Genomic DNA, 144,179 nt, shown 5'->3' on the forward strand with positions numbered 1-144,179 from the left:
TGGGGGTGCGGTCTGCTGCATTTGCTGCTGTTGTTGGAGAACAGACGCCTTCAATCCTGCCACCTCCAAAGACAGGCTTTGAAGCTGTTCTGCCAAGGCATCAATAGGATCCATATTGGATTCTAAGTAGAGAGAGAAAAAAAAACAACAAACAAAAAATTAAAAAATATATTTTTTTTTTTCTCAAAAAGTAAGGGCCAGTTATAATATCACGGTCGGCGTGGCTATCACATACGTGACACAGAGGGAGGGAACGAGGAAGGCCCTGCCCAAGTGAGAGGGAAGATGGTGACCCCTGACTCACCTGGCGGCTGGCACCTGGCTGCCCTGACGTCCCTAGACGGGTTCCTCACCCGTACGCCGATCACGTGCCTAAAGCCCTGGCTTTCCCTGAGCTGAGCCCTAGGTAGTGAACAGGGCGATGGGAACACTAGTCCGCACCACTAACTCTAAGGGAAAACACCAAGGGGAGGACAGACAACACAGACTCAACATATATTCCCAGGTGGGAGACAACAGGAGACAACAATAAGCCAAACAGGGATCCGGAGGGTAGCACACAGGAACAACAACCAGGATTAACCACTCCAGTGGGTCAGTATAGATGTCCAGGCAGGAAGCTCTATAACTGGCAACTAGAGAAGTGTGAGGGGAGAATATAAGGAGGTACGGAGTGGCAGACACGAAACAGCTGAGGAGGAGAAGCTACGGATCCCTGAGAGAGACAAAAAGGATAGCAAGGCAAACACAGAAAACAATAACTAAGAAACACCATGATCTTTAGATATAGAGCGCGCAGCCACCCGCTGCGACTTCCTGACCCCGGGTATAACGGAGTCAGACGTGGCTCTTGATACCCTCGTGACAGTTACATAATGTTCCTACTGTTAATATAGTGATTAGAACTGTATACTAAACTGGTTATATGTATGTTTACTTACAGTTCCACCATACAAATTGCATACAAACGAACTACTGAACCATACAATCCAAACAAATTGCATACAAATGCGAACTGCTCATGAGATCATGAGCAATTGTATAGAGCAAACTGCAAACCAAGTAGAGCAAGTGAACTATTAGTTAACCTCAGATATACCTCTCAGAGAGATCATAAAGTGCTTAAATAACTTAAAGTGAGAGTACAGATACTGGAGAGAGAGAAATATATCCACCATTTTATGTTGAATGACAAGATTGAACAGTTGAACCACCATCTTATGCATACCACCATTTTATGAATCTTTATGCAACACGTGTTTTGTACATGGACTATCTGCTGCAGAGGCGGCAGTGTTATATGAAGAAAAGTTGAAGTTAATAAAGAAGTTATTTCAAGCATTTGGTGTGCTCTTTAAACCTACTGTTTCCATAGAATGGCGCTAGAGGAATTACAGAGTAACAAACAGTCTGGTTAGACTAAAAAGTATCAAAATTCTTCTAATGCCATAGCGCAAAAGGCACTTCATAGTTCTGCACCTGCCACAGGCATGCCCAGTAGTGAACCTCCTCCTCTGGTCTTCACCACTGAGCATGTGCAGCACTCGGAGCAGCATGAAGATACCTGATATAAGGGACAGGGGAGAACACAGGATTTTCTGTCACCTCCAGAACACGCTGCTTATCACTAATTTTGATAAATAAGGGCCTTAGATTAATACAATATGTAGGAGAGTCCCCGGGATAATAATGGACATACGATACGTGCCACCAGAGGTCCTGGCCTCGGTGGAGTAAGAACCGGATCATTGCGGTTACAGCGGCGAATGCTGCTGGTGCAGCATGTCTGGGCCGGTTCTTACTGGGAACAGGTAAAGAGCTGGGTGGGTGCCTGTTCCCCACGGCCAGCCCAGGTTTTTGGTGGAGCTGGGCCTTTAAAGAACCCAGCTGTCACGAGGGTATGTAGAGCCACGTCTGACTCCGTTATACCCGGGGTCAGGAAGTCGCAGCGGGTGGCTGCGCGCTCTATATCTAAAGATCATGTTGTTTCTTAGTGATTGTTTTCTGTGTTTGCCTTGCTATCCTTTTTGTCTCACTCAGGGATCCGTAGCTTCTCCTCCTCAGCTGTTTCTTGTCTGCCACTCCCAACCTCCTTATATTCTCCCCTCACACTTCTCTAGTTGCCAGTTATAGAGCTTCCTGCCTGGACATCTATACTGACCCACTGGAGTTGTGAAGCCTGGTTGTCGTTCCAGAGTGCTACCCTCCGGATCCCTGTTGGGCTTATTGTTGTCTCCTGTTGTCGCCCACCTGGGATTATATGTTGAGTCTGTGTTGTCTGTCCTCCCCTTGGTGTTTTCCCTTAGAGCTAGTGGTGCGGACTAGTGTTCCCACCGCCCTGTTCACTATCTAGGGCTCAGCTCAGGGAAAGCCAGGGCTTTAGGCACGTGATCGGCGTACGGGTGAGGAACCCGTCTAGGGACGTCAGGGCAGCCAGGTGCCAGCCGCAAGGTGAGTCAGGGGTCACCACCTTCCCTCTCCCTTGGGCAGGCCTTCCTCGTTCCCTCCCTCTGTGTCACGTATGTGATAGTCACGCCGACCGTGATATTATAACTGGCCCTTACTTTTTGAGAAAAAAAAAAAATAATAATAATATTTTTTTTTTGTTGTTATTTTTTCTCTACTTAGAATCCAATATGGATCCTATTGCTGCCTTGGCAAAACAGCTTCAAGGCCTGTCTTTGGAGGTGGCAGGATTGAAGGCGTCTGTTCTCCAACAACAGCAGCAAATGCAGCAGACCACACCCCCAGCGGTTGCTATGGGTAACCAGGTTGTTACAGAACCCAAGGTTGCTTTTCCTGACAGATTTTCTGGGGGAAGGGACAAATTTGCGACGTTCCGTGAGGCCTGCAAATTATATTTTAAGTTGCGCCCTTACTCCTCAGGTAATGAAGAACAGCGGGTAGGGATTGTCATTTCCCTGCTTCAGGGGGATCCGCAATCCTGGGCGTTCCCGTTACCCCCTGGTTCTCAGGCTCTTCGGTCAGTGGAGGGATTTTTTGGGGCTTTGGGTCTCATATATGATGACCCTGACCGAGTCGCCCTGGCTGAGTCGAAGTTACGGAGACTCCTACAGGGAGATCGGTCAGCAGAGGAATATTGCTCAGAGTTCCGTAGGTGGGCTACGGATACTCAGTGGAACGACCCGGCTCTCAGGAGTCAGTTCTGCTCTGGGTTATCTGAAAGGGTTAAGGATGCACTGGCGCTGTATGAGACCCCCCTTTCCCTTGATGCTGTTATGTCCCTCTCTATCAGAATAGATAGACGTCTTAGGGAGAGATCGAAAATTCCTGAGCAATTGGTTACCTCTCCCAAGCAACAGTCAGTCTGTACTGACTTAGATGAGCCTATGCAGCTAGGCGGAACTTCTCGTCAGGTCCGTCCTCCCGAGGTTCGCCGTAGGGGGGGGGCTTGTTTTTTCTGTGGGGGGAAGGGTCATTTCATTAATGTCTGTCCCTCCTTTCTCAAAAACAAAAGACCGTCGGAAAACTACTAACCCCAGGCTGTGCGGAGGATGTCAGTCGGGGGGTATACGTTTCCTCCATACGAACATCTCAATTTGTGTTACCAGCGGTCATTGTTTTTGGTGTTAAGACGGAGTCTATTTCTTTTTTTCTAGACAGTGGAGCAGGGGTAAACTTGATTGATGCCCATTTTGCCCGCACTATGGGTTTGTCTCTCTGTACGCTGCAGAGACCTATTCCCGTATTCGCTATAGATTCTGCTCCTCTGTCTCAGAGAAACCTCACCCACATTGTTCATAATTTACACCTTCGGGTAGGGGACCACCATAATGAGTGTCTTTCATGTTACGTTCTGGAGGGCCTTCCCTCTCCGGTGGTATTGGGTCTTCCCTGGTTGGTAGCGCACAATCCAGTGGTGGATTGGCAGGCCAGGGAGATATTGGAGTGGAGTGAGCATTGCAGAGAGAATTGCTTAAATAACAATTGCTTAATCGCCTCCATAGCTCCCCTACCTACATTTATTTCGGACTTTGAGGACGTTTTTTCTGAAAAGGGTTGTCAGAAGCTACCACCTCATCGTCCTTATGATTGCCCGGTTAACCTGATTCCCGGTGCAAAATTACCCAAGTCCAGGTTGTATAATCTTTCGGGTCCCGAGAGACAAGCCATGAAAGATTATATCTCCGAGAGTCTGGCTAAGGGACACATCAGACCCTCTTCTTCACCCGTGGCTGCAGGGTTTTTCTTTGTTAACCACCTCCGGACCGCCTAACGCAGATTCGCGTTCCGGAGGTGGCAGCGCTGCGCACAGTCACGCATATACGCGTCATCTCGCGAGACGCGAGATTTCGCTCCAAGCCGGCCCGCGCATGCGCATCGCGGGCCGGCAAAAGTTAAAGAACAAGTTCGTCACCAGCCTGCCAGCAACGATCATTGGCTGGCAGGCTGGCGATTTTTAAAAAATCCAATCACAAGCCATATAACAGATCATATTAGTAAATATGATCTGTTATATGGCTTCTCTGCTCCTGTGCTGGTCCTTTTCGTCGGTTGGATCCAGCACAGGAGCAGACTGAACTGTGAGTAGCACCAACACTACACCTTAGCCCCAGATCACCCCCCTGCACCCCAATTAACCCTTTGATCACCCCTTTGATCGCCCCTGTCAATCACCAGTGAAAGGAAAAAAAGTGATCAGTGTAAACTGTCACTTTTTTTTTTTCACTAGTATTGGCTGTTAGGTTTTAGGGATAGTTTAGGCCCCTTGGTTAGGTAGTTAGCGTCAGTTAGCGCCCACCCCACCGCACCGCAGTCACTTTTATTCGCTGAATAGCGTATCGCTAATCAGCATTTGTACTTTTATAGTATCTGTAAGTGATCAAAACTGATCACGGTCAGATCTATAATAGTATTAGTGTCACTTTAGTTCGCCCTCCACCCAAAACGCAGTGTTTGCCCGATCAGGCCCCACCGCAGTGACAAAAAATATATATTTTTTGATCACTGCACATTCATTTTACACGCACTGCGGCGATAAAAAAATCTGTTTTGATATTTTTTATCAACCGCAGCGGCCTCCGGTACTTCGCTAGCCTCCCCTTTGTAAGACAGGCTTGCTTTTTTTCTTGGGTAGTCTCAGGGAATACCCCTAAATTTAGTAGTCCAAAATGTCAAACAGGGGGTATTCTTCTGAAGAGGCCTACAGGATTCTGACCCAGTCGGATGAGGAGTGGGAACCCTCATCTGACGAATCTAGCGGGTCAGAATATGAACCTGTAGAAAGCAGTGGCTCTCTGACCCAAAGTTCGGACGAGGAGGTGGAGGTCCCTGGCAGCACCAGGCGTACCCGGCCCCATGTCGCTAGACCACAGGTTATGCAGGATCCGCTTCAAGAGCAGCAGAGTGGGGCTGTCGCTGCCGGATCACGTGGTGAGGCATACACCAGCAGCGCAGCCCTCCCTGGACCTAGTACCAGCACTGCCGTACAACATGGTGACGTGGCGAGCACCAGAAGGGCAGTTGAAGCTGGTACGGTGGCACGTGCACTAGTTACCCCGTCGCAGCCACCGCAAAGACAGGCCCGTAGAGCCCCTAGAATCCCTGAGGTGCTGGCAAACCCTGATTGGCAGTCACCAACTTCAGCCGCACCTGTAGTTCCCCCTTTCACCGCCCAGTCTGGAGTTCGGGTTGAGACGGCTCAAATCGGTTCGGCCCTGGGATTTTTTGAGCTGTTCTTGACTGCGGAGCTCTTGGACTTAGTCGTGGCAGAGACCAACCAGTATGCCACACAATTTATATCCGCCAACCCGGGAAGCTTTTATGCCCAGCCTTTCCGGTGGAAACCAGTCCAAGTTTCCGAAATTAAAATTTTTTTGGGCCTTCTCCTCAACATGGGCCTGACAAAAAAGCATGAATTGCGGTCATATTGGTCAACGCACCCGATTCATCACATGCCCATGTTCTCTGCTGCTATGTCCAGGGCACGATTTGAGGCCATCCTCCGTTTCCTGCATTTTAGCGACAACACCACCTCCCGTCCCAGAGGCCACCCAGCTTTTGACCGGCTCCACAAAATTCGGCCCCTCATAGACCATTTCAACCAGAAATTTGCAGATTTGTATACCCCCGAGCAAAACATCTGCGTAGACGAGTCCCTAATACATTTTACCGGGCGCCTTGGCTTCAAACAGTACATCCCAAGCAAGCGTGCCCGGTATGGGGTCAAATTGTATAAGCTCTGTGAAAGGGCCACAGGCTATACCCACAAATTTCGTGTCTATGAGGGAAAAGATCAGACCCTGGAGCCGGTCGGTTGCCCTGACTACCTGGGGAGCAGTGGGAAGACAGTCTGGGACTTGGTGTCACCCTTATTCGGCAAGGGGTACCATCTTTATGTGGACAATTTTTACACAAGTGTGGCCCTCTTTAGGCATTTGTTTCTAGAACGGATTTGCGCCTGTGGCACCGCGCGAACTAGTCGCGTGGGCTTCCCCCAACGGCTTGTAACCACCCGTCTTGCAAGGGGGGAGAGGGCTGCCTTGTGTAACGAAGAACTGCTCGCGGTGAAATGGAGAGACAAGCGTGACGTTTACATGCTCTCCTCCATTCACGCAGACACGACAATCCAAATTGAGCGAGCAACCCGTGTCATTGAAAAGCCCCTCTGTGTCCACGACTATAATGCGCTCATGGGAGGGGTGGACTTCAATGACCAGATGTTGTCTCCGTATTTAGTTTCCCGCAGAACCAGACGCTGGTATAAGAAGGTGTCTGTATATTTAATTCAATTGGCGCTCTACAATAGTTTTGTTCTCTACAGTAAGGCTGGGAGAACACGATCTTTCCTCAAATTCCAGGAAGAGATCATCGAGAACCTCCTTTACCCAGGAGGTTCCGTGGCCCCATCCCCCAGTGTAGTTAGCCGTCTACACGAGCGACATTTCCCCAGTGTCGTTCCTGGTACCTCAACCCAACCGTCACCCCGAAAAAGATGTCGTGTCTGTAGCAGGAGTGGAATAAGGCGTGACACCCGCTATTTCTGTCCTGACTGTGCTGACCACCCTGCCCTATGCTATGGAGAGTGTTTCCGGAAGTACCACACACAGGTACACCTAGCATAGGGATTGCATCTCACAGGACAGGCACACAGGGCTATTAGGGCCCTTTTACTCTCAGCTGCTGCAAACCTCTCCTTTCACCTGGGATAAAGTGCATAACGTACTTCGCCACATCTTTGGGCGATTTGCGCTTTGCACATTGTCCCATGGGGAAGGAGAGGTTTGTTCTATAAAGGTAAAAAAAACTAAACAAAAAAAAAATTACCGGTAAGTAAAAAAGTTAAAAAAGTTTAAAAAAGTTAATATGTTCTGTTCTAAAGTTAATAAAGTTATTGCTTTGCGGCCTGGTTTTTTCTTTTTTGTTTTGTTTTTTTTACCTTCCAGGTGGACCAACCGATCGACCAGCTGCAGCACTGATGTGCATTCGGACAGAAGCATTGTGCTGCTGTCAGATTACACGCAAGTCGGTGTATGCGGCGCTGCAAGACAAGATTTCTCCTCTGCAGTAAAAGATATGTTTGCCGAGGCATATGAGCTGAGGAGGTGGCGGTGTTCATATACTTTGGCAAACACTTTGTATATATAAAAAAAAAAATCCCGGCAATGATTTATTCATCCACATCGATTGATGTGAATGGAGAAATCTGGTTTGCCAGGGCATACGAGCTGAAGTGGGTATGGATGTTGGGCGGAGCTCCTATGTCCTGGCAGACGCCTTTCCCCTCCTTTTTCTTTTTTTGGCAGAGATTTTTTCATCCACATTGATCGATGCGAATGAAGAAATCTGTGCCGTTCATTTTTTTCTTTCAGCCCAGAGGCTGAACGGAAAAAAAAAATCTCATTACCCGTATGCTCAATATAAGGAGAATAGCAGAAACTTCTAATGCTGGCCATACATGTAATGATTGCGGAGACCCTCAAATGCCAGGGCAGTACAAACACCCCACAAATAACACCATTTTGGAAAGAAGACACCCCAAGGTATTCGCTGAGGGGCATATTGAGTCCATGAAAGATTGAAATTTTTGTCCCAAGTTAGCGGAAAGGGAGACTTTGTGAGAACAAAATCCAAAAAATCAATTTCCGCTAACTTGGGACAAAAATTTCTTTTTTCAATGAACTCGCTATGCCCCTCATTGAATACCTTGGGGTGTCTTCTTTCCAAAATGGGGTCACATGTGGGGTATTTATACTGCCCTGGCATTTTAGGGGCCCCAAAGCGTGAGAAGAAGTCTGGTATCCAAATGTCTAAAAATGCCCTCCTAAAAGGAATTTGGGCCCCTTTGCCCACCTAGGCTGCAAAAAAGTGTCACACATGTGGTATCTCCGTATTCAGCAGAAGTTGGGGAATATGTTTTGGGGTGTCATTTTACATATACCCATGCTGGGTGAGATAAATATCTTGGTCAAATGCCAACTTTGTATAAAAAAAATGGGAAAAGTTGTCTTTTGCCAAGATATTTCTCTCACCCAGCATGGGTATATGTAAAATGACACCGCAAAACACATTCCTTACCTTCTCCTGAGTACGGAGATACCAGATGTGTGACACTTTTTTGCAGCCTAGCTGGGCAAAGGGGCCCACATTCGAAAGAGCACCTTTCAGATTTCACAGGTCATTTACCTACTTACCAGACATTAGGGCCCCTGGAAAATGCCAGGGCAGTATAACTGCCCCACAAGTGACCCCATTTTGGAAAGAAGACACCCCAAGGTATTCCGTGAGGGGCATGGCAAGTTCCTAGAATTTTTTATTTTTTGTCACAAGTTAGTGGAAAATGATGATTTTTTTTTTATTTATTTTTTTTCATACAAAGTCTCCTATTCCACTAACTTGTGACAAAAAAAAAAAATTTCCATGAACTCACTATGCCCATCAGCGAATACCTTGGGGTCTCTTCTTTCCAAAATGGGGTCACTTGTGGGGTAGTTATACTGCCCTGGCATTCTAGGGGCCCAAATGTGTGGTAAGGAGTTTGAAATCAAATTCAGTAAAAAATGACCTGTGAAATCCGAAAGGTGCTCTTTGGAATATGGGCCCCTTTGCCCACCTAGGCTGCAAAAAAGTGTCACACATCTGGTATCTCCGTACTCAGGAGAAGGTGGGGAATGTGTTTTGGGGTGTCATTTTATATATACCCATGCTGGGTGAGAGAAATATCTTGGCAAAAGACAACTTTTCCCATTTTTTTATACAAAGTTGTCATTTGACCAAGATATTTATCTCACCCAGCATGGGTATATGTAAAAAGACACCCCAAAACACATTCCTCAACTTCTCCTGAGTACGGCAATACCACATGTGTGACACTTTTTTGCAGCCTAGGTGGGCAAAGGGGCCCATATTCCAAAGAGCACCTTTCGGATTTCACTCGTCATTTTTTACAGAATTTGATTTCAAACTTCTTACCACACATTTGGGCCCCTAGAATGCCAGGGCAGTATAACTACCCCACAAGTGACCCCATTTTGGAAAGAAGAGACCCCAAGGTATTCGCTGATGGGCATAGTGAGTTCATGGAATTTTTTATTTTTTGTCACAAGTTAGTGGAATATGAGACTTTGTATGAAAAAAAAAAAAAAAAAAAAATCATCATTTTCCACTAACTTGTGACAAAAAATAAAAAATTCTAGGAACTCGCCATGCCCCTCACGGAATAGCTTGGGGTGTCTTCTTTCCAAAATGGGGTCACTTGTGGGGTAGTTATACTGCCCTGGCATTCTAGGGGCCCAAATGTGTGGTAAGGAGTTTGAAATCAAATTCTGTAAAAAATGACGAGTGAAATCCGAAAGGTGCTCTTTGGAATATGGGCCCCTTTGCCCACCTAGGCTGCAAAAAAGTGTCACACATCTGGTATCTCCGTACTCAGGAGAAGGTGGGGAATGTGTTTTGGGGTGTCATTTTATATATACCCATGCTGGGTGAGAGAAATATCTTGGCAAAAGACAACTTTTCCCATTTTTTTATACAAAGTTGTCATTTGACCAAGATATTTATCTCACCCAGCATGGGTATATGTAAAAAGACACCCCAAAACACATTCCTCAACTTCTCCTGAGTACGGGGATACCAGATGTGTGACACTTTTTTGCAGCCTAGGTGGGCAAAGGGGCCCATATTCCAAAGAGCACCTTTCGGATTTCACTCGTCATTTTTTACAGAATTTGATTTCAAACTCCTTACCACACATTTGGGCCCCTAGAATGCCAGGGCAGTATAACTACCCCACAAGTGACCCCATTTTGGAAAGAAGAGACCCCAAGGTATTCGCTGATGGGCATAGTGAGTTCATGGAAGTTTTTATTTTTTGTCACAAGTTAGTGGAATATGAGACTTTGTATGAAAAAAAAAAAAAAAAAAAAAAAATCATCATTTTCCACTAACTTGTGACAAAAAATAAAAAATTTTAGGAACTCGCCATGCCCCTCACGGAATAGCTTGGGGTGTCTTCTTTCCAAAATGGGGTCACTTGTGGGGTAGTTATACTGCCCTGGCATTCTAGGGGCCCAAATGTGTGGTAAGGAGTTAGAAATCAAATTCTGTAAAAAATGACGAGTGAAATCCGAAAGGTGCTCTTTGGAATATGGGCCCCTTTGCCCACCTAGGCTGCAAAAAAGTGTCACACATCTGGTATCTCCGTACTCAGGAGAAGGTGGAGAATGTGTTTTGGGGTGTCATTTTATATATACCCATGCTGGGTGAGAGAAATATCTTGGCAAAAGACAACTTTTCCCATTTTTTTATACAAAGTTGTCATTTGACCAAGATATTTATCTCACCCAGCATGGGTATATGTAAAAAGACACCCCAAAACACATTCCTCAACTTCTCCTGAGTACGGGGATACCAGATGTGTGACACTTTTTTGCAGCCTAGGTGGGCAAAGGGGCCCATATTCCAAAGAGCACCTTTCGGATTTCACAGGTCATTTTTTACTGAATTTGATTTCAAACTCTTTACCACACATTTGGGCCCCTAGAATGCCAGGGCAGTATAACTACCCCACAAGTGACCCCATTTTGGAAAGAAGAGACCCCAAGGTATTCGCTGATGGGCATAGTGAGTTCATAGAACTTTTTAATTTTTGTCACAAGTTAGTGGAATATGAGACTTTGTAAGAAAAAAAAAAAAAAAAAAAAAAAATCATCATTTTCCGCTAACTTGTGACAAAAAATAAAAAGTTCTATGAACTCACTATGCCCATCAGCGAATACCTTAGGGTGTGTACTTTTAGAAATGGGGTCATTTGTGGGGTGTTTGTACTGTCTGGGCATTGTAGAACCTCAGGAAACATGACAGGTGCTCAGAAAGTCAGAGCTGCTTCAAAAAGCGGAAATTCACATTTTTGTACCATAGTTTGTAAACGCTATAACTTTTACCCAAACCATTTTTTTTTTACCCAAACATTTTTTTTTTATCAAAGACATGTAGAACTATAAATTTAGAGCAAAATTTCTATATGGATGTCGTTTTTTTTGCAAAATTTTACAACTGAAAGTGAAAAATGTCATTTTTTTGCAAAAAAATCGTTAAATTTCGATTAATAACAAAAAAAGTAAAAATGTCAGCAGCAATGAAATACCACCAAATGAAAGCTCTATTAGTGAGAAGAAAAGGAGGTAAAATTCATTTGGGTGGTAAGTTGCATGACCGAGCAATAAACGGTGAAAGTAGTGTAGGTCAGAAGTGTAAAAAGTGGCCTGGTCTTTCAGGGTGTTTAAGCACTGGGGGCTGAGGTGGTTAAAAAGAAAGATGGGGGCCTGCGTCCTTGCCTAGATTTCCGTGAGTTAAACCAGATAACCATCCGAGACCCATACCCTCTTCCTCTCATTCCTGACCTTTTTAATCAGATTGCGGGTGCTAGGTGGTTCTCCAAACTTGATCTTAGGGGGGCCTACAATCTGATTCGTATCAAGGAAGGGGATGAGTGGAAGACAGCTTTTAACACCCCTGAGGGGCATTATGAAAATCTAGTTATGCCTTTCGGTCTGACCAATGCCCCTGCTGTCTTCCAACATTTCGTTAATGATATTTTTAGTCATCTCATCGGCAGGTTTGTAGTCATATACCTAGATGATATCTTAATTTATTCGGCTGATCTGAAAACACATGAGGTGCATGTCAGGCAAGTACTGCAGGTCCTACGGACGAATAAATTATATGCGAAAATTGAAAAATGTGTCTTCGCCGTTCAGGAATTACAGTTCCTGGGATATCTATTATCTGCTTCAGGTTTCCGCATGGATCCTGGGAAGGTCCAGGCAATTTTAGATTGGGATCTTCCTGAGAACCTTAAAGCCCTACAACGGTTTTTGGGTTTCGCAAATTTCTATAGAAAGTTCATTAAAAATTATTCAGTGATCGTTAAACCCCTTACCGACATGACTAGGAAGGGGACTGATTTTTCCAAATGGTCTGACGCCGCTAAAGATGCATTTTCCTCTCTAAAGGAGAGGTTTACCTCGGCACCTGTTCTAATTCAACCTGATGTCTCCCAGCCTTTTATTGTCGAGGTAGATGCGTCAGAGGTGGGAGTGGGGGCTGTATTGTCTCAGGGTCCGTCTCCTGGCAAATGGCGTCCTTGCGCTTTCTTTTCCAAAAAATTATCTTCTGCAGAGAAGAATTATGATATTGGAAATAGGGAACTGTTGGCGATTAAACTGGCGCTTGAAGAGTGGCGTCACTTCTTAGAGGGAGCAATCCACCCCGTCACGGTGATTACGGATCACAAAAACGTTCTGTACCTAGAATCGGCTAAGCGTCTCACCCCTAGACAAGCTAGGTGGTCGCTATTCTTTACCAGATTTAACTTTGTAATCACCTACCGTCCTGGGGCAAAAAATACCAAGGCAGACGCATTGTCTCGTAGTTTCCCTGGAGGGGGTAATGTTAGTGATCCGGTACCTATTTTACAAAGAGGAGTGGTTGTCTCTGCTGTACACTCTGTTCTAGAGGGAAAGGTGTTAGAGGCCCAGGGGGACGCCCCGGCCTCTTTCCCCTCAGAGAAATTGTTTGTACCGTTAAACCTGCGTCTTGAATTATTAAAAGAACATCATAATTCGGCACTTGCTGGGCACCCGGGTAGTAAAGCAACCTTGGAGCTATTATCTCGTTGTTTTTGGTGGCCAAGGTTGCGTCAGGATGTAATGGATTTCGTGTCTACTTGCTCTACTTGTGCACGCGCGGAAGTCTCTCATACACGTCCAGCAGGGTCTTTATTGCCACTTTTCATCCCCAATAGGCCATGGACTCATCTGTCAATGGATTTCATCACTGACTTACCATTGTCGGTGGGTAAAACAGTTATCTTGGTAGTAGTAGACAGGTTTAGCAAAATGGTACACTTTATTGCGCTACCCGCACTTCCTAATGCTAAAACTCTTGCTCAGGTGTTTATCAGTGAAATCGTGAAGCTTCACGGGGTCCCTTCCGATGTGGTTTCGGATCGGGGAACCCAGTTTATTTCTAAGTTTTGGAAAGCTTTTTGTTCCCGTTTGGGGGTTCACTTGTCCTTTTCCTCAGCTTTCCATCCTCAGTCGAATGGACAGACTGAGCGTACCAACCAAAACCTAGAAACATATTTAAGGTGTTTTGTGTCTGAAAACCAAGAGTTGTGGTCATCATATTTACCGTTAGCTGAGTTTGCCATAAATAATCATTATCAGGAGTCCACTGGCAAGTCACCATTCCTTGGTGCATACGGTTTTCATCCCCAATTTTGTACTTTCAAAGAGGGGGGGTCTTCTGGGGTTCCCGAAGAGGAAAGGTTTTCTTCATCTCTTTCATCGGTATGGCAGAAGGTGCAAGTTAACTTGAAAAAGATGAGTGGTAAATATAAATGCATGGCCGATAAGAAACGGTCGCCAGGTCCGGACCTAGGAGTGAATGACTATGTGTGGTTGTCTACTAGGAATATTAAGTTGAAGATTCCTTCTTGGAAACTGGGTCCTAGGTTCATTGGTCCCTATAAAATAGTAGCCGTCATTAACCCTGTGGCTTTTCGCCTGGAGCTACCTCAGACTTTTAAGATCCATAACGTCTTCCATAAATCGTTACTCAAGAAGTATGTTCCACCTCTAGAACCATCACCGCTGCCACCTCCTCCTGTTATTGTGGGTGGTAATCTGGAGTTTCAAATAGCCAGAATTGTTGATTCTCGTCGGGTCCGCCGCTCTCTTCAGTATCTGGTGCATTGGAGGGGTTACGGTCCCGAGGAAAGAATGTGGGTTCCAGCGTCAGAGGTAAACGCCAACAGGTTAATTCAGGCTTTCCATGCCTCTCATCCGGAGAGACCTGGTCCTGAGTGTCCGGAGGCCCCTCGTGAAAGGGGGGGTACTGTCACGAGGGTATCTAGAGCCACGTCTGACTCCGTTATACCCGGGGTCAGGAAGTCGCAGCGGGTGGCTGCGCGCTCTATATCTAAAGATCACGTTGTTTCTTAGTGATTGTTTTCTGTGTTTGCCTTGCTATCCTTTTTGTCTCACTCAGGGATCCGTAGCTTCTCCTCCTCAGCTGTTTCTTGTCTGCCACTCCCAACCTCCTTATATTCTCCCCTCACACTTCTCTAGTTGCCAGTTATAGAGCTTCCTGCCTGGACATCTATACTGACCCACTGGAGTTGTGAAGCCTGGTTGTCGTTCCAGAGTGCTACCCTCCGGATCCCTGTTGGGCTTATTGTTGTCTCCTGTTGTCGCCCACCTGGGATTATATGTTGAGTCTGTGTTGTCTGTCCTCCCCTTGGTGTTTTCCCTTAGAGCTAGTGGTGCGGACTAGTGTTCCCACCGCCCTGTTCACTATCTAGGGCTCAGCTCAGGGAAAGCCAGGGCTTTAGGCACGTGATCGGCGTACGGGTGAGGAACCCGTCTAGGGACGTCAGGGCAGCCAGGTGCCAGCCGCAAGGTGAGTCAGGGGTCACCACCTTCCCTCTCCCTTGGGCAGGGCCTTCCTCTTTCCCTCCCTCTGTGTCACGTATGTGATAGTCACGCCGACCGTGATACCAGCCTGCTGAAGATGGGGGTGGGGTGTGTCTTGCTGTGCTGGAGATTTCCACAGACAGAGTCAGTGCTGGTGAAGGAGAGTCTGGGCGCAGCACAAATTGAAGGATAGCCCTGGGACCTGTGGTGCTACTAGCCGAAGGGGCTCTGGCCTGAGGGAGACAAAGGCAGGTAGCTTACAAGCCTGCAGGACCGCTGTGGTCTGTCCAAAAACAAGGTGACTCAAACCTGCTGTTTATTTTCTATGGAAGGACTTTTGTTCTATGCACCTGTGGATATGCAGCTGTGTGGTCTGCACATTGCCTTTGGTGTGAATAAAGTCACGGTGTATCACAAAGACTGTCTGTGATTGCCTCAATACTGCCGCCGCTACTGTAGCCTACCACGGGCACATCCCCACAATTGGTGGCTTGGAGCGGGCATTCCTGCAGTGAGGCAGGCCTGAGGCAAAAGTTGTGTTGGACTGCATGTCATATATCAGGCCTGCAAGTTTTATGGTTCCTGACAAGGTGGAGGAGGCCATTAGGCACCTGATTCAGAGTAATTTACAGCAGCAACAGGCTTTGCAGGCTCAGAGGGAAAGTAATGAGCTACAGCAAAAAAGACATGAGGAGGCTATGTGTGCACAGCAGCAAACGAACAATCTCCTAATGCAGCAGCTGGTAGCCATGCAAGAGTCGGTGCGAACATCCCTGCAAGGAGTTTCAACCGCGACAACCCCGACTGTGTCTACCACCAGGGACAAAGTCCGATCCGCCCTGAGGAAAATGGGTCCGGAAGATGATATAGAGGCATTCCTGACGGTGTTCGAAAGAACCGCGGAGCAAGAGAGGCTGCCATTGGAGCAGTGAGCTGAGGTGGTGGCGCCTTTTCTGGTGGGGGACGCACAAAAGGCCTATTTTGACCTCAGCCGTGATGAGGCCAAGGACTATGAGAGGCTAAAAGGTGAGGTGTTGGCCAGGTTGGGGGTAAACACCTATGTGCGAGCGCACAGGGTGTATCAGTGAGTGTTTGCCGAGTCCCGACCCGCCCGGTCACAAGCCTATGACTTACTTCACCTAGTAAAAAAATGGCTTCAGCCTGAAATGTTGAGCCCTTCTCAGATGGTTGAAAGGGTCGTGGTCGACAGGTTCGTGCGTACCCTCCCGAGAGCCATACAGTGCTGAGTAGGACAAGGATATCCAGGCAACCTGGAACAACTGGTTAGCCTGGTGGAGAGGTATATGTCCACTCAGGATTTTGTGCGGGACTCAGCGGCACTACCGAAGTCACGTCAGCCCCCGTTGCCGACCCGGGATCCTGAAAAAGTGATCCCACCTCATAAGGGGGGGAGTGGATCTCCAGTCCATGGGAGGAATACCCTGGGGAGGAGGGAGGCTGCGGGGATCAGATGTTGACATTGTCAGGACTGGGGACATGTGGCAGCCAACTGCCCTAGGGCATCCGAACCCATGGACTGCGGGTTCGCTCGCCGGTCCTCTTTTTATGCCCAACCGGTGTATATAGCTGACCCCCTGCTGGCTGCGGACACCCCTCCGGTGTGTGATGTCGTTGTTAATGGACACTCCGTGCAGGCCCTGCTGGACTCTGGGAGCCTGGTAACTCTGGTCCATGAGTCGCTGGTAACGGAAAAACTCCCAGAAAGGCGAACCCTTACCATTGTCTGTATACATGGGGATCGCCAGGAGTATCCCACCACTAAGGTTACCCTGGCGGTGTGTGGGAAGGAGGTACCACATGTCGTCGGAGTGGGGAGACGGCTCCCTTATGCCGCAATATTGGGGAGGGACTTTCCCCTGTTCTGGACTTTGTGGAGGAACGGGTTGCCTACCTGTGGGGAAGAAAAATGTCCGGGTCCCGAGCCCGAGGAAGGGGCTCCAGCTGTAGGGGTCACCGTAGGGGAGGTAGAGCGTAACCCTGACCGGTTTCCCCTAGAAGTATTGGCGGGTGAGACAGTAGAAAGTTCATCCATCCTGGATCTGGAGGTACCCCGAGAAACCTTCGGGACAGCACAGCTCCAGGATTCGACGTTATTGCGGGCTAGAGAAGGTGTGTTGGTGATTAATGGCATTGCCCAGCGTCCCGGGCGTTTCCTCACCTGGCCTATAACCAGGACCTGTTATACAGGGTAGACAAGGTGAGGCAGGAGGTGGTAGAACAACTGGAGGTGCCCTAGCCTTACCGGCGAATGGTCTTGGATTTAGCGCATGCGCATGTGTTGGGTGGTCATCTGGGGGTTAAGAAAACGCTGGAGCGAATTCTACAACGGTTCTATTGGCCTGGGATATATGAGGAAGTCCGGAGGTTCTGTCAGTCCTGTCCAGTGTGTCAGGTGACTAGCCCCCAACCTCAGTATCGCAGTCCACTGGTACCTATGCTCATTATAGAGGTGCCCTTCGAAAGGATCGCCATGGATCTGCTGGCCCCATTATTAAATCAGCCCGAGGTCACCAACACATCCTGGTAGTGTTAGACTATGCCACTCGGTATCCGGAGGCGGTCCCATTGCGCCATACGTCAGCCAAGGTAATAGCTAAAGAGCTCATGAGTATGTTCGCCCGGGTGGGGATACCAAAGGAGATTCTGACGGACCAGGGGACACCCTTTATGTCCAAAATAACAAAGGAATTATGTAAGCTATTAAATATTAAACACCTGCACAAGTCCGTCTACGATCCCCAAACTGATGGGTTAGTAGAACGGTTTAATAAGACCCTGAAGTCCATGCTAAAAAAAATCATGGGTAAGGACGGGAGAGATTGGGACTTACTGTTGCCCTATGTTTTGTTTGCGGTACAGGAAGTGCCCCAGGCGTCCACGGGGTTCTCGCCCTTTGAGTTGTTATATGGGCGACATCCCCGTGGGCTACTGGATATCGCTAAGGAGGCATGGGAGCAACAGCCTACGCCTCATAAAACTGTGATAAAGCACATAGGAAAAATGCAGGACCGAATAGGGGTCGTGTTGCCGATCGTCCGTGAGCACATGGAAGCGGCACAACTGGCCCAGAGTCGAGTATATAACCGATCCGCCCATGTAAGGACATTTCACCCGGGTGACCAAGTTCTTGTACTCGTGCCCACGGTCGAGAGTAAATTCTTGGCCCGGTGGCAAGGACCCTATGAAGTTAAGGAGAAAGTGGGCCCAGTTCATTACAGGATATACCAGCCAGGGCGGCTGAAGCCCAAACAGGTATATCATGTGAATCTACTAAAACCTTGGAGAGACAGAGAGAATTTGTTTGGAGACAGCCCGCCCTCTGTCTGGACGCAGGGAGTGACCCGGGGTCACCAGGGGTTCCGGAGAACGCCGCTGGGGTGACGATGGGGGACGGACTGTCGACCAAACAGGCACAAGAGGTGAGAGAATTCGTTAGTCGGAATAGGGACGTATTCTCTGACCTTCCTGGACGTACCACCTTGATCGAGCATGACATTGTCACCAAGCCCCGGGTGAAAGTCCGCCTAAGACCATACCGAGGTCAGTCAGCACATCCCAAAGCGCAGGGGCACGTTGCTATAGCTGAGAACAAGACTGTTAAACAAAACAAGCAATGCAACAGCTCACTGCAAATCAAATAAGGTACAAAATTGCATCATAATAGAAAATGCTGAACTAATAAGTTAGAGATACTTGGCAAATCGTTTTGTACAAAATTATTTGAGCCCGTCTGCCGAACGTCAAGGCAATCTCTAGTTAGACGGGTTCCTAACACTAAATATACCTGTTATGTGCCATAGCGGCTATCATAAAATTCAGAAAGTGTAGGTTCCACTTACATGCTGGATCCGCCTGAATTTCCGTCATTTTCGGTGCCAAGTCGTGCACTCCTTCCAGCTCGTCTGTCCCACAGGTTGATTTTAATTAGTGTTAGTATTTAGCTTGGCCTGCTCCCCCCCACTCACTGAAGCCATCTGGCACCAGGAGAGAGATAGTGTGTGGACTCTCATTGCAGTCCTTGGTGACCATGTGGCGCCAGGGGTGGTGTGGAAGGGGCCCGGTGTGCATGCTGGTAACTGCTTTCCCTGGATATAATGGAGGCCATTTTGGCACCGAAAATGACCTAAATTCAGGCGGATCCAGCATGTAAGTGGAACCTACACTTTCTGAATTTTATGATAGCCGCTATGGCACATAACAGGTATATTTAGTGTTAGGAACCCGTCTAACTAGAGATTGCCTTGACGTTCGGCAGACGGGCTCAAATAATTTTGTACAAAACGATTTGCCAAGTATCTCTAACTTATTAGTTCAGCATTTGCTATTATGATGCAATTTTGTACCTTATTTGATTTGCAGTGAGCTGTTGCATTGCTTGTTTTGTTTAAGACCATACCGAGTACCGGAGGCTCGGCGACAGGCCATTTCACAGGAGGTAAGATCGATGCTACGTCTAGGGGTCATAGAAGAGTCAAAGAGCGAGTGGGCTAGCCCGATTGTCCTTATTCCCAAACCGGATGGTTCATTACGGTTCTGTAATGATTTTAGGAAATTAAATGAGGTATCAAAATTTGACGCCTATCCCATGCCTCGGGTGGACGAGTTGATAGAGCGGCTGGGAAAAGCCAGGTATTTTTCGATCCTAGATCTCACGAAAGGCTACTGGCAGGTACCTCTGACGGAGGCGGCAAAGGAGAAGAAGGCCTTTGTCACCCCGGAGGGGCTTTTTCAGTATAGGGTGTTGCCTTTTGGGTTGCATGGCGCTCCGGCTACATTCCAGCGTCTGATGGATGTCGTCCTCAAGCCCCATCACCAGTATACCTCCGCGTATCTGGATGATATAGTCATGTTCAGCCCGGACTGGGAGGGTCATTTGTCAAAACTTCAGGCAGTGATAGATTCTCTCAGGAAGGCGGGGTTGACTGCCAACCCAAAAAAATGCTCGGTGGGACTAGAGGAAGCTCGCTATTTGGGGTATGTGATTGGACGCGGAGTCATTAGGCCCCAAGTGAATAAAGTTGAAGCAATCCGGAATTGCGACAGGCCTCGTACGTCCAAGCAAGTACGGTCATTTTTGGGCCTGATTGGGTACTACATGAGGTTCATTCCCCATTTTGCCACCTTGGCAGCCCCGTTAACCGGACTCTTGAAGGGTAGAAAGTCGGTGATGGTTCGCTGGGGGGAGCAGGAGGAGGAGGCGTTCTTCCGTATGAAGTCGGCCCTATGTGAGTCCCCGGTTCTGGTGATGCCCGACTTTAAGCGGGAGTTTGTAGTTCAAACAGATGCCTCGGGAGTAGGACTAGGGGCTGTGCTTTCCCAGGAGCTCAACGGGGAAGAGCACCCCGTGGTTTTTCTAAGCCGCAAGCTTACCCCAGCTGAAACCCGGTATAGCATTGTGGAGAGAGAGTGCCTCGCCATCAAGTGGGCACTCGAGTCTCTCAGATATTACCTTTTAGGGAGAAGGTTCCGTCTGGTGACCGACCACTCCCCTCTCCAATGGATGAGTCGGGCTAAGGAGGGGTGCGCTCGGGTTACCAGGTGGTTCTTGTCCCTCCAGAACTTTAATTTCACTGTTGAGCACAGGGCCGGCCACTTACAGGGGAACGCAGATGCCCTGTCCCGGGTACACTGCTGTGCATGTGTTCACCCCCTCAGGCTTGAACAGTTGGTTCAAGCCCTCAGGGGTGAACAAAGGGGGGGGGGGGAAATGTAGGAGAGTCCCCGGGATAATAATGAACGGACGATACGTGCCACCAGAGGTCCTGTCCTCGGTGGAGTAAGAACCGGATCATTGCGGTTACAGCGACGAATGCTGCTGGTGCAGCGTGTCCGGGCCGGTTCTTACTGGGAACAGGTAAAGAGCTGGGTGGGTGCCTGTTGCCCATGGCCAGCCCAGGTTTTTGGTGGAGCTGGGCCTTTAAAGAACCCAGCCTGCTGAAGATGGGGGTGGGGTGTGTCTTGCTGTGCTGGAGATTTCCACAGACAGAGTCAGTGCTGGTGAAGGAGAGTCTGGGCGCAGCACACATTGAAGGATAGCCCTGGGACCTGTGGTGCTACTAGCCGAAGGGGCTCTGGCCTGAGGGAGACAAAGGCAAGTAGCTTACAAGCCTGCAGGACCGCTGTGGTCTGTCCAAAAACAAGGTGACTCAAACCTGCTGTTTATTTTCTATGGAAGGACTTTTGTTCTATGCACTATGTGGATATGCACCTGTGTGGTCTGCACATTGCCTGTTATGCCTTTGGTGTGAATAAAGTCACGGTGTATCACAAAGACTGTCTGTGATTGCCTCAATACTGCCGCCGCTACTGTAGCCTACCACGAGCACATCCCCACAAATATAATATACATTTATGATTACATTTGTAAACGTTTCAAAATGTATATGAAAGTTAATAAATTATACAATATTTATAACAGATATTCTTTATAAGCTGGAGCCTGTACATTTCTTCTGACTCTGACTCCACCCAAAAACTAACTTTGACTCCAACTCCTGAGCCCTGCCGTTCACACACGCACAGGGAGACTCGAAACTCTTGTTCTCATGATCATTGCGGGCCCCAGTGATCAGATGGTTACTCCCTAGTCTGTGGATAAGGGCTAATTTGTTATCTAGGCAGAACCCCTTTAAAGGGAATCTGTGTCCCGGAAATTCACTGTTAAACTATTCCAAATGGCTTGTAAGGCTAGGGCAGTCGAGCTTTGAATCTACATGCAAATGAGCACTCTGTGCACCCTTACTGCCTCTGCTAGCCCCTCCCTCCTATCTGATTGACAGGGCCAGATTGATCTATAGTCATCTCACCTGACTTTCAATTAAGAATCGGCTGACAGAGGAATAAAAGTGCACAGAGTAGCTTCGGCCTGCCCCTAGTGCACCTAACTGCTCATTTGCATAGGGATTAAAAGTACTTTTTATCCAGAATGAAGAAATTAATCCCTTAATGAAAGGTCTCCTTACATTCAGTGGAGCTAGACCTACAAGGCAAAGGGGCAGTCTTACGGTGCATTCACATGACCATAAATGTTTTGCAGTCCGCAAATTGCGGATCCGCAAAACACAGATACCGGCCGTGTGCGTTCTGCATTTTGTTGGACCGCACATGGCTGGCCCTATGATAAAAATGTCTATTCTTGTCAGCAATTGCGGACAAGAATAGGACATGCTCCATCTTGTTAGTGGGGCCACAGAACAGAATTACGGATGCGGACAGTACACTGTGTGATGTCTACATCTTTTGCGGGTAGATTCCCGTTCCACAAAAATTGCAGAATGGACGCGAACCCAGAATTACGGTCACGTGAATGTGCCCTTTCAGTCAGTCAGCACAAATTTATGATAAACTTGGCATATTGGATGGGATTCCATGTGGATTTGAACTATAATTCACTATAAATCAGTTTTTAGCATAAATTATAGAAAATGTGATGGGTCACAGAGGCCACAATTCCTCCTGCTAAGCCCTGCCCACTTGTCGTGCCACTTTTGAAAAGTGGCTAGAGAACTGAAAAGTCGCTAGTTATGCTGCAAATATGGGGTGCACCATAATTTTTTACTTACACGCCAGAATTGTAGCGTAAAATGCGTGATGAATGCGTCCCATTGTGCCTGGTTAAACAGTGACAGGCTTCCTTTAAGCAGTCTAGAAGTCTAAGTACATGTACTCTTCTGCATGCTTGTAAAAATAAAACAAGGTAGAAGTGCAGGAAGATACAGCACAATCCACCTTTAATGCCCCGAATGCAGAAGACACGGAGTGCCGTCACCCTGTGAAAGACCCATTGTACAGCTTCCAACAAGTAACACATCTTTGGGGAAGGTCTGTTATAATCATAGACACTTTCTTTTAGATGCATCAGGTACAAAAATCCCAGTTGCAGCGACCAGCATTCCAACACGTTCTAGAGATGGCGAACTCCTTCTTCAGGCCGGTTACCCAGCAATGATTGATGACACCTCAGACCAACAGTAGCGGATAGGGAAGCTTGGCTGCAGCTCGGTGTTATTGTAAGAAATCTCAAATATTTATTCCATCTCCTGCACTCACTGTAATCACATTTTCACCGAGTTGCCAGGAAGGGAGCTTTGACATAAAGCCATAAACTGACACAGGCTACCATTGTTGCACTTATGCAATTGCAATCACTGAAATGATATTAAAATCGTTCTAGATTTTCCTACCTGAAGACGCGGGATGACTAAAATGTAATTTTAAATGCAAAAGTCATAAAAACATCCTTTCATTATGGCATTTAATTTGGTTATTTCAAAACACATTGCTATAGTGATGTCCGACGTGACAGGTATAGAGCTGGAGTACAGATTTGGTGGAAGAAATGAAAATTGAGCACATATAAAAACTTAAGAGAAAAATAGCTGTGGTGACCATGGCAAATAATGATATGCTTACATGCATCTTCTAACCGGATCAGGTAAAAGGGTTATCCAAGAATATTTGATATTGATAGCATATCCTCCGGTGAACGCTGCAGGTTCCTCACTGCTTACCAAGCATATTGCCATACATTGTATAGCTGCTGTGCTTGGTATTGCAGCACAGCCCCACGCACTTGAATGGGACTGAACTGCACCTGTCACATGACCGACGTATAATGACGTCACTGGCCTAGGAAGAGGAGCACCGCGGCCTCCACGAACAGCTGATCGCAGGGGTGCTGGGAGTCGGACTCCCACTAGTCTGATATTAATAATCTATCCTGCGGATAGGCCATCAGTATCAAATTGCCAGATAACGTCTTTAAAAGGGATTAACCCTTTCCCTGTCAGGGGTTTGACATTGTGAACCTCTCATAGCAAGGACAATTAGAACCATGCGTAGCTGCCACCCTGTTCACTCCAAGACCTCATTCTTGTGATCTGTGAGGATCCAAGCAATAAGATGCTCATCTTCTGCCCTGGGGGGAAGGGTCAGCAACCTTTGGCACTCCAGCTGTTGTGAAACTACAACTCCCAGCATGGAGCTTGCTGATTCCTGCTCTACCATATGGATAGGACATAACTTCTTGTGATGGGACAACTCCTTTAAGATATTTAGTGTGGGGAAGGGGGGGGGGGGGCGTGGCCTGCCATTGCATGGTGTGAGTCGCGTTTCTGTGCGCTCCTGCCATTATCCTGTTATAATCCTCTGTCAGGCACAGTTTACCAGACGTGGACGAACGGACAACAGTGAGAGGGAGAAAGGAGTCCTCATATACCCGGAGCGCTCAAGATGCCCAAGAGAGTGAAGATCGGCGGGCGCTCGGACAGAGTGGAGAACGGTCAAAATGGCGCCGCAGTGGAGGGGGAAGAGAAGCAGCATGAGGGAGTGAGTCGGAGCACAGCAGCGCGCCTCAGTAGATTTGCCAGAGAGTCGGAGAAGGTAAGGGACTGGTCACAAAACAAAACAGCTGAGACCGGGTCCTCTTCTGAACATGAAGATCGCTCCTCTGATGAGGAAGGAGAAGCTAAAAAGATGCACCAGTTTCCTGAGCAAGAAGTGCAGTCACAGGAGAAAGCTGACTCTCCTAAGCTCAGTGAGCAAGAGCCGACTCTTAAAGATATAATGAAGGCAGTAGCTAGCTGCAACACCACTCTTAAAGCCCTTCATCTTCAGGTGGGCAGTCTGAGGGAAGACATTTCCCTAGTAAGAAAGGATATGCACAAAATTACTTAGAGAACCTCAGAAGTGGAATAAAGAGTGTCAGTATTAGAGGATGATGTGCGGCCTCTCAAAAGGGCGGCTAAATCAACTGCGAAATATATGGCTGCTCTAGTCGCCAAGGCGGATGATTTAGAAAATAGATCTCGTCGCAACAATATAAGAATTGTGGGGGTACCGGAAAAAACTGAAGGGGCAAATGCCACGGAATATATAGAAAAGTGGATACAGGGAAAATTTCAAGACAAAGGACTGTCCCCGTTATATGCTGTGGAAAGAGCCCACCGGGTGCCCACAAGACCTCTACCTCCTGGTAGACCACCGAGACCCATCATTGCTAAAATATTGCACTTTAAGGATAGAGATACCATAATAAAGCAATCTTGAGACCATGCTGATTTGGCCATAAATGGTGTAAGGATTTCCATATTTCCGGATTACTCTGCTGAAGTCCAGAAGAGACAAATGAGTTTCCTGGATGTTAAAAGGAGACTTAGAAATTTGCAGGTCCAATACTCTATGTTGTTTCCGGCCAAGTTGAGAGTGGTGGCCATGGGATCTACCAGATTCTTTGAGGATCCAGAAGAGGCGGCAAACTGGCTGGATTGCCATGAAAGTCAGCTGAAAGAACAGAAGAAGGTCATCTGAGCAGTTGGGATTGGAGAGGAAGCTTCTGAGTTGTTCGGCAGGAAGCCCTGAAGAGGCCGCAAGTTATTACCTTTTTTCATTTTTCTTCTGTTGGGATCTTTTCTTCAGGATTTAAGTCCCCAAAATATGGGAGGACATCACAAGAAGAATTAGGTCCACGTTCTGGACTTTTTGTTCTTTAATTATGTTTTCAGTTCTTATGAAGCAGGAGTGTGAGCTGAACGCAGTTAGTGAAGCTCGCAGATAATGGGAACCGCAGAGCTGAGTATGATAGTTAAAATGGTGGGTAGTTTTGCCTGGAAGTGCCCTTGGAGAGGGATGTTTGGTGGATATGCTTTCAGGATCAGATTCTATATTTTCAGGGTGGGAGTTGGGGGGGGGGGGGAGGGTGGGTGTTCACTCCGGCTGGATCATAGGGGAGTCCCTCTTTGGGGGATTAGCACATTTATGGCTCGTAAAGATGAGGGGTCATGAAGAGGTCTCAATTAAAGAATATGACACATACGACTAAGCTCTTAAATTGGAATGTGAGGGGTATGGCTGAAGGCAGGAAGCAACATAGCATTTTTAACTACTTATCAAGATTTCAGCCAGCTATATTATGTTTGCAGGAGACGCATTTAACTAAGAATACAGTACACTGGCTAAGTAAGCCGTGGGTGGGCTATGCGGCTCATGCTGTATTCTCTTCACATTCCAGGGGTGTAAGTATACTAGTGCATAAAGATATTAGGTTTGAATGTATTAAAGAATTCTTGGATGAGTAAGGAAGGTTTATATGTATATTATGTAAAATTGAGGGTATTCAATTGATACTGGTGGCAATATACAGTATATTTCCCCGCCGTTTGCATCGACAGCTTTGAGAACAGTATTCACCTTTTTGGTGGACTACCCAGAGTTGCCTTGGGTTCTAATTGGAGACTATAATTGCACACCAGATGATCAGCTGGATAGATGTAGAGTGGAGGGGTCGGGGGGCTCTCAGGGAAGCTCGGCATTACGTAATATCATGAAAGAAGTTGGACTGTTTGATATATGGCGAATGCGTAACCCTACAGAACGTAAATACTCTTGCTGCTCTTCGATATATCAAACCCTGTCTCGAATAGATCTGGCGTTAGTGAATGATGTCATGTTGCTGTTTGTCCGCTCCTCTGACTACATGTCTATAGCATTATCGGACCACTCCTTAATGAAGGTGGAGATGGGATTTGGGGGGACCAGACCGGGGCCAAAATTGTGGAAGTGTAATGCAATGTGGCTGCAGATTTTGGGGGACCTGTCTGGTCTAACTGAATCAATTAAGGAATATTTTAGGTTTAATAATGGTACGGCGTCTCCGTATGCTGTTTGGGAAGCGATGAAAGCATACCTGAGGGGTTCATTGATTAAAGCTATAAGTCTACATAAAAACAGGTCTAAGGAAGCGGATGTAAGGGCTCATAAGGCAGTAGTGGAGGCGGAGAGGAATTATGGTATAGCACCTTCCCTGATTACTAGTAGAGAATTAAGAGTGGCACAGGAACAGTTGATATGTCATCTGCTGCAGGCGGCAGACAGGAAGAGTTTATTTTATAAACAAAAACAGTTTGCAGAAAGAGAAAAAGTGGGTCATATGCTATCGGTGGTCTTAAGGGCCCAGCAAGGGACAACCTATATAACCGAATTGATGGACACTCAGGGGAGAATTTGTACTGACACTAGGGATATACTAGATATACTGAAGACATTCTATTCTTCTCTATATTCCACTAGGACCTCTAGTTCGGAGGAAGAGTTTTTTCAATTCCTTGAGGGAGCTGGTTTGTCGTCTTTATCAGAGGGAGATAGGGAGAAGTTAGAGGAACCTTTGATTTTAGAGGAATTAGAAGAGGTCCTGAAAGACATGGCAAATGATAAATCCCCAGGTTCGGATGGTCTCCCAATGGAGGTATACAAGCACTTCCAAGGAGTGTTACTACCGGAATTATTGAAAGTATTCAACTACTCGTTGGAGGTGGGTTTTCTACCGAAGTCAATGCAGGAGGCTCTTATAGTGGTAATACCTAAGGAAGGAAAGTATAAGAGGATGCCTGATTCATATAGACCTATATCCCTTCTGACGGAGGATGTTAAACTACTGGCAAAGGTCTCGGCAAAACGTTTGGCTACAGTGATTCTTAGTGTAGTACACTCTGATCAAACAGGTTTTATGCCTCAGAAGTCTACGGCAATTAACATTCGTAGAGTTTATACCAGTCTGCAAATTCCAGCGGATAACTATGGAGATAGAGCTATTCTGTCGCTTGATGTTGCCAAGGCCTTTGACAGTGTAGAGTGGGGATATTTATGGGGTACGCTGAAATGTATGTGATTTGGGCCTCGGTTTATTCAGTGGGTGCAGGTTTTATGCTCCAATCCGAAGGCAAGAATAAGGGCCAATGGGGGAGTGTCTAACTACATTCAATTGGCTAGAGGAACTAGGCAGGGCTGCCCACTTTCACCGCTGTTATTTGCAATAGCCATAGAGCCGTTAGCAGCAGCGGTGCGTAAATCGCCAGATATAAAGAGTTTTCAATATGGGCGGGTACATAATAAAATTGCGCTGTATGCGGATGATACTCTTTTGTTCTTGGGAGATACGATGGCCTCTCTAGCTTTCACTATGTCACTTATAGACAAATTTGGCGGTCTTTCGGGACTTCCCATAAACTGGCAGAAGTCTGCATTAATGCCTATTGATGGTCAGGAGATGTCTGCTGTGGTTCATACAAATAATATCCCACAGGTCAGGAAAATTAAATACCTAGGAATTCACATCTCGCCAAGGAGCGCAGAATTTGAGGAGCTTAATCTGGTTCCCCTGTTGTTGAGACTTAGATTGAAGGTCAAGGCGTGGTGTAAACTATTTCTTTCTGTAGTGGGCAGAGTAAACCTCATTAAGATGATAATGATGCCACAGTTGTTGTATGTACTTCACAATGCCCCGGTCTGGTTGCCTATGGATAGGTTCCACAAAATTAATGCAATATTTAGAGATTTGATATGGAGAGGAGGCCAACCCAGAATCAAATTGGAGATGTTGCAGTATCCTAAAACAAAGGGTGGATTGGCGGTACCAAACCCATGGATTTATTATCTTGCAGCACAGTGTCAGCATCTTAAGGGGTGGTTGGATTATAGGTTGGCGGATATGTCTAGTCAGATTTTACTGCACCATATAGGTAAGAGGGACTTAATGTGGTTTTTGGAGGGTGCGGGGTTACAAAATTTGGAGCCTAATTCGCCTTTGATAGGGCTTGTTTCCAAAGTGTGGGACAAGGTTAAAAATCTAAGGAGAATTGGGGGAAGTTAGTGAGGTTTCCCCGATTTGGGATAAAATTTGGCTCCCTGAATTTATTCCTTTGTCACGTACTCTGAATTGGGAGAATAAAGGGATCCTTAGATTGAGAGATTCATTAGATAATGGTATATTTAGATTCTTTACGGATTTGCAGGAAAGATATCAGATCCCGCGCACGTGCTTCTACAAATACCTCCAAATCCGTCATGCGTATGACACTATGATTAAAAAAGGTACTAGCATATCTAAACTAGATGAAGCCCAAAAGTTGATTCTCTCAAAGGGGGGACAAGAGGGTTAATTTCTCGGCTGTATTCCCTATTATTGGATAAGTTCCTGGATTCGTATCCGTTGACCTGGATGAAAAAGTGGGAAAATTATGTGGGGCGGGGGATCTCCCAAGAAATGGAGGAAATTTTGGAGGCGATTCCGCTGTCCTCACTGAACGAACAGGGAAAGCTGTCTCAGCTTTTTATTATACACAGGGTGTATAAAAAGCCAATTTTTTTTAAAAGGATCGGAGTCAGAACCGATGCAAAGTGTCCAAGATGTTCTTTTGAGCCAGCGGATTTGTCTCATATGCTGTGGAAATGCCCGGTTATAGTTAGATATTGGGAAGATATTTTAGAGGTAATACATTACAAAATGTCAGTGGGAATAGATAGGGACCCCAAAATATGTATATTAGGTTACGTATCTGAGCTAGGAACAGACGTATGCAAGAAAGTGGCCGTGGGAAGACTGTTCCTGGCTAGGAAGCTGATAGCCTTGCATTGGATACAAATGGGTCCTCCGACATTGGGGGAGTTTAGGACCAATGTTAACAATATGTTGATAAAAGAAAAGGCTATTTTTCTTAAAAGAGGGTGCCCTCAAAAGTTTGACAAACTATGGGGCGATTGGGTATCAAATAGTGTGATTATGCTGTAAAGTGTAAGGTGGTGTTTTGTCACCGGAGTGAATAGGGGTTGGGTTGGTAGGGGGGGGGGGATAGTTGGTGGGAGGGGGGGGGGGGGGGCGAGTTGCTAGGATTCTGTACATTTCCTCTTTTCCAAAGATTGCATTAATGTAATGTACTATGAGTCATGCTGATATGTCTTGAAGCATGTCGTGCTTTATTCTGTGTTTGGTACACATGGCATGTATTTGTAAAAATATTATGTGATATCTTTGCCATACAATAAAAATGATCTGATTTAAAAAAAAAATAAAGATATTTAGTGTGGTCAAACAATGTCTTAAAGGACAACTCCTTTTAGATATTTAGTGTGGTCAAACAATGTTGATCTCATCATTGACTTGATTTGTTCTTCAGTCAATGATGGCTTCGGTTCACTTTTTTTCAATCATTCAAGTAGATTTGGCGTTATATGCTTTGTGGGCGTTTACATAATAGAGTCATGGGATTACATCTCCACACACACAAATCTTGCGGTAACATAATTTAGGAGAATTAAAATGTAAAGCTATAGAACACATGCAGGGGGAAGGGGGTTGGGGGTAACTATGATAGGCTCTCCCCCATGACAAACTTCTGAAGGGACTCCTGCCCTCCCTCCGTTATCATTTCCATGTAAAAAATGAAAGGGGTATTTGGCAATAAGCAACTATAATTTGTCCACTTGAAAGGTGATAACTACTAGATTGGTAGGAGACTCACCACTGGGAACCTAACCCATTGTCAGCATAGGGTCCCATATCCCCTGGTTGAATAGAGCGGCAGTCTAGTATGCATTTTGCTGCTCCATTCAAAATCTGTGTGACTCATGGACCTAGCTAAACACAGCACTCAGCTAGTATCAGCAGTCCCATATACTTTGAATGGAACAGCATGGCACATGCTCTACCTCTGCTATATACAAACAGGGGACCCCAGTTTTGGAGACTGGTGAGGACCCAGTGGTTGGACACCCACTGATCTAGCAGTTATTACCTATCCTATATATAGATAATTGCTTAATGCCTCTATACCTCTTTAACTTTTTTACATCTACACAGATATATCAGTAAAGAATAAATAAAGGCAACTGGACTTACTGTAGATTTCTTGAAAACGTAAGTCCAGTTGCCTTGATTTATTCTTTACAGATATACCATGACCTGGATAAATGAGAACCTTCACAGACATACACAGATATAGGCAAGCAATTACTTGTCTTCAATCTCCCCCAGTCCAATCAGCTGCAGGAAAGGGGTCACGGTATAAGGCCCCTTTCACACGGGCGAGTTTTCCGCGCGGGTGCAATGCGTGAGGTGAACGCATTGCACCCGCACTGAATACGGACCCATTCAATTCTATGGGGCTGTGCACATGAGCAGTGATTTTCACGCATCACTTGTGCGTTGCGTGAAAATCGCAGCAAGCTCTATATTGTGCGTGTTTCACGCAAAGCAGGCCCCATAGAAGTGAATAGGGCTGCGTGAAAATTGCAAGCATCTGCAAGCAAGTGCGGATGCAGTGCGATTTTTACCCACAGTTGCTAGGAGACGATCGGGATGGGGACCCGATCATTATTATTTTCCCTTATAACATGGTTATAAGGGGAAATAATAGCATTCTTAATACAGAATGCTTAGTAAAATAGTGATGAAGGGGTTAAAAATTATTATTTTTTTAAATGTAACTTACCTTAATCCACTTGTTCGCGCAGCCCGGCTTGTCTTCTGTCTTTGATGATCTGTGAGGAAAAGGACCATGGTGATGGATCATGTGATGAGCGCAGTGACGTCACCACAGGTCCTTTTCCTCAAAGAAGAAGAAAGAAGAGAAGCCGGGCTGCGCGAACAAGTGGATTAAGGGGAGTTTAATTATTATTATTTTTTTAACCCCTCCAGCCCTATTGTACTATGCATTCTGTATAAGGAAAGCTATTATTTTCCCTTATAACCATGTAATAAGGGAAAATAATAAAATCTACAGAACACCTAACCCAAACCTGAACTTTTGTGAAGAAGTCTGGGTTCGGGTCTGGGTACCAAACATGCCGATTTTTCTCACGTGCGTGCAAAACGCATTAAAACGCTTTGCACACGCGGGGAAAAATCGTGCATGTTCCCCCAACACATCCGCATCTTTTCCCGCAACGCCCATGTGAAACCAGCCTAAGAAGGACTTGTCCTTGAATAGTAAAGCTGCATTTACACGAGCCAATAATCTTCCAGATTATCGGGAATGGCCATGGTCGTTCCCGACAATCTGCCCGTGTAAATGTGCCGCTGATTAGCCAATGAATGAGCGAAACGCTAGTTTATCGAGTGATCCTGTCGTTCATGCAGGCACAACCGATCATAGTTTCTGGGCAGCAGATTGTGTGGTCTAAACAGCTATCTGCTGCTCAGAAACCATGAATCTGTATGAGGGCTAGGGATCGCAATAGCGAACGCTTCCTTCCCGATGATCGGCTGCAGAAACATCCCATCTAAATACACCTTAAGGTTGGGTAATCTGTAACACTCACCAGGTGATTACTCAGATGCCGAGTAATGGGGCTTCAATACCCTTCAATTCCCTTACACTAACCAGCTGGTCCCTCTGGCTTCACATATGGCTATGCCCCTCACAGTACCCAAGACCTCCCCTAGCCCCTTCTGTATTAACTAATGTACCCCTCGCTCAGTATAATGCTGCAACTCCTTCAGGTCAGACCAGAATTCTTCTCCCTGTTGTAGCTCCACCGATATGGCACATTATGTGGCCAATCACTGTTGTCATGGCAGCACCAATGTTTGGGAGCTAATATTCCTTTACTGCAACCTCTACTGAATAGCAGGGGAGAAACCTGGGCCATCTTTGGCATGTGGTCAATGGCGGCTGCTACGGGGGCTGCAGTCTAAAACAGGGTAAGGAACTGTCAGCATCATTTATGTCATGTTTTTGGGATAGACACTATCATAGAGTTCATATTTTCTTCTCAAGTGGTGTCTAGCAAAAGCTGTATCTTTATATTTTAATTTACCACAAAAATGAATAAAGGGTCTCAAAAATGACTACATAGATATGACAGCAGTCGTCTGGAACCTAAGGGTCTCTAATGACGCACTATATATATATATTAAAAAATAAATTAAAAAATGCTCTCAACCAGCAAGGAAGGTGGTAGTTTGGTCACTATAATGAATTGAAGTTACAGAAATTTTTAAATAATTACTGCATCCACGGATGCATATGTGGACCGCAGTACAGAAATTAAAGAGGAAAAAAAGGTTTTCCGTGAAGCAGGTAAAAGACTGTGGAATAGTGTGCAGTTGCAACAACAAATTTACATTAATCTTTATGTACAGTAGACCAATAATATCTCTGTGAAAAAAGCAACGTGATTCATGTGTACTCGCCAAAGGCTTTTTTTTTTTCAATAAAAGACTTCTAATTTTTCTTAGCTTGCTTCTTTCTGTACCACGTTATTTTATTGCCGAATTACTTCTAAGGTAGAACAGGAGCTAGATATTGCTCACAGTGATATTTTTACAGTGTACAGCAGTGTTTACATAAAACAGATCAAATACAAAGGTGATAACACTAATCAAGGAACAAGCACAAACACAAGACCAACCATCCATGATAAAAAGCATACTATACATAGATACATGAAGCTCCTGCACTGCTCAGTCTTATTCTAGATCTTGATCTTCCTCAGGCACTTGATATATGAGGTAATGGATTCTCACCGCTGCTGATAAAAGAATGGTAAGCACGCCTCTATGGATCACAGGCATGTTTTATGAAGTGCATAGGGTTGTTTTTAAAAGGAAGCCATTTTGGAGAGCTCTCTGTCCATCTCTGCGTATTGTTCCTTTAGACGCAATACGGCTTTATTGTGCTCCTCGTCTATTGCCAAACGTCTCTGCTCCTGTTCCTTCATGAACGCTTCCCACTGCGAGCGAAAGTTCTCATGTCTAAGTTGGGCTGCTGTCTTACTCTAAAGAAAAAAAAATAAAAGAAAAATAGTTGGTAGAATGCAAACCACAGCCACATCCATACTGCTGCATCGATCATCACTGGTCCAAAAGGTCAAGGAAAATGTTTTTCTAACTTCTTATTTCTGTACGGTCACGTCCAGAGATAGTGGGACAGAGACACAATCTGAAACATCAAGATGTGACTGAAGTGTAGGCTTTTAGCTTTAATTCAAGGATTGCATTGACCATTTAGGAATGACAGCCATTTTTTAACATAGTCCCTTCATTTATTACAGGCTGAAATATAACTCGACAATTGACCGATAAGAGGTTTCATGACCCAGTTTGGCCTGTATTCCCCGTGACAACAATTCTTTAGCATCACTTGTGAGTTTGGTTGTGCCATTCCTCAGTTGGAATGTATGAATAAATTGACGACTGTTTCGAGTTGGTGTCAATGCACACTCTGACACTGTCCAATCAGTGCTGACTGTAGGGACACAACCCTTTGACAAGGGGAAAGTGACACCAAGTTGTCAATTTATGCATATATTTCTATTGAAGACTAATACAGAGTTCTGCAAAAAGATTCCCCACTTGTATTCCATGGGGAATACAAGTATTTATATCAGGGGAGCTGACAGGTCCTCTTTAAAAGAGGAAGTCCTGCCAAAAAAAATCCCAAAAAGTCTGATCTCCAACCAAAGGGCTCTACAGAGCACTCAAATCCCTTTAGTACTGTATACTTACCTGTTCCCCACTGCACACCGCACTCTGGTCCCAACTTGTCAACTTTCGAGAATGGACAGGGGTCATGTGTGGCACTGCAGCCAATGACTGGCCGAGGAACACAGGAGCCAGGTGGGTGAGTGGTGGGGAGCAGGTATGTATCCCTCCACAGGGCCAGCGGGGAGGAGGGTTCCCCAAAAATGTTTCCCAGCTGGACAACCCCTTTCACAAACAGCTCAAGGATATATTTTTTATATTTTTAAGGTATAAGTGCCTTTTTTTATACAGGGATTCAAGATATCCTACTTTACCAAATATGACCCCGGGAGAGAATCTGCCAATCTCATAGGGACCCTGCCAACTAAATATTTTAGGATGTTTGGTGTTGGATTTGCACACGTATTTTCACTCTGTCCACATGTTATTTTAAGGTAAGTTAGTAAAAGTAGGGCGATGGTATTTGCAGCTTATTTATGCATCCCGCAAAATGGTAATTTTGTGTTCAGCCACAGGTATACAGCCACCTTCTAAGTAATATATGCATGCATGTACAGTGTCATGTCCTTCCAAAAAAAACTGGTGATTTAGAACCAGAACATTTTACCGATTGGCATAATATGAAGAAAAAGAAGTGAGGATGGATCCGCAACAGAGACATCTTTCCTTTATTAAAACACAAGGAGAAAACTGCACTGTGTGAACAAGATCTAGACGTCCCTCGACAGTATAACGAAGCTACGAGCAGTGCCTGGTAACATTTGGCAGACATATTGTGTCATCTGCGTACATTGTGCCACTCACTACACTTCTATGGCCACACTTGTGTACACAATCAAGTCCAAAGTAACTACGTAATGCAGCCCTTGGATCAAAAATGTGTAAGCAAGCATTAACAAGGCTCTGTGAACAAACAGGTTTGCCATATACGTCAGGAAATGCTCCAGCTGTATACACCAAGCATATGGCCCTGACACATGCCATACAATTACATACATCAGCTAAATGACCCCCACTATATAACAAAAACATATACTACACAGCATTGGTAATTATTTTGCTCGTAAGACATGATATGCACGGATGGAAGCTGCAAATCCCTATAATAGAAAACATTTGGGATATTAGTACATTTTTCCGAAACGTAAAATACACCAAGTTATAAGTGGTGTCTTCTTATTAACATTGATATTTGTACAGAATAACAATTTTCAGCCTTGGCGAAGTTGAATCTTCGAAAGGAGTGCTTCAGACAGTTTTGAAAACAGCAGGGGCTACGGGTTACACGGTCCTTTTCCAAAGTTATTTTGTGCAGTGACCTTTCTAAGCATTTTCCCCTATTTTTCAGTAAACAGAGGGGGCACTGTACGAACCGCTGCTGTGGGCTTTCACCACTACAGTCTTGGCCACAGACTGAAGACCACTGTTGATTTTTAGTGGGAGTGTATAGGTCATCGTGGTTTCCCGCTCTTGAGGTTAATACAAACAAGTAAGGTTTAATCTTCTTAGTTTAAAGAATTAAAATATACCCATCATTTAAGGAAAGCAGTTTTGGCAGTTTCCGAATGGCCCTAAAAAGGTTACAAAATAAATTTAGCGTGCTGAAAAAAGCAGAGCAGCTTTAAAGTAAATGTTGTGTGTCAAGACTTTTCCACAGAGTCAAGTGTCTGAAGTAGGTAGGACATATGTTTATATTGAGTACATGAGAATTAGGGATGAGCGAATCGACTGCGGATGAAATATCCAAAGTCGATTCGCATACAACTTTGTTAGAATACTGCATGGAGCGGGCGCTTCGTACAGTATTAGAATGTATTGGCTTCTATGAACCGAAGTTATTACTTTGCGAAGTCTCGTGGGACTTTAGGTAATAACTTCAGAAATTTATTTCTACTGTTAAAAACCTATTACCGAACTCTGTTTCGGTTTCAGGTGGTACCTTAGAACCGAACCCGAGTTCGGTAAAAGTTTTTTTTACAGTAGAAATTAATTTCTGAAGTTATTACCCGAAGTCCCGCGAGACTTCGCAAAGTAATAACTTCGGCTCATAGGAGCCAATACATTCTAATACTGTACGGAGCGCTCACTCCGTACACTATTCTAACAAAGTTTTATGCGAATCGCTCATTCCGAATGAGAATATTCACAAAATGTCATGGGCAGATTCAGCACAAGGGACACGTTATTAAATCAGAAGTGAGTTATTAGAAGATATGGGGTTCACAAAGATCATCAAACCTCATGAACTTCCCTTTACAGCCATTTTCATGCGCACCTACCAAGAGCCATAACTTTCTAATTTTTTGTTGATATAACTATCTGCTCTTGTTTTCTTATGGGAAGAGTTGTTCTTTTTAATAGCACATAATGTATCTCCTTAGGGTGGAACTGGGTTGGCTTTATTTTTACAGTGCTCAATGTGTGGTAAAAATGGGAATTTAGAACAATTATAGCGATACCAAATTTATATAGTTTTAGTTTTACTACTTACATTTTTTTTTTTTTACATTTTCTGCACTATAAGACAGGCTTTTTCACCCAAAAGTCAGGATTTCAGATCAGAATACCTTTAGGGCCACCTGCGCAGAAAAACCGCAGCATAGTACAGTATCAGCAAGTGTATAAGATTACACTAATCTCACGTATACTTGGTGGATTATTTCCGTGTGGAAATTGGCCTGCCGTGGGGATTTCCAAATCTGTAGCATGTTAATTACGTTTGTGGTTTTAGCTGCGGATTTCACCCTTTTCCAATGAAGGGCGAGAGTGGAGTTTGCTGTGGATATGGTGCAGAAACGCACCGAAATTGGCATGTGCAAGTGGCCTTAAGTCTCATTTATGATGTTTTAAAAAGTCACAAAAAAAAAAAGAAAGGTCGCATCTCCACGCCAGGCAACCCCCAGATGTATTTTTACAGACACAGGCATACACCACATTGCACTTGTGAAATATTTTTACCATGTGCCATTTCATAAGTTTAGAGCAAAAACAACCTTAAAACGAAGGCTACTTTCACATTAGCGTTTTTCTTTTCCGACATAGAGTTCCGTCACAGGGGCTCTATACCGGAAAATAACTGATCAGGCATATCCCCATGCATTCTGAATGGAGAGTAATCCGTTCAGTTTGCATCAGGATGTCTTCAGTTCAGTCATTTTGACTGATCAGGCAAAAGAGAAAACCGTAGCATGCTACGGTTTTATCTCGGGCGAAAAAAACTGAAGACTTGCCTGAATGCCGGATCCGGCATTTTTTTCCATAGGAATGGCATTTTTTTCCATTCAAAATACCGGAATGCCGGATACGTCCTTCCGGTCTGCGCATGCGCAGACCTTTAAAAATGGGAAAAAAATAAATACTGGATCCGTTTTGCCTGATGACACCGGAAAAACAGATCCGGTATTGCAATGCATTTTTCTGACTGATCAGGCATTTTTCAGACTGATCAGGATCCTGATCAGTCTGAAAAATGCCTGATCAGTCAGAAAAAATGACATGCGTTTGCATATAGTTTGCCTGATCAGGCAGGCAGTTCAGGCAACGGAACTGCCTGCCGGAATCAAACAACGCAAGTGTGAAAGTACCCTAACACCAAAAGTACCGCAAATGATAAATTCCCCCCTTTGTCTATTCGTATATGTATGAATTGGGGGGGGGGAATATATTAGATTTATCAAAACTAGAGGAAAGGAAAACTGGTTTAGTTGCCCATAGCAACCAATCAGATTCCATCTTTCATTTTCAAAGCTTCTTGGGCAACTAAGTCAGTTTTCCATTACACCAGTTTTGATAAATCTCCCCCATTGTGCTCACAAAGAATATGGCTTGATGATTTCACTTCCGTGATAAAGTACTTTGCACAGTGATGTCAGCACAGCAGGCTGTGGGTGAAGCATTCTACTACAAACGGCAAAGCCCCCCATGTCTCTGTTCTCTTCGGCATTTTCATCTAGCCAAACTCCATTTCTTCTTTTTTCCCCACATTCTGACTCCAGACTTTTAAGAAATGGCTCATGTATAATAATTAGTAACATCAGGCTTTGATAGATCAGGGTCTTATTATAAATATATGTTTGCTCAATATATTACCATTTACAAATTTTCTACATGACTATGAAGATAAATATGCAACAAGCTAAATTTTTTTTTTACATGAATATGCAATATTAATATAGAATATATACAGTCAGGTCCATAAATATTGGGACGCCGACACAATTCTAACATTTTTGGCTCTATACACCACCACAGTGGATTTGAAATGAAAGAAGTGCTTTAACTGCAGACTGTCAGCTTTAATTTGAGGGTATTTACATCCAAATCGGGTGAACGGTGTAGGAATTACAACAGTCTGCATATGTGCCTCCCACTTGTTAACCACCTCAGCCCCCTCAGCTTAAACACCCTTAATGACCAGGCCACTTTTTACACTTCTGACCTACACTACTTTCATTATTTATTGCTCGGTCATGCAACTTACCACCCAAATGAATTTTACCTCCTTTTCTTCTCACAAATAGAGCTTTCATTTGGTGGTATTTCATTGCTGCTGACATTTTTACTTTTTTTGTCATTAATCGAAATTTAAAGATTTTTTTGCAAAAAAATGACATTTTTCACTTTCAGTTGTCACAAGTTAGCGGAAAAATGATTTTTTTTTTTTTTTTTTTACAAAGTCTCATATTCCACTAACTTGTGACGAAAAAGAAAAACTTCTATGAACTCACTATGCCCATCAGCGAATACCTTGGGGCGTCTTCTTTCCAAAATGGGGTCACTTGTGGGGTAGTTATACTGCCGTGGCATTCTAGGGGCCCAAATGTGTGGTAAGTAATTTGAAATCAAAATCTGTAAAAAATGGCCGGTGAAATCCGAAAGGTGCTTTTTGGAATGTGGGCCCCTTTGCCCACCTAGGCTGGAAAAAAGTATCACACATTTGGTATCACCGTACTCAGGAGAAGTTGGACAATGTGTTTTGGGGTGTCATTTTACATATACACATGCTGGGTGAGAGAAATATCTTGGCAAAAGACAACTTTTCCCATTTTTTTATACAAAGTTGGCATTTGACCAAGATATTTATCTCACCCAGCATGGGTATATGTAAAATGACACCCCAAAACACATTGCCCAACTTCTCCTGAGTACGGAGATACCACATGTGTGACACTTTTTTGCAGCCTAGGTGGGCAAAGGGGCCCACATTCCAAAGAGCACCTTTCGGATTTCACCGGCCATTTTTTACAGATTTTGATTTCAAACTGCTTACCACACATTTGGGCCCCTAGAATGCCAGGGCAGTATAACTACCCCACAAGTGACCCCATTTTGGAAAGAAGACACCCCCAGGTATTCGCTGATGGGCATAGTGAGTTCATGGAAGTTTTTATTTTTTGTCACAAGTTAGTGGAATATGAGACTTTGTAAGAAAAAAAATAAATCATAATTTTCCGCTAACTTGTGACAAAAAATATAAAATTCTAGGAACTCTCCATGCCCCTCACGGAATACCTTGGGGTATCTTCTTTCCAAAATGGGGTCACTTGTGGGGTAGTTATACTGCCCTGGCATTTTCCAGGGGCCCTAATGTGTGGTAAGTAGGTAAATGACCTGTGAAATCCTAAAGGTGCTCTTTGGAATGTGGGCCCCTTTGCCCACCTAGGCTGCAAAAAAGTGTCACACATGTGGTATCGCCGTATTCAGGAGAAGTTGGGCAATGTGTTTTGGGGTGTCTTTTTACATATACTCATGCTGGGTGAGAGAAATATCTCGGCAAAAGACAACTTTTCCCATTTTTTTTATACAAAGTTGGCATTTGACCAAGATATTTATCTCACCCAGCATGGGTATATGTAAAATGACACCCCAAAATACATTGCCATGGGGTCACATGTGGGGTATTTATACTTCCCTGGCATTCTAGGGGCCCTAAAGCGTGAGAAGAAGTCTGGAATATAAATGTCTAAAAATTTTTACGTATTTGGATTCCGTGAGGGGTATGGTGACTTCATGTGAGATTTTATTTGACACAAGTTAGTGGAATATGAGACTTTGTAAGAAAAAAATAATAATTTCCGCTAACTTGGGCCAAAAAAATGTCTGAATGGAGCCTTACAGGGGGGGTGATCAATGACAGGGGGGTTATCAATGACAGGGGGGTGACCAGGGAGTCTATATGGGGTGATCACCCCCCTGTCATTGATCACCCCCCTATAAGGCTCCATTCAGATGTCCGTATGTGTTTTGCGGATCCAATCCATGTATCCGTGGATCCGTAAAAAAACATACGGACATCTGAATGCAGCCTTACAGGGGTGTGATCAATGACAGGGGGGTGATCAATGACAGGGGGGTGACCAGGGAGTCTATATGGGGTGATCACCCCCCTGTCATTGATCCCCCCCCTATAAGGCTCCATTCAGATGTCCGTATGTGTTTTGCGGATCCGATCCATGTATCCGTGGATCCGTAAAAAACATACGGACATCTGAATGCAGCCTTACAGGGGGGTGATCAATGACAGGGGGGTGATCAATGACAGGGGGGTGATCAGGGAGTCTATATGGGGTGATCACCTCCGTCATTGATCACTCCCCTGTAAGGCTCCATTCAGACGTCCGTATGTGTTTTGCGGATCCGATCCATCTATCAGTGGATCCGTAAAAATCATACGGACGTCTGAATGGAGCCTTACAGGGGGGTGATCAATGACAGGGGGGTGATCAATGACAGGGGGGTGATCAGGGAGTCTATATGGGGTGATCACCCCCCTGTCATTGATCCCCCCCCTATAAGGCTCCATTCAGATGTCCGTATGTGTTTTGCGGATCCGATCCATGTATCCGTGGATCCGTAAAAAACATACGGACATCTGAATGCAGCCTTACAGGGGGGTGATCAATGACAGGGGGGTGATCAATGACAGGGGGGTGATCAGGGAGTCTATATGGGGTGATCACCTCCGTCATTGATCACTCCCCTGTAAGGCTCCATTCAGACGTCCGTATGTGTTTTGCGGATCTGATCCATCTATCAGTGGATCCGTAAAAATCATACGGACGTCTGAATGGAGCCTTACAGGGGGGTGATCAATGACAGGGGGGTGATCAATGACAGGGGGGTGATCAGGGAGTCTATATGGGGTGATCACCTCCGTTATTGATTACTCCCCTGTAAGGCTCCATTCAGACGTCCGTATGTGTTTTGCGGATCCGATCCATCTATCAGTGGATCCGTAAAAATCATACGGACGTCTGAATGGAGCCTTACAGGGGGGTGATCAATGACAGGGGGGGTGATCAGGGAGTCTATATGGGGTGATCACCTCCGTCATTGATCACTTCCCTGTAAGGCTCCATTCAGACGTCCGTATGTGTTTTGCGGATCCGATCCATCTATCAGTGGATCCGTAAAAATCATACGGATGTCTGAATGGAGCCTTACAGGGGGTGATCAATGACAGGGGGGTGATCAATGACAGGGGGGTGATCAGGGAGTCTATATGGGGTGATCTGGGGTGATCAGGGGTGAATAAGGGGTTAATAAGTGACGGGGGGGGTGTAGTGTAGTGTGGTGCTACATATTACTGAGCTACCTGTGTCCTCTGGTGGTCGATCCAAACAAAGGGGACCACCAGAGGACCAGGTAGCAGGTATATTAGACGCTGTTATCAAAACAGCGTCTAATATACCTGTTAGGGGTTAAAAAAAATCACATCTCCAGCCTGCTAGTGAACGATCGCCGCTGGCAGGCTGGAGATCCACTCGCTTACCTTCCGTTCCTGTGAACGCGCGCGCCTGTGTGCGAGCGTTCACAGGAAATCTCGCGTCTCGCGAGAGGACGTGCCGGCGCGTCCAGGAGGAATCAATCAACCACCTCCAGGACGTGTCGCTGCGTTCGGCGGTCCGGAGGTGGTTAAGGAACCAAAAGTAATGGGACAATTGGCTTCTCAGCTGTACCATGTCCAGGTGTGTGTTATTTCCTCATTATCCCAATTACAATGAGCAGATAAAAGGTCCAGAGTTAATTTCAAGTGTGCTATTTGCAATTTGAATCTGTAGCTGTCAACTCTCAAAGAGATCCAAAGAGCTGTCACTATCAGTGAAGCAAGCCATCATTAGGCTGAAAAAACAAAACAAACCCATCAGAGAGATAGCGAAAACATTAGGTGTGGCCAAAACAACTGCTTGGAACATTCTTAAAAAAAAGGAACGCACCGGTGAGCTCAGCAACACCAAAAGACCCGAAAGACCACGGAAAACAACTGTGGTGGATGACCAAATAGGTAGGTTTTTGTGTGTCAAAGTCAACAATCCAGAGAAGACTTCACCAGAGTGAATACAGAGGGTTCACCACAAGATGTAAACCATTGGTGAGCCTCAAAAACAGGAAGGCCAGATTAGAGTTTGCCAAACGACATCTTCACAGTTCTGGAACAACATCCTATGGACAGATGATACCAAGATCAAATTGTACCAGAGTGATGGGATGAGAAGAGTATGGAAAAGGAAAGGAACTGCTCATGATCCTAAGCATACCACCTCATCAGTGAAGCATGGTGGTGGTAGTGTCATGACGTGGGCATGTATGGCTAACAATGGAACTGGTTCTCTTGTATTTATTGATGATGTGACTGCTGACAAAAGCAGCAGGATGAATTCTGAAGTGTTTCAGGCAATATTATCTGCTCATATTCAGCCAAATGCTCCAGAACTCATTGGACGGCGCTTCACAGTGCAGATGGACAATGACCCAAAGCATACTGCAAAAGCAACTAAAGAGTTTTTTAAGGAAAATAAGTGGAATGTTATGCAATGGCCAAGTTAATCACCTGACCTGAATCCGATTGAGCATACATTTCACTTGCTGAAGACAAAACTGAAGGGAAAAAGCCCCAAGAACAAGCAGGAACTGAAGACAGTTACAGTAGAGGCCTGGCAGAGCATCACTAGGGATGATTATTATTCTGTCCCATTACTTTTGGCCCCTTAACAAGTGGGAGGCACATATGCAAACTGTTGTAATTCCTACACTGTTCACCTGATTTGGATGTAAATACCCTCAAATTAAAGCTGACAGTCTGCAGTTAAAGCACATCTTGTTCGTTTCATTTCAAATCCATTGTGGTGATGTATAGAGCCAAAAATGTTAGAATTGTGTCAATATCCCAATATTTATGGACCTGACTGTATACTTTTCTTATGAAGCCAGAGATTAGTTACATTTTTATTAACTCCGACTCCCGGGCCGTAATGGCAGCCGTATTTTTATTTTTTTTGTAACTGAAATTAGGGTAATGCTAATCTTGAAATGACTTCAGTAAAAACGCATGCCCTGGATTTTCTACGGCACCAGCAAGGGTTTAAATGCAGAAAATGAATGGTAGAAGTACTGGAGGTCAGGGCCCTGACAACTCATATGGTCACATAAGCAAGTTTGCTCAATGCTCAAGTCACATTGGACGCTTGAGTGATTCATGTATTCGCCTATTAAGAACTCCGGGTAGTGCATAAAGACCAAGGCTGGTTTCACACGGGCGTTGCGGATTGGGGCCGGATGCGTTCAGAGTGCGTTCAGTGAAACTCGCACTATTTTGCAAGCAAGTTCAGTCAGTTTTGTCTGCGATTGCGTTTAGTTGTTCAGTTTTGATGCGTTTTTCACGCGTGTGATAAAAAACTGAATGTTTACAAACAACATCTCTTAGCAACCATCAGTGAAAAACGCATTGCACCCGCACTTGCTTGCGGATGCAATGCGTTTTTCACGCAGCCCCATTCACTTCTATGGGGCCAGGGCTGCGTGAAAAGCGCAGAATATAGAACATGCTGCGATTTTCACGCAACGCAGAACTGATGCGTGAAAAACAACGCTCATGTACACAGACCCATTGAAATGAATGGGTCAGGATTCAGTGCGGGTGCTATGCGTTCACGTCACGCATTGCACCCACGCAGAAAACTCGCTCGTGTGAAAGGGACCCAACATTAGTAAGCTTTACCTTCCCACTATGGCATTTTTCGGCATTCTACAACACATCTAGAATTTATACACTTAAATAAGTAACAAAAAAAATGAAAAAAAATAAGGTATTACAATGTTAACAAGAAAGGGAATGTGTGGAAAATGAAGACACCAAAGGGCAGCATGGGTTAACATGGAACGCAAGAATTTCCAGGCAAGTGTGCTATGTATCACTGATGCCCCCTGCTGGTAAAGATCAATGTTTTCCAGGGAAAAAAATAATATGTAAAAAATATTAATGTCCTATTCTTTAGTAAAACAGAATAAATGGAATTGCTATGTCACAACAATCTATAGATAAAAGACAATCGAATACTTTCATCATTAGGACATTCAATAGGTGATCTGATAACACTGATCATTCTTCTTACCCTAGGTTCACATTAGTATAAAGAAAGCGTTTTTTGTTTTTTTTTTGCCAGAAAGTGGCCGGATCCCACTGTAATCAATGGGGGTCCGGCGGTTCCGGGCATTATCCGGCTATGCCAGATACGGTGAACTCTGGCAGGCTACTCCTGTGAACGTAGGCTTAGTACATATGGTTGCGGTTCAAAGTCCTTTAACACAGCGGAGTTCCACCACCGCACAGATATCCAAAACAAAGTGTTTCAAGGACAACCTATTATTTTCATAATTCATCACTCCTTTATTTTATTAAAGGGGTTGTTGGAAACGAGCCGTGTATAATGTGATGGAAAAATGAATGAAGCCAGTAAAGGAGGCAATATGGACAATCACAATACATTAGTAGCCATCTTGTATTAACTTTCTGTACGTGTTAAATGCCATTTGCTAAAGTGAGACAACCCCTTTAATTAGTGCCAAACAACACAATTTTTCTAGCTATCATGCCACACATGTATTTGAGAGTCAGTTGGCTTAGAATAGAGATGATATCTAGTACATCAGAGTTTTATAAGGAGAAAATATGCAAAGAATGTGTTGATCGGGGATATCCTAGGTCAGTGATGGTGAACCTTTTAGAGACGAGTGCCCAAACTGCAACCCAAAACCTAATTATTTATCACAAAGTGCCAACACAGCAATTTACCCTGAATACTACAGTCCAGTATAGTCTATCTTTCATGTACTTTATTATTTAACTATAATAGCCTGCCTACATTCAGTGCGCTGCCTGGGCTGTTCATAGTGCGCCCTGCACTGATGAATGGCAGGAAAAGTCTAAGGCATATTGGTACACCATAGACTTTTTCCAGGGTGCGGGTGCCCACAGAGAGGGCTGAGTGCCGCCTCTGGCACCCGTGCCATAGGTTCGCCATCACTGTCCTAGGTGGAGGATAATGAGGATTAAAGGGGTTGTCTCATGAATTATAAATTTTTCAATGAATATTTTTGTAATTGCCTGTAATTAAAAATTATGTAGCCTTTGAAGTATTCAATAAAATGTTTCTGTATAGCCCCACCTATTTGTTCTTTTCTTTATTTTTTGATCCAACTCACTGGAGCTGGTCGCACATGCTCAGTTTAAATCTTCCAACTGCCACCAGCCATATATTCGGCTAGATGCTATAACAGTTAGGGTCTATTCACACGTCCATAATTTGGGTCCGCATCCATTCCGCAATTTGCGGAATGAGTGCGGACCAATTCACTTTCAATGCAGCTGGAACTGATGTGCATTTCTGGGATCCGTATTTTCGGGATCCGCAATTCCGTTCCCGAAAAAATTAGAACATGTCCTATTCTTGTCCGCAATTGCGGACCAGAAAAAGCATTTTCTATTATAGTGTCGGCAATGTGCGGATCCGCAAAACACTTACGAACGTGTGAATGGACCCTTACAGGGAGAGAGCTGCAGCAGAAGGGACACGTCCCCTGAGCTGCCAGGCTAAAGATAATGTAGCAGAGCTATTGTAAGTACATATGACAGACATACAGGGAAGGTAAAAAGGATTGCAAAGTGACCCGAAATAATTAATAATTATCTGCTCATAACAGAGATGTGATGAAAAGATGAATAAAAGTAGAATGATGAGAATGAGAACAGAAAGAGGGACTTTTCCTTGTCTAACCTGTCAACATTGCAATTCTGTTACTAAAGGCTATTGCCCAGGGCAATTTTTTTTTGTTAAATTTGGAGTCCTTTTCTCTTTACAGGGCTGAGATTTTCTAGTAGCAGGATCTAAATTTTCACTCTGTTCCGTCAGGCAGCTTAGCTGACGGCCCCTTATCTCTTACCTCACTCATATGTTGCATTTTTGGTTGGACCGCGCTGCTTCAGGAAACTAGGAAGGAAGTTCCTGCACCAGAACCATTCTGAAAAATTGGACATGGGAAAGAATTCAATACTCAAACTGAGTTTGTGAGTATAATAAACCCTTTTAACTCAACTCATGTGAAGGTGCTTCACTATTGTCGCAACCTTTGGTTTTTCACAGAAGCTCAGAAGAAAGAGGGAGGGAGGCTTCGTGCGGCTTGAATGCTTTCCCATGTCGAATTTTTCTGAATGGTTCTGGTTCCGTAATTTCCTGAAGCAGCGCGGTCCAACCAAAAACGTAACTTCTGTATGTGAACTGTTACCCACTTCACTATTAGGACCTGCGACGCTGACATTATAGGCAACGTACTAAAGGCATTTTTTATTTATTTATCTCAAACACTCTAATAGCTCAACACTATAATAGCTCAATTCTTATATTTTACTGATAAGAATGTGGCTTAAATAGGTGTTTATGATCTCTTGGTAATTTAGAGATAAAGGCCGACACAAAGTGAAAGTAGTATTCACACTGCTAGACAAACAGATAACATTTTGTGACAGAATTTTATATAAAGAAAAAAGAAATTGCATGAAGGTGTCGCCTTTAAGGCTGGGTTCACACGAGCGGATGCCGTGCGTGGCATCCGCTCCGTGAAAGAGTGCCAAGACCCGATGCAGACTGCAGAGGCACGGAGCATTAACATGACTGATAATGCTCCGTGCCTCTGCAGTCTGCATCGGGTCTTGGCACTCTTTCACGGCATCCGCTCGTGTGAACCCAGCCTAAAGGAGACACTGTATAATCCGATGAGTGGAGAAATAATTCAGCTGACATATTTTTGCACATGTGATACTAGATCAGCGGTTTATTTGCTGAAAAGACCATTCGGCACTCGTGATCAATTAAACTGCGGCTTAATGAGCGTAAATCCTCTAAGTGTATGAGAAATTTTTGAAAGAGGGCGACAAAGAATAAGAAATATAAAGAGAACACTGTTGCAAAACATTTTTAGAAGAAACATAATGTAAGTGAGCTTACATGGCAAATACTGGAACTTATAGGGGGTGAGGAGTTACAACAGAGGGAGGTCTTTGAGTCCAAAGGGCCTGAATGAAATTAGCAATTTTGGGGTATTCCAGTAACCTAGTGGAAGGATATGCATTTACTCATCATACAGTTATCACAATATTGATTTTATTGTTTTGTGAAATTTTAGTACCTCGATCAAGAGATTAGGTATTTAAATATAGAGCAGACGTAGTGATGACATGCGCGTCCCTCGAAGGTGCAGTATACTGCCCTGATCTTTGTGAACTGTTGCTCCATACATGGACGCCAGACGAGTGCATGTGAAAGAAAATGTATGATAATGCAGGTGTTCTGGGATCGAAGAGGATCTTGATAGAGCGATATGGACACAGGTTTTTAACTTTTCCTATTTGATGATGTTTGGCACGAGTTTAACCGCTATTAATAAAATAAAGGATTGTAGAATTATGGAAATAATAGCTTGTCCTTCAAACACATTGATTTGGACCTCTGATAACTTGACACTGATGATTTGGACTGAGTGGAGAAGATGTATTAGGCCTCATGCACACGACCGTTGTGTTATTCCGTGTCCGTTGTGCCGTTTCTCGTGATTTTCTGCGGATCCATTGACTTTCAATGGGTCCGTTGAAAACTCGGCTAATGCATTGTTTGCCATCCGCGTCCGCGATCCGTGGTTCCAGTCCGTCAAAAAAATATAACCTGTCCTATTATTTTCGCGGAAAACGGTTCGCGGACCCATTCAAGTCAACGGGACCGCAAAAAAATGCGGAGGCACACAAGATCATCATCCGCGTCCGCATCCTTTTTTTCCTATCATTTGCATGGCAAACCTAACTTTTTTTTACTTTTCATTATGTCTGGTGATCCTCCAAAAATAAAGGAAGACACACTGAAACAAAAACGGATGACGGAACAACGGAACCCCATTTTGCGGAACGGAACACAACAACGGTCGTGTGCATGAGGCCTCAGATGCTAAAAATGCACAGGAACAGTATTAGGTTACAACCACATGGCGCGGTCATGAGGAGCCTGCCATGTGACCATGCTGCATTTCAGTAACGCGCGGCTGTACGGGCTGCAGCTGGCTCTAATTAATAACGCACTGTTCAGCGGTTCTGTATTGTTAAAGGGTATTATCCAATCCCTATAATGCCCCCCCCCCCCCAAATGCCTGGGCCCTCACAAAGATTGTACTTGCCTCGCTCCCCAGCACTTCTGATGCCCACCGCATCTGGGGGGCAGCCAATAACAGGCTGCGACGGGAACGAGCCTCCCTAGCGTCACCCGCGATACTAGGGAGGCTCCTTTCTGTCGCAGCCTGCCAGATGTATTGATCCGCGCAACGGGGAGATGCAGTAGCGGCTGTGCGGGCATCAGAAGCAACAATCTGTGTAAGGGGGCCGGACATTTGGGGGGGCATTATAGGGGTTGGATAACCCCTTTAATGGCTGTGCGGTATTGAAGTTACGGCGAGGCAATTAACAATACAAACTGATTAAACCGTGTCATATAATTAGTTTAATTAGAGCCTGCTGTGGCCTGTATGGCCATGTGGTACTCAAATATGGCACGGCAGCGTCACAAGCGCCCCATGGCCCCGCTAGGATATCCACGCTCTAAAATTGCATTCAGCTGCATGTTGTCCTGCAGTTTATGCTTTTATTAAGAAAAATGTGTTATCATTCAGAAAGGATGAATTATAATTGTTCCCATCATGATTTTGTGACTTCTTTATCTTGCCCCAAACCTTGGAGGGGTAACAGTGCGGTATCTTGCTGCAATCAGGTAACCAAATAATTTAGCTAAATTTCTTTAATCCAGAATCTGATAACCCACAAAATGTTATAATCCTTCATCTGCTCCTAGTATAGAATTTAAATAAAATTAGACTTAAAGTGGGAGACTTAGGCCCTTTTCACACGAGCAAGTTTTCCGTGCTGGTGCAATGCGTGACGTGAACGCATAGCACCCGCATTGAATCCTGACCCATTCATTCTGTGTACATGAGCGTTTTTGTTTCACGCATCAGTTCTGCGTTGCGTGAAAAACGCAGCATGTTCTATATTCTGCGTTTTTCACGCAGCTCTGGCCCAATAGAAGTGAATGGGAGCAAGTGCGGATGCAATGCGTTTTTCACTGATGGTTGCTAAGAGATATTGTTTGTAAACCTTCAGTTTTTTATCACGCGCATGAAAAACTGAACGCAATTGCAGACAAAACTGACTCAACTTGCTTGCAAAATGGTGTGAGTTTCACTGAACGCACCCTCAACGCATCCGGACCTAATCTGTCACGCTCGTGTGAAATAGGCCTTAGGCAGCATGCTCTATTTTGTGCGTTTTTCACGCAACGCAGGCCCGATAGAAGTGAATGGGGCTGCGTGAAAATCGCAAGCAAGTGCGGATGCGGTGCGATTTTCACGCACGGTTGCTAGGAGACGATCGGGATGGGGACCCGATCATTATTATTTTCCCTTATAACATGGTTATAAGGGAAAATAATAGCATTCTTGATACAGAATGCTTATTAAAATAGGGCTGGAGGGGTTAAAAAATAATTTAACTCACCTAAATCCACTTGTTCGCGCAGCCGGCTTCTCTTCTTTGAGAAAAAGGACCTGTGGTTACATCCCTGCGCTCATCACATGGTCTGTCACATGATCCATCACCATGTTGATGGACCGTGTGATTGACCATGTGATGAGCGCAGTGATGTCATCAAAGTTCCTTTACCCAGGTCCTGAAGAAAGAAGAGAAGCCGGGCTGCGCGAACAAGTGGATTAAGGGGAGTTCAAATTATTATTATTTTTTTTTAACCCCTCCAGCCCTATTTTAGTAAGCATTTTGTATTAAGAATGCTATTATTTTCCCTTATAACCATGTTATAAGGGAAAATAATTACATCTACACAACCTTGAACCCAAACCTGAACTTCAGTGAAGAAGTTCGGGTCTGGGTACCACATTTCAGTTTTTCATCACGCGCGTGCAAAACGCATTGCACCCGCGTGATAAAAACTGAACAACGGAACGCAATCGCAGTCAAAACTGACTGAAATTGCGTACCTACTCGCGTGGGTTTGCTGCAATGCACCCGGGACGCATCCCGAGCCAAAACGTGACGCCCGTGTGAAAGAGGCCTTAGGGAAAGAAAAAAAGTTGTAGCAAAAAAAACGCAGTGGAGATCCACAGCATAAAATGCTGTTTTCACTGTGGATTTTCCACACACAACCCTGCTACAGCATGAACGACATGTGTGGCTGTATCGTTAGGGTACTTTCACACTAGCGGTTTTGTTTTCCGGTATGGAGTTCCGTCACAGGAGCTCAATACCGGAAAAGAACTGATCAGTTTTATCCCAATGCATTCTGAAAGGAGAGCATTCCGTTTTGGATGCATCAGTTCAGTACCTCTTACGTTTTTTGGACTAAGAAAATACTGCAGCATGCTGCAGTTTTCACTCCGGCCAAAAATACTGATCACTTGCCGGAATGCCGGATCCGGCTTTTCGGTCTGTGCATGCGCAGAACTTTAAAAATGCAAAAAAATTAATACTGGATCCGTTCTTCCGGATGACACGGATCCGGTATTTTAAATGCATTTGTCAGACGGATACGGATCCGTCTGACAAATGCCATCAGTTTGCGTCCGGATTGCCTGCCGGAATCCTCTGCCGCAAGTGTGAAAGTACCCTTAAAGGTTATGTATACCTTTAGGGGCATTTTTGTAATTATTGTATTGTACTCATTTTGAGCTAAAATCGTTTTTTCAATTGGTCTTTATACAAAAATTTAGTCTCTGTGCAGGCTTGAGATTCTCTAGTAGCCGGCTCTCAATTTTCACTGTTCCGTCAGGCAGCTCAGCTGACGGCAACTTATTATAAACACTCATTATAGCTGAATTCTTCTCTTACTGATAAGAATGTGGCTTAAATGTTTATAACTGTTTAGTAATTTAGAGATAAGGTTTATTAGATGACCGGCACAAAGTGAAAGAAAAAGGAGGATTCACACAGTTAACCCTTTGTGACAGAACGGCTCAATATTTTTAATAAAGACCAATTGAAAAATAGGATTTAACCCAAAATGAGTAAAATGCAATCATAAAGGTGCACATAGCCTTTAAGCAACAATATCACAAACAACTACATTTTTAAAAATGATAAATTTATAGTTTTTGAGTTGCTGGTCTATAAATGACCAATACTACAGCATCGATAGTGGTTGTAATCCATGAATTCAGTGTTCATACATACATTTTTCTTTAGAGCAGCCTCTGCCTATAATAAGCATACAATAAAAAATGTGCATGAATAATAAAGAATTCACAGGATATTTCCGCTTCTCGGCAGGTTTCCTGGATGTTGAGTGTCAAAACGTGCTGTGAGCCATGTTTACCTTCTCATTCTCCTGCTCTCGCTGCTGGAGCCTATGGATGGTAAGATTGGCAGCTTCCACTGAAAGACACAGATACAAATGGATTAATCAGCTGTCCTGTCCACATCGGTGTGCGGTAGACTGCAGCCTCAATGTAGTAAAACACTTTAGCAGTATGTTCAGGAAGTGCCCGTGGGTGAGAACTAGGATTCCCTGGATCAGTGCACTGCACCCCGTTGCTTTAAAGAAACCAAAGCAGGAAGGGTTATTAAGGCCCCATCACTTTATACCGCTGACAAGCAATGGGAATTTGGAGCGCATTGTGCAAATGGAAGGAAAGGCTTGTCAAGTCCCAGATTGTTAACAGATGGAGCGAAGGCTCAAACACTTCCTTTATTTACATGTTCTAGAAGGCTTCAACACGCCGTCGCTGGTTCATTGACCATCCCAAACCCTCTGTATATAGGAATGGCAAAAACACATTATTTCCAGATTTAAAAAAATATATAGAATGTAAATTGTAACATAACATCCTTACATCACGAATGAAAAATACATGAATCACCATCTAAGGCTACTTTCATACTAGCGTTTCTATTTTTCGGTATTAAGATCTAACATAGGTCTCAATACCGGAAAAAAACGCTTCTGTATTGTCCTCATTCATTGTCAATGGGGACAAAACGTAACTGAACAGAATGCTTTAAAATGCATTCCGTTCCGTTCGCATACCGAAAAGCAAACCGCAGCATGCTGCAGTTTTCTTTCCGTCATGGGATGCGGAGCAAGACGGATCCGTCATGACCCACAATGCAAGTCAATAGGGACGGGTCCGTTTTCTCAGACACAATAGAAAACGGATTTTTCCCCCATTGACTTTCAATTGAGTTCATGACGGATCCGTCTTGGCTATGTGAAAGATAATACAACCGGATCCGTTCATAACGGATGCAGATGGTTGTATTATCAGTAACGGAAGCGTTTTTGATGAACCCTGCCGAATCCAGCAAAAACGCTAGTGTGAAAGTAGCCTAAGTGTTCAAATGCTGATCAAAACTCAATCACTTCAGGATGAGGTGGATTCCAAAGACCAAGTAGGAGCAGGAACCCCACGTGTATTGCCACCTTCTATGGTGCCTTTTTGTTTTTGCCCTTCCTTGCTATATTCATAGCTAGGTTTTACCTTTTTACGAGAAAACGAATCCGCCACTATTGACTTACATTGTGAGTCATGACGGATCCATCTTGCTCCACGCCACATCGCGGACAGAAAATCTCTGCTTGCAGCGTTATTCTGTCCGTGATGGGGACACAACCATACGGAAGGGAATGCATTCTGGTGCACTCCGTTTCATTCAGTTCAGTTTTGTCCCCATTGACAACGAATGGGGACAAAACGGGTTTTCCCCGCTATTGAGATCCTATGACTGATCTCAATAGCGGAAAAGGAAAGTGCAGATGCGAAAGTAGCCTTAGTCAACATGGCAGCTGTGAACCAGCTAAGCGCTTAGGCCTCTACCTAGACCTGTGATGTCACTGTACATCGGTCACATGCCCTAGGTGCAGCTCAGTCCCATTTAAGTGAATAAAGCTGATCTGCAATACCATGCACCGCCACTATCCAATGTACGGCGTTGTGCTTGGTCAGCTGTGAGGAGGCTGCAAGACTCACCAGAGCACCGCAGTCTCTTCAAACAGCTGATTGGACTGAGTTGGACTCCTGCCGATCGGATATTGATGACCTATCCCGAGGATAGCTGATCATCATCTATGAGGGTTTTGTCTGTATATTTGCCGCACATATACTATGCTGGAGAATACTAGGAGGGTACCATCTTATTTTGATAGGTCATTTTTTTTTTAGGTTTGTTTGTCTTTTGGTATTCAATAAAGGATTATTTTCCATATGATCCAGGTTAAGAGCCTATATTGAAAGCCGTTTTTTCTCTTCCTTTTCATGACTGAGTATTTGTGTCATATTAATAAGGGGTGCACTCAATATATTTTGTTCTAGGTAGTAGTTCCAGCCGCAAAAAACCTTGATCATGTACTAGTTGTTCTGTCCTTGCCTCAAGGGTATGTTCACATGTTTAGGCTCCCATTACCATAAAGATATTCCACCATTTATGGAGCAGTAATCTAAAGAATGAAGGGGCGCTGGCTCCCAACCAGCCACTGCGCAAAGAACTGCAAAATAAGTCCCATTCAGATGAATAGGCCCTTGAGCTTTACTTTCATGGAGCTGTGCTTGTTGGGGTCCTGAGGATATTTCCTAACTTTTAGTCAACCCAACAATGATCTACTTGGAGATAAAGGAGTATTTCCATATAAGACATTGCTAGGATATGCCATCAACATCAGGTAGAGGCAGGTCCCACACCACCTCTGGGACCCACTTCTTCTCTCCAGAATCCCCCCCCCCCCCCCTCGTGAAGGCCACCACACTGCGCAAGCTCGGCTATCCTCTCCACTATGGGAGTTCTGAAAATAGCTAAGTACTGGCTTGGCTATTTCCCGCAGTCCCATAGCAGTGAATTGAGAGGTGGGCATGCACCTACTGTATCTGACATTGATGCTATGAATGTCTCAGATGGACGAACCCCTTTAAAATTGTCATATGAAAATTTGTACTGTTTTAAAAACCATATGATGATCAAACTAATTGCATTGAAAACTGGTCTTCCGTGGAGGTGTTCTGTCAAAGAAGATGACCAGTATGCATAATAGATGGGAGTGGGAGAGGTCTTCTCAAAAAAGTGGTCTTCTGGAAAAATTTTGCTGTAAGCTCAAAAATACACTAAACTTCCTGTAGCTCCACAAAGCTGACAGTAATCCAAGCATCACTATATTTCATTTTCAATGGCTGGTGACATGATGGAACAAAGAACAATAACATATTTACTTCCTACATCATCAAAAGCAAAATAATCACTTCAGGCCAGACCAATATGGCTGGAAAAATAGAAGATGTGTGACAAGGAGTTGTGGCATCGGACAAAAGACTGTGATTTCTATTAAACTTAGAAAACCCAAGAACATATGAGTTACATTAAACGCACACAATGAAAATTTCAAGTGAAGAGGCAACACCCTACGACACACCAGTTTCCTTTACACAGACTTTTAGCTTTGCAGTTTGTAGTAAACACATTAAGAAATCAAAAAGAGCAACGTCACTGAAAGGAGATGTTCCATCAGAGCAATTCCTTCCCATATGACCAACGTCATACAAGAGCAGAGACCTGCTACAAAGAGGCAACACCACATGATCACATACTTGTTTCAATGGACCTCATGTAATACATTTGCAACAGAGATAAGGTAAGGTGTGATCAGATGAAATGTCCACATTAACAACAGCTGACTAATTGGGGACTCCAGCCATGTTGGACAATTGTATTAGGAAAGGTGGTTGTCCTGATGGGACAAGATGCGGTAATACCAAGCTCCACCATTTAGCCACTTCAGTTGTATATATAGAAATTGTTGAAACAGGACCTGTCGGGTACAGAATGTTTTCTTACGGGTTAGCTACTCATTATTTATATCTAATAAATGTAATAAACATATAACATTTTCTGCACCATAGGACGCACTTTCCCCCCTCAAAAGTGGGGGGAAAATGGCAATGTATCTTATGATGCAAATATAAGTAAGTGAGTGCTGCCATTATGGAAGAAGTGCTCACTAGTACACAGTAGCATCTGGGAGCGGTGACTACAGTACTCCTCATGCTGGCTGTATTCACCATCCCCTGCTCTTATGCCAGCGCTGCGCACTGTGACCTGATATCACACAGTGTAAGTGCGCATTATGACCTGACTGTCACGGATGATGTTGCAGATAGCTGGAACTTATAAAACAAACATCCGAATAGCTTGATCCGAAACTAAGGAGCATATGGGTGAGCCCTATAAAACCCTAAGAGCTCTCCCTGACTGCTATGCCCATGGGTCTGAATGGTAGACGATTGCATGCCCATGTACCCAAGACTGTGTGACACCTGAAGACCCTATAATAGTGAGGGGACAAGACCACCGGCTCCCTGCACTTAATATGGACGGAGTCAGGGTCACCTCGAATCAAGCCAGCAAGGAAACACAAATAAAGAAAAAGACTTATCTTAGCAAACAACAGCAGCAGCCTCCAGCAGTGAACACCTCATCCAAGAAGTAGCATAAACCGCAAAGTGAGGCAGTATGGGAGGGAATATAAAGGGAGACAATTAGTCTAAATAGGTGACACCTGGGAGAAGGAAAGGAGATGACAAAGTGAAACCAAAACAAAGAACGTCATGCAAGAGGTAGAGAAGAACGTCTGCCAGACCTTCTCACAGAACTGGCGGTGACAGTACCCCTTCCTCAGCGGGTGGACTCCGGACACTCAGAGCCCAACTTTTCAGGATGAGACCTATGGAAAGCTCTGATGAGACGAGTGGCCTTAATGTCCGCCACTGGGACCCACATCCTCTCCTCAGCACCATAACCCTCCCAATGAACGAGGTACTGTAGAGAACCGCGGATAATGCGAGAATCCACAATCCTGGAGACCTGAAATTCAAGATTGCCATCAACAAAAATCGGATGAGGAGGCAAAGAGGAGGGTACAGTGGGTTGGACATAAGGTTTTAATAGGGACCTGTGAAAAACATTATGGATCTTCCAAGTCTGAGGAAGATCAAGATGGAAGGCAACGGGATTGATGACGGACAAGATCTTGTAAGGCCCAATAAACCTAGGACCCAACTTCCAGGAGGGAACCTTTAGTTTGATATTCTTCGCTGGCTGGGGGACATTGGGTAACCCAGGAAAGGGAATGAAATGTGCCATTTTGCTAAAACCGTCCACTACCACCAAAATCACAGTCTTCCCCGAGGAACGAGGCAGGTCCGTAATGAAGTCCATGGACAGATGCGTCCAAGGACAGGAATGAGGGACCTTGGCACGAGCGCAGGTCTCGCAAGCTGCCACAAAACCCTCAACCGCCTTACGAAGAGCCGGCCACCAGAATCTCAGAGCAATGAGACCACTTTGGCTCTACTCCCCGGGTGCGCAGCAAGGACAGTATCGTGGTGCTCCTTAAAAACCTTGTGTCGTAAAGTGAGAGGCACAAACAACCTCCCAGGAGGACAAAGATCAGGAGCCTTTGCCCCCCCCCCTCCCCGGAAAACAAAGTGACAGGGCATCCGCCTTCACATTTTTAACCCCAGGGCGGAACGTGACCATCTGGCCTGTCTCGGGTTCAGACACTTGGCAGATTCCAAGTAGGCCAGATTCTTATGGTCGGTAAACACGGTAATAGGGTGTCTGGCTCCCTCTAACCAATGGCGCCATTCCTCAAAAGCTAATTTGATGGCCAACAACTCCCTATCTCCCACATCGTAATTTCTCTCTGCAGAGGAGAGTTTCCTTGAGAAAAAGGCACACGGTCGCCATTTGGCAGGAGAGGGACCCTGAGATAAGACCGCACCCACACCCACCTTAGAAGCATCCACCTCAACAATAAAAGGTAGAGAGACATCAGGTTGTACCAAAATGGGAGCAGAAGCAAAACTCTCTTTGATACTAGAAAAGGCTTTAAGCGCATCTACCGACCACGAGGAAAAAACTACCCCCTTTTTAGTCATATCAGTGAGTGGCTTAACAACAGAGGAATAATTCAAAATGAACTTTCTGTAATAATTGGCAAAACCCAAAAACCGCATCAGCGCCTTCTGATTCTCAGGAAGCTCCCAATCAAGCACAGCGCGGACCTTCTCAGGGTCCATGCGAAAACCCGAAGCGGAGAGAAGAAAACCAAGAAATTGAATCTACGGAACCGCAAACACACATTTTTCCAGTTTAGCGTACAATTTATTCTCCCGCAGAATCAGCAAGACCTGATGTAGGTGGTCCCTATGAGTCTTGAAATCAGGAAAAAAAAAATCAAAATGTCATCTAGATACACCAGTACAAATTTCCCCATTAAATGATAAAAAATGCTGTTCACAAAATGTTGGAAGACGGCCGGAGCATTCATCAAACCAAAGGGCATAACTAAATTCTCGAAATGACCCTCAGGGGTATTGAAGGCAGTCTTCCATTCGTCCCCTTCCCTGACCCTGACTAGGTTGTATGCCCCTCTTAAATCCAACTTAGAAAAAACCTTAGCCCCAACAATCTGGTTAAACAGGTCCGGGATCAGAGGAAGTGGATATGGGTCACGAATTGTGATACGGTTCAGCTCCCTGAAATCCAGACAAGGTCATAAAGGAGCATCTTTTTTCTTAACAAAAAAAACAAACAGCGGCAACAGGTGAATTCGAGGGTCAGATGTGTACCTTTCTCAGGCTCTCAGAGATATAAGTACGCATAGCGACTCTTTCAGGTTGGGAGAGATTGCATAAACGTGATTTTGGCAGCTTGGCGCCTGGGATGAGATTAATAGGGCAGTCATACTCCCGGGGAGGGGGCAACTCCTGGATGCCACTCTCGGAAAGCACATCCGAAAATTCAGAGAGAAAAGATAGTACAGTCTTGGTAGAAACCTCTGAAAGAGACACTGTGAGGCAATTCTCTCTGCAAAACTCACTCCAACCATTTATTTGCCTTGCTTGCCAATCAATGGTAGGGTTATGTTTAGTGAGCCAGGGTAGCCCCAACACTAGAGGAGTAGGTAATCCGCTTAGGACGAAACACGACATATCCTCAACATGAGCGTCAGCCACAGTCAAACGGATATTGTGAACTATGCCCTTTAACGATCTTTGAGAAAGTGGAGCGGAATTGATAGAAAAAACAGGTATATCCTTTTCCAAAGTGCATACCTGGAAACCATGTGTTATTGCAAATTGATTATGAGATTGACAGCTGCTCCACTATCTATAAAAATCTCACAAACAATGTTCTTGCTATCTAGCGCCACCCTGGCAGGTAGGAGAAAACGGAAACTACAAGCAAATGGCAAACCTAGTAAATGGAAAGTTTTTAGAGGGTTTCTTTCTTTTTGTTTTTCTTTTATTACCCTCAGAAAACTCCATGAATCTCCTAGAGCGGCAAACATTAGCCAAATGATTTATACCCCCACAACAGAAACAAACCCTCCTCTGAGAGCTGAATCCTCTACTATCAGAGGCAAGCAAACCCAGCTGCATGGCCTCCTCCTCAGAGGGGATTGAGAGAGACCCCTGCACACTGAATGAGACAGCCCCACTGTCCTTGGGCTGAATATGACAGGAAGGAGTAGTCTCCTCTCTCTCTCTCTAAGACGCCTGTCAATACGAACAGCTAGAGACATGGCAGACTCTAACGAGGCTGGTCTCTCATGAAAAGCAAATGCATCTTTCAATCTTTCCGAAAGACCATGGCAAAATTGACTTCGGAGTGCAGCATCATTCCAACCAGTATCAGCTGCCCATCTCCGAAATTCAGAATAATATATCTCTGCGGACTGTTTACCCTGGCATAAAAGACGCAGTTAAGATTCAGCCAGAGCAATACGATCCAGGTCATCATATATCTGCCCCAGGGCTACAAAAATTCATCCACCGATTGGAGGGGCCGTGCCCCCACCAGCAGCGAAAAGGCCCAAGACTGAGCGTTATCCCTGAGCAGCGAGATGATGATCCCCACCCTCTGCTCCTCATCACCAGAGGAACGGGGAAGTAGGCGAAAATGGAGTTTGCAAGCCTCTCTAAAGCGAACAAAATTCTCACTACCCCCGGAGAATGTATCCGGAAGCGAAATCTTAGGCTCGGAACAAACTCCATGAACGCCAGCAGAACCGGCCACCTGAAACTGAGACACAGTTTTACGGAGATCTGCTACCTCCAGCGAAAGACCTTGCATGCAGTCAATCAAGGCTGAAACCGCATCCATGCTTAAGACGGTTATGGCGGTTTATAATGTCACGGATGATGTTGCAGATAGCTGGAACTTATAAATAAACATCCGACTGGCTTGATCCCAAACTAAGGAGCATATGGGTGAGCCCTATAAAACCCTAAAAGCTCTCCCTGACTGCTATGCCCATGCAAGGGTCTGAATGGTAGACGATTGCATGCCCACGTACCTAAGACTGTGTGACACCTGAAGACCCTATAATAGTGAGGGGACACGACCACCGGCTCCCTGCACTTAATACGGACGGAGTCAGGGTCACCTAGAATCAAGCCAGCAAGGAAACACAAATAAAGAAAAAGACTCATCTTCGCAAACAACAGCAGCAGCCTCCAGCAGTGAACACCTCATCCAGGAAGTAGAAAAAAACCGCAAAGTGAGGCAGTATGGGAGGGAATATAAAGGGAGACAATTAGTCTAAATAGGTGACACCTGGGAGAAGGAAAGGAGATGACAAAGTGAAACCAAAACAAAGAACGTCATGCAAGAGGTAGAGAAGAACGTCTGCCAGACCTTCTCACAGAACTGGCGGTGACACTGACACTGTGCAACGTCAGGTCACTGTGCTGAAAGGCGCTAGCAGAAGGCCAGGGAGGGGTGAGTGCGGGAAGAGTGTAATGGATCTGCAAGTGGCAGCACCGCCTGGAGCAGGAGAGCCAAGTTTATTTATTTATTTGGGGTCTGATGGAAAAAATGTTTCTTATTTTCCTCTTCTAAAACCTATGTGCATCTTATGGTCAGGTGCGTCTTATGGTGCGGAAAATACAGCAATTATCATAAACCCAAGGTGGGAAGCATGCAACACGTTTCATGCACAAGATTATTCACCCAAGTCAGGAACAGGTTGCATCTAAGACTTTTAAAATGTATAAAAATATATATATTTCTCTGGTTAAGTATCAACGGTCAGAAGCTTTCTCAGCTAATTCACAAGTGTGAAAACTCTGCCAGATGCCAGATTTAAAACCACAATAGGACTGAATTTTACATAGCTCAGGGTTTATTTTGACAGCTCGTGTCACTTTCTTATTTTTTGGCAAGAGCTAAAGGCACGAAAAAAATTTAATAAAAAGAGCTAAACACATTTTTTTAGCCTTTTCGAAATGCAGTATATTTTGGTTGATCCAAGGAATGCAAGACTTTGCAGAAACAATTAATACTTTAGAACATGGCCTGAAATTGTGTGGTGAACAGGATGAACGGTGCATACTTTGGTCCACACCAAGTGCTTCAAGGCACTGAAAACATGGCATATAGGGGGTATTTAAGAGACAGATAGTCCATTATGCACTACACTGAAACATCATTAAAACTAGTCAAGCAGCATTAGGGCTCATGCACACGAATGTATTTTATTTCCGTGTCCGTTCCGGTTTTTTTTTGCGGACCCATTCACTTCAATGGGTCCGCAAAAAAAACGGAAGTTACTCTGTGTGCATTCAGTTTCCGTATGTCCGTATTTCCATCCCGCAAAAAATAGAACATGTCCTTTTATTATTCGCATTACAGACAAGGATAGTACTGTTCTATGAAGGGCCAGCTGTTCCGTTCAACAAAATACGGAAAGCACACTGATGTCATCCGTATTTTTTGCGGACCGCAAAATACATATGGTCGTGTGCATAAGCCCTTAAAAGGGATTGACCACTTTCTGGTTACCAATGTGTTTGTAAGACGACGATATGACACAAAAAGGTCCCTTTACACGACCCAAGAATCACAAAGATTATCTGGCGGTGTAAATGTACTGCCAATTACCTGATGAACGAGTGAAACACTCATGCATCCGGTATTTCGATAGTTTGTGTGCACACAAAAATGATCGTTTGCTGGCAGCAGATCGTGCTGTGTAATCATGATTCTCTATGGGAAAAAGCGATGGCATTAGCGATCGCTCCTCCCCTTACTGTGGAGGAGATTACTGCATGTAAATGCAGCTGTCTCCTCCGCTGACGAGCAGGCAATCGCCTGGAAGGAACGCATCCTTCCCGACAATATGCTGTTCTGTCGTCCCGTGTAACGGAACTTTTCATAAATGGCTTTTGTTGATATTCTGCACCATTTTCTATATTTCATAAGATATGCCCCCTTGTTGGACAAGTCTTTTGTGCTGTCCACATGGAGGTCCTGTCCATAAAGTGGCTGCTGATGGAGGGTCATGTGACCAGGCAAATCACTGAGAAACACTGCACTGCCATCTGCACTACTGTGGGTCTAGTGCAGGAGCAGTGTGTTTAAATGTTGGAGGTTGAGTGATGTGTCTGGTCACATGATCCTCCATCAGCTGCCATTTTATGGACAGGACCTCTGTGCGGACAGTGCAAAAGATTTGTCCAACAAGGGGACATGGCGTATGAAATATAGCAAATGGCACAGAATATCAGAATATCAAGAAAACTATATTAGCAAGTGCCATATACACTGCGTGCAGAATTATTAGGCAAATGAGTATTTTGACCACATCATCCTCTTTGTGCATGTTGTCTTACTCCAAGCTGTATAGGCTCGAAAGCCTACTACCAATTAAGCATATTAGGTGATGTGCATCTCTGTAATGAGAAGGGGTGTGGCCTAATGACATCAACACCCTATATCAGGTGTGCATAATTATTAGGCAACTTCCTTTCCTTTGGCAAAATGGGTCAAAAGAAGGACTTGGGTGGCTCAGAAAAGTCAAAAATAGTGAGATATCTTGCAGAGGGATGCAGCACTCTTAAAATTGTAAAGCTTGTGAAGCGTGATCATCGAACAATCAAGCGTTTCATTCAAAATAGTCAACAGGGTCGCAAGAAGCGTGTGGAAAAACCAAGGCGCAAAATAACTGCCCATGTACTGAGAAAAGTCAAGCGTGCAGCTGCCAAGATGCCACTTGCCACCAGTTTGGCCATATTTCAGAGCTGCAACATCACTGGAGTGCCCAAAAGCACAAGGTGTGCAATACTCAGAGACATGGCCAAGGTAAGAAAGGCTGAAAGACGACCACCACTGAACAAGACACACAAGCTAAAACGTCAAGACTGATTTCTCTAAGGTTTTATGGACTGATGAAATGAGAGTGAGTCTTGATGGGCCAGATGGATGGGCCCGTGGCTGGATTGGTAAAGGGCAGAGAGCTCCAGTCCGACTCAGACGCCAGCAAGGTGGAGGTGGAGTACTGGTTTGGGCTGGTATCATCAAAGATGAGCTTGTGGGGCCTTTTCGGGTTGAGGATGGAGTCAAGCTCAACTCCCAGTCCTACTGCCAGTTTCTGGAAGACACCTTCTTCAAGCAGTGGTACAGGAAGAAGTCTGCATCCTTCAAGAAAAACATGATTTTCATGCAGGACAATGCTCCATCACACGCGTCCAAGTACTCCACAGCGTGGCTGGCAAGAAAGGGTATAAAAGAAGAAAATCTAATGACATGGCCTCCTTGTTCACCTGATCTGAACCCCATTGAGAACCTGTGGTCCATCATCAAATGTGAGATTTACAAGGAGGGAAAACAGTACACCTCTCTGAACAGTGTCTGGGAGGCTGTGGTTGCTGCTGCACGCAATGTTGATGGTGAACAGATCAAAACACTGACAGAATCCATGGATGGCAGGCTTTTGAGTGTCCTTGCAAAGAAAGGTGGCTATATTGGTCACTGATTTGTTTTTGTTTTGTTTTTGAATGTCCGAAATGTATATTTGTGAATGTTGAGATGTTATATTGGTTTCCCTGGTAAAAATAAATAATTGAAATGGGTATATATTTGTTTTTTGTTAAGTTGCCTAATAATTATGCACAGTAATAGTCACCTGCACACACAGATATCCCCCTAAAATAGCTAAAACTAAAAACAAACTAAAAACTACTTCCAAAAATATTCAGCTTTGATATTAATGAGTTTTTTGGGTTCATTGAGAACATGGTTGTTGTTCAATAATAAAATTAATCCTCAAAAATACAACTTGCCTAATAATTCTGCACTCCCTGTAGTCATCTTACAGTAGCCAGAATGGGGTCAACCCCTTTAAAGGGGGTTCTCCGGGAGTGATTTTAAATGGCCGCCAGCAACCTGTCCTAGAATTTGAGCAGGACTGGTTGCCTACAATTGCAGAGCTACCTAGGGCGAGTGAGGGGATGGGGCCTCACTACACTGCTGCACAATAGATGATGTGATGCTGCCTATGATATGCCATCATGACTGAGCGGCCTGATCGGAAAACCTACCGTTATGTAGTATATGCAAAAGCCAGATGTGTAGTGAGGTTCCACCCCATCAGGCAGCTCTGCAAGTGGAGGCAACCAGTCCTGCTCACATTCTAGGCCAGGTTGCTGGTGGCCATTTTAAATAATTCCAGGAGAACCCCTTTAAATGATCAAATTTGTATATTATCCAAATGAGCATCTTGTTGCAGTACTCTATCTCTCAAAGTGTCCCTGTACTTTCAGAAAGCTTTTGATATGTCCTAGCAACATATCAAAGATTTGGTGGGGATCTGATTGCCGAGATGCCCCCCGATCGCTATAACAATTGCTGGCATAGCCCCGTCTCTCCTTACTGCAGGAGGTGGAATTTATCATAAGGAGAATATTTGCGCCAAATTTATCAGACGATGCATGTTTTTTAAATCTGAAATTCCTATTTTGCAACTTTTTGAAGACAATTCTGGAATGCAGTGCTTGATAAATTCCCCGTCCACCACACATGCCTCATCTCATTACGTCTCCTGCAGAGAGTTGAAAGAGCTCTTTGTGTCCGTGCTTCTCTGCCCTTGTTCTAGAGATCGGTGGAGGTCTAAGCACTCAGACCCCCACAGATCAAAACATTTGACAGGTCGCTAGGACATATCAAAAGTTTTTTTTTCAAAGTACAGGGGCACTTTAACCTCTTCAGGACACATGACGTACCGGTACGGCATGTTGTCCTGGTACTTAAGGACACATGATGTACCGGTACGTCATGTATAGTTCCGATAACCGCCACCCGGCGGGCGGTGATCGGAACCCGGTGCCTGCTCAAATCATTGAGCAGGCACCTTGGCTAGATGCACCGGGGGGGTCCTGTGACCCCCCATGTCGGCGATCGCAGAAAACCGCAGGTCAATTCAGACCTGCGGTTTTCTGCGTTTCCGGGTTATTCGGGTCTCTGGTGAACCGATAACCCGGAACAGGATGGTGATCGGTGGTGTGATTTTACCCCACCAATCACCATACTGCAATCCTCAGTGGTGATGGTGACATCACCTCTCAGTATCGCCTCTGATTGGTAGGAGGGCGGGCCGGCGGGAGATTCAAATGATAGCAGCGCTCCTCTCCTCCTCCTTTTGTGTCCGGAGCCCGAGGACAGAGGAGGGCTACCTGCACGTGTGGATCGCAACCCCATCTGTGCCCCAGCACCCATCCTTGCCCCCAGGACCCGATCTGTGCCCCAGCACCCCCATCTTTATCAGCAGGTAATTAGGGAAAGTATAGGGAAAGGTTGGGCTAGGCAGGGAAAGTTAGTGGTGAAAAAAAGTTTTCTTGCATCACCCTAAGTAGGGTGTCTGGGGTCCACAGCACAGCTGTGTGACCCTAGACCCCCCAGGGATGCTGCTGCTTGCCCCCCTCCAACTTTTTTGGGGCGCAGGCAGTTGGTTTTTTTTGTGCGTACGCTGACTGTGGCCGGCACTCTTAGCGTCCGGCCACTGTTAGCGCATCGCGCACCCCACTGCTGATCAACTTCGGACGGTTGATCAGCGGTTTTGAAATTTTTTAAAACTTTTTTTCCAAATTTTTTCCCTTTTTCTTTAGTCTTTTTTTTTTTTTTGTCTGTTAGGCTTAGGGTGAGTACGTGAACACCCGTGCCCCACACACACGCACACCAAATAAAGATTTACACGCACGCACATACACACTCCCCTATGGCCCGCCGGACGTTCTCGGCCGAGGAGGCATACGCCCAGCTTGCCTCCGACTCCGTGAGTCCCAGTGAGGACGAGGATGACCCCACTTTCCGGTTGTCATCCGCGTCCTCCTCATCATCTAGTGATGATGATGAGTCCCCAAGGCGGCGGAGACGCCGCCAGGCAGGGCAAGGGGACCGCCATGTTAGGGACCCTGTGGCCCACCCTAGTACGAGCAACTCTGGGGCTCGTACTAGTTTTCCGGCCCACCAGTTAAATCCACCAGAGCCCCCTGCCGGTGAACTTGTCTGGTGTACCCCAGAGCGATTTGAGCCATTGATTCCTGATTTTGTAGGCCAACCAGGAATCCAGATTTCCACAGTGAGCTTCACTGAATATGACTTTTTTAGTCATTTTTTCAGTGACCAACTGGTAAATCTAATGGTGGAGCAGACGAACCTGTACGCCCAACAGTTCGTTGCTCAACACCCGGGCTCCTTTTTGGCTTGGCCCGGTGGCTGGACGCCGGTCAGTGCAGCCGAGATGAGGACATTTTGGGGCCTCGTGCTGCATATGGGCCTAGTCAAGAAACCTAGTGTCAGGCATTACTGGAGTGGGGACGTCCTTTACAAGACCCCACTTTACAGTACGGCCATGACACGCTTCCGGTTTGAGGCCATCCGGAAATGCATGCATTATTCAGATAATGCAGCATGTCCCCCCCGAGGTGATCCTGCCTTTGACCGTCTGTATAAGACACAGCCGGTCATCAATCACTTTGGTGCCAAATTTGTACAGGCCTATGTACCTGGAAGGGAGGTCGCGGTTGATGAGTCTCTCATTGCGTTCAAGGGGGGAGTCATTTTCCGCCAGTATGTTCCCTCAAAGCGGGCGAGGTATGGCGTGAAGCTGTACAAACTTTGTGAGAATACCTTAGGGTACACTTACAAGTTTCGTGTGTACGAGGGGCGAGATTCCTGTATTCAACCCCCAGAATGTCCCCCCACTCTGGGTGTTAGCGGGAAACTTGTGTGGGACCTTTTGCACCCACTGCTAGATAAGAGTTACCACTTGTACGTGGATAACTTTTATACTAGTATCCCCTTGTTCCAGTCCCTCGCTGCCAGATCCACATCCGCTTGTGGGACCGTTCGGAAAAATCAACGCGGCCTCCCTGCCCACCCCCTCCAGGTATCTATCCCCAGGCGTGAGACCCGTGCCCTTACCACTGGAAACCTGCTGCTGGTCAGATATAAGGACAAGAGGGATGTCCTTGTACTGTCCACAATTCATGGTAACGGCATCACCCCTGTCCCTGTGCGAGGTACCGCGGCAACGGTCCTCAAGCCCGATTGTATCGTCGACTACAATCGGTATATATGGGAGGAGTTGATCTCTCTGATCAAGTCCTCAAGCCATATAATGCCATGCGCAAAACCCGGGCATGGTACAAAAAAGTTGCGGTCTACTTGGTGCAGGTTGCCATGTACAACTCTTTTGTGCTGTCCCGGAGAGCTGGCAACACAGGGACATTCCTTCAATTCTATGAGGCAGTCCTCAAGGCCCTGATCTTTTCGGACCGGGAAAGAGCAGGCTGGAGTACCTCGGGAACTGGAGGCGCCCGGATCGTCCCTGGCCAACACTTTCCAGGTGTGGTCCCCCATACTGGAAAGAAGGGACGAACCCAAAAAAAGTGCAGAGTGTGTCACAGGAGGGGGATACGGAAAGACACCACTACTCAGTGAGACACGTGCCCCGATCATCCGGGCCTCTGCATTATTGGTTGCTTCAGGGAGTACCACACTTCCATGGAGTACTAAATTTATATCCTAATTTAGCCACTGACATCGGATAAAAAAAAAACTGGTTCTCAGACTTGAGACACCCCAAAAAATTGTAAAAACTAAAATAATTTTATAAAAGTATACAAATTAGGTATTTCCGCGTCTGTAATAATCTCCTCTATAAAAATACCCCATGACCTAACCCCTCAAATTAACACGGTCCCAAAAAAAAAAAAAAAAAAAAAAAAAAGGTGCAAAAAATGTTTTTTTTTTGTCACCTTACATAACAAAAAGTTTAATAGCAAGCGATCAAAAAGTCATATAGCCCCCAAAATAGTGCCAATAAAACAGTCCTCTCATCCCGCAAAAAATTAGCCCCCACATAAAATAATCTGCTAAAAAACCAAAAAAAAATCTCCTCTATAAAAATACCCCATGACCTAACCCCCCAGATTAACACTATCAAAAAAAAATAAAAAAACGGTGCCAAAACAGCTATTTTTGGCACTTTTCCATTTCAATACGTTTTTTCCGGTAACAAAGCAAGGGTCAACAACCAAACAAAACTTAATATATATTACCCTGATACTGCAGTTTACAGAAACGCCACATTTGTGGTCGTAAACTGCTGTATCACTAAAAGGCAGGGCGCAAAAGGAAAGGACGATTTCGATGGCTGATTTCGATGGCCTTTTTTATTGACATGTCCCTTTTGAAGCCCCCCTGATGCACCCCTAGAGTAAAAACTCCTTAAAAGTGACCCCATCTAAGAAACTACACCCCTCAAGGCATTCAAAACTGATTTTACAAACTTTATTAACCCTTTAGGTGTTCCTCAACAGTTAATGGCAAATGGAGATGAAATTTCAGAATTGCAATTTTTGGTAACCTTGCCTCACAAAAATGTAATATAGGGCAACCAAAAATCATATGTACCCTAAAAATAGTCCCAACAAAACCGCCACCTTATTCTGTAGTTTCCAAAATGGGGTCACTTTTAGGGAGTTTCTACTCCAGGGGTGCATCAGGGGGGTTGAAACAGGACACGGTGTAAATAAACCGGTCCATAAAAATCAGCCCTCCAAAAACCATATGGCGCTCCTTTCCCTCTACACCCTACTGTGTGGCCGTACAGTAGTGTACGACCACATATGGGGTGTTTCTGTAAACGGCAGAGTCAGGGCAATAAAGATACAGTCTTATTTGGCTATTAACCCTTGCTTTGTTAGTGGAAAAAATGGGTTAAAATGGAAAATTTGGCAAAAAAATGAAATTCTCAAATTTCATCCCCATTTGCCAATAACTCTTGTGCAACACCTAAAGGGTTAACAAAGTTTGTAAAATCAGTTTTAAATACCTTGAGGGGTGTAGTTTATAGAATAGGGTCATTTTTGGGTGGTTTCTATTATATAAGCCTCGCAAAGTGACTTCAGACCTGAACTGGTCCCTAAAAATTGGGTTTTTAAAAATTTCTTAAAAATTTCAAGATTTGCTTCTAAACTTCTAAGCCTTGTAACATCCCCAAAAAATAAAATATCATTCCCAAAATGATCCAAACATGAAGTAGACATATGGGGAATGTAAAGTAATAACTATTTTTGGAGGTATTACTATGTATTATAGAAGTAGAGAAATTGAAACTTGGAAATATGCAATTTAAAAAAAAAAATTGGTACATTTGGTATTTTTTTTTATAAATAAATTTTTTTTTTTACTTCATTTTACCAGTGTCATGAAGTACAATATGTGACGAAAAAAGAATCTCAGAATGGCTTGGATAAGTCAAAGCGTTTTAAAGTTATCACCACTTAAAGTGACACTGGTCAGATTTGCAAAAAATGGCCTGGTCCTTAAGGTGAAATTGTCTGTGTCCCAATGGGGTTAAAGGGGTGTTCCAGCGAGAAGCATTTATCACCTATGCCTTAGATAAATGCTAGGTCGGTGGTAATCAGAGTGGTCCACCTCTTTATGGTGGAACTAGATTTCACAGCTTACATCTTTCTTTGCAAATATCTTCCAGTTCTGAGAGATTCCTGGGCCGTCTTGCATGCACCACTTTTTTTTTACGTCTATCCACAAATTTTCAATGATGTTCAGATCAGGTGCTACTAGGTACTAACCATGCAGGGTGCCCAAACTTTCAAAACAGGAAAATGCCCCCAAGTAAAAAAAAAAAATGAAAAAGGTAAAAAGATTAAAGTAAAGAATTTTTTTGCTTAAAATACAAAAGGGAATGTAGCATCTTTAACTTTATGCCTTTTGGAGATAAATCATTTCATTTTTAACTATTCACAGTAACAGTAATTATGACCAGGGGTGACCAAACTTTAGCATGCCACTGTATTTCCATTGTATAAAATACAGATTGTTGCCCTGCTTGAGGGCAACAACCAACTGAATATCAATATATCAGTACAGCATAGCACTGAAAAAAATATTACTGGAAGCCAAAATCAAATTACACTTGGGTAAAAATTGCTAAAATAGCTTTCCTGATTTTTTTTTTATAAAAAAATTAAATTAAATTAAATTAAAAAATATTTGAGCACAATGTATTTCATGCGAGTATTACGTTACTGGGTTTTACTGCAGAACAATAACAGGAAGGCATAAAATTAAGGCAAATTGCACTGAAATTTAATTTGAGACTTCAGAGTTGTTTGCTTTGTCAGGAAAACCTAATATATGACCCATAGTTATAAAACTCATCATCCAGGCTGGCTGCAATACATAGTGCGGTCACTCTGGAAGCCAAGTCACAGAAAAGATATATCAGCAGAAAAAAAAAAAACTAAATGTACGGTGACGAGTTACTACTACGTGTAATCCAAGCGGCAACCTGCTGCCATCTGCTTAATATCATTTTTATGTTGTGCGTGGTCCTTTTTCGATTTGTTAAGGCAGATTGGCTAATGTTTCAATGCAGACACATAATTCACATTCTTTCAGGCACAGGGTGCCAATGTAGAATTGAACTGACGACTGCAGTCAATTAACGGAAAAAAAGTGGAAAACTCACTTCTCCCTTCTACATGGAAATGATTCTAATGTCTGCTCAGTTATTAGTAGTTCCTCAAACGGGTATGGATTCAAAAACATTTCTCAGGGAGGCATTTAAACCAGGTTATATGATAGGATGTGATTTTTAGCCATTTTATTTTCTCTTACTCAACATATTTTGTCTGAAAAAATAAATAAATGGGCATTGGAGAGTTATTATAAGACAATTCAGATAAGCTCATATGAGTTAAGCAAGAGACCCATCTGTAGAGTGTAGACAGCCGTTTCAGTCAACCAGTAATGCAGAGCATCAGAGGTCGCACTACACCTTTTTCTGGCAGAGCAAGGCCACTTTCAGCACCCGGCCTGACCTCCCAGCACTGCCGGGGTCGCAAAACATTATATTGATTTATGATGCTATGTAACCCTTAGGCCTCTTTCAGACGGGCGTTGCGGGAAAATGTGCGGGTGCGTTGCGGGAACATGCACGATTTCCGCGCGAGTGCAAAACATTGTAATGCGTTTTGCACTAGTGTGAGAAAAATCGCGCATGTTTGGTACCCAAACCCAAACTTCTTCACAGAAGTTCGGGCTTGGGATCGGTGTTCTGTAGATTGTATTATTTCCCCTTATAACATGGTTATAAGGGAAAATAATAGCATTCTGAATACAGAATGCATAGTAAAATAGCGCTGGAGGGGTTAAAAAAAATATATATATAATTTAACTCACCTTAGTCCACTTGATCGCGCAGCCGGCATCTCCTTCTGTTTCCTTCTTTGCAGATTGTAGGAACAGGACCTGTGGTGACGTCACTCCGGTCATCACATGATCCATCACCATGGTAAAAAATCATGTGATGGATCATGTGATGACCGGAGTGACGTCACCACAGGTCCTGTTCCTACAATCAGCAAAGAAGGAGACAGAAGGAGATGTCGGCTGCGCGATCAAGTGGACTAAGATGAGTTAAATTATATTTTTTTTAACCCCTCCATCCCTAATTTACTTTGCATTCTGTATTCAGAATGCTATTATTTTCCCTTATAACCATGTTATAAAGGGAAATAATAATGATCGGGTCTCCATCCCGATGGTCTCCTAGCAACTGTGCGTGAAAATCGCACCGCATCCGCACTTGCTTGCGGATGCTTGCGATTTTCACGCAACCCCATCCACTTCTATGGGGCCTGCGTTGCGTCAAAAACGCAGAATATAGAGCATGTTGCGAATTTCACGCAACGCACAAGTGATGCGTGACAATCACCGCTCATGTGAACAGCCCCATAGAAATGAATGGGTCGGGATTCAGTGCGGGTGCAATGCGTTCAACTCACGCATCGCATCCGCGCGGAATACTCGCCCGTGTGAAAGGGGCCTTACAGTTCTGGAATGTACTGGATAACACTGACATAATGCTGTCAATGTTATCCAATACATTCCAGACCTCTAAGAGACATGTTCCATTTTTTTTGCCAGACGAAAACGCGGACAGCACATGGTGCACTGTCCAAATTTTTTGCGTCCCCATTGAAATGAATGAGTCCATATCCAATCCTTAAAAAATGCAGATCATATGTGAATAGAAAAATACGATCATGTGCATGAGGGCCTTGTTTCCTAAACTGCTTTTCTAGAAGTTGGAAAAACAACTTATAAAATGTACCTGATGTCATCAATATGGTCATTGGGGCTTGTCCAAGGCTGAGCTGAGTCACTGAATACAACAGGAGCGGAGGCACTTCATCGGCGTCTGGAAACCAGACATGTGCAGTGAGCGATTGAAGCTAAGGTGTACAAACCTCCGCTCACTGCGCAGCGCATGTCTGATTCCTGGCCGCTGAAGAAGAGCCTCTTCTCCTGCAGGAGATTTGGCACTGATACGTAAGATGTGGCCGAGAGACGGGCCTTATTCAGTGACTCGGCTCCACCACAGACATGCCCGGGTGACTCCACTAAGACCATACAGATGACGTCAGGTACATTTTGTAAGTAGTTTTTTCACTCTAATACAATGATTACGAACTTCAAGAAAACCTGCTGCCCAGAAACTGTGATTTAGGTGAACGCATCAGTGATGCAGCATTTATCAGGAACGAGTGTTCCCAGGAACGCTCCTTCCCAATTTCCCCGATTAATAGCCCATGTAAAGGGGCTTTAATTTGTGCAGCAAAGAATTCTTGTGGAGTAGTAGAGCCAAAAAAAAAAAACCTTCCCCATTCTTGCACAACTCCTTTAAAAGGAAACTGTCACCCGTTTTATGGTGTCCTAAGGGCAATATAAACTGGAGACAGATACCCTTACCAAGACAATGGGTCATTTACTTGAACTGACCCAGTCTTTTGTTAAAATCTGTTACGGAACAGCAACCCACATGCTGACACTAATGCTACATGCACACAACCGTATAAGTTTTGTGGTCTGCAAAAAAAAAAAAAAAAAAATGGATGACATCTGTATGCCGTCCTTTTTTTTTTTTTTATGTGGATCCATTATAACAATGCCTACAACGGACAAGAATAGGACATGTTCTATTTTTTTTGCGGGGCTACGGAACAGACATACTGATGCGGACAGCACACGGTTTGCTGTCAGCATTTTTTGCGGACCTATTGAAATGAATGGGTCCGCATCCTATCCGCAAAAAAAAAAAAACGTAAAGGACGCGGAAACAAAACGCTCGTGTGCATGTATTCTACTGCAATCAGCGACCGGATGGTGTGGAGTGCAGAAAATGAGGACTCCCCAGCACATGCTGTGTATTGAACAGCTCCAGCATTGAAAGGGTGTGTAGAAGAAAGCTTTCACCGTTATGCAATAACTTACATGATTTCAGCGCCAGTCCGAACTCATCTCGCATTACATCGGTACACCTCGGAAGAACATGATCACTGGTTTCAGATAAGCTGTTTTTCACATTTTCTAGAACTCTCATTTCTCTGTGCCCACGTTTTTCCTTAAAATGGAAAAAAACAAAAAACATGTATATACCATTTATTATATCCTGTAACACTGCATTTCAATATACTAACACACTGAAGATGATCACATTTTGGTTTGGCTTCCACAATTCTGTATCAAAGGAGGGCATCTGTCAGCAGATTTGTACCTATGAGCTGACCTCTTGGCAGCTGAAAGCATCTGTTTGATTGACAGGATCAAGAATGCCTGGCCCTGTCAATTAAAGTGGAGAGGGCGTGGCAGTTGCAGAGAGAGCAGAGCCTCTAGGTGTAATGACAACGCCCCCATTGCTCCTAGAGGCTACTTTGCATATAGTAAAACATCATTTTTCTCAGTAATGCGGGCACATATAAACATGGGGCCAATCTGGGCAAGCCAAGCAGACCGGACTCCATACGTTTCACAATGAATGAAACACTAATGTGTCACTGAGCTTTCAAAAAAAACAAAAAAACATCTGACATGTCAGTGACAAAGGTTTTGATCTGTGGGGGTCTGCGCACAGAGACCCCCACCAATTGATGGAATGAGGAGAGAGGCGTTCCCATAGCAGGTTCTCTCTCCTTGCTGCAAAAGACAGGTTCAATAGAAGCCTAGGGGGCCCATCTCAATTCACTCTCTCTTCATTCTAGCAATCAGTAGGGGTCTCAGCATTCAGGCTTCACTGGTCAAAACCTTTAATATGTCACTATGACATATCAAATTTTTTTGGGGAAAGCTCAGTGAACCTTTAAAAGGGATTGTCTCACGTCAGCAAATCACATTTATCATGTAGAGAAAGCTAATCCAAGGCACTTACTAATGTATTGTGATTGTCCACATTGCTTCCTTTGCTGGCTGGATTCATTTTTCCATCACATTATACACTGCTGTTCCAACCACCCTGCAATCCAGCAGCGGTGGCCGTGCTTGGACATTATGGGACTAGGACCACAGGAGAGCACACAGGCTGACGCTGTTTCCTATAGTGTGCAAACACGGCGATTAAAGGGTGGTCGTAACCTCTGGATACGAGCAGTGTATAATGTGATGGAAAAATGAATCCAGCCAGCAAAGGAAGCAACATGGATAATCGCAATACATTAGTAAGTGCCCTGTATTAACTTTCTCTACATAATAAATGTCACTCTCCTTTAATGGAGAGTTAGAAAAACAAGTTTAAAGGAAAGTTGGAGGAGATGCCTAAAGCAAGTTGGGCAGAATGTGGCAGCTGGTGCTGGCCACCACAAAGTGGCAGCTTCTCAGGAGGTATCTTGTCCTGCTGGGGCATTATTGTGCGCTGCTCTGTGGTTTTTGATGCTGCTGGGTCAGTGTATTGTGTTGCACTGTAGTATTTGGCCCTGCCAGGGTGGTATTTTGTGCCACAATATGGTATTGCTGGCCCCATCTACTTGCGTTAGCCCTGCCTTCTGTCAATTTGGACACGCCTACAATATGGGGGCCACTATTTCTTTTTTTTTTCCAGGGCCACTTTAAGTTCCCAGTCTGCCCCTGGTTAGGTCTACACAGTTTAAAAGACATTAGGGGAAATTTACCAAGACCAGCATATGGTACATCGGTCTCGATATTCCCTGCGCAGCCGCAGAGAGATCAAGACTGCCGTATGGGAAAGCTGATCCTGATGGTCCTATACTGAGAGCATCAGATCGTTATGTACCTGAACGCAGCCATGAGGAGGGTTCGGGTGGACCCCTGGGCATCAGCCCGCCGGGAAATTTCCCTGTAGGGTGTATGGCCAGTACGCCCCTGCATGCAGATACCATAGCCACTGAAAATCTGAGCTAAGCTGACATTGTGTCTAGTGAGTATTTATTAACGCATGTACAGATTTCACACATATTGGCAGTAAAGACACAGAAATACTAAACACCACTGACTTACAGAAATTCTGCATCCCCCACTTTACCCCCCCCCCCCCCCCCCCCAAATGCCTGGTTATCTTGATCCATAACCTATCACAAACATCTGGGCACGCTGTGAGTAAAGGTGAGACATCAGCGCAGATTCATAAAAAGATTGATCTCACACCCCGGAGTCCAGCACATAGCAGAAGATGAGTTCTGCAGGCCTGGAAAATGGTTCAAAAGAATTTCCACTACAAAGAATATGAGACTTTTAATAAACCCTTAGAGGAATGAAACACAGACCCAGCGGAGCACTGGAAGATATTAGCTCACGACTGCACCTCACACAAACCGCTCAAAGGACATCTGTTTGGAACATGTGTTTGTCGCGTCTGCTCGCCGTGACCCGCCTTTCTGAGGTGAAGAACAGTAAAAGCCACATACAGAAAGAGCTATGCTAACAAGATAATAGGAGTATAGTAAATCTGTCAGCGGCACATTAATAGTAATTGTCTGCTTCCACCTGGTGGTGTCACTGGGTTGATGCATCTTCAGTGAGCTTACAATTAGAAGCTCATTGCATGTCCTCTACACCGGGGTAGGCAACCTCGGTACTCCAGGTGAAACTACAACTCCCAGCATGTATACTTGCTTTGCTCTTCTAGAAAGGAATGGAGCATGCTGGGAAATGTAGTTTCACAACAGCTGGAGTGCCGAAGGTTGCTGATTAGTGATGATCGAGCATGCTCGGCCGAACACCTGTTTGGCTCGAGCATCTCGATGCTTGGCACATGGCGGTACACGGTCGAGTACCACATGTGCTCGAGCGCCATGCTCGAGTCTCCTCCCCGCACGTTTCTGCTACGCAGCCAATAAACGAGCAGGTGAGTGCTGCCCTCACTGTAATGCCAGTAGCATGCCATGTAATGCCATGTTGGCTACTGGCATTACAGTGATTGGCTGGACGGAATGAGTCATCGGGTGCTATATAGCACCCGATGACGCATGTTCGGCATATTCGTAGTCAGGGAGAGCCGAGCATAGGAAGGGACAGAGAGTGTAGGGAGTGTAATTGAATATTTTTTTTTGTACAAAAACGTTTCAGAGACCCAAAAGTCCTTGTAAGGACTATTGTGTGTGACAGCAAAAATATATGTTTGTAGCGCAACCTGAGCTAAATTGCTCAGTGCTAGGGAGAGCTGTGCATAGAAATGGACAGACAGTGTAGGGAGTGTAATAAGAAGATTTTTATACAAAAAACTTTTCAGAGACCCAAAAGTCCTTTTAAGCACTATTGTGTGCGACAGCAGCAATATATATTTTTAGCGCATACTGCGCTAAATACCGTGTAATAGGCCGCTGCGGACAGTTAAATTATCCGCACCACATCTCCTGTTTAAAGTGCGTGCATCCCTAAAATATCAGTGACATCCAGGTGTACCTTTATCTGTAGACACTGCGAACAGTGACATTACCTGTGGTACCTGTCCTGCATAACATTTCCTAATCAAATACTTTTGTAAATTTTTTGGCGCATACACTTCCAAATCCTACGCTACTGTATGTGTGACATTACTTTCAGGGAAGGAGAGCAGTAAGGGATGGGGAAGTGGCCGTGATGCTGGTGGTGCATGCAGAGGCCGGGGCCCTGGGCGCGGAGAAACTGTGCCTGCTGCCAGAGCACAAGAAAAACAATCATTCACGATACCTAGCTTCATGTCCCAGTTTGCAGGGCGGCGCAGGACACCACTCTTGAAGTCAGACCAGTGCGACCAGGTGGTCGGTTGGATTGAAGCAGATAATGTTTAACGTCAATTAGTGTTTAATGAGGTGGATGATGATGAGACACAGTTGCCAATGACTCAACCGCAATTACTGTTTCAAGAAGTTAATGAAGAGGATGAGACACAGTTGTCAATCACTGAGGTAGCGGATAGGTCAACAAGTTAGGAGCTTGAGCAGAGTGAGGAAGCGGAAGAGGAGGTGGTGGACAGTGAAGTCACTGACCCAACCTGGGAAGGTGGAAAGCCGAGCGAGGACAGCAGTACAGAGGGGGAGGGATCTGGAGCACTGCAACAGGCTGGAAGAGGCAGTGGGGTGCCAAAAGGGAGAAGGCGGGCCACACCAAACAGGCCCGCAACTGTCCCACGCAGCACCCCCTCGCGGAAATCTCCCTTGCCAAGGGGTAGATGTTCCACAGTATGGCGCTTTTTTGAGGAAAGTGCGGACGACAAAAGAATAATAGTTTGCAACCTGAGCCATAAGAAAATGAGCCGGGGTGTGAACACTAGCAACCTCACCACCACCAGCATGATCCGCCACATGGCATCCAAGCACCGTAATAAGTGGGACGAACGCCTGGATCAACAATCTGTGTCTGCGGGTCACACCACTGCCTCCTCTTCCTATGTTACGTGCTGGCCAATCCCCTGTCGAAGGTGCAGGCTCGGATGCCTCCCGCCCTGCACCTGAACCTTTGCAAGCACCATCAGCGACCACATCCACTTCCGTGTCCAAGCGCAGCGTCCAAATGTCCTTACCCCAGGCCTTTGAACGCAAGCGAAAATACCCAGCCACCCACTCACAGGCCATAGCACTAAATGCGCAGCTTTTCAAATTACAGGCCCTGGCAATTTTGCCATTTAGGCTTGTGGACACTGAGGCCTTCCACAGCCTGAGGTCGGCGGCCGTCCCGCGTTACGCAGTCCCCAGCCGCCACTATTTTTCAAGATGTGCCGTGCCCGCCTTACACCAACATGTGTCCCATAACATCACGCGTGCCCTGACCAACGCAGTTACTGGGAAGATCCACTTAACCACGAACACATGGACAAGTGCATTCAGCTAGGGACGCTACATTTCCCTGACGGCAGACTGGGTGAATGTGTGGAGGCGGGGAGCGAGTCATACCCTGGGATGGCACAGGTGCTACCGACGCCAAGGATTGCAGGCACTACGTCGATCAGGGTTTCCGGCAGCACCTACGTTAGTGGCTCCAAACCCCACTTCTCCTCCTCCGCCACTTCCACCTCAGATTTATCCATGTGCAGCACCAGTCAGACATCAGCCGGTAGCTGGAAGCAGTGTAGCACTGCAGTGGGGAAGCGGCAACAGGCCATGCTGAAGCTCATATGCCTAGGCGACAAGCAGCACACCGCCACAGAGCTGAGGGCTGAGGGGATAAGAGACCAGACTGAGCTGTGGCTCTCGCCACTCAACCTACAACCAGGCATGGTTGTGTCTGATAATGACCGTAACTTGGTGGCGGCTTTGGAGCTCGGCAAGCTCAGACACATCACATGCCTATTCCCACGTGTTCAACCTTGTGGTTCAGTGGTTTCTCAAAACCTACCCCAATTTTCCTGAGCTACTGGTGATGGTGCACTGCGTGTGTGCACATTTCCGCAAGTCATCAACAGCTTCAGCTGGTCTGTCAACGCTGCAGCAGCGCTTGAAATTGCCAGCTCACCGGTTGTTGTGCAACGCGAGCACGCGCGGGAACTCGACGTTCCACATGTTGCCCAGGCTTTGTGAGCAGCAGAGGGCAGTAGTGGAATACCAGTTGCAACATGGTCGTCGCCTTTCCAGTCAGCTTCCGCTATTCACAATCGAGGAGTGGGCATGGATGTCTGACTTCTGTGAGGTTTTAAGAAACTTTGAGGAATCAACACAGATGGTGAGCGGCGAGAACGCTGTTATCAGCGTAAATATCTCAAACGCTCGCTGCTCACAATTAAGAACGACGCTTTGCATGGGGAAGAGGTGGAAATGGGGGAAGACATTACACAGTGTGATAGCCAGATCACCCTCAGTTCGTCTTCTCAGCACAAATTGGACGATGAAGAGGAGGAGGAGGAGGAGGAGACGGTTGCCTCCGCTACAGAGGGTAGTACTCATGGAAGTTCAACTGAAAATGCTGACAGGTTGACTCTTATAAAAATGGCCTGGATTGACCATGACTTCTCGACTCCACCAGAGGAAAGCTGATGAACATAAAGGCACTTTAAATGTGTTGTTTATAATGTACTGAATACACTGTATTCCCATGCACCCTCTCTACCACAAAACAAGGCTATATGGTTTAATATATATATATATATATATATATATATATATATATACACATACATATATAAATAATATGTTTTACAGGGTCAGATCACCAGCAGACCCTCGCATATCATTTTTTTTAGAGGGTCATATCACCAGCAGTCCCTCGCATATAATTTTTTACAGGGTCAGCTCACCAGCAGGCCTTCACCTAATTATACCTAATAGGTAATTTGCGAGCATGCTGCCTTGCTTGGATGTGGTAGCCATAGCTGTTTCTCAGGCTCCCTCTCCGGAATCGAACCACGATTCCCCCGTTACCCATGGTCTACATGGTTTGGGCTGAAAAATACCATCGAAAGTTGATAGGGAAGACATTCGAATGAATCGTCGCTGTCACGGGGACGTGCGATTGGGCCCAGGTTATCTAGAGTCACCATAGCGGCAGCAGGCCCTAGCACATAATGTTTTAGATGGTCAGATCAGCAGGCCCTTGCTCCAAATGTTTTTAAGGGGTCACCAGCAGGCCAATCAATCATAATTTTTAAAAGCCGTGTATGATGCCCTCCTTTATGTGTAATAAAGGGTATATTGTAGTGCCGGTTCCTTGTAATTTTTGGCAGCCCTTTCACTTAGGGTACTCACACATGCGGCAGAGGATTCCGGCAGGCAGTTCCGTCACCGGAACTGCCTGCCGGATCCGTCAAAACGTATGCAAACTGATGGCATTTGTCTGACAAATGCATTGAAATGCCGGATCCGTCTCTCCGATGTCATCCAGAAAAACGGATCCGGCATTTATTTTTTGAACATTTTTTGCGGTCTGAGCATGCGCAGACCGCAATGCCGGATCCGTTTTGCCGGAACACTCGGGCCCGGATCTGGCATTAAATGCATTTCAATGGGAAAAAATGCCGGATCTATCATTCCAGCAAGTGTTCCGGAATTTGGGACGGAGATAAAACCGCAGCATGCTGCGGTATTATCTCCGTCCTGAAAAGTCAAAAAGACTGAACTGAAGACATCCGGATGCATCCTGAACGGATTGCCCCCTATTCAGAATGCATTAGGATAAAACTGATCAGTCCTTTTCCGGTATTGAGGCCCTAGGACGGAACTCCGTGCCGGATCAGAATAACGCTAGTGTGAAAGTACCCTTAGTGCATAGGCTTTATGAGTGTAGGAGTCCCACTACATGAACAATTGTACCACAATGTGAATAAGGCCCAATTTTTCCTCTAAAATCAATTTTATCTTCAGTTTGGTGCGTATTATTGTCAGTCTGTAAAAGTGGCGTACTACCTCGTTCCCAACAGCGACCTGGGATTCCAAGATGCATCCAGACATCCTCCCCATGCTGTTCCCGAAGCATTTCGATGGTGTTTCCGTCAATTTCTGACCTTTTCCTATGAACCAGGCACCCTCCCCTCTTCAGAGCAGGGAGTGCCTGGTTTGATGCTTGGGTTCTCCCATTGACTTCATTTATACTCAGGTGCTCGGTAGAGCACCCGAGCATCCCGATGTGTTCCACCCGAGCACCATGGTGCTTGATCAAGACTATTGCTGATACCTGCTCTACACAGTGGTTGTGTCATGCTTTTCACAGACCTAGGGCTCATTCAGATGACCGTATATTTGTGTCCACATCCGTTCTGCAATTTTGCGGAACGGATGCGGAAACCTTCATTTCAATGGGGCAGCAAAAGATGCTGACAGTGTGCTATCTGCATCCATATTTCCGTTCTGTGGTCTCTCAAAAAAGATAGAACATGTCCTATTCTTGTCCGTTTTTGCAGACAAGAATAGGCATTTCTATCATAGGGCTGGCAGTTCCGCAAAATGCGGAATGCACATGGCTGGTATCCATGTTTTGTGGACCACAAAACAGATACATACGTCTGAATGAGTCCATAGGGACCATTCAAACAACTTGCGGATCTGCAAAATACAGTTGCGTCCCGTGTGCATCCCACACCTTTTGCAAGCCCCATTGAAAAAAAAAAAAAAGCCTATTCTCACCCATAAGGGCTAATGCACACAAATAAATTGCAGTCCACAATGCATGGGCACCGGCCGTGTGCCTACTGTTTGTGAACCCATTCACTAAAATTCAGTCAGCACTGCAAAAAAAATATATAGAACGTTCTATTTTTTTTTTTTTTGCGGTGCAGATCCCGAAATCCCATAAAAGCGCTACGTAGTGCTTCTGCTCCACCCCATATCTTGTGGACCCATTGAAGTAAATGGGTCTACATTTGTGATACAGAGTGCACGTGGCCAGTGCCCATATATTGCGGACACGCTGTTTGAGGGCTGCAATACGGGCACGGGCTGCATCAGGATCAGCTGCTCGTGTGCACGAGCCCTAAAACTGACAAAAATATGTTCTATAATTTGCGGCTCATCCGCATGGATGTGGATGGCACACAGATGAAGTGTTAAAGTGCACCATAGAAATGGATGGGTCTGCACAGGAGCCGTATAAAATGCGGATTGGACACCGGCCGAAATTACGGTCGTACAAATGCACCTGTTGTGCTACACGTGAATGAATATATTAAAAAACACACTAATGTAATGCGTCAATGTCAGCCCCTGCAACCGAACAGAGCACTTTTATTTTCAATTCAGCTCTCGAAAAATTAAAGGTGAAAACTGACTGGCAACTGCAGTGGAAAATGGTGTAGCTGCTCATTTGAACCAATTAATATCCAGCTTTTGCACATACAATATAAAGGCAGGAGCCTTTTTAGCTATGGTCAATTGTGCCATTTTGCTTTGCACTAGTTTGATAATTCTTCAGTTTTTGTGTACAAGACCCATGTGCCAGTCACATAATAAACTATTGGATGAATAGACACGTACAGACTAGCTATCAGCAGCCTCGCCTCAGAATAGTTAAAGGGGTTCTGCACTTTCATTTAACTGATGATCTATCCTCTGGATAGATCATCAGCATCTGATCGGCTGGGGTCCGATACCCGGGACCCCCGCCGATCAGCTGTTTGAGAAGGCAGCGGCGCTCCAGTAGCAGCCGGCCCACTGACGTCACGACTAGTATCAACTAGTGTGGGCGGGGCTAAGCTCTGTTCACTTGAATGGAGCTTAGCCCCGCCCACGCTAGTTGATACTAGTTGTGACGTCAGTGGGCCGGCGGTAAACAGTGAGAAGGCCGCGGCGCTACTGGAGCGCCGCTGCCTTCTCAAACAGCTGATCGGTGGGGGTCCCGGGTGTCGGACCCCCGCCAATCAGATGCTGATGATTTATCCAGAGGATAGATCATCAGTTAAATGAAAGTGCAGAACCCCTTTAAAAGGGACTGTCCCATTAGGGAAATCCCTATCATACGTCCTATTAGATGACAGGAAAAAAAGGAAAAAGCCCTTGCCTCTCTGGTGACAGGATCGTGGGAGTGCACATAGCGTGGCGTCTTTTCCTATAGTGTGTAAGCACGGCCACCGTTGCTGGATTGCAGGGTGGTCATAACCCCTGGAAACAGGCAGTGTATAATGTGATGGAAAAATAAATGAAGCCAGCAAAGGAGGCAATAAGGACAATCACAATACATTAGTAAGTGCCTTGTATTAACATTTCTCTACATTTGGTAAAGTGAGACCACCCCTTTAATGCCTTCATATTACAGGCACCCCGCAACCAGTATTTTTAGACAGCGGTTAGTATTTCTTAACACTGCTTACCCATCTATGTCGTTTTATGCCAAAAGTTGTCTTTCATGCCCCAAGATGCTTGACATGGTGGCCCAAACACTGGCAGACAACTGGGAACAATGGATTGACACTGTGTAATAATAGTGTGGAATGAGTGGGAGCTGGCTGGCGGTATAGGAGTGGGTGGTATATGTTAAAAACACGGAGAGCTTCAGAAATCATCCTTACTAGGGGGCCAAGTTGATCATTGTTCCAATTTTAGGATAAGCGCTGCCCAAGCAAATGCACATGCTGCATCTTTAGAGGTTATTCGCCTTCGTAGTGTAAATCTTCAAACATCTGGTGCATGGAAGTGCTGGGCCGCACAGGCAACATGGACCAGGGGGCAGAAATCCCAGCATGCATAACAGACAGTGGTATTGCTAATGCATTTCAGACCTTCTATGCTCCTTATCATAGCGACGAGAGCAATGATGATGCCCCCATTGCACCAAGGCCTCATCTGCAGATTAAGAAAAAGTATAGTTTGGGAAACGGAGCCTGAGATGAACAAAAGAAAAACAGCGTTTTAATCAGGTGAACCACAGCTATGTGTCTATACAACCTGTTTGATAGGGAGGTCGCTGCTGACAGATTCCCTTTAAATACAATAATGAATATAACACAGCTCAATCTCAAGTACAGAGGCCGCCCAGTGTAACCACACACTATTCCACAGGAGATGAGACACGATGTGCCAGTCGTTGCTTTATCTGATACAGTCACATAATGGGAGGCCTATGAACCTGCCCCATTTTTTACCTGACACAGCTCAGACATACAGTATTGCTAATGGGGCGACACACTGTCTGAGTCCGACTATAAAATCAACAGAGACAATATATCTATTTGGCAAGTCGAATTCTAATTTTTTGTTTTCTGCCCCGGAGACAGAATTAAATCACTTTAACTGCATACAGACCAGTAATTCACAGGTTTCTAGATTTCACACTAAACACTACATTTTGCGACGTCTACGGTTTAGCAAGTTTTCAGATGCTGTAAGGGATCTGGATTCAATCCTACTTTTGTGTAATTGCTGGAAGTAAAGCTAAACAATTTCCCTGGGAAGAAAAATGATTATAGATAAAGCGCCACAGAAGTGTCACCAAAAAAAGATGGTCCTAGAGGTAAGGCAAGCGTTGTAGGCAGCAGAACATTACACAGCGTACATACATTTGCTTGAATGCAAGCATTGTTCTGAATGTGGATCCACTGTGTCACTTGAACAAATCTGGCTGGGGGCTATTCCTAAGGACGTTATCTAAGACGCCCCCTGGACTTCACCCTTTAACACCTATACATGGATCTGGACTCTGCAGCAGGGGAACCACCAGGCCGCAACCGAGCAGTTTCTGTTCAAATGACTGCCGACCCACAGAAGTCAAGAGACAATGGTGGAGAGCACCAATGGATCAGGCAAAACCATAGTCAGGATCAGGCTGAGGTCAGGGCAGAAAGAGTTCATGCAATCCGATAAACAGTCCAAGATCAGGACGGGCAGCTCAGGTTCAAAATGGAGCGCTCAAATCCAGAAAACAAGCAGAAGTCGGTACACAAGCAAGCAAATGTAGAAACAGCACACCTTTGCAGGACACTAGTGAACTAGAACCTATTGCTCGGGTACCTTCCAACAGGGTAAGGTGTCTTAAGTACCACAAAGTAACCAGCTATTGGCTGGGGAAGATCAATGTGAATGTGCACTGGCCCGTCAAGAACCAGAGAAAGTGCACGCACACCCTTATAGGCAGAGCGAGAGGAAGTGCTGACAAGAAGCAGGCTGTAGCCTGCAAAAGAGCTGAACAGCGCTGCTCTGGCAACCGAAGGGGAAAAGCACCGAGGAACAAAGGAGTAGGTGAGCAGAGTGGCGGCATAACAGCTGTCCTCTTGGGACAGAAAAATCACTGGAGAAGATACATTGGAAGATCCCTTTAATTTCAGAATAGCGGATACTGTTTTTTTAGCATTTAACTTAAAATTAAATGTATTGCCAATAGATATGTTTATCGCTATATGGCGGATGTCTGAGGTCAGAATATGTCAGCCTCTCCCGAGACAACTTAACATGTGTACAGAACAGTTTTCTCCATCTTGGCTGTCCTGTGCATATTACTCACCATAGGATTTATTTTCAGTATATAAACCTTTCTCCGGTTCTCAGCGGACTCGATCATCATACTACATACATCAAATCAATGGGATCATCAACATTTAGTGCAGAGAAAGAGGTGATCTTCCTTTTTTAAGGATACCCTGTATCAGACAATGCCTGCCTGTGCTGCCCACAGAAACAGTGACAGTCACAATGTGCACGTCTTGTATGGGTGGAGTACAGCAGAGACTGGGCTTTAGGTAAGGAACATGTGGGAACGTATAGCCTGCAAGTATGAGGATGTCACAGCAGTGGAGGAGAATGGGCCACATTGCTCCATTATGTCTTTTACTCCTTTATGCATTTTAGATGCCGGTCTTAATAAGCCCCTGCGCTGGCTGTGGATCTGACGAAGTTACAGTATCTAGAGGCGCCAGCCTCTACATAACTTTGGCGCATCCACTGGCGGTCTAAAAATAAAACAGCTTCCTAGCTGACTTACATTTAGACCTTTTTCTACGCCTAAAACAAACTGATGAATGAGACGGGCCTGCCGGCCTATCCCCTCCCCCGCCCACTTTTTTTTAGACCTGACGTGAGCGGGAAAAGTCGCAGATTGCGGAGCAAATAATCCTTGCGCCACAATCTGCACCAGAAATATGCCTAATATAGATGCATTTCTGGATAATAAATGACCCTCATTGTGCTCTAAACCCAGTGCTGCAGACTGCTGCCCTTTTATGTAATCATCTCTTCTTATTTAGGCTTTGTTCACAGTTGTCATGGGAATCCAGCAGGTTATACAAAAAACAAAACAAAAAACACAGTACGCACCAGTATTTGTCCAGCCGAAACCCAGCATTTCTATCGGAAACCGCCAGATCCCATTATAGTCAAATGAGGATCCACGGCTGTGTCCGGAGATGCCAGATACGGCGAGCTCCACTAGCCTGATCCTGTGTCAGATCAGCCTACCGGATTACCAACACAACTGTAAACCAAGCCTACATCCGTAGGTGTTTTGTGGTCTGCAAATTGCGGATCCGCAAAACATGGACACCGGCAATATGCGTTCCGCAATTTGCGGACCGCACATCGCCGGCACTATAATAGAAAATGCCTTTTCTTGTCCGCAATTGCGGACAAGAATAGAACATGTTCTATTTTTTTTCGGGAAAGGAATTGCGGATACGGAAATGCGGATGCGGACAGCACATAGCATTTCCCATTGAAAATGAATAGGTCCGCAAAATCTGGAACAAATCCGGAAAAAAATTGCGGACGTGTAAATGGACACTAAGGAGGTTGTTGGTCACGACTGACAATTACCTTTCTTTGTCAGATCTTGCTAAATATTCTCCAGTTGAATATATGGCGCCTCCTGGTGTCCTATCGATTCCATCTCAGAATGTCCACCTAATGTGTCCAGCAGCTGGCCTGCACAACAACAAGAATCTTATAGCCAAATGCATATTGAAGCAGAGGAACTGAGAAACTGGCCATGTGTGGCCATCAGAACTGAACACCTAGGTACCAAATCTGAGACAACCAGGGGGAGCCATAGAAAGGTACACCACCATGGTTGTACCCTTAACGGCATTCATCAGTGACTGTGCCACTGTTAAGATGGTTTTTACTGGTGGCTTGATCAATAAATGTGAACGCCACATGAAGAGACATTTACAATAGGCACTGCTGCCCTGCAAGCAAGCATTCTAACAATGTAAGTGACTATGAGATCTTCATAGCATCACATGAGCATTCCTCAGTAATTTTAAGGTTGTGCTGCATAAGACTCTACTAACACTCATTTATAACCAAGATGCATTGCCGGTTCGGTTGCAGACCTCATTCATTTATAAACTGCAGATTCTGCCATAAATCTTATGGAATCTGTGACAAAGGCTCTGGCTGAAGCCTGCAATGTAAAGGTGAACAGACCCTTTTACAGGGCTGTTCCACAAGAGCAATTTATTATCATTCCCCACCACTCAGGAGTGGAAGTCCTGTGCCCCCCATTAGAATGGAATGTCAGCCATAAGTACACAATGACAGCTCCATGCATTGTCTACAGGTCTGCAGATATTCCAATAGAGCACTCCGATGTCTCCGTCAGTCCCACAGAGAATGAATAGAACAGCTGCATACAATTTATCCAAATCGGAGCACTCAGGACCCCTGTGCTCACAATCGGTGAGGGTCCCAGAAGTGGGACTCCCAGTGATTATACACTTATCACCCACCCTGTGGATAGGTGATAAATGGTGAGACAACCCCTTTAAAGAACCTTAACATACATGTGATAATTCAGATTTTAAACCCCCCCCCCCCCCCCAAAAAAAAAACACATACTACAAAAAACACATTGGTGCGTCTTATGGGGCGAATACTAATGAGTGCTTTAATTATGGAACAGCTCATTAGTACATGAGGACTTCGGTGAATGCAGTGCTCCTCTAGCTCTGTACTCGCCACTTCCTGGTCTTCCTCGGCCGCTCGTTGTGCTGTGACTGCGCACAGCGTGAGGACGTTGGCGCTCTGTGACCTCAAGCTGTGCGTTCCGGGTCACAGCACAGCGCACGGCAGGAAGAAGAAGAGAGCTGGATCCTAAGAGCAGCGGCCGGAGCAGGAGAGGCAAGCTCTGAGCATGGGGATCTGAATGGGGTCATTCACATTAGGGCTGTGGTCTGAGGTCTGAATGGGGGTCTAATCTGAGGTCCGATTGGGGTCATTCACACTGGGGTCTTATCTGAGGTCTGGCTGGGGATCTTATGTGCATTGGGGGTCTGAATTGAGTTTTTAATGGGGGTCTTTTCACAATGGGGGTCTTATGAGCATTGGGGTTCTGATCTGAGGTCTAATAAAAAAAAAAATTCTGATGTTCCTCCTCTAAGGGTGGGTTCACATAAAGTTTTATGCCTCCGTTTGTTTAAAAGAAAGTATTATTATTATTTATTATTAAAGCGCCATTCATTCGATAGCGCTGTACATATGATAAGGGGTGCACATACATAATACAGACAATTGTACTAATCATAAACAAGACAAGTTACAAACTGGTACAGAAGGAGAGAGGGCCCTGCCCGTGAGGGCTTACAATCTACATGGTATGGGAGAAGGACACAGTAGGTGTGAGTTAAGTTGGTCATGGCGGTATAGAGGCAGCAGGGTCACTGGTTGCAGGCCTGTCTGAAGAGGTGGGTTTTCAGGTTTCACTGTAGGTGAGAGTCTGATATGTTGGGGTAGCGAGTTCCAGAGTATGGGGGATGCACGGGAGAAATCTTGGAGTCGATTGTGGGAAGAGGCAATAAGAGGAGAAGAGAGAAGGAGGTCTTGTGAGGATCGGAGAGTGCGTGTGGGGATGTATCGGGAAAGTAGCTCAGAGATGTAGTGAGGGGACAGGTTGTGGACGGCCTTGTATGTATTTGTTAGTACTTTGAAGTGAATTCGCTGGGCAATAGGGAGCCAGTGAAGGGATTGGCAGAGGCGAGAGGCAGAGGAGTAATAGGGTGAGAGGTGGATTAGTCGGGCAGCAGAGTTGAGGATAGATTGGAGGGGTGCGAGAGTGCTAGATAGAAGGCCACAGAGGAGAATGTTGCAGTAGTCTAGGCGGGAGATAATGAGGGCATGTACAAGCATTTTCGCAGATCAAAGTTTAGGAAAGCACAGATGCAGGAAAGGGCTTGGATTTGCGGTTGGAAGGAAAGGGCAGAATCCAAGGTCACTCCAAGGCAGCAGACTTTGTTGACCGGGGAGAGTGTGCAGCCATTGATCATGATAGATAGGTCTGTTGGGGGGGGTTGAACAAGATGGGGGAAAGATTATGAATTCTGTCTTATCCATGTTAAGTTTTAGAAAGCGAGAGGCGAAGAAGGATGATATAGAAGATAGACATTGTGGGATTCTTGATAGTAAGGTGGTGATGTCTGGACCAGAGAGGTAGATTTGTGTGTCATCAGTGTAGGAGTGATACTGAAAGCCGTGGGACTCTATGAGCTGCCCCAGGCCAAAAGTGTAGATAGAGAAGAGCAGGGGTCCTAGGACAGAGCCTTACGGGACACCAACAGAGAGGGAATGAGACAAGGCGGTGGTGCGAGAGTGGGAGACGCTAAACGTCCGGTCTGTGAGGTATGATGTGATCCAGGAGAGGGCCAGGTCAGTGATGCCAAGAGATGAGAGAGTTTGCAACAGAAGGGAGTGGTCAACAGTGTCGAAGGCAAAGGACAGGTCAAGGAGAAGGAGAACAGAGTATTGTTTTTATTAACAATAGAACTCTATGGTGAACGGATGCCACTGTATGGCATCAGTCTGAGGCATCCATTTAACGTATACGTTTTTTATATACGCTAAATGGATGGGAAAAATGTGATGTGAACCCACCCTTATAGGGCGAAAAACTGTGTGATTATATATATCAGGGCTCGACAAATTCAAATCCCAGGCGCCAGGTCGCCATGGCGATCAGGAAATTTGTCCTGGCGCCTGGGTATTTGCCCCTGCTTGAAAATAGGCCCAGCACACCAGCAGCCGGGCGCAGCCACTGGAGCGTTAAAGAGGACCTTTCAAGTGTCATGATCTGTACAGCGGCGCCCAGGGATCTCACAGCACTTACTATTATCCCTGGGCGCCGCTCCATTCTCCTGCTATGCCCTCTGGTATGTTCGGTCACTTAGTTATAGTAGGAGGAGACTGCCCTTGTTCTCCTGGGCGTCTTCTTCTCCCAGGCTGTAGCGCTGGCCAATCGCAGCGCAGAGCTCACAGCCTGGGAGAAAAAGGGCAGGCTCCTCCCAGTATAACTAAGTTAACAAACATACCGGAGGGCATAGCAGGAGAACGGAGCGGCGCCCAGGGATAATAGTAAGTGCAGTGAGATCCCTGGGCACCACTGTACATATCATGATACTTAGTTCACAATTTTTTGCCAGATGAAAGGTCCTCACCGCGAGGCTAACAATGTGACAGGCGGTGCACATGACTGTTTAAGCCGAGTGACATCACTCCCTCTCCCCGCTGGCTGTCAGTGTCGCTCACCTAGGATTGGACGATATCAAAAATATTACCACGATAACGATATTAAGAAATTTATCGCGATAACGATATATATCGCGATAAATGCCCATTTAGAAGAAAAAAACACTTGGGGCCACAATGAGACATTATACTGTATGGGGGCAGCCACAAGGAGACGTTACACTGTGTGGGGGCAGCCACAAGGAGACGTTACACTGTATGGGGGCAGCCACAAGGAGACGTTACACTGTATGGGGGCAGCCACAAGGAGACGTTACACTGTATGGGGGCAGCCACAAGGAGACGTTACACTGTATGGGGGCAGCCACAAGGAGACGTTACACTGTATGGGGGCAGCCACAAGGAGACGTTACACTGTATGGGGGCAGCCACAAGGAGACGTTACACTGTATGGGGGCAGCCACAAGGAGACGTTACACTGTATGGGGGCGCCCACAAGGAGACGTTACACTGTATGGGGGCGGCCACAAGGAGACGTTACACTGTATGGGGGCGGCCACAAGGAGACGTTACACTGTATGGGGGCGGCCACAAGGAGACGTTACACTGTATGGGGCGGCCACAAGGAGACGTTACACTGTATGGGGCGGCCACAAGGAGACGTTACACTGTATGGGGCGGCCACAAGGAGACGTTACACTGTATGGGAACAGCCACAAGGAGACACTATACTGTATGGGGGCAGCCACAAGGAGACGTTATACTGTATGGGGGCAGCCACAAGGAGACGTTATACTGTATGGGGGCAGCCACAAGGAGACGTTATACTGTATGGGGGCAGCCACAAGGAGATGTTATACTGTATGGGGGCAGCCACAAGGAGACGTTATACTGTATGGGGGCAGCCACAAGGAGACGTTATACTGTATGGGGGCAGCCACAAGGAGACGTTATACTGTATGGGGACAGCCAGGCAGCCACAAGGAGACGTTAATTGTTATACTTTTATATGTCATTTTTCACCATTTCGGGTATCTGTAACTAGTCAATTGACTTCTAGTAACAACAAAAACATTACAGGGTTAATTCTGAACCAGAACGAGTGGTTTATAGTAGGGATGTCCCGATACCATTTTTTTTAGACCAAGTACGAGTACCGATACTCTTATTTAAGTACTCACTTATACCAATTACCGATACCAATTAAATAAATAACACATTTATTTTGTGACCACTGACCAACCAAAAGTCCAAAAAACAGCCCCCAGCCTCTCATGTGCCCCCCAGCCTCTCCCTCTTAGCAGCCCCCTCTGGTAACTCAACCCCCCCCTAGTATTAATCATTGGTGGCAGTGGCCACAGGGTCCCCCTCCTCCCCCCATCATTAGTGGCAGTGGGCAGTGCGTCCCCCCCTCCCTCCCCAGTATTAATCATTGGTGGCAGTGGCCAGAGGATCCCCCTCCCATCATTGGTGGCAGTGGGCAGTTCCGATCAGAGTCCCAGCAGTGTAATGCTGGGGCTCCGATCGGTTACCATGGCAGCCAGGACACTACTGAGTCCTGGCTGCCATGGTATGTTAGTGAGCAGCATTATACTCACGTGCGCCGTGGCCGCCGGGCGCTCCTTCTTCTGTCTGTGCGGCGCATTGCTAATGCTTATAGCCTATGAGAAGAAAGAGCGCCGGGCGGCCACGCCGCACGTGAGTATAATGCTGCTCACTAACATACCATGGCAGCCAGGACTCAGTAGTGTCCTGGCTGCCATGGTAACCGATCAGAGCCCCAGCATTACACTGCTGGGACTCCGATCGGAACTGCCCATTGCCACCAATGATGAGAGGGGGAGGGGGGGGACCCTGTGGCCACTGCCACCAATGAATAATACTGGGGAGGGAGGGGGGGCGCACTGCCCACTGCAGAGACTGAAGAACAGTACCGGCACCCGACCTCTGACGGGACGCTGTGATCCGCGCAATTAACCCCTCAGGTGCCTCAGGGGTTAATTGTGCGGATCACAGCGTCCTCTCAGAGGTCGGGTGCCGGGAATGCGAGTCACAGAACTCCTTCCCCCACGCCGAACTGCTGAGAACGCCGCCGCAAGCGGCCAGCACGTATCGACATTCGGCAGTGGTATCGGGGACATTTGCACGAGTACAAGTACTCTGCAAATGTCCAGTATCGGTTCAGGCTGGGGCGGGCGGCCGCGGACGCAGATTTTGAAGCGGTCAGCGCACATGACCGCTTCTATGACATCACAAAATACCGCGGTAATTAGGAAACAGCGGTATCGCCATATCGCCGTCTTTTTTAATACCGCGGTATATCGTGATACCGGTATATCGCCCAACCCTACACTCACCTGCCCGCTAGGCACTCTCCAACGCACGCCTCATGTCCCGGGAGCGGCGCAGGTGACTACGGCAGGGTTTCCGTTTTCCTGTACAAAGACTCTTCCAGCGTTTCCCGGAGAGGAGCCGTCTCATTATAGTAAAGCCTCATGCATACGTCCGTAGAACACGGACCGTGTGATACCGGCCTGGATTTCTTCTGAGTGCAGGAGCGCACGGTGTCATTTGTTACTATAACGCAGTGCAGTGATACACTGGTATAGATCTATACCAGTGTATTACTGTACTGCGGCAGCAGCAGGATGCGCACGGCGTCATAGCAACCAATGACGCCGTGCGCTTTTGCACTCAGAAGAAATCCAGGCCGGTATCACACGGTCAGTGTTCCACGGACGTGTGCATGAGGCTTAACGCACTCACAGGACTCCGAGATCCCTCCGACAAACAGGACCGCAGCCCCACCACCTCCCCATCACAGCACGGGATATAGATCCAGCAAGAGCTGGAACCAAATGCTGGCCTTGACTCAGTGCGCGTCCACAGCGGAGGGTGCACAAGGACGGCCCCGGAGACGCCGACAACAGCGACTCCATTATCCCCCGGACTGGACAAATAATCCGGGACAGCAGAAGGGCAATGATCCCGCAGTGACGGCAGATACAGGCGGCAACTAGGGACATTTCTCTTCAAACCCAGCGCTGCTTCAGTTTTATCTAGTCACAAAATAAGTTTACAAGAGAAGAACTATGAGACGAATAATGAGCCCGGACCAAACATCCTGGGGAAGGGATCTCAGTTCTGTCAGCTGCAGCACAGGGATTATACACAGTGACGTCACAGCGCAGGGATTATACATACAGTGACGTCACAGTACACTGATAAACACTGAAGAGATGCTGCACACAGTGACGTCTCAATACAATCAAACATTGAAAAGATGCGGCACACAGTGACGTCACAGTACACTGATGATAAACAATGTGAAGTGATGCTGCACACAGTGACGTCACAGTACAATGATACATAGTGATGAGATGCGTCACAGTGACGTCACAGTACACTGATGATAAACACTGAAGAGATGCTGCACACAGTGACATCAAAGTACAGTCGTGGCCAAAAGTTTTGAGAATTACATAAATATTGGAAATTGGAAAAGTTGCTGCTTAAGTTTTTATAATAGCAATTTGCATATACTCCAGAATGTTATGAAGAGTGATCAGATGAATTGCATAGTCCTTCTTTGCCATGAAAATTAACTTAATCCCAAAAAAAACTTTCCACTGCATTTCATTACTGTCATTAAAGGACCTGCTGAGATGATTTCAGTAATCGTCTTGTTAACTCAGGTGAGAATGTTGACGAGCACAAGGCTGGAGATCATTATGTCAGGTTGATTGGGTTAAAATGGCAGACTTGACATGTTAAAAGGAGGGTGATGCTTGAAATCATTGTTCTTCCATTGTTAACCATGGTGACCTGCAAAGAAACGCGTGCAGCCATCATTGCGTTGCATAAAAATGGATATTGTGGCTACTAAGATTGCACCTCAATCAACAATTTATAGAATCATCAAGAACTTCAAGGAAAGAGGTTCAATTCTTGTTAAGAAGGCTTCAGGGCGTCCAAGAAAGTCCAGCAAGCGCCAGGATAGTCTCCTAAAGAGGATTCAGCTGCGGGATCGGAGTGCCACCAGTGCAGAGCTTGCTCAGGAATGGCAGCAGGCAGGTGTGAGCGCATCTGCACGCACAGTGAGGCGAAGACTTTTGGAAGATGGCCTGGTGTCAAGAAGGGCAGCAAAGAAGCCATTTCTCTCCAAAAAAACCATCAGGGACAGATTGATCTTCTGCAGAAAGTTTGGCGAATGGACTGCTGATGACTGGGGCAAAGTCATATTCTCCGATGAATCCTCTTTCCGATTGTTTGGGGCATCTGGAAAAAGGCTTGTCCGGAGAAGAAAAGGTGAGCGCTACCATCAGTCCTGTGTCATGCCAACAGTAAAGCATCCTGAGACCATTCATGTGTGGGGTTGCTTCTCATCCAAGGGAGTGGGCTCACTCACAATTTTGGCAAAAACACAGCCATGAATAAAGAATGGTATCAAAACACCCTCCAACAGCAACTTCTTCCAACAATCCAACAACAGTTTGGTGAAGAACAATGCATTTTCCAGCACGATGGAGCACCGTGCCATAAGGCAAAAGTGATAACTAAGTGGCTCGGGGACCAAAACGTTGACATTTTGGGTCCATGTAGATAGAAGAAAGGCTTACGGCCAGCTCACCTATATGATCCTGTGGCGGTGCACGGAGCGGACCCAAGCCAGTCCCGATGTAAGTCCACATGAAAGAAAAGAGGCTCCAGCACCAGTGGCAAATGCTTCAGCAATCCCGATCTTTATTCACCAAAATATTTAGGGTAAATACAGCATACAGTGGCACTGATTCCCACTTATTCCCAGTAGATTTACGCGTTTCGAACAGTAGTGTTGTTAATCATAATCAAAGGTGTCTGACCTGCTCCGATCAGAAATAGGGTCCATTCCCGCTGTCCCAACCCACAATGGGAGGGGCTGGGGGAAAGCAGGGTGGACACAGAATCGATCAGTAGCATGCAAGACACCTGTTCAAACATACACACACCCGTGACATATATCATCCATTTTGGTAATAATAAAATTGTATAAATCCTACATATTGGTGCAGTCAAAATAGCCACAAACAACACAAATTATTCAGGCAGGTAAATGCTGTAATAGACTGATAGAGGCACATTTTGGGTCCATGACCTGGAAACTCCCCAGATCTTAATCCCATTGAGAACTTGTGGTCAATCCTCAAGAGGCGGGTGGACAAACAAAAACCCACTAATTCTGACAAACTCCAAGAAGTGATTATGAAAGAATGGGTTGCTATCAGTCAGGAATTGGCCCAGAAGTTGATTGAGAGCATGCCCAGTCGAATTGCAGAGGTCCTGAAAAAGAAGGGCCAACACTGCAAATACTGACTCTGCATAAATGTCATGTAATTGTCGATAAAAGCCTTTGAAACGTATGAAGTGCGTGTAATTATATTTCACTACATCACAGAAACAACTGAAACAAAGATCTAAAAGCAGTTTAGCAGCAAACTTTGTGAAAACTAATATTTGTGTCATTCTCAAAACTTTTGGCCACGACTGTACACTAATAAACAATGTGAAGAGATGCTGCACACAGTGACGTCACAGTACACTGATAAACACTGAAGAGATGCTGCACACAGTGACGTCACAGTACACTGATAATAAACAATGTGAAGAGATGCTGCACACAGTGACGGCACAGTACACGGATAATAAACAATGTGAAGAGATGCTGCACACAGTGACGTCACAGTACATTGATAATAAACAATGTGAAGAGATGCGGCACACAGTGACGTCACAATACACTGATAATAAACAATGTGAAGAGATGCTGCACACAGTGACGTCACAGTACACTGATAAGAAACAATGTGAAGAGATGCTGCACACAGTGACGTCACAGTACACTGATAATAAACAATGTGAAGAGATGCTGCACACAGTGACGTCACAGTACACTGATAATAAACAATGTGAAGAGATGCTGCACACAGTGACGTCACAGTACACTGATAATAAACAATGTGAAGAGATGCTGCACACAGTGACGTCACAGTACACTGATAATAAACAATGTGAAGAGATGCTGCACACAGTGACGTCACAGTACACTGATAATAAACAATGTGAAGAGATGCTGCACACAGTGACGTCACAATACACTGATAATAAACAATGTGAAGAGATGCGGCACACAGTGACGTCACAATACACTGATAATAAACAATGTGAAGAGATGCTGCACACAGTGACGTCACAGTACACTGATAATAAACAATGTGAAGAGATGCTGCACACAGTGACGTCACAGTACACTGATAATAAACAATGTGAAGAGATGCTGCACACAGTGACGTCACAGTACACTGATAATAAACAATGCCCATGTTGTTTGGTTCTAGACTTCTTTATATGTTAATTTAAGAGGTATTATTTTTGTCGCTGAAAATAAGGCTTTATAAAGGTAAAAAAAAAAAAAAAAAAAGAAAAACGGCTCCTAACTTTTTTAGCTGGCTCCTAGATTCCAAGGAAATTTGTCAAGCCCTGTATGTGTGTATATATTATATATACACTGCTCAAAAAAATAAAGGGAACATTTAAACAACACAATGTAACTCCAAGTCAATCACACTTCTGTGAAATCAAACTGTCCACTTAGGAAGCAACACTGAGTGACAATCAATTTCACATGCTGTTGTGCAAATAGGATAGACAACAGGTGGAAATTATAGGCAATTAGCAAGACACCCCCAATAAAGGAGTGGTTCTGCAGGTGGTGCCACAGACCACTTCTCAGTTCCTATGCTTCCCGGCTGATGTTTTGGTCACTTTTGAATGCTGCCGGTGCTTTCACTCTAGTGGTAGCATGAGACGGAGTCTACAACCCACACAAGTGGCTCAGGTAGTGCAGCTTATCCAGGATGGCACATCAATGCGAGCTGTGGCAAGAAGGTTTGCTGTGTCTGTCAGCGTAGTGTCCAGAGCATGGAGGCGCTACCAGGAGACAGGCCAGTACATCAGGAGACGTGGAGGAGGCCGTAGGAGGGCAACAACCCAGCAGAAGGACCGCTACCTCCGCCTTTGTGCAAGGAGGAACAGGAGGAGCACTGCCAGAGCCCTGCAAAATGACTTCCAGCAGGCCACAAATGTGCATGTGTCTGCTCAAACGGTCAGAAACAGACTCCATGAGGGTGATATGAGGGCCCGACGTCCACAGGTGGGGGTTGTGCTTACAGCCCAACACCGTGCAGGACGTTTGGCATTTGCCAGAAAACACCAAGATTGGCAAATTCACCACTGGTGCCATGTGCTCTTCACAGATAAAAGCAGGTTCACACTGAGCACATGTGACAGACGTGACAGAGTAAAAATACACTACTACGCTATGACAGTAGTCATCCAAAACCTATGTTAAGATCTTTACCTTTTAGTCAGATGCTTAGGGTCAAGAGGATTGTGAAGGACAATGATGAAGTGGAGGATGGATTAGCCACCATGGGTTTGAAGTAGGGTTGTCCCGATACCGATACTAGTATCGGTATCGGGACCGATTCCGAGTTTTCTCGGCGGTACTCAGCCGCCGATACCCCGCCCCGATACATAAATAGAATACTTTTTTGAACTAACGCTGCCCTCTCCCATGTTCCCATGTTCCCCTGTATCCCCACAGCACTTACTTAAGCTTCCATAGCAGGCAGAGCAGACGGCAGCAGTAACGTCACTCACTGACGTAGAGCGCCTGCTCCGCCCACTTTATGAGTGAAGCAGGCGGAGCAGACGCGCAACGTCAGTGAGTGACGTTACTGGTGCCGTCCGCTCTGCCTGCTATGGAAGCTTAAGTAAGTGCTGTGGGGATACAGGGGGATACAGGGGAACATGGGAGAGGGCAGCGTTAGTTCAACTTAATAACTGGATAAGGATTCACGTTTATAAAAAAATACTTCGGTGAGCGGCGGGGCCCGGTGTATTGGGGGACACTGTTATGAGGGGGATCTGTGGATGACATATAGCAGTGTCATCCACAGATCCTCCCCATAACAGTTCCATCCACAGATCCCCTATAACAGCACCATCCACAGATCCCCCACCAAATAACAATGCCATCCTCAGATCCCCCCACCCCATAACAATGCCATCCACAGATATCCCACCCCATAGCAGTACCATCCACAGATCCCCATAACAGTGCCATCCACAAATCCCCATAACAGTGCCATCCACAGATCCCCATAACAGTGCCATCCACAGATCCCCCATAACAGTGCCATCCACAGATCCCCATAACAGTGCCATCCACAGATCCCCCATAACAGCGCCATCCACAGATCCCCCATAACAGCACCATCCACAGATCCCCATAACAGTGCCATCCACAGATCCCCCATAACAGCACCATCCACAGATCCCCATAACAGTGCCATCCACAGATCCCCCATAACAGTGCCATCCACAGATCCCCCATAACAGTGCCATCCACAGATCCCCCATAACAGTGCCATCCACAGATCCCCCATAACAGTGCCATCCACAGATCCCCCATAACAGTGCCATCCACAGATCCCCCATAACAGTGCCATCCACAGGTCCCCCATAACAGTGCCATCCACAGATCCCCCACATGACAGTGCGTCATCCACAGATCCACAGATCCCCCAAAACGGTCACATGACATTTTAAAAAAGTATCGGTATTCGGTATCGGTGACTACTTGAAAAAAAGTATCGGTACTTGTACTCGGTCCTAAAAAAGTGGTATCGGGACAACCCTAGTTTGAAGTTTGTGAAAAGGGGTTACCCTAAAAAACTTGTGCATTCTAACTTCTAAAAGGGAAATTCTCTTTCGAGAGAATCCCTTTTAAAGGGAGAGAAAGCTTAAAAAAAAAAAAAAAAAAAAAAAAAGAGAGATTAATCGTATCCCTTTTGTCTCCCACTATACAACCTTGAGCACTAGAATAAGCGGTATCCTGAGGAAACATTGGTCAATCCTTGACAGTAATTTTAGACATATACCAGAGTTCAATGTCCCCCCCATTAATGTCTTTCAGACGTACACAGAATTTGAGAGATTGGTTGGTCAGGGCGGATATAGGTACTAAAAAGCGTACATTTAGCTCATATTTCGGCTCTACTAGAACAGGAAGTTATCCTTGCTATAATTGTGTGAATTGTCCTCTGATGTTGAGGGGACCTACATTTACACATCCGGATATGGGAGTTGATTTTACCATCAAACATGATCTCACTTGTGACTCGACCTGATATATCTACTTGAATGTCCATGCCACCTCCTATACATTGGAGAAACAATATGGGATGTTAAGACTAGACTCAACCAACATAGGTACACCATTCGGGAAAAGAGATTAGACTTACCGGTATCTAAACATTTCACAGAAGCAAAACATACCGAAAGGGATCTACGCTTTAGAATTATTGACCAGGTACCCATGGCTAGACGTGGGGGGCTGGGGATCGAATGGCTATTCTTAAAAAACGTGAACTTTTTTGGATGTATAAATTGCAAACATTGAAACCCAAGGGTTTGAAAGTGGAATTTAGGGTGGTTTAGCCCTCTAGGCTCTTGCTTGATGCCCCTATATCTTCTTGATTGTAGGAATGAGAACAGTGCTTTATATATTATATTCTAATTTCCCTTTTGCATATTTTAGGAAATTATGAAGAATTTTGAATGCAACAAAGCCTACGTAAAGACACCAACTAAGCAATAACTTAGGGTATCGCGCAATATATCTCCTTATTCACCACTAGCGCCTGATTGTTATTTGGTCGTCATGACCACGGGTCAGGTGCTTTACACGCATGCGCATAGGTAACCTGTGCTTTGCAGGCTCCATCTTTGTTCCTGGTTTGAGTATCACCTGGTCCCGGATGCACACGCGAATGCACGTGGACGTCATAGAAATCGCGCTAACATGATGATGCATATGCACTGGCGATCACAACACGCCACAATGGTAACCACATGGGTCTCCATTTTGAAGGGTGAGCAACTCACGTATTTTTAAGTAATTACTTATTTATTATTTTGCACATGGGCATAATCATCATCTTAGAGGGAAACTATTATTATTTTATAATGTTTAGTACTTGATCATGATTATATATGAACTTTATTGGGAATGTACTTATGAATTATAGACACTGTATATCGTAGTATGACATTTTTACACTGGTTTCACTATGTACACATTGATAATCATGTTAATTTAATTGATTTAATTGATTGATAATTATGCACAATATATATATTTTAGATTCATTACACACAACTGAAGTAGTTCAAGCCTTTTCTTGTTTTAATATTGATGATTTTGGCATACAGCTCATGAAAACCCAAAATTCCTATCTCAAAAAATTAGCATATTTCATCCGACCAATAAAAGAAAAGTGTTTTTAATACAAAAAAAGTCAACCTTCTTATCTGTGATTTGACTATCCCTGCTTTTGAGGTCTCCTTAAGTATATGTTACAGGTTGCGAAAACAGTTATCCCTCGCCACTGGAAATCACCTACGCCTCCCTCCCCGGAGGTATGGTTTGAAGAAATTGCTCTACATCAGCGGATGGAGGATCTCATTTGCGTCTCTCCTCAGGACACCTCTCGATTCGTTCAAACCTGGGGCCCTTGGGAAACTTTCAAGGGGTCAGATGAGTTTCGTACTGCCCGTCTCTAACCCTATATTTCTCCACTCCCCGTTTCCCCCTTACCTTCCTTCCTCGTCTTTGGTCTATTGTTAAATGTTCCCCCTTCCTGTTGTGTATATGTCTTACTAGAATTAGACCCCTATAGCTTTCTCTGTCTTACTGAGCATTATGCTCTTCTTACTTATATATTGATGCATGTTCTTAATGCCCTTCAGTATGGGAATTTATATCATGCTGCCTCCTATGTTTGAAGACTGCTCTATGCAATGCACGGCATTATATGACACTGTAAATTGTTGTATTTATGTAATACTTTTACTCAATAAAACCTTGAATGAGAAAAAAAAGTCAACCTTCAAATAATTAAGTTCAGTTATGCACTCAATACTTGGTCGGGAATCCTTTTGCAGAAATGACTGCTTCAATGCGGCGTGGCATGGAGGCAATCAGCCTGTGGCACTGCTGAGGTGTTATGGAGGCCCAGGATGCTTCGATAGCGGCCTTAAGCTCATCCAGAGTGTTGGGTCTTGCGTCTCTCAACTTTCTCTTCCCAATATCCCACAGATTCTCTATGGGGTTCAGGTCAGGAGAGTTGGCAGGCCAATTGAGCACAGTAATACCATGGTCAGTAAACCATTTACCAGTGGTTTTGGCACTGTGAGCAGGTGCCAGGTCGTGCTGAAAAATGAAATCTTCATCTCCATAAAGCTTTTCAGCAGATGGAAGCATAAAGTGCTCCAAAATCTCCTGATAGCTAGCTGCATTGACCCTGCCCTTGATAAAACACAGTGGACCAACACCAGCAGCTGACATGGCACCCCAGACCATCACTGACTGTGGGTACTTGACACTGGACTTCAGGCATTTTGGCATTTACCTCTCCCCAGTCTTCCTCCAGACTCTGGCACCTTGATTTCCGAATGACATGCAAAATTTGCTTTCATCCGAAAAAAGTACTTTGGACCACTGAGCAACAGTCCAGCGCTGCTTCTCTGTAGCCCAGGTCAGGCGCTTCTGCCGCTGTTTCTGGTTCAAAAGTGGCTTGACCTGGGGAATGCGGCACCTGTAGCCCATTTCCTGCACACGCCTGTACACGGTGGCTCTGGATGTTTCTACTCCAGACTCATTCCACTGCTTCCGCAGGTCCCCCAAGGTCTGGAATCGGTCCTTCTCCACAATCTTCCTCAGGGTCCGGTCACCTCTTCTCGTTGTGCAGCGTTTTCTGCCACACTTTTTCCTTCCCACAGACTTTCCACTGAGGTGCCTTGATACAGCACTCTGGGAACAGCCTATTCGTTCAGAAATTTCTTTCTGTGTCTTACCCTCTTGCTTGAGGGTGTCAATGATGGCCTTCTGGACAGCAGTCAGGTCGGCAGTCTTACCCATGATTGCGGTTTTGTGTAATTAACCAGGCTGGGAGTTTTTAAAAGCCTCAGGAATCTTTTGCAGGTGTTTAGAGTTAATTAGTTGATTCAGATGATTAGGTTAATAGCTCGTTTAGAGAACCTTTTCATGATATGCAAATTTTTTGAGATAGGAATTTTGGGTTTTCATGAGCTGTATGCTAAAATCATCAATATTAAAACAAGAAAAGGCTTGAACTACTTCAGTTGTGTGTAATGAATCTAAAATATATGAAAGTCTAATGTTTATCAGTACATTACAGAAAATAATGAACTTTATCACAATATGCTAATTTTTTGAGAAGAACCTGTACTTGGTTGAAGCACTGTTTTCACTGCTTGACAAAGGCTCCATTGCGGTGAGCAGAAACGTGTATTTGGTGTAATAAAGGATCCACTTTTCTTCACCCAAGTCTGGAGTGCTGCCCTGTGCTTACTTTTACTACAATTTTACTACAAGGACTTTGCACCTCTTATTTTAAAGTGCTGCAAACGCCTTAATTTTATCTATCTAGATAGATAGGATAGATATATCCATTGTCACAGTTTCTATTTACGTAATAAGGCAGTGCTCCAGATGGTGACCAAAATGGTCGCTAATGCGACTTAGAATTTACAAATGGCGACAAGACTTTTTAGTTGTCGCCATTTGCGACTAGCCCCGCCGTTGCAGCTCTGCAGTTCAATACTGCGGCGGGGCACAGGAGATGATAGTTCTCTGCCCCGCCACCAATCACCCTCATAGGCTTCAGGCTTAGAAGGCCTGAAGCCTATGAGGTAGTAAATACCCACGCAGGCGCGCGTGATGACGTCATCACAGCCGGCGCGTGTGTGATGACATAATCACGCCTGCCTGCGCTGGGACACAATGAAGCAATGTGGCCGTAGACCAGAAGAGGTTGTGGCCTGCATCGTGAACACCGGTGAACGTGGGATACAGGTGACTATCAGTTGTTTTTTTCACTGCCAAGATTATCAAAATTAGGGTTATTCACTTTAGAAAAAAAGACGACTGAGGGGAGATCTAATTACTATGTATAAATATATCAGGGGTCAGTACAGAGATCTATCCCATCATCTATTTATCCCCAGGACTGTAACTGTGACGAGGGGACATCCTCTGCGTCTGGAGGAAAGAAGGTTTGTACACAAACATAGAAAAGGATTCTTTACGGTAAGAGCAGACTATGGAACTCTCTGCCTGAGGAGGTGGTGAGTACAATAAAGGAATTCAAGAGGGACCTGGATGTATTTCTGGAGTGTAATAATATTACAGGCTATAGCTACTAGAGAGGGGTCGTTGATCCAGGGAGTTAGTCTGATTGCCTGATTGGAGTCGGGAAGGAATTTTTTATTCCCCTAAAGTGGGGAAAATTGGTTTCTACCTCACAGGGTTTTTTGCCTTCCTCTGGATCAACTTGCAGGATAACAGGCTGAACTGGATGGACAAATGTCTTTTTTTGGCCTTATGTACTATGTTACTATGTAACTTGGGGGCCTTTACTAACAGGAAGGATAGCACTGCAGGGGGCATTGGGGAAATAATACTGAAGGGGCACTTTGGGGCATTACTCAAGGGGAGCACTATGAGGGACACTACTGGAGGGGCACTTTGGGGGACATATCTACTGGAAGGGAACATTACTAATGAAGAGGCACTTTGGGGGACATTAATACTGTGGTGCACTGTGGGGGACATAACTGGCAGCATAATTGGGGCACTCTAGAGGAATTTTTAATACAGGGGACAGTATAAGGGTCATTACTGGTGGCACTCGGGACTTTTCAACACCGAGACCCTATAGGTGGCATTACCAGGGCATTTTTTTCATGAGGGCACTATATGGGGTATTACTGGATAGACGGGGGGCATTTTAATCCTGGGGCACTATAGCGGGATTTTTTTGTACATGGGCATTACTACTTGGGGCACTATAGGGGACATTTAGGGGGCACTATAGTGGCATTTTTACCTGGGGTAAAATAATAGATATTAATGCTGGAGGCACTGTAGGGGCATTTCTATTACAGGGACATAATACGGGACATTATTTTTTGGGACACTATACAGGCATAACTACTGGGAGCACATTATAGAGTTTTATTATTATTATTACTGGGGGCATTTTAGCGGACATTATTATTACTGGGGGAGGGCACTCTAGGGGGCATTATAATTGCTAGAGGCATCATAGGGACACTATGTCTACTGGGGTCACTATTTTTTCAGCAGGGGCATTGAGGAGCACAGTGGGCACAGGGCTGGGAGGGACAGCAGGATGAAATTGTTGGGAAACCAGGGTGGGGAGGTTGTGCTGAAAATGTGGGAAGGCTTATATTAAGAAATCTAACATGTTTTTTAACAAACTCTGCAGAGCCTAGATGCGGCTGAAAGAATCTGTCATGGCAGTCTGGGTCAAACAAAGGGGAAGAGGAAAGAGAACGTCAACATGACAGGAGATGTCAATAAATGGAAGGTATGTGTTGCTGTAGTCTCCTATATGTTTCCTAGTTCTGGCAGGAAGTATGCTGTATGTAGAGCTGGCTCACTACTGTCTCATCTTCTCCTCCAAGTCTTTTTTAACCGCTTCACGTCCGGCCATAGGATATAAACGTCCTATGGGTGGACGTCTATTTCTGAAAGCACGTTCTAAAACGTCCTTTCAGAAATAGCAGCTGCACGCTAATCGTGCAGCTGCTGATCGGGTTGCCCGCTGTCAGTGACAGCAGGGCAACCCTAAGACAAGGCAGGGACAGTGCCCAGGTGTCCCTGCCTTCTAGATCGCTGCAGACACAGGGCTCAACGCTGTGCGCTTCCTGTTCCGGCCCGGCGGTCATGTGACCGCCGTGACCGGAGAGTGCAGGAGCTGTGTGAGGTCTCTCAGAGACCTCGATCAGCCCTGCTCTGAGGCTGTACAGCGCTGGATTGCTGCTGTACAGCCTCTATAGGGGTGTATTTGTCCTGTAACTGGGGCTACTATGTCAGCCCCAGTTACAGGAGAAATCAACAGTGAAAAAAAATAAAAAAAAGTGAAGCAAATGTCCCCCAGAGGTCTTATGGGGGACGAAAAGTGTAAAATAAAAAAAATAAAAATAAAAGGTTGAAAATAAAAAAATAAAAAAAAGTTTCACATGTAAAAAAAAAAAAAGTCCCCAAGTAAGGAATGAAAAAAAAAAGTTAAAAAAAAGTATACATATTAGGTATTGCCGCGTCCGTAAAAACCAGCTCTATAAAAATATCACATGACCTAACCCCTCGGGTGAACACCGTAAAAAAAAAAAAAAAAAGTCAAAACAAGCAATTTTTGTCACCTTGCATCACAAAAGGTGCAACACCAAGTGATCAAAAACGCGTATGTCCCACAAAATAGTACCAATAAAACCGTCACCTCATCCCGCAAAAAATGAGCCCCTACATAAGAAAATCTCTCAAAAAATAAAAAAACTATAGCTCTCAGAACATGGACACATTAAAACATAATTTTTTTGTTTCAAAAATGCTATTATTGTGTAAAACTTTAATAAATGAGAAAAAGTATACATATTAGGTATCGCCACGTCTGTAACGATCTGCTCTATAAAAATGTCACTTGACTGAACCCCTCAGGTGAACGCTGTAAAAATAAATAAATAGAAACTGTGCTAAAACAACCAATTTTTTGGTCACCTTGCCCCATAAAGTGTTATAATGAATGATCAAAAAATCATATGTACCCAAAAATAGTACTAATAAAACTGGCACCTTATCCTCTAGTTTCCAAAATGGGGTCACTTCTTGGGAGTTTCTACTGTAAGGGTGCATCAGGGGGCTTCAAATGGGACATGGCATCTAAAAACCATGTGGAGTTCCTTTTCTTCTGCGCCCTGCCGTGTGCCCATACAGCAGTTTATGACCACATGTGGGGTGTTTCTGTAAACCGCAGAATCTGGGTAATAAATATTGAGTTTTGTTTGGCTGTTAACCATCGATGTGTTAAGAAAAAAATTGATTAAAATGGAAAATCTGCCAAAAAAGTGAAATTGAAAAATTTGATCTCCATTTTCCTTTAATTCTTGTGGAACGCCTAAAGGGTTAACAAAGTTTGTAAAATCGGTTTTGAATACCTTGAGGGGTGTAGTTTCTACAATGGGGGTATCCACTATGTAGGCCCCACAAAGTGACTTCAGACCTGAACTGGTCCTTATAAAGTGGGTTTTGGCAATTTTCTTATAAATTTGAAGAATTGCTTCTAAACTTCTAAGCCTTCTAACGTCCTAAAATAATAAAATGACATTTCCAAAATGATGCCAACATAAAGTAGACATATGGGGAATGTTAAATAATAAATATTTTATGAGGTATCACTTTCTGTTTTAAAAGCAGAGAAATTTAAATTTAGAAAATTGCGAATTTTTCAAATTTTTGGGTAAATTTGGGATTTTTTCATAAATAAAGGTGAAATATTTTGACTCAAATTTATGATTATCATGAAGTACAATGTGTCACGAGAAAACAATCTCTGAATGACTTGGATAAATAAAGGCGTTCCAAAGTTATTACCACATAAAGTGAGATATGTCAGTTTTGCAAAATTTGGCCTGGTCAGGAAGGGGGCAAATGGCCCAGATGGGAAGTGGTTAATTATAATTATATGTATTTAAATTTGGCAACTAAATTTTTCAGTTCAGTAGCCAATGGCTCCTAGGTATTTTTTTTAGTCTGGAGCACTGTAAGGGCTCATGCACACGGCCGTTGCCCTGCTGTGGCCGTATTGCGGCCCGCATACAGCGGGTCCGCAATAAACAGGCACCAGCCGTGTGCACCCTGCATCACGGATGCGGACCCATTCACTTGAGTGCTTCCATGGTGTTTCTGTCCGTGCCTCCACACCGCAAAAAAATAGAACATGTTCTATTTTTTTTATGGTGCGGACAGATCACGGACCCATTCAAGTTGAATAGGTCTCGATCCGTCCTGGCGGCGGCACAGATGTTGCCCGTGCATTGGGGACCGCAAATTGCAGTCCCTAATACACAGAACGGCCGCACAATGACCATGTGCATGAGCTCTAATTTTAGGGTATGTCCATGCAACATCTTTTCAGGTCAGCTTCCCATGCATAGCCATAGTGTTTTCGCAGATCCATTCATATAGATGGGAAAATTTCACCAAGGATTTCCTTTAACACAGCACAGAAAAATTATGACATGTAGTTTCTATATGAAGAGCTCCCCGGAATATAGCACGGCCCGCTATAACCACCTAGCTGCAATACTATAGTATTCAATCAATGGCCGGCTCTATATCATACATGTAACATTTATATATATTTTTTTAATATATCCTTCATAAAATTCAACCACCAATCCAAAATAAAATAGAATAAAATAAAACGATAAATAAATAAATAAAAATATAAATATCATATATCTTAATAGTATATTATATAGCTGATTGTAGTCTCTGTCCCTCTTTTAGTTCCAATTGCGGAGCTCACGCAATTTTTGGAACCTTTAATATATTGCGGTTTTTTAAAAGCATGTAGTCCTCCAATTGATATATTCATGCACAACGTAGCGTCTTATATCAATGTGATTCAGTCTTATCGCCACTTTGTATTATGTTTCCATATGCAGCATACTTTGTGCGCACACCAGTGTTCTGGTAGGTTTGTCCGATGCTGCCAATATAATAGTTAATACATACGTGGCTTTCCTCTGTGGGCTGTTTCCTTCCAAAACCCCAGAATCTCACAGTCAGTCCCCGCGCTTGTGCTGGCACTCTTGTTTCAGCGCATGCGAGTTAGGAATATTGGGACGCCAACTCCGCTTTGTGGCATGTATTTTGTTCTTTGATAGAGGATCTTCGCTTCTTAGATACCGCAGTATTATCTCTTATAATTCTTTGCCAAACGCATTTCGAAACCTGAATGGTTTATTCTTCAGTAGTCAAAAGATATGATATAAAATGAGTTGCTCCTTATATTGAGCCAGTATAATCACTTAAAACCCGGACCGGACTGTGTCACGCCCGTACGGTTACTGAAAACTTGGAGCGGACTACAAGCTACCATTTGTCTCTTGAACACATACTGCGGTACATTCACCTTCTCGTAGCACCATTTTACATTATTTCCTCACCTTCATATATAGACATATGATATGAAAAAAACAAAAAAAAAACAATATGATATACATATTTCTGTAGACGTTATAGAGTCAGTGTCGATGCGCTGGAAAACAGCCATTCATATGGATGGGAAAATTTCACCAAGGATTTCCTTTAACACGGCACAGAAAAAAAATTGCAGATCTAAGTGGCTGGTCAGGTGGCAAAGAACAGGATTGAATGCCAATAGGGTAATCCTCCTATGGACCCACAGCAGTGCAGAATTCTATAGCAAATCCGTGAAAGAAACTTCACTTTCAGATTTTTGCTGGATATTAATCAGTTGTGTGAACATGATGACAATGATCAAGCATTCAAGACGAGGTGTTATGTTCAAATTCTCCACCTGGGACCAGACAGCTCGATCTCTGGAATCAGTACAGTCGATATCCTATAAAAATCTAAGGCTGACAATCTAACCCACCACCAGACGGTCTGGCGGACCAGCAGGCCCCTGCCTCATCTGTGTGCAGGTAGCCTAACATGGGCTTCCATGCTTCCACTCAGTCAATTATTATTATTATTATATTTTTTTTCTTAAAAGAGTATTTGCACCTGGATATCTTTGGCACGTCGATAGGATATGCCATAAATGTCCAATAGGTGCAGGTCCCAGATTTGGGAGTTGTTGGCCATTTTCAGAACTCCAAGGAAGTGAATGGAAAGAGACAAGCACCTGTCCACTCATGGCGGACACACAATGGGGCTGTATTATTGAGACAGGTTCCATATGTGGGACTGGCACCTAGCGGACATTGATAGTGTATCCAGATGATATGTCATAAATATTCTGACGGAAGACCCTTTCAACGGGTTGTCCGGCCTTGAAGCTGTCAAACCTATGGAAACGTTTTCTATATTGTGTTTAAAAATGTATTATTCCGAGTCTGTTAAGTTGTCTTTGTCTTCTAGTAGTCATACAAATGAGGTTTCTACTGAATGAAATGCACAGGCTAAAAACATAAATATATACAAAGATGGTTCTAAATCTCCTTTAGTCTTACAAAAGACACAAAGCTGTGCAGCAATTTGCTGTGAAATAATACGTTTTGCATACCATAAACCATTACAGATTTTGCTGTTGCATTACAGCAGAACACTACTGCCACCTAATGTATACATCTGGAACTGAAACAAAGGCATGAATAATATTTTAGTCATTGAAATAAATGTAGAACCATTCCTTTAAAGGGGTTATTAAATCACGTAAAAGTGGAAAAGTCATTCACATTTTTTTTAATCTGTGGGGCCAGTGAATGTATGCGACTTTGTAATATAGTTCATTACGAAAATGTGACAACTTTCATTACGAAACAGCCTGCAAAGTGGCTCCTTAGGGTACTTTCACACTTGCGGCAGAGGATTCTGGCAGGCAGTTCCGTTGCCAGAACTGCCTGACGGATCCGGCAATCCTGACGCAAATAGATGGCATTTGTCAGACGGATCCGGACGGATTTAACTGCAGCATGCTGCGGTATTTTCTCCGGCCAAAAAACGTAAGAGAGACTGAACTGAAGACATCCTGATGCATCCTGAACGGAATGCTCTCCATTCAGAACGCATGGGGATAAAACTGATCAGTTCTTTTCCGGTAACGCTAGTGTGAAAGTAGCCTTAGCAACATACTGAGCTTTGCTAAAGAAACTCTGTCTTCCACATCTACTGAATGCTGAAGACAGCCAAATGTAAGATGCAAAGGCAGACTTCTCAGCCTGCCTCTCCTCTACCTGCCTCCCTACATATTAGCACATATTCTACTAAGCATCTTACATTCTTTTGTTTTTTTTTCCCCTCTCCAAGAGTCCCTGGTCTATTTTACCAGAGCTTACTAACTAACCAGGGACACTGGGAAAACAGAGGGGAGCAGGGGGATTCCAGGGAGCATTGCTAAGAGCAGATCAAACAGGCAGAGACTCTCAGAAAAACAAACAAAAAAAAAAAATCAGCTAATCCTGGCATAGTACATGGGTACAGGGTATCCATGTGCTATGCCAGGCGTTAGTAATTGTCCGGGTAGCATGGGCAAGAGCAGCACTGCTGCTGCCCATTCATAAAATGAGCTGTCAGCGGTGTACGGAGATCTGAGTTTGCAGCGCACACTGAATGGTGCATTTTAGCGATGTAAAAGTATAGTATTTCTGGGATTAGGAACAACATATTAAACATTATTAAAAAAGTTTAGTTACTCTTTAAAAGGGGTTATTCGGGAAATCATTATCTTCAGGATAGGTGTCATCATCATCACATCAGTGGGAGTCCAACTCCCAGCCTCCACACCAATCAGCTGTTTTAGGGATTTGCACGCTCACTGAAGCTCTGGTGAGCAATGCAGGCTCCGGGCAGCTTTCCAAGGACAGATGACAACTTGTCCGATGTACAGTGATATCACTGGCCTAGGAAGAGGCTGCAACACTCAAGGCCTTTTCTAATAGCTGATCGGGGGGCCCCCCCCCCCCCCCGAATGTCACATCCCCACAGATCTGATACTGATGACCTATCGTGAGGACAAGTCATAAATATGTTTTCCTGGATAACTCCTTTAATATTCACATAGGGAGGCAGGAGCTGAGGAATTAAGAGGCCGATGTAGAACTCTGCATCTCTAGTTTACAGTTAGGGTCCATTCACACAAACGTATGGCTATTTGTGGTCCGCGACATGTGCGCCGGCCGTGTTAACTCCGTTTTGCTGTGCGGATCCACTGCCTCGAATGGGTACACAATCCGCAAAATATAGGACATGTCTTATCTTTTGCAGTGTGGAGGCATGGACCCGTATGCCCACGGAAGTACTTCTAAGTGTTTCTGTGTCCGTCCCTGGACTCTGCAAAAGATAGGACATGTCCTATCCTTTGCCGTATCTTGCAGTTTGTGGACCGATTCAAGTCAATGGGTCCGAATCTGTGATACAGAGTTCACATGGCCGATGCCCGTGTATTGCAGACCCACTGTTTGTGGTCCACAACATGGGCACGGAGGCCATACGAATACTGAATTTCCATAGCACACATTTCTCTAATAATTACACTTACATTCACTGTGCCTACACAAAAAAAATAAAAAATTAAATGATAGTAACACTTTAAGGCTACTTTCACACTAGCGGCACGGACCTCCGGCAGGCTGTTCCGTCGGGTGAACAGCCTGTTGGATCCATCCTGCCGCTAGTGACCGTGTGCCCCCGGACTGCCGCTCCGTCCCCATTGATTATAATGGGGGCGGGTGCGGAGTTCCGGCGGAGGCACGGCAGCACACGGCGAGAGGCTGCCGGAATAAAACTACGACATGTCCAACATTTATTCCGGCAGCCTCTCGCCGTGCCTCCGCTGGAACTCCGCGACCATTATAGTCAATGGGGACGGAGCGGCAGTTTGGGGACACACGGTCACTAGCTGCAGGATGGATCCGACACGCTGTTCACCTGACGGAACAGCCTGCTGGAGGTCTGTGCCGCTAGTGTGAAAGTAGCCTGAGGACAAAACTTTTTTTTTATTCCCACATTGTCCCATCATAACAAATAATTACCTATCCACAGGATCAATGATAAGTATCTGATCGGGGGGGCCCGACTGTTGGGCTGTCCAGAGATTACAAGAACAGGGATCCGCCAAATCTCCCACGAGTGAATGGAATGATGGTCATGGATGCTGCTGCTGCTGTTTGTCTCTATGGGACTGCTGCAGATAGCCGAGTACAATCCAGAAAATTACTTTGGGCAACTCTGGGCCAGCAAATCCGCATCATATCCAACTTGTGTGGCCATACCCTTACAGGATGAACTTCCATATTGGAAGCAAGGCCGTGTATAATAGCCACACTCCTGCTGCTGTGTCCAAGAAATCATTGCAGCAAATATGTCCATCAGCAAGAAACATTCGCGATTTGTTTAACTACTTAAGTATCGGGCCCATTTTTGGTTTTCCCTTTTTAATTTTTTTCTCTCCACGTTTCAATAGTTATAAAAAAAAAATTAAGGAATTATGTAAAATTGGGAAAGGGGGATTTAAACTTAATAATTTTTAAAATTTAATAACTTAACCCCCTTAGAGGGCTAGAACCTGAGATCTTTTGATCCCTTAGAGACCTAGTAGGCCTCTTTCAGACGCGCGTTGCGGGAAAATGTGCGGGTGCGTTGCGGGAACATGCGCGATTTTTCCGCGCGAGTGCAAAACATTGTAATGCGTTTTGCACTCGCGTGAGAAAAATCGCGCGTGTTTGGTACCCAAACCCGAACTTCTTCACAGAAGTTCGGCCTTGGGATCGGTGTTCTGTAGATTGTATTATTTTCCCTTATAACATGGTTATAAGGGAAAATAATAGCATTCTGAATACAGAATGCATAGTAAAATAGGGCTGGAGGGGTTAAAAAAAAATTTAACTCACCTTAATCCACTTTATCGCGAAGCCCGGCTTCTCTTCTGACTTCTTCTGATCTCTGTGCAGCACCAGGACCTGTGGTGATGTCACTCCGGTCATCATATGATCCATCACCATGGTAAAAGATCATGTGATGACCGGAGTGACGTCACCACAGGTCCTGTTGCTGCACAGAGATCAGATGAAGACTGAAGGAGATGCCGGGCTACGCGATCAAGTGGACTAAGGTGAGTTAAATTATTATTATTATTTTTTCAACCCCTCCAGCGCTATTTTACTATGCATTCTGTATTCAGAATGCTATTATTTTCCCTTATAACCATGTTATAAGGGAAAATAATAATGATCGGGTCCCCATCCCGATCGTTACCTAGCAACCGTGCGTGAAAATCGCACCGCATCCGCACTTGCTTGCGATTTTCACGCAACCCCATTCACTTCTATGGGCCTGCGTTGCGTGAAAAACGCAGAATATAGAGCATGCTGCTATTTTCACACACAAGTGATGCGTAAAAATCACCGCTCATGTGAACAGCCCCATAGAAATTAATGGGTCGGTATTCAGTGCAGGTGCAATGCGTTCAACTCACGCATCGCATCCGCACGGAATACTCGCCCGTGTGAAAGGGGCCTTAGGGTGAACGGGATTTTGACACGGTCCCTGCTGAGCTGTGCTTCGTCCACAGCTTAGCAGAAAGCTTACCCTGGCAGGCCTGGGAAGCTTCAGAAGCGCCCAGGTTACCATGGTAACAGATTGGAGCCCCACGATTTCACTGTGCGGGCTCCGATCGGAAGGCAGAGGGAGCCACATCCCTCTGCCTTGCTTCACAGATGCCGCAATCGGTGTTGATAGCGGCATCTGAGGTGTTAAATGATGGGGTTTGGGAAGATCGCCGTTCCCAATCAGTGTGGCCAGGCGTCTGCTGTATGATACAGCCGGCACCCAGCATGTACAGAGCGGGCTCACAGCTGCAGCCCACTCCATTAATTCCCTCGACCACCATGTCACGGTGGCTGAAGGGGTGAAACACAGAGCTGAGAATAAAAATAAAAAAGATTAAAAGCACCATCCCAGTGTTCAGAGAATAAGAGTGGCAGGACTGACCTCAAACTCCTTGATGAAGTAGCGGGTCTCACCCTGAATGATCGGTCGGTGATCCAACAGTCTGGAATGAATTTCTCCCACATCTGTGAAAAAATAATGTGAAACGCAATGTAACTTTAAAGACAATATTTTGCTGCTGTTCCATGAAGATGTCTGTGAAATACTGTACATCGCACTATGGGGGCGCTACACTGCATCTGTAGTATACACGGGAGATAGAGATATTCGGGACAATTTGCTGATCTATACATCCAGAATATGTACCCATATCCCATAGGATCCCATGTACTCTTTCTTCATCCTGTGTAGAGGAGCGGAGGGGCAACGTGCTGAGAGAAGAGGCTCCTTCACCTGTATGGGCTTAGACCATTCCAGAAAAAAGGATGACATTAACCCTTCCTCAATGTTATCTCCCCCCATATGAGACAAAAGCTAAAATTAGGTCACTGAGGGGTTAAAACGCACCTAAAAGGTGTTTTCCATCTCCAGGGGCCTTTCGGGTACACCCCCTCCCCCAATGTGGCCAGTCTGCAAGTGCTGACATGGAGGGTCTCCGTACACTACGCTGACCGAAATACGGACATGGCTGTGTGCATGAAGCCCCAACATGTCCCTCAGCAGTAAAACGCAGAAACCGTTACCGTACTAAGAAAAATCCATACAGAGCAATAGAAAGATCTCCCATCACATTCAGGGCACACGCACACAAACGTATTTTGTTTCTGTGTCCATTGCGAACCATTCACTTCAATGGGGCCGCAAAAAACGGAAATGACTCCATGTGCATTCCTTTTCTGTATATGTCCGTTCCGCATAAGAATAGAACATATCCTATTATTGTCCGCATTACGGACAAGGATAGGACGGTTCTATTAGGGGCCAGCTGTTCCGTTCCGCAAAATATGGAATGCACTCGGACGTCGTCTGTATTTTTTGCGTATCCGTTTCTTGTGGATTGCAAAATACATACGGTCGTGTGCATGAGGCCTTAAAGCTTCATTCACACGTCAGTGGAACAAGGTCCGTGAGATACCGGACTGGCATCTTGCTTAGCACTAAGCAGGATGCCAGTCCGGTATCTCACGGACCGTGTGAACGAAGCCTAAAGGGGTTGTCCGAGATTCTGATCGGCGGGGGTCTGACTACCAGCACTAATCAGGTATGTGAAGAGGCAACATTGGCTTCTTCAAACAGCTGATCGGCTGAGGATAGGCCATCAATATCAAAATGCCAGAAAACCCCTTTAAAAAACTAAGACGCTCCTTTTATGAATCAACAGTCTTCAAGGGAAACCTGAGCTGCAGTACCATAAACAGCCCATGGTCAGGAGTGGCACAGTTTCAGATCCTATGCGGTATGGTGCAGATAAAACCGGCTTAGGCTACTTTCACACTAGTGTTTTTCTTTTCCGGCACCGAGTTCCGTCCTAGGGGCTCATTACCGGAAAAGAACTGATCAGGCATATCGCCATGCATTCTGAATGGAGAGTAATCCGTTCAGGATGCATCAGGATTAGTGTTGAGCGAACTTCTGTTTTAAGTTCGGCGTCTAAAGTTCGGCTTCCGGTTAGCAGAGAATCCTGTTATGGATTCCGAATTCCGTTGTGGTCCGTGGTAGCGGAATCAATAATGGCCGGACCACAACGGAATTCGGAATCCATATCGGGATTCTCCGCTAACCGGACGCCGAACTTAAAACAGAAGTTCGCTCAACACTAATAAGGATGTCTTCAGCTCAGTCTTTTTGCCTTTTCAGGACGGAGATAATACCGCAGCATGCTACGGTTTTATCTCCGGCCCAACAAAACGGAACACTTGCCTGAATGCTGGATCTGGCATTTTTTTTCCATAGGAATGTATTAGTGCCGGATCTGGCATTCAAAATACCGGAATCCGGTCCGCGCATGCAGGATCCGTTTTGCCGGATGACACCGGAAAGACGGATCCGGCATTTCAATGCATTTTTTCATCAGTTGCCATACGTTTTCCCGGAACCGCTTGCCGGATCACTCTGCCGCAAGTGTGCAAATAGCCTCAGTTGCCCATAGCAACCAATCAGATTAAGGCTCCATTCACACGTCCGCAAAATGTGTCCGCATCCGTTCCGCAATTTTGCGGAACGGGTGCGGACCCATTCATTCTCTATGGGGAGGGAATGGATGCGGACAGCACACAGTGTGCTGTCTGCAGCCGCAATTGCGGAGCGCGGCCCCGATTTTGGGTCCACAGCTCCGCAAAAAGATAGAGCATGTCCTATTCTTGTCCGCAGCTTGCGGACAAGAATAGGCATTTCTATGGGGGTGACGGGCTGGTGTGTTGCGGACCCGCAATTTGCGGGTCCGCAACACACCACGGACGTGTGAATGGAGCCTAAACCTTACATTTTCCATAGGAACTCTAAAAAAATTTAATGTAGAATGTTTGGTTGCTATGGGCAACTAAGCCAGTTTCGCCAAGTCCCCTTATATGCTTATCCTTGAAGTGACAGGAGTAAATCCCACCACCATAGTGCACATCCTCTCTCATTCCTATTGGCACTGCCTATGTCTGACATAAGCCCACAAGACCCTCTCCTCGCCTCCATACCCTTGATGATAAGCTGGGTCGCCGGCCCCACAGAGCAGCCGTTCTCCCGCTTCGGGCTCGGTACCTTTACCGTCCCGGTAAAGGCAGCCTTGGCCGGTGAGTTACTGCTGCTCATGTCCTCGCCGTGGTCACGTGACCCTGGCACATAGCCCTCCGCTATTCTGCCCAGGCACCCTGTCAGGAGCTGTCATCTGTAACGCGGCTTCTGATTGGGCGCACGCTGAGCTCGTAACTTATCAGATCTGTGTCGCGCTCTCTGATTGGTTCATTAAATTTCCACGCCCATTCTTGTTTGTGTGTGAGGAAGTGCTGTCAGACGAGGCCACCAGAGTGCTGCTTGTGTCAGGGCAGAGTTGTGGGTGCTGCCTCGTATGTCTGTATAGGAAGCAAGCTTAAGACCCACTATCATGTAATACACTTATTAAATGATCTCCTAGCGCTATGTGTCATGGTGGAGCAGTTAAAGGGGAACTCCAGTCTATTCATTTTCTGAGGTCAGTCAGCACTGTGGATCTGCAGAAGAACATGCAGGTCTGTAGCTGTCACAATAGCTATACAATGGCCTAAATGTTGACATATTAACGCTTAGCAGTTTTATAGTGGCTTCACTGTTTTCTCTTAAACGCATAGTTTTTTTTTGTGATTATAATTTTTTTTTATAGCACAAACCGCCTGGGTCAGATGTTACAATAAAAAATGTTTAAAGTCCCCACAAACTCTTGTGGGGTCATTTATCAAACTGGCATCAAGTAGAACTGGCTTAGTTTCCCATAGCAACCAATCAGAGTCCACCTTTAATCCCTTCAACCCCGGGCCTGTTTTCACCTTCCTGCCCAGGCCATTTTTTGCAAATCTGACCAGTGTCATTTTATGTGGTGATAACTTTAACCCTTTCCCGACCTACGTCATGGGAACCACTGAGTTCCCGCAATTTGACGTAATAGTACGTCATAGTGATCACTGCAGGGGCCCGGCAGTCCGTGGTAGCCGGGCCCCTGCTGTATCCGCCGGCATCACTGTAAAAGCCGATGCCGGCAGATTAACCCCTTCTATGCCGCGGTCCACACTGACCGCGACATAGAAGAGGTTTGTATAGACAGAAAAGACCGGCACTCACTTTTTCTTCTGCTGATTAAATCTCTTTATTCGTCACATATGAGATATTCTGTGGTGCGCGTTTCGGCTCCAATACGAGCCTTTCTCAAACAGATATAGCAAGCTATATCTATTTGAGAAAGGCTCGTATTAGAGCCGAAACGCGCACCACAGAATATCTCATATGTGACGAATAAAGAGATTTAATCAGCAGAAGAAAAAGTGAGTGCCGGTCTTTTCTGTCTATACAAGTGGGATCGTTGTCTGGACTCGTGCACCACGCCTTTTGAACAGAGTGCCGGCTGACCATCACCTGATAGAAGAGGTTTGTGTCAGGTGAACGATCGCATTGAGTCCCCGCGCTGCTGTGGCGGGGACTCGATGCGACACAAGGCAGCCCGATGCCGTGCAGAGGCTGCCAAATGCCTTGCATGGCATCGGGAACTGCCTTCTATGGGTGCCGAGGAGATTCAGCCTCAGGCTGGGTCTCCTAGGCAAACCTGTTAGTGTATGACACTGAATCATACACTAACAGGTAATGCGATACAATACAGATGTATTGTAATGCAATGCAGAGGGGATCAGACCCCCAAAAGTGAACATCAGAAATAAAGTAAAGAAAAAAAAAGTGTTTTTAATAAAATTAATAAAGTAAAAAAGAAAAAAAACGCCCCTTTCCCCTTATTTTATAATAAAAAACAGAAAAAAAACGAAACCCACACATATTAGGTATCGCCGCGTCCGTAATGACCAGCTCTATAAATATATCACATGATCCACCCTGTCCGATAAACACCATAAAAAATTAAATAAAAACTGTAAAAAAAAGCCATTTTTGTCACTTTACATCACAAAGAGTGCAACACCATATTAGGTATCGCCAAGTCCGTAACAACCAGCTCTATAAAAATATTACATGACCTAATCACTCAAGGGAACACCGTAAAAAAAAAAAACTGTAAAAAAAAAGCAATTTTTGTCACATTACATCACAAAAATTGCAACAGCAAGTGATCAAAAAGGCGTATGCCCCCCAAAATAGTACCAATCAGACCGTCACCTCATCCTGCGAAATATGAGACCCTACCTAAGAAAATCGGTCAAAAAATAAAAAAGCTATGGCTCTCAGACTATGGAGACACTAAAATATGATTATTTTTGGCTTCAAAACTGCTATTATTGTGCTAAAGTGAAGAAAAAAAAATGTATACATATTAGGTATCGCCACGTCCGTAACAACCAGCTCTATAAAAATATCACATGACCTAACCACTCAGATGAAGACCGTAAAAAAACAAAAAAAACTATGTAAAAAAAAGCCATTTTTGTCAAATTACATCACAAAAATTGCCACAGCAATTAATCAAAAAGGTGTATGCCCCCCAAAATAGTAACAATCAGACCGTCACCTCATCCCGCAAAAATGAGACCCTACCTAAGAGAATCGGTCAAAAAATAAAAAAGCTATGGCTCTCAGACTATGGAGACTATGGAATAATATGCTATTATTGTGTAAAAACTTAAGTAGACATATTAGGTATTGCCATGTGCGTAACGATCTGCTCTATAAAAAAGTCACATGACCTAATTCCTCAGGTAAACTCTGTAAAAAAAAAAAAAAAAAAACGGTGCCAAAGCATCCATTTTTTGTTACCTTGCCTCACAAAAAATGTAATATATAGCAATTAAAAATCATATGTACCCCTAAATAGTACCAATAAAACTGGCACCTTATCCTGTAGTTTTGAAAATGTGGTCACTTTTTTGAGTTTCTAATGTAGGGGTGCATCAGGGGGGCTTCAAATGGGACATGGCATCTAAAAACCAGTTCAGCTAAATTTTCCTTCCAAAAACCATATGGAATTCCTTTCCTTCTGCGCCCTGCCGTTTGCCCGTACAGCAGTTTACGATCACATGTGGGGTGTTTCTGTAAACCGCAGAATCAGGGTAATAAATATTGAGTTTTATTTGGCTGTTAACCCTTGCTTTGCTACTGGAAAAAATGGATTCAAATGTAAAATCTGCCAAAAAAGTGAAATTCTGAAATTTCATCTCCATTTTCCATCAATTCTTGTGGAACACCTAAAGGGTTAACAAAGTTTGTAAAATCAGTTTTGTATACCTTGAGGGGTGTAGTTTCTAAAATGGGATCATTTTTGGGTGGTTTCTATTATGTAAGCCTCACAAAGTGACTTCAGACCTGAACTGGTCCTTAAAAAGTGGGTTTTGGAAATTTTCCGAAAGATTTCAAGATTTGCTTCCAAACTTCTAAGCCTTTTAACGTCCCCAAAAAATAAAATGTCATTTTCAAAATGATCCAAACATGAAGTACACATATGGGGAATGTAAAGTAATTACTATTTTTGAAGGTATTACTATATATTATAAAAGTAGAGAAATAGAAATTTAGAAATTTGCTAATTTTTTAAAAATCTTGGTAAATTTTGTGTTTTTTTATGAATAAAAATGTTTTTTTTTTTACTTATTTTTACCACTGTCATGAAGTACGATATGGTGCTGGAGCGCCGCTGCCTTCTCAAACAGCTGATCGGCGGGGGTCCTGGGTGTCGGACCCCCTGATCAGAAGCGATTGATCTATCCAGAGGATAGATCATCAGTTTAAACAAAGTGCAGAACCCCTTAAATACAAGGTACTTACTAATGTATTGTGATTATCCACATTGCCTCCTTTGCTGGCTTCGTTCATTTTTCCATCACATTACGCTGCTTGTTTCCATGGTTACAACCACCCTGTAATCCAGAAGCAGTGGTCGTGCTTGCACACTATAAGAAAAAATTCCAGCCTCTCTGGTGGCCGGGACTGTGGGAGCTCACGTAAGCTGGTACTTTTTCTATAGTGTACAAACACAGCCACTGCTGCTGGACTGCAGGGTGGTCGTAACCATGGAAACTTTCTCTGCATGACAAACGCTTTTTGCTGAAGTAGCAAAATCCCTTTAACACGAGTGTGAAGGTAGCCTTAGAGCTATGGGCATCGGACTCTATTTCATCTTCAGCGCATGCGCCTGGAACCCTCAATGGCTGGGATCACATCGCGCCTGCATCCCCTCTGCTTCTTTGAGGCCGCTTCAGCCTCTGCGTTCTGCTCCTGCGCCGGGCACTCTTCAGAGTAGCGCTTCAGAGCGATGTGATCCCGGCCAGTGAGGGTGCCGGGCGCATGCGGTGAAGATGAAATGGAGTCCGATGCCCATAGCTTTGTATTGGGCATGCGCCAGATCTCGGAACGTCGGGGACAGCAGAAGCCGCCCAGCAAAGTGAATATTGATGAGCTGGGCGGCGCTTAAAAACGGCAGTTGGGGGCAGCTGGCTGGGTGCAAGTGAAGCTGAAACGCCGCCCCTTGGGCAGAAAGAAGACGATTCTATCAGGTTATAAAACATGAGTTTACTGTATTTATAAGGTGGACAGGGGGTATACTTATATGTTTTTAATGCACATTAGAAGACCTATGCATTCATATATATATATATAGCTAAATATGCTTATTGGGCCTGTCAGTGTCTCTTTAAGGACCAGGCCATTTTTTGCAAATCTGACCAGTGTCACTTTAAGTGGTGATAACTTTAAAACGCTTTGACTTATCCAGGCCATTCTGAGATTGTTTTTTCGTCACATATTGTACTTTATGACACTGGTAAAATGAAGTAAAAAAAATAAATCATTTTTATTTATAAAAAAAATACCAAATTTACCAAAAATTTGTAAATAATTGCAAATTTCCAAGTTTCAATTTCTCTACTTCTATAATACATAGTAATACCTCCAAAAAGTTTTACATTCCCCATATGTCTACTTCATGTTTGGATCATTTTGGGAATGATATTTTATTTTTTGGGGATGTTACAAGGCTTAGAAGTTTAGAAAATCTTGAAATTTTTCAGAAATTTTCAAAAACCCAATTTTTAGGGACCAGTTCAGGTCTGAAGTCACTTTGCGAGGCTTACATAATAGAAACCACCCAAAAATGACCCCATTCTATAAACTACACCCCTCAAGGTATTCAAAACTGATTTTACAAACTTTGTTAACCCTTTAGGTGTTCCACAAGAATTAATGGAAAATAGAGATACAATTTCAAAATTTCACTTTTTTGGCAGATTTTCCATTTTAATATTTTTTTTTTACTTTTACAAAGCAAGGGTTAACAGCCAAACAAAACTCAATATTTATGGCCCTGATTCTGTAGTTTACAGAAACACCCCATATGTGGTCGTAAACTACTGTACGGGCACACGGCAGGGCACAGAAGGAAAGGAATGCCATACGGTTTTTGGAAGGCAGATTTTGCTGGACTAGTTTTTTGACCCCATGTCCCATTTGAAGCCCCCCTGATGCAACCCTAGAGTAGAAACTCCATAAAAGTGACCCATCTAAGAAACGACACCCCTCAAGGTATTCAAAACTGATTTTACAAACGTCGTTAACACTTTAGGTGTTCCACAAGAGTTATTGGCAAATAAAGATGAAATTTCAGAATTTCAATTTTTTGGCAAATTTTCAATTTTAATAAATTTTTTCCAGTAACAAAGCAAGGGTTAACAGCCAAACAAAACTCAATATTTATGGCCCTGATTCTGTAGTTTACAGAAAAACCACATATGTGGTCGTAAACTGCTGTACGGGCACATGGCAGGGCGCAGAAGGAAAGGAATGCCATACGGTTTTTGGAAGGCAGATTTTGCTGCACTGTTTTTTTTAACACCATGTCCCATTTGAAGCCCCCCTAAAGCATCCCTAGAGTAGAAACTCCAAAAAAGTGACCCCATTTTAGAAACTACGGGATAGGGTGGAAGTTTTGTTGGTACTAATTTAGGGTGCATATGATTTTTGGTTGCCTAATATTACACTTTTTGTGAGGCAAGGTAACAAGAAATAGCTGTTTTGGCACCGTTTTTATTTTTTGTTATTTACAACATTCATCTGACAGGTTAGATCATGTGGTATTTTTATAGACCAGGTTGTCACGGACGCGACGATACCTAATATGTATACTTTTTTTTTATTTATGTAAGTTTTACACAATGATTTCATTTTTAAAGCCAAAAAAATAATGTTTTAGTGTTTCCATAGTCTGAATTTTTTCAGTTTTTGGCCGATTACCTTGGGTAGGGTATGATTTTTGCGGGATGAGATGACGGTTTTATTGGCACTATTTTGGGGTGCGTGTGACTTTTTGATCGCTTGCTATTACACTTTTTGTGATGTAAGGTGACAAAAAATTGTTTATTTAGCACAGTTTTTATTTTAAATTTTTTACGGTGTTCATCTGAGGGGTTAGGTCATGTGATATTTTTATAGAGCCGGTCGATACGGACGCGGCAATACCTAATATGTATACTTTTTTTTTATTTATGTAAGTTTTACACAATAACAGCTTTTTTAAAACAAAAAAATGATGTTTTAGTGTCTCCATATTCTGAGCCATATTTTTTTATTTTTTAGGCGATTGTCTCAGGTAGGGGCTCATTTTTTGCGGGATGAGGTGATGGTTAGATTGGTACTATTTTGGTAGGCAAACTCCTTTATGATCGCTTGCTGTTGTACTTTTTGTGATGTAAGGTGACAAAAAAATGGTTTATTTAGCACAGTTTTTATTTTTTACGGTGTTCATCTGAGGGGTTAGGTCATGTGATATGTTTATAGAGGCGATCGATACGGATGCGGCGATACCTAATATGTATACTTTTTTTTCCCCCCCTATTTTTTACTTTATTTGGGGAAAATGACGTTTTTGTTTATTTTTACTTGAAACTTTAAATTTTTTGGGGGGGAAAACTTTATTTTTTCAACTTTTTTTCACTTTATTTTTTGTCCCACTTTGGCACTTTAACTTTTGGGGGTCTAATCCCTTTACAATGCATTCCAATACTTCTGTATTAGAATGCATTGGCTGTATGAGTAATACTGTGTGTATTACTCATACAGCTTTCGGCCTGTGAGATCCAGGGGGCTGGATCTCACAGGCTCGTCACCAGAAGGAGCCCCCCGCGCATTTAGCCGAGGTGCCTGCTCAATGATTTGAGCAGGCACCGGCTTCCGATCACCACCCGCCACGCGGCAGTGATCAGAAATGCACAAGGCGTACAGGTACGCCCTGTATCCTTAAGTACCAGGACATAAGGGCGTACCTGTACGCCCTGTGTCCTGAAGAGGTTAAAGGGTTATACCCATCTCAGACATTGATGGCATATCGCCGAGATATGCCATCAATGTCAGATAGGTGTGGGTCCCACCTCTGGAACCCGCTGCTATCTCCAGAACGGGGCCCTCAAAGTGAAGGTGAGCACAATGTGCATGCGCAGTGTGCTGCCCATTCACTGCTATTGGAGTACTGAAAATAGCTAAGCAAGAGTGCTCAACTACAGTCCTGATCAAAAGTTTAAGACCACTTGAAAAATGGCAAAAAATCCGATTTAGCATGGCTGGATCTTAACAAGGTTCCAAGTAGAGCTTCAACATGAAACAAGAAGAAATGGGAGTGAGACAAAACATTTTTTTGAGCATTGAATTTAATGAAAACAACGAATAAACTGAAACAGGCTGTTTTTCAGCTGATCAAAAGTTTAGGACCACACCTCCAAAAAAAAACTAAACCCTCCCCAAAACAGAAATCCAACTTCCAAACATGAACTCAGTAATGAGTAGCTCCGCCGTTATTGTTTATCACTTTCGGCATGCTTGATGCAAGTGTTTCCATGAGGTGAGTGGGAACATTTCTCCAAGTGGTGAAGACGGCTGCACGAAGGCCATCTACTGTCTGGAACTGTTGTCCATTTTTGTAAACTTCCCTTGCCATCAATCCCCAAAGGTTCTCAATTGGATTTAGATCAGGGGAACATGCAGGATGGGCCAAAAGAGTGATGTTATTCTCCTGGAACAAGTCCCTTGTCCCGCGGGCATTGTGTACTGTAGCGTTGTCCTGTTGAAAAACGCAGTCGTTACCACACAGACGAGGGCCCTCAGTCATGAGGAATGCTCTCTGCAACATCTGGACATAGCCAGCGGCCGTTTAACGCCCCTGCACTTCCTGAAGCTCCATTGTTCCACTGAAGGAAAAAGCACCCCAGACCATTATGGCGCCCTCTCCACTGTGGCGCGTAGAAAACATCTCATGTGGAATCTGCTTGTCATGCCAGTAACGTTGGACACCATCAGGACCATCAAGGTTACATTTTTTCTCATCAGAGAATAAAACTTTCTTCCACCTTTGAATGTCCCATGTTTGGTGCTCTCTTGCAAAGTCCAAACGAGCAGTTCTGTGGCGTTCAAGGAGACGAGGTCTTTGAAGATGTTTTTTTGTTTTTGAAGCCCTCCAGTCTCAGAGGCCGTCTGATGGTTATGGGGCTGCAGTCAGCACCAGTAAGGGCCTTAATTTGGGTCGAGGATCGTCCAGTGTCTTGACGGACAGCCAATTGGGTCCTCCGGCTCAGTGCTGAGGACATTTTTTTGGGTCTTCCACTTGACTTTTTTGTTCCATAACCCTCAGGATCATTTAAGAAATTCCAAATGACTGTCTTACTGCGTCCCACCTCAGCAGCGATGGCGCGCTGTGAGAGACCTTGCTTATGCAGTTCAACAACCCGACCACGTTCAAAAAGGGAGAGTTTTTTTTGCCTTTGCCATCACAACGTGTGACTACCTGACAGAAAATGACAATGAATCCACATCTTTGCACAGAATTGGCCTTTTAAAGGCATGTGGTCCTAAAATTTTGATCAGCTGAAAAACAGCCTGTTTCAGTTTATTCATTGTTTTCATTAAATTCAATGCTCAAAAAATGTTTTGTCTCACTCACATTTCTTCTTGTTGCATGTTGAAACTGTACTTGGAACCTTGTTAAGATCCAACCATGCTAAATAAGATTTTTTGCCATTTTTGTCAAGTGGTCTTAAACTTTTGATCAGGACTGTATTTTCGGCAGTCCAATAGCTGTGAATGGAGAATGCACCAGGCATGCACGGCCGTCTCTCCATTCACCCGTATGGGACTGCTGGAAATAGGTGAGCCAGCTCGGCTATTTTCGGAACTCCAATAGCGGTAAACAGGGGGTCCCCTGTGTGATTGAAGCAGTGGTGCATTCAGTCATGTCCATCATTCCCATAGAAGTGAATAGAGTACACCATCTGTCCATTCACACAAGAGACTCGGGGGCCCAGTGATCAGATCCCCAGTGATCATACATTTACCTCTTATCCTGAGGATAGCTGTTAATGGGAAAACCACTATAAGAGATTGCATTTCGATTAATCCTATAGGGCCTACGAGGGGACACCGTTTTCCATACTGCAAATGTAATATGAACATCCATGCTTTGTGGAGAGCTTATTAGATCTATATAGCATAAAAATGAAATGCCTTTTAGAGTAGTTTTATGTCATTGCCCTCCCTGGAAAGCTAGAAAATTTAGAGATGCATGGAAAGAATTTCTATTTAGGGAACCTATGGGAGATATAAAAGGAAAGACAGATTTTCTGGACCCAGAGGCAAGATTTGTATGAGCTGCAGTATATCCTATTTACTTACGCATTGTGGCAGATATAAGGCCTTGCATTATAACATCTGCGTAATTCTGCTCAATGACGAGAAAATCATATAGAATGCTTTTAATTGACAATAAGGAATGTAACAGCCATGAAATACACAGGGTGTTCTATCTTCTCTGAATTATTTAAAGGGACACTTAACCTGAACTTATTTCTATGGCATCTACCGTATCTGTAAAGCAACTATTTTTGGCTTTTTGTGTCCTTCAAAACTACCGTACCGATAAAGAGACCTTCGATCGCTGTCGGCTGAATGCTCATTTAGTCAACAGGTATTCCTCTTGACTTCTCCACACACATGCATGCTCAGTTCGGCATGTGTTCTCAATGGGGACAGAGGAGTGGGCAGCTGCCAGACACCTTTGAAATTCAACATGTCTGGCAGTACTTTCCCTCTCAGGAGAACGTTGGCACACACCCCAGCAGTGATCAGCAGGATCGGCTGACTTTGCTCCATAATGGTCCCTTGTGACTCCAGGTATCTCTTTGTGTTGAGTTCTAGCATGGTCATGTCTCCCTGAGTGTCCCCTACTAACTTGTGGTCCAGCTTCTACTTCCAAGCCTTCCTAGTACCTATGTTCAATTACCCACCTCCAGTCTGTGGCCTCGGAACTGCTGAGCGGGTGAACTACAACAGCTAGCTTACCAACTTTTCTTATCTACTGTCGTCTGAGATTACGTAGAAAATGTTATTGACGATTTCATCAGAAATGATTGCTAATCTGTAGGTTCTACCACATCTTCTATCAGTGGTTGTCATAGGACATCTAGGATTCTGAACAGAAGGTTGTTCTCTATGCTTGCCTAGTTATTTCCAGGAATAAAGCGCTAGAAATCACTGAGCCACGCTCTAGTTTTGGAAGTTGCTGGCTGGTGGTTTGACTCAATGTTATTTAATAGTTTAATGCCTTGTAATGCACCAGCATATCTCGGTATGGATCAGTCACAGTACTCCAGGAAAAAAGGAAGGAAAGAACTAGAAGGTCCAGAATCTGCATGGCAGATCACTGGAGTCAGTTAGTAAGGTATTTGCTGTTTAAGGCTCATAGACTTTACTGCCATGAGAGGGACATGGCTAAGTCATCTTTCACACTTGGACAGGGCCTGGCCCACCGTATATCTTGTACCCCTTAGCTGGGAAACACAGCCACCATTGCAAGAGTAATATTATCAGCCTTAGATTCTACAGAGAGAGACTTTGGATAGATAGTGGGAAGGAGTACTACAATTCCCATTCTGGCCTATATCCATACATTGCTGTCAATTATGTGTTAATATCATTGTTTGTACTACAACTCCCATTCTTAGTGAACAGAGACTTCTCTGTTTTCTACATGTAGCCTAGTTACTGACTCCAGCATCATTCGCCGGCCACAGCACCTACATCTCCTGCTTTGCACCTGTACAACACTCACAACACCAAGGGCACCCCAACTACCATCAGGCAGGTGCCTCAACATCTGGGTGTGCCCGGAAGGAAGAAAGGTGCACCCTCCTACCACTTCCCTGGCCCTAGGGGGTATTGGTGTGAGGATTGCCACTGTGAATAATTATTGCAGTTACTACCACTCCCATCATCTGCTCCAATCCTCTGGGGCTTGTGGCAAATTGATTATGTATTAGGAGAAACCTGATCCCTGCACCATCCAAAATAATTGGTCAGCGCTGCACTGAAGTAGAGATGTCAAAATATATATATCCGAAAGCCACCCATATATTTATGGTAAGTAGACAGTAGAAGAGAATTCCGCTGGGTTTCCACAGATTTGTATGTAAAGAATAATGTCGTCTGCAGCACGGTTATTGCCATAAAAATCTATGAATCTATTGTTTGTCAGTGGGATTTGTCAAAACTGTTGAGGCTGTATTAACCCCTTAGGGACCTTAAGGACCAGGCCATTGTTTGCAAATCTGACCAGTGTCACTTTATGTGGTGATAACTTTAAAACGCTTTGACTTATCCTGGCCATTCTGAGATTGTTTTTTTGTCACATATTGTACTTCATGACACTGGTAAAATGGAGCCCAAAAAATTCATTTTTATTTATAAAAAAAATACAAAATTTGGAAAATTTTGCACATTTTTAAGTTTTAATTTCTCTACTTCTATAATACATAGTAATACCTCTAAAAATAGTTATTACTTTACATTCCCCATATGTATAATTCATGTTTGGATCATTTTGGGAATGATATTACATTTTTTGGGGATGTTACAAGGCTTAGAAGTTTAGAAGCAAATCTTGAAATTTTTCAAAAACCCACTTTTTAAGGACCAGTTCAGGTCTGAAGTCACTTTGCGAGGCTTACATAATAGAAACCACCAAAAAATGACCCCATTCTAGAAACTACACCCCTCAAGGTATTCAAAACTGATTTTACAAACTTTGTTAACCCTTTAGGTGTTCCACAAGAATTAATGGAAAATAGAGTTACAATTTCAAAATTTCACTTTTTTGGCAGATTTTCCATTTTAATATTTTTTTTCCAGTTACAAAGCAAGGGTTAACAGCCAAACAAAACTAAATATTTATGACCCTGATTCTGTAGTTTACAGAAACACCCCATATGTGGTCGCAAACTGCTGTACGGGCACACGGCAAGGCGCAGAAGGAAAGGAATGCCATATGGTTTTTGGAAGGCAGATTTTGCTGGACTGGTTTTTTGACACCATGTCCCATTTGAAGCCCCCCTGATGCACCCCTAGAGTAGAAACTCCAAAAAAGTTACCCCATTTTAGAAACTACGGGATAGGGTGGCAGTTTTGTTGGTACTAGTTTAGGGTACATATGATTTTTGGTTGCTCTATATTACACTTTTTGTGAGGCAAGGTAACAAGAAATAGCTGTTTTGGCACCGTTTTTTTTTGTTATTTACAACATTCATCTGACAGGTTAGATCATGTGGTATTTTAATAGAACAGGTTGTCACGGACGCGGCGATACCTAATATGTATACTATTTTTTTTATTTATGTAAGTTTTACACAATGATTTAATTTTTTAAACAAAAAAAATCATGTTTTAGTGTTTCCATAGTCTGAGAGCCATATTTTTTTCAGTTTTTGAGCGATTATCTTGGGTAGGGTATGATTTTTGCGGGATGAAATGACGGTTTGATTGGCACTATTTTGGTGTGTGTATGACTTTTTGATTGCTTCCTATTACACTTTTTGTGATGTAGGGTGACCAAAAATTGCTTTTTTTTTTACACCGTTTTTTTTTTTTTTTTACGGTATTCACCTGAGGGGTTAGGTTATGTGATAGTTTTAACTTAAGTTCTACACAATAACAGCTTTTTTAAAACCCAAAAAATGATGTTTTAATGGTCTCTATATTCTGAGCCATAGTTTTTTTTATTTTTTGGGCGATTGTCTTAGGTAGGGAGGAGGTGACGGTTAGATTGGTACTATTTTGGTGGGCATACGCCGTGTTCATCTGAGGGGTTAGGTCATGTGATATGTTTATAGAGCTGGTCGATACGGACGCGACGATGTCTACTTTTTTTCCCCCCTATTTTTTGCCAATTTTTTTAAACTTTATTTGGGGGAAATGACGTTTTTCTTTTTGTTTTACTTGAAACTTTTAATTTTTGGGGGGGGGACTTTATTTTTTCAACTTTTTTTCACTTTATCTTTTGTCCCACTGTGGGACTTCAACTTTTGGGGGTCTGATCCCCTTTACAATGCATTCCAATACTTCTGTATTGGAATGCATTGCCTGTATGAGTAATACAGTGTGTATTACTCATACAGCTTCCGGCCTGTGAGATCCAGGGGGCTGGATCTCACAGGCTCGTCACCGGAAGGCAGCGCCGATGCCTAAGGAAGGCATCGCACTGCCTTCCATGCCATCGGGTCCCCCCTACATCCGCATGGGGACCGGATGGCACTGCCGCCCAACGCCGCAACCTACAGTAAAAGTTGCAAACCGCAGGTCTGAATTGACGGGACCCCCCCCGCGCATTAACCCAAGGTGCCTGCTCAATGATTTGATCAGGCACCTTGTTCCGATCACCGCCAACCGGGTCCTTAAGTACCAGGACATCAGGGCGTACCTGTACGCCCTATGTCCCAAACAGGTTAAAGGGCATCTGTCAGCAGATTTGTACCTATGAAACTGTCTGACCTGTTACATGTGCGCTTGGCAGCTAAAGGCATCTGTGTTGACCCCATGTTCATATGTGCCTGTATTGCTGAGAAAAAAGAAGTTTTAATATATGTAAATGAGCCTCTAGGAGCAAAGGGGGTGTTGCCATTACACCTGGAGGCTCTGCTCTCTCTGCAGCTTCCACGTCCTCTGCTCCTTAATTGACAGGACTAGGCAGTGAAAAAATCATCACGTCTGGCTCTGTCAATCAAAGTGGAGAGGATGCTGCAGTTGCAGATAGAGTAAAGCCTCCAGGAGTAATGGCAATGCCCCCGTTGCTCCTAGAAGCTCATTAGCATATATTAAAACTTCATATTTCTCAGCAATGCAGCCAGATATGAACATGGGACCAACACAGATGCCTTCAGCTGACAAGCGCATATGCAACAGGTCATCCAGTTTCATAGGTACAAATCTGCTGACAGATGTTCTTTCAAGGCTATGTACTCCATAATTTTTTTATTATTGCATTGTACTCATTTTGAGCTTAAAATACATTTTGAAATTGGTCTTTATTAAAAATATGGCATTCTTTTTTCTTTACAGAGCTGACATTCTCTAGAAGCACCCTTTGGATTTTCTGTCAGACCAGGAGCTGACGGACTCCTTATCTCTGCTCTCTGACCTTATAAACACTCATTATAGCTCAGTTCTTATCTTACTGATAAGAATGTGGCTTAAATAAATGTTTCTGACCTCTTAGAGATAAGGTTTATTAGATGACCAGCACAAAGTGAAAGTACCAGTCACACAGCTAGAAAAACAGTTAACCCTTTGTGACAGAGCAGCTCAATATTTTTAATAAAGGCCAATTGAAAAAATTATTTTTGGACATAAATCAGTAACATGTAATCCTAAAAAAAAAAAAATGCCTCTGAAGGTGTACATAGCCTTTAACCACCTCCGGACCGCTGTACGCACAGACGCGTCCTGGAGGTGGTTGATTCATTCCGAGTGGACGCATATACGCGTCATCTCGCGAGACGCGAGATTTCCTGTGAACGCGCGCACACAGGCGCGCGCGCTCACAGGAACGGAAGGTAAGAGAGTTGATCTCCAGCCTGCCAGCGGCGATCGTTCGCTGGCAGGCTGGAGATGTGTTTTTTTTAACCCCTAACAGGTATATTAGACGCTGTTTTGATAACAGCGTCTAATATACCTGCTACCTGGTCCTCTGGTGGTCCCATTTGTTTGGATCGACCACCAGAGGACACAGGTAGCTCAGTAAAGTCCCACCAAGCACCACTACACTACACTACACCCCCCCCCTGTCACTTATTAACCCCTTATTAGCCCCTGATCACCCCTGATCACCCCATATAGACTCCCTGATCACCCCCCTGTCATTGATTACCCCCCTGTCATTGATCAACCCCCTGTAAAGCTCCATTCAGATGTCCGCATGATTTTTACGGATCCACTGATAGATGGATCGGATCCGCAAAACGCATCCGGACGTCTGAATGAAGCCTTACAGGGGCATGATCAATGACTGTGGTTATCACCCCATATAGACTCCCTGATCACCCCCCTGTCATTGATCACCCCCCTGTCATTGATTACCCCCCTGTAAAGCTCCATTCAGACGTCCGCATGATTTTTACGGATCCACTGATAGATGGATCGGATCCGCAAAACGCATCCGGACGTCTGAATGAAGCCTTACAGGGGCATGATCAATGACTGTGGTGATCACCCCATATAGACTCCCTGATCACCCCCCTGTAAAGCTCCATTCAGATGTCCGCATGATTTTTACGGATCCACTGATAGATGGATCGGATCCGCAAAACGCATCCGGACGTCTGAATGAAGCCTTACAGGGGCATGATCAATGACTGTGGTTATCACCCCATATAGACTCCCTGATCACCCCCCTGTCATTGATCACCCCCCTGTCATTGATTACCCCCCTGTAAAGCTCCATTCAGACGTCCGCATGATTTTTACGGATCCACTGATAGATGGATCGGATCCGCAAAACGCATCCGGACGTCTGAATGAAGCCTTACAGGGGCATGATCAATGACTGTGGTGATCACCCCATATAGACTCCCTGATCACCCCCCTGTAAAGCTCCATTCAGATGTCCGCATGATTTTTACGGATCCACTGATAGATGGATCGGATCCGCAAAACGCATCCGGACGTCTGAATGAAGCCTTACAGGGGCATGATCAATGACTGTGGTTATCACCCCATATAGACTCCCTGATCACCCCCCTGTCATTGATCACCCCCCTGTCATTGATTACCCCCCTGTAAAGCTCCATTCAGACGTCCGCATGATTTTTACGGATCCACTGATAGATGGATCGGATCCGCAAAACGCATCCGGACGTCTGAATGAAGCCTTACAGGGGCATGATCAATGACTGTGGTGATCACCCCATATAGACTCCCTGATCACCCCCCTGTCATTGATTACCCCCCTGTAAAGCTCCATTCAGACGTCCGCATGATTTTTACGGATCCACTGATAGATGGATCGGATCCGCAAAACGCATCCGGACGTCTGAATGAAGCCTTACAGGGGCATGATCAATGACTGTGGTTATCACCCCATATAGACTCCCTGATCACCCCCCTGTCATTGATTACCCCCCTGTCATTGATCACCCCCCTGTAAAGCTCCATTCAGACGTCCGCATGATTTTTACGGATCCACTGATAGATGGATCGGATCCGCAAAACGCATCCGGACGTCTGAATGAAGCCTTACAGGGGCATGATCAATGACTGTGGTTATCACCCCATATAGACTCCCTGATCACCCCCCTGTAAAGCTCCATTCAGACGTCCGCATGATTTTTACGGATCCACTGATAGATGGATCGGATCCGCAAAACGCATCCGGACGTCTGAATGAAGCCTTACAGGGGCATGATCAATGACTGTGGTGATCACCCCATATAGACTCCCTGATCACCCCCCTGTCATTGATTACCCCCCTGTCATTGATCACCCCCCTGTAAAGCTCCATTCAGACGTCCGCATGATTTTTATGGATCCACTGATAGATGGATCGGATCCGCAAAACGCATCCGGACGTCTGAATGAAGCCTTACACGGGCGTGATCAATGACTGTGGTTATCACCCCATATAGACTCCCTGATCACCCCCCTGTCATTGATCACCCCCCCTGTCATTGATCACCCCCCCTGTCATTGATCACCCCCCCTGTCATTGATCACCCCCCTGTCATTGATCACCCCCCTGTCATTGATCAACCCCCTGTCATTGATCAACCCCCCTGTCATTGATCAACCCCCCTGTCATTGATCACCCCCCTGTAAGGCTCCATTCAGACATTTTTTTGGCCCAAGTTAGCGGAATTATTATTTTTTTTTCTTACAAAGTCTCATATTCCACTAACTTGTGACAAAAAATTAAATCTCACATGAACTCACCATACCCCTCACGGAATCCAAATGCGTAAAATTTTTTAGACATTTATATTCCAGACTTCTTCTCACGCTTTAGGGCCCCTAGAATGCCAGGGCAGTATAAATACCCCACATGTGACCCCATTTCGGAAAGAAGACACCCCCAGGTATTCCGTGAGGGGCATATTGAGTCCATGAAAGATTGAAATTTTTGTCCCAAGTTAGCGGAACGGGAGACTGTGAGAAAAAAATAAAAAATATCAATTTCCGCTAACTTGTGCCAAAAAAAAAAAATTTCTATGAACTCGCCATGCCCCTCATTGAATACCTTGGGGTGTCTTCTTCCAAAATGGGGTCACATGTGGGGTATTTATACTGCCCTGGCATTCTAGGGGCCCCAAAGCGTGAGAAGAAGTCTGGTATCCAAATGTCTAAAAATGCCCTCCTAAAAGGAATTTGGGCCCCTTTGCGCATCTAGGCTGCAAAAAAGTATCACACATCTGGTATCGCCGTACTCAGGAGAAGTTGGGGAATGTGTTTTGGGGTGTCATTTTACATATACCCATGCTGGGTGAGATAAATATCTTGGTCAAATGCCAACTTTGTATAAAAAAATGGGAAAAGTTGTCTTTTGCCAAGATATTTCTCTCACCCAGCATGGGTATATGTAAAAAGACACCCCAAAACACATTCCCCAACTTCTCCCGAGTACGGAGATACCAGATGTGTGACACTTTTTTGCAGCCTAGGTGGGCAAAGGGGCCCATATTCCAAAGAGCACCTTTCGGATTTCACTGGTCATTTACCTACTTACCACACATTAGGGCCCCTGGAAAATGCCAGGGCAGTATAACTACCCCACAAGTGACCCCATTTTGGAAAGAAGACACCCCAAGGTATTCCGTGAGGGGCATGGCGAGTTCCTAGAATTTTTTATTTTTTGTCACAAGTTAGTGGAAAATTATGATTTTTTTTTTTTTTTTTTTTTTCATACAAAGTCTCATATTCCACTAACTTGTGACAAAAAATAAAAACTTCCATGAACTCACTATGCCCATCAGCGAATACCTTGGGGTCTATTCTTTCCAAAATGGGGTCACTTGTGGGGTAGGTATAATGCCCTGGTATTTTAGGGGCCCAAATGTGTGGTAAGGAGTTTGAAATCAAATTCTGTAAAAAATGACGAGTGAAATCCGAAAGGTGCTCTTTGGAATATGGGCCCCTTTGCCCACCTAGGCTGCAAAAAAGTGTCACACATCTGGTATCTCCGTACTCAGGAGAAGGTGGGGAATGTGTTTTGGGGTGTTATTTTACATATACCCATGCTGGGTGAGATAAATATCTTGGTCAAATGCCAACTTTGTATAAAAAAATGGGAAAAGTTGTCTTTTGCCAAGATATTTCTCTCACCCAGCATGGGTATATGTAAAAAGACACCCCAAAACACATTCCCCAACTTCTCCTGAGTACGGAGATACCACATGTGTGGCACTTTTTTGCAGCCTAGGTGGGCAAAGGGGCCCATATTCCAAAGAGTACCTTTTGGATTTCACTGGTCATTTACCTACTTACCACACATTAGGGCCCCTGGAAAATGCCAGGGCAGTATAACTACCCCACAAGTGACCCCATTTTGGAAAGAAGACACCCCAAGGTATTCCGTGAGGGGCATGGCGAGTTCCTAGAATTTTTTATTTTTTGTCACAAGTTAGTGGAAAATGATGATTTTTTTTATATATTTTTTTTTTTCATACAAAGTCTCATATTCCACTAACTTGTGACAAAAAATAAAAACTTCCATGAACTCACTATGCCCATCAGCGAATACCTTGGGGTCTCTTCTTTCCAAAATGGGGTCACTTGTGGGGTAGTTATACTGCCCTGGCATTCTAGGGGCCCAAATGTGTGGTAAGGAGTTTGAAATCAAATTCTGTAAAAAATGACGAGTGAAATCCGAAAGGTGCTCTTTGGAATATGGGCCCCTTTGCCCACCTAGGCTGCAAAAAAGTGTCACACATCTGGTATCTCCGTATTCAGGAGAAGTTGGGGAATGTGTTTTGGGGTGTCTTTTTACATATACCCATGCTGGGTGAGAGAAATATCTTGGCAAAAGACAACTTTTCCCATTTTTTTATACAAAGTTGGCATTTGACCAAGATATTTATCTCACCCAGCATGGGTATATGTAAAATGACACCCCAAAACACATTCCCCAACTTCTACTGAATACGGAGATACCAGATGTGTGACACTTTTTTGCAGCCTAGGTGGGCAAAGGGGCCCACATTCCAAAGAGCACCTTTCGGATTTCACTGGTCAGTTTTTACAGAATTTGATTTCAAACTCCTTACCACACATTTGGGCCCCTAGAATGCCAGGGCAGTATAACTACCCCACAAGTGACCCCATTTTGGAAAGAAGAGACCCCAAGGTATTTCGTGATGGGCATAGTGAGTTCATGGAAGTTTTTATTTTTTGTCACAAGTTAGTGGAATATGAGACTTTGTAAGAAAAAAAAAAAAAAAAAAAAATCATCATTTTCCGCTAACTTGTGACAAAAAATAAAAAGTTCTATGAACTCACTATGCCCATCAGCGAATACCTTAGGGTGTGTACTTTCCGAAATGGGGTCATTTGTGGGGTGTTTGTACTGTCTGGGCATTGTAGAACCTCAGGAAACATGACAGGTGCTCAGAAAGTCAGAGCTGCTTCAAAAAGCGGAAATTCACATTTTTGTACCATAGTTTGTAAACGCTATAACTTTTACCCAAACCATTTTTTTTTTACCCAAACATTTTTTTTTTATCAAAGACATGTAGAACAATAAATTTAGAGCAAAATTTATATATGGATGTCATTTTTTTTTGCAAAATTTTACAACTGAAAGTGAAAAATGTCATTTTTTTGCAAAAAAATCGTTAAATTTCGATTAATAACAAAAAAAGTAAAAATGTCAGCAGCAATGAAATACCACCAAATGAAAGCTCTATTAGTGAGAAGAAAAGGAGGTAAAATTCATTTGGGTGGTAAGTTGCATGACCGAGCAATAAATGGTGAAAGTAGTGTAGGTCAGAAGTGTAAAAAGTGGCCTGGTCTTTCAGGGTGTTTAAGTACTGGGGGCTGAGGTGGTTAAGAATGCAAGTCATGACCATAAAGTGAACTTGTGCTCCCTGCGTCTCTCCACGCCTTACATTTCAGAACCGGACCCACAGGGACACCTTTGTGTTTGACACATTGTAAGAAGCAGAATGTAATTCTGCCCGTGATATGCTTATGTCAGTGGATTTTACTTTCCCCTGAAAGGATGTGAATATTTACATCAGTAAATAGTTTTTCTTTTATGAAATTGCCGTATGTTTGTGGCATAATTATCCATCATTCATACATAATATTCATGAAACGTGCAAGCCTATGGTTAGATTATTAGAAAGTCACAAAGCTTCTTTTAAGGAAGGGAGCGCCTTGCCTTGAACGGTAGCATCTGCCTTTATTGTGCATTTAGCTTTGATGGTGTAGTGTGTACTTGTCACTTCTGTGTTGCCGCAGACTTCGGATGATAATAACCGTGCCCTGTGCTATTAGTATTTACTACGCTCTGCTCTGCCGTTTTCAGTTCTTGCTACCGAACCATGTCATTTTTCCACAGGCTGCTTACCAATGGTAATCCACTACTCCACTACTTCATCCAAGTGGCGCAAATCCAAGTGAAACGCCTGCAGTAGGCAGGGGAGACCCAAACCTGTTGAGGCATGCTCTTCCTGGCAAAGGGAGATTAGGCTGACGGGGGGGGGGGGGGGGGAGCGGAACGTAATTTGTGTGAGCAGAATGAGTCCATAGGCTGCGTCTCTGATGGAAGATGAGGGCTGCTGCAGTCATGATAGCTAGAAGTTGTTGGGATGTTATGCTGATCTTGGTCAAAGCCAGCCCCGGGCTGCTGTGTTTGGAACGGTGCCGTTTCTGATTATCCGTATGGCTACTTTGTTTGATGCTCAACCTGGACAGACAGGCCTGGCAGGCAGGAACTGCTCAGGCAGATGATGTCAGGGAAGACAAAAAATTATTTAGCACAAGTCTAAGAAGACAGATGACACCCAGCAGGAACGGCAAGCCAAATCTGTAGCATCCACAATACAGCTGGCTAGCCCCAGGGGGGGATGCCTTTTTGGCGTGGAAGAGACATCACCAATGAGCTGTCAAATTAGCTCATAGGGCTGGAAAGTCTGCAGAGATTGAGTTCCTCCAGTGGAGAAATAGTTTAATAGATAAAGAGTATAAACAGCTATAAAATGGGAAGAACAAGCCTGAAATATTTAGGAATCCACAGCATTTTTAGCAACTGTTTTTAAGACTCCGAAACAAGGCAAGCCTGTAGGACAGCGAGCAACAAGTAATACTTTCCTAGACGTCTTTAATCTAGTCTGCCATGAGATCCGCTATCACCCTAGAGCTGGACTTTAATTGCAATGGCTTTGGTGTAATAAATCCAAGTTCTGAGACCAGAATTAGAAGGTAACCTGTCTATCCAAAGGCTCAGTGCAAGGCTCAGATATATGGTCACATATTCGCCTCATCATTTTTGCTATAAAACTCACCTTCTGCCTGAAGAAAGCTATAATTCAGTTTTAATAAATCAAGAATAACATTAGGCATGGACAATATAGCGAAATGTTCCCGGGTAGAATTTATAGAATTTCCAGTTCTGTAATAAAGAGCAGTCAGGATGTCTGCTAACAAAAACACAGGAAAATATCGGTCACGGAGGGGAAAGGAAAGTTGGGTTGCAAACTTGTACAGATTGCACAAATACAAATACTCTCACCTACAGTGGAATCCTTCAAAAGAAACCTGAAAACCCACCTCTTCAGACAAGCCTACAACCAGTGACCCTGCTGCATCTATACCGCCATGACCAGCTTCACCCTCACCTGCTGTGTCCTTCCTCCATACCATGTAGATTGTAAGCCCTCACGGGCAGGGCCCTCTCTCCTTCTGTACCAGTTTGTAACTCGTCTTGTTCATGCTTAGTGAAATTGTCTGTATTATGTATGTGCACCGCTTATCATATGTACAGCGCTATGGAATGAATAATATAATAATAATAATACATTATTATGTTTGCAAAGGTTACATTTTCTAAAGGAATTATCCCATGATTAATGGGGTTATCCAAGCGTATAAAAAGTTCTCCCATATGCCGGGCCCCTCACATTGAATATATTACCTGGCTCTCCGCGCCGCAGCTGCTGCTTCTCCCTGTGTGCGGATGAAAACATCCGGTGCCGGGGAAGGGGGGGGAGGCAGGCGGGGAAGAGGACAAGCCTCCCTAGTATAGCGGGGGACGCTTCATCCCAGTCACTGCCAGCCATTGGCTGCTCCCTCCACCAGCACCGGATGTTTTCATCCGCACACAGGGAGAAGCGGCGGTGCGGGGACCAGGAGCAGCGTGGGGAGCCAGGTAAGTAAATTTAATGTGAGGGGCCTGGCATATGGAGGAGCTTTTTATACTCTCGGATAACCCCTTTATTGTAAGAAATAAAAATCAGACATCATATAGTACATGATAATCGCTTCCTAACCTCACATGTGTCCAGAGCTTCCCCATTCATTGCTTTGCTAGATTTATTTCAAGCTGGTCGCTCAGGGGGCATGTGCTCTCTGCATATCACAGCTCAGGGGGCATGTGCTCTCTGCTACAGCTCTCTCCATATCACAGCTCAGGGGGCATGTGCTCTCTGCTGCAGCTCTCTACCAATCACACCTCAGGGTTTGTTGTCCTATAGAACTTACTTCTATATTTTAATACTCCTTGTTGTCCCAACCTTCAGATATGAACTCTGGCCCCAGCTCCCAGCACTACACTCCCCATCTTGTGCTTGATACAGGAGAGAGTTTGTTTGTTGGCACATGATCCTGAAAATTGTCACCGTAGAGGATTGAAATTTACATTCTAAATCTTGCTTTTTTTTTTATACATTACAGCAGAGTTTTTCCCACTGGAAACTCCCTTTAAAGCAACCCTCTGGTTCACAAAAAAATAAATCATTTTAACTGGAGAACACTTACGTGGTGCCCACTTTTCAGCTACAGATCCATCAATTCCCAGGCTCTAATTCTGTCATCCATTCTGCTTCTCAGACTACATGATGCACAGTGATAGTTCAAAACACTTCCTGTTGTCCTTGGGTTGGCCAGCACTGCACATATGAGCACTGCTGGCCAATCCAAGAGCGGGGCTGGCCAAGCAGGTCATGTCTTGGACTATCAAATGTGCAGTAGGCATCAAGTAGTCTGAGAAGTGGTGCAGCCATCTTGAGTGACAGAAGTTGAGAATTGGCTGAAAAGCTAAGGTACGTTTTTTGTTTGTTTGTTAATTTTTGTCTCGAACTGTAGGGTCACTGTAATGTGTTTGCCTTATGAAGACAGCCACTTACTGTATGTTCATGGTGCCAGGCTGGCAATCAGCACATTGTCTCAGAAAACTGGTGCTCAGTTGCTATTGCAGGTGGAAGTTGCAGACATCCAGACCTTACCCTCCTATGACCAATGCAGGAGAAATGTAGTACTGCATGGTGGGCTGGGTTCACCAGAGATCTCAACTAAAACAGGGACTCCTCTCTATGATGTCTATATGCCATATTATGTCTCACTTAGTAAGACAACCCCTTAAACATTAGAATGAATAATACTGGAAAACTCAATGACTTTCAGCATGACATTCATTGGATGCCAACTTTCCAACAAATCAGTTCAGAGGGTTGATGTATGTAACACACCAAATCTTTCTGTCCCATGAGGCACCACACAGTAAATATCCATAGTACATCTGTAAGGGCACCTAACTGTCACGCCAGACCATTCAAATCCCTTTACATCAGTGTGGTCTGCATGCTAGATGACCTGCAATGGTACCTGACCACACCACCAGGCACAGGCGTCATCGCCTTGCATGGGCCAGGGAGTATCTATGCTGGACGAGGGACCAGTGGGCCTCAGTGATGTTCACTGATGAAAGTCGATTCACTCTGAGCAGAAATGATGGCCGCGTCATCGCCTTGCATGGGCCAGGGAGTATCTATGCTAGACGAGGGACCAGTGGGCCTCAGTGATGTTCACTGATGAAAGTGGATTCACTCTGAGCAGAAATGATGCCCACCAGTGATGTTGGAGACGTCAAGGAGAGCCCTGTGCATCAGCCACTGTTGTTACCAGACGAGCCTTTGGTGGTGGTGGTGTTACAGTGTGGGCAGATGTGTCCAGTTCATACAGAACTGCCCTACACTTTGTGAATGGTACAGTGACAAGCCCATACTACTTGAATAACATCATTAATCCAGTCATTGTGTCTCTGCATGAACAACACAGGCCTAATTTTATCTTCATGGACAACATTGCGCCAGCTCATCGAAGTCGCATCATTAGGAATCGGCTGCTGGGGACTGGGGTACCTGAAATGGAGTGGCCTGCACTTTCCCCAGAACTGAATCCCATTGAAAACCTATGGGATCAGCAGAGTCGCCATGTAGAGGCTCATAACTCTGTACCCCAGAACCTCAAAGACCTGAGGGTCGCCCATCAAGAAGAGTGGGATGTCATGCCTCAGCAGACAATAAGTCGACTTGTAAACAGCATGAGACATCGTTGTCAAGCTGTAATTTAAGGCCACACGACATTGACATTTTTGTGTGTAGATAACATTTTTGTGGAGGTCTACCCACCACTGTTGGCTTTTGCTTCAATAAATTGTTTGAGATGAAGAAACCACCTTTGCATGCTTCTACTTAAATGCTCTACTTTCATGATATAATGTCACTGTAGTAAATTTCACCCGAAAGCCAAATATCCCTAAAAAAAAAGTTAGTTTTTTTACAACGCCATATGTAGTTTTTATTGATACTAATTTGGAGTGTGTGTGTGTGACTTTTTGATCACATTTTACAAAAAAATTTTGATTAAGCAAACTTCTTTTGGTTCAAAATTTTCTGTGGATACAAGTTGCTCCCACCATAGTGAAGCTCCGATAACTATTTAAAAAGGTTTATTAGTACATACTTACAAACATGCACTTTAAAATCGCATTAAAATCCCAGCGTCTTTCTCCTTGCCCAAGGAGAAAGACGCTGGGATTTTAATGTGATTTTAAAGTGCATGTTTGTAAGCATGTACTAATAAACCTTTTAAAATAGTTATCGGAGCTTCACTATGGTGGGAGCAACTTGTATCCACAGAAAATTTTGAACCAAAAGAAGTTGGGAATCCCAGCAGACTCACCAGGTGTATGCTGTAATCAAGTCCGTGGTTGAGCCCTGTGTACCAGCGTGTGAGCGTGCATCTTCACTGCGGAGAACCAACTAGTTTGCAGAGGAAATCTGTGATACGCTTGTGACTGGTGGAGTGCCGTGTAAGTACAATTTGTGCATCACAGGGCAGTACAACCATACGGATCTACCCTATTGTTTTTCTTTGTAAGTTGCAGGATATCCATCAGTAGGAGATCTGCAGACCTTGGTACTTTTTTGAAGGGAGGAAGAGAAAATAACCTGTTTTATACCTTATCTTTATGATACGCGCGGTCCGAATCTTTTATGTACATTCTTTGAAAGTGTGATCGACCCCACAACACTCTTCGGACCTGCAGCAATTTTTGGCGGACTGGTGATTAAGTATATACTTTTACTGATGAAAAAAAAGAAAATGTTTTCATTACACAATTCACTGTATGGGATCAATATTTTAATAGTATGGGCATTTTCGGACTCAGCGATGCCCATGATGTTTGTATTATTTATTGTTTATGTATATATTTTTTATTCTAGGGAAAGGTGATTTAAATTTATATACACTGCTCAAAAAAATAAAGGGAACACAAAAATAACACATCCTAGATCTGAATTAATTAAATATTCTTCTGAAGTACTTTGTTCTTTACATAGTTGAATGTGCTGACAACAAAATCACACAAAAATTAAAAAATGGAAATCAAATTTTTCAACCCATGGAGGTCTGGATTTGGAGTCACACTCAAAATTAAAGTGGAAAAACACACTACAGGCTGATCCAACTTTGATGTAATGTCCTTAAAACAAGTCAAAATGAGGCTCAGTAGTGTGTGTGGCCTCCACGTGCCTGTATGACCTCCCTACAACGCCTGTGCATGCTCCTGATGAGGTGGCGGACGGTCTCCTGAGGGATCTCCTCCCAGACCTGGACTAAAGCATCTGCCAACTCCTGGACAGTCTGTGGTGCAACGTGATGGTGGATAGAGCGAGACATGATGTCCCAGATGTGCTCAATTGGATTCAGGTCTGGGGAACGGGCGGGCCAGTCCATAGCATCAATGCCTTCGTCTTGCAGGAACTGCTGACACACTCCAGCCACATGAGGTCTAGCATTGTCTTGCATTAGGAGGAACCCAGGGCCAACCGCACCAGCATATGGTCTCACAAAGGGTCTGAGGATCTCATCTCGGTACCTAATGGCAGTCAGGCTACCTCTGGCGAGCACATGGAGGGCTGTGCGGCCCTCCAAAGAAATGCCACCCCACACCATTACTGACCCAATGCCAAACCGGTCATGCTGGAGGATGTTGCAGGCAGCAGAACGTTCTCCACAGCGTCTCCAGACTCTGTCACATGTGCTCAGTGTGAACCTGCTTTCATCTGTGAAGAGCACAGGGCGCCAGTGGCGAATTTGCCAATCTTGGTGTTCTCTGGCAAATGCCAAACGTCCTGCACGGTGTTGGGCTGTAAGCACAAACCCCACCTGTGGACGTCGGGCCCTCATATCACCCTCATGGAGTCTGTTTCTGACCGTTTGAGCAGACACATGCACATTTGTGGCCTGCTGGAGGTCATTTTGCAGGGCTCTGGCAGTGCTCCTCCTGTTCCTCCTTGCACAAAGGCGGAGGTAGCGGTCCTGCTGCTGGGTTGTTGCCCTCCTACGGCCTCCTCCACGTCTCCTGATGTACTGGCCTGTCTCCTGGTAGCGCCTCCATGCTCTGGACACTACGCTGACAGACACAGCAAACCTTCTTGCCACAGCTCGCATTGATGTGCCATCCTGGATAAGCTGCACTACCTGAGCCACTTGTGTGGGTTGTAGACTCCGTCTCATGCTACCACTAGAGTGAAAGCACCGCCAGCATTCAAAAGTGACCAAAACATCAGCCAGGAAGCATAGGAACTGAAGTGATCTGTGGTCACCACCTGCAGAACCACTCCTTTATTGGGGGTGTCTTGCTAATTGCCTATAATTTCCACCTGTTGTCTATCCCATTTGCACAACAGCATGTGAAATTGATTGTCACTCAGTGTTGCTTCCTAAGTGGACAGTTTTATTTCACAGAAGTGTGATTGACTTGGAGTTACATTGTGTTGTTTAAGTGTTCCCTTTATTTTATTGAGCAGTGTATTTTTTTTTATAGATTTTATTTTTACTTTTTTGTAGACCCTCTAGAACAGGGGTCCTCAAACTTTTTAAACAGGGGGCCAGTTCACTGTCCCTCAGACCGTTGGAGGGCCGGACTATAGTTTAAAGGGGTATTCCCATCTTGGACAATGGGGGCATATCGTTAGGTGCGGGTCCCACCGCTGGGACCCGCACCTATATAGAGAACGGAGCCCCGAAAGTGAATGGGAGTGTACCGCGCATGCACTGCCCATGCTTCCATTCGATTCTATGAGGCCGACTGAAATAGCCGAGCATGCGCAGTGCGCCC

General features: G+C 44.7%; 1 protein-coding gene and 1 long non-coding RNA gene across 3 annotated transcripts; one reads left to right on the forward strand and one right to left on the reverse strand.

Moving 5' to 3' along the window:
• Positions 1-32,938: 32,938 nt before the first annotated feature.
• Positions 32,939-116,457, reverse strand: BLOC1S5 (biogenesis of lysosomal organelles complex 1 subunit 5). 2 transcript variants are annotated; one of them, XM_040432110.1, is made up of 5 exons: positions 116,275-116,457; positions 113,690-113,772; positions 73,223-73,352; positions 51,906-51,964; positions 32,939-33,506 (listed from the first exon to the last, which is right to left on the reverse strand). In XM_040432110.1, the coding sequence occupies exons 1-5, from the start codon at positions 116,387-116,389 to the stop codon at positions 33,330-33,332; spliced, it is 564 nt and encodes a 187-aa protein (XP_040288044.1). In that variant the 5' UTR covers positions 116,390-116,457; the 3' UTR covers positions 32,939-33,329. The 2 variants fall into 2 exon arrangements, with proteins under 2 accessions (XP_040288044.1, XP_040288046.1); XM_040432112.1 differs by lacking the exons at positions 32,939-33,506; positions 51,906-51,964 and adding an exon at positions 54,133-55,382.
• Positions 63,406-88,846, forward strand: LOC121001167. Its single transcript, XR_005778996.1, has 4 exons — positions 63,406-63,416; positions 73,584-73,593; positions 77,180-77,187; positions 88,726-88,846. It is a non-coding gene; the product is annotated as an uncharacterized LOC121001167 (long non-coding RNA).
• Positions 116,458-144,179: the final 27,722 nt, after the last annotated feature.

Source organism: Bufo bufo, chromosome 5, assembly GCF_905171765.1.
Source record: "Bufo bufo chromosome 5, aBufBuf1.1, whole genome shotgun sequence".
NCBI classification, from domain to species: Eukaryota; Metazoa; Chordata; class Amphibia; order Anura; family Bufonidae; genus Bufo; species Bufo bufo.

Coding starts and splice junctions, on each gene's coding strand:
- BLOC1S5 (XM_040432110.1), bottom strand. CDS start 116,389: ATGAGCAGCAGTAACTCACCGGCCAAGGCTGCCTTTACCGGGACGGTA. Junction 73,353..113,689: donor ACTTCATCAAGGAGTTTGAG/GTCAGTCCTGCC, acceptor TTCCATTTTAAG/GAAAAACGTGGGCACAGAGA. Junction 33,507..51,905: donor GAGAGCAGGAGAATGAGAAG/GTAAACATGGCT, acceptor TTTTTTCTTTAG/AGTAAGACAGCAGCCCAACT.